Source organism: Tachyglossus aculeatus, chromosome 18 (genome assembly GCF_015852505.1).
Source record: "Tachyglossus aculeatus isolate mTacAcu1 chromosome 18, mTacAcu1.pri, whole genome shotgun sequence".
In the NCBI taxonomy this organism is placed as follows: Eukaryota; Metazoa; Chordata; class Mammalia; order Monotremata; family Tachyglossidae; genus Tachyglossus; species Tachyglossus aculeatus.
The window spans coordinates 39,224,250-39,365,710 of record NC_052083.1 but is presented as its reverse complement, the minus strand read 5'-3'; the positions used below and the strand labels follow the sequence as shown (position 1 = coordinate 39,365,710).

The 141,461-nt window shown below is 51.1% G+C and overlaps 6 protein-coding genes across 7 annotated transcripts in view; 3 read left to right on the top strand and 3 right to left on the bottom strand.

The window, feature by feature from the left end:
* Positions 1-29,350: 29,350 nt before the first annotated feature.
* Positions 29,351-30,731, bottom strand: FOXD2 (forkhead box D2). The gene is made up of 2 exons (XM_038760148.1): positions 29,761-30,731; positions 29,351-29,654 (listed from the first exon to the last, which is right to left on the bottom strand). Exons 1-2 carry the CDS (start codon positions 30,729-30,731, stop codon positions 29,351-29,353), a joined length of 1,275 nt encoding a protein of 424 aa, XP_038616076.1.
* Positions 30,732-50,471: 19,740 nt separating this feature from the next.
* Positions 50,472-54,671, top strand: LOC119940251 (galactoside alpha-(1,2)-fucosyltransferase 2-like). Of its 2 annotated transcripts, XM_038760399.1 has the most exons (3): positions 50,472-50,550; positions 53,000-53,238; positions 53,443-54,671. In XM_038760399.1, the coding sequence occupies exons 2-3, from the start codon at positions 53,109-53,111 to the stop codon at positions 54,486-54,488; spliced, it is 1,176 nt and encodes a 391-aa protein (XP_038616327.1). In that variant the 5' UTR covers positions 50,472-50,550; positions 53,000-53,108; the 3' UTR covers positions 54,489-54,671. The 2 variants fall into 2 exon arrangements, with proteins under 2 accessions (XP_038616327.1, XP_038616325.1); XM_038760397.1 differs by having other exon boundaries at positions 53,000-54,671.
* Positions 54,672-55,866: 1,195 nt separating this feature from the next.
* Positions 55,867-57,466, bottom strand: FOXE3 (forkhead box E3). Its single transcript, XM_038760147.1, has 2 exons — positions 57,118-57,466; positions 55,867-56,115 (listed from the first exon to the last, which is right to left on the bottom strand). The coding sequence occupies exons 1-2, from the start codon at positions 57,464-57,466 to the stop codon at positions 56,084-56,086; spliced, it is 381 nt and encodes a 126-aa protein (XP_038616075.1). The 3' UTR covers positions 55,867-56,083.
* A 22,051-nt stretch (positions 57,467-79,517) lies between these two features.
* CMPK1 (cytidine/uridine monophosphate kinase 1) lies at positions 79,518-96,322 on the bottom strand. The gene is made up of 6 exons (XM_038760167.1): positions 96,035-96,322; positions 84,939-85,085; positions 84,208-84,360; positions 82,006-82,082; positions 81,257-81,353; positions 79,518-79,930 (listed from the first exon to the last, which is right to left on the bottom strand). Exons 1-6 carry the CDS (start codon positions 96,173-96,175, stop codon positions 79,889-79,891), a joined length of 657 nt encoding a protein of 218 aa, XP_038616095.1. The 5' UTR covers positions 96,176-96,322; the 3' UTR covers positions 79,518-79,888.
* On the top strand, positions 96,315-129,239 carry STIL (STIL centriolar assembly protein). Its single transcript, XM_038760166.1, has 18 exons — positions 96,315-96,358; positions 98,122-98,207; positions 108,717-108,804; positions 109,561-109,671; positions 110,704-110,819; positions 110,940-111,127; positions 112,614-112,861; positions 114,404-114,487; positions 114,910-114,996; positions 116,228-116,375; positions 117,945-118,054; positions 118,683-118,797; positions 119,585-120,592; positions 122,297-122,441; positions 123,189-123,387; positions 124,427-124,640; positions 127,217-127,467; positions 128,031-129,239. Exons 3-18 carry the CDS (start codon positions 108,794-108,796, stop codon positions 128,764-128,766), a joined length of 3,771 nt encoding a protein of 1,256 aa, XP_038616094.1. The 5' UTR covers positions 96,315-96,358; positions 98,122-98,207; positions 108,717-108,793; the 3' UTR covers positions 128,767-129,239.
* Positions 129,240-140,142: 10,903 nt separating this feature from the next.
* Positions 140,143-141,461, top strand: part of TAL1 (TAL bHLH transcription factor 1, erythroid differentiation factor) — a 12,545-nt gene continuing 11,226 nt past the window's right edge. The window contains exon 1 of the mRNA XM_038760146.1: positions 140,143-140,186. Within this exon, the coding sequence (XP_038616074.1) occupies positions 140,143-140,186 (44 nt within the window). The remainder of the gene's footprint in view (positions 140,187-141,461) is intronic.

Genomic DNA, 141,461 nt, shown 5'->3' with positions numbered 1-141,461 from the left:
TAACATTTATTATGTGTTTACAATGTGCCAAGTGTGGTTCTAAGTACTGGGGTAATGACAAGGAAATTATTAGGACATGAAACCTGTTCCACAAACAGACTCACATTCTACATGGGGAAAGATAGAGATACCAAGAGGATTCTGTTGCAAACTCGATGAAAACAAGTTAAAATTAGAGTCAAGAAGGAGTAACTCTTTCTTGCCACCTACCCCTCGCTCACGTCCTCTCTCTGGCCTGGGACTCTCTCTCCTTTCCCACTACTGCTCTCCCCATCCTCAAAGTCCTTCTGAAATGACCTCTCCTCCTCCCTCCTGCCACGGCACTTTATATACATTATCCTTATATGCTGTCAATTCTCCTACCTGTAATTCATTTTAAAGTCAGTCTCTTCTGCTAAATTGCAAACCCCTTGAGGGCAGCGGATGTGTCTACTTTGTTCCATTCTCACAAAGACTGTTATATGCCAAACTCTGTGCTAAGTGCTGTGGTAGATACAATAACAATTGTGGTATTAAGCACTTACTATGTGCCAAGCACTGTACTAAGTGCTGGGACAGATTCAAGATAATCAGGTTGGACACAGTCCCTGTTCCATACGGGGCTCAAAATTTTCATCCCTATTTTACAGATGAGGTAACTGAGGCCCAGAGAAGTTAAGCCACTTGCCCAAAGTCACACAGCAGACATGTGGCAGAGTAGGGGTCTTTCTGACTCCCAGGCCCGTGCTCTAATAATAATAATAATGACATTTATTAAGTACTTACTACGTACAAAGCACTGTTCTAAGCGCTGGGGAGGTGACAAGGAGATCAGGTTGTCCCATATGGGGCTCACAGTCTTAATCCCCATTTTTCAGATGAGGTAACTGAGGCACAGAGAAGTGAAGTGACTTGCCCAAAGTCACACAGCTGACAATTGGCAGAGCTGGGATTCAAACCCATGACCTCTGACTCCAAAGCCCCTGCTCTTTCCACTGAGCCATGCTGCTTCTCTAACCACTAGACCACTCTGCTTCTCTAATCCCCCTTGCATCCCAGGCCAGACTGGACCGTCGGGAGATCAAAAATAAAAAACCAGACCCAAGAGCTCATTATACCGAACCTGCCTAGTCCAGCTGAAGTAATAACAGTGGTATTTATTAAGCACTGACTAGCACCAAGCAGTATACTGAACGCTGAGATAGATATGAGATCATCAGGTCTGATGGTCTCTCTGTTCCAGCTGGGGCTCACTGGCTAAGGGGGAAGAAGATCTGGAGCTTATCCCCACTTTACAGATGAGGAGATGGAGGCCCAGAGAAGCTAAGTGACTTGCCTCAGGCTGTAGATCCTGCGAAAATGATAGGGATTAATAATGATGGTGTTTGTTAAGCACTTACTATGTGCAAAGCACTGTTCTAAGCGCTGGGGGATACAAGGTGATCAGGTTGTCCCACGTGGGGCTCAGTCTTCATCCCCATTTTACAGATCAGGGAACTGAGGCACAGAGAAGTTAAGTGACTTGCCCAAAGTCACACAGCTGACAATTGGTGGAGCCGGAATTTGAACCCATGACCTCTGACTCCAAAGCCCATGCTCTTTCCACTGAGCCACGCTGCCTCTCTGTGTTTGGGACTCCGTTCGAGTCCCCTACCTTCCTGACGAAAAAATTACCCCTTAAAAGTGTTCTTTACAACCCAGCGAAGACTGAGACCGTGGAGGGATTATTTGGGACCTGCCAGCTCAAAGCACATTGTAATAATTGTAAGGGAACTCAAATTCTTTCCAAAACTGCTTATCCAGGCCATTTCTAATAGTGTGCTGGCGGCGATCTCAGCACCGAACCTGACTCTAGGTACCTAAGAATATTTGCCAATTTTTAAAAAAAGGGTTTCGGGTTTCTGGCTATTAAACACAAGCAAACTGCACGTCGAATATTCGAATATTCACCGCCTGGCCAGCGCTGGTCCTGCCCGTCTGTTGGCCCTAGGAGAACGCCCCCTGCTGGCCAACCCCCGGCAGGGTTTTATCAGAACCGTGGCCTCCAGAAAGCTCCGGGAAGCCCCTTTTGGTGGCTAATTTCCAACATCTACCCATTCCCCTTCCCATCAAAACTCCTGACCCCTAAAATCAACGCACTCCATCAACTCTCCACCCCAACTCGTCCGCTGTCTTCTCCCACTGCACCCCAGCTCACGCTCTCTGTTCCTCTCCCGCAAACCTATCGCTGGGCCTCATTCTCGTCTCTCCGGCCTCTGACTTCTTACTTATCATCATCATCAATCGTATTTATTGAGCGCTTACTGTGTGCAGAGCACTGTACTAAGCTCTTGGGAAGTACAAATTGGCAACATATAGAGACAGTACCTACCCAACAGTGGGCTCACAGTCTAAAAGGCGGTGGGGGCGGGGGGGGGGGGGGGCTTACTTATGGCCTCCCTCTTGCCTGGAACTCCCCCAGCACTTCACACCCACCTTCAAAGCCCTCTTGAAAACCCATCTCTTCCAGGAGGCTTTCTCTGATTGATTGATTGATTTTACCCCCAACTTCTGCCCTTTGGCATCAGCTAGGGACTTAAGTACCCACTACCTCCCATAGAGCTTTTAAACATAACTTAGATATCCTGTTACTTAGCTCTGCCTCCCCTTTGCCTCTCTTCCTCCTGTCCATAAAATATTTCAGTGTCTATCTCCTCCACTAAACTGCACGCTCTTTGTGGGCAGGAACCATATCCACTTACTCCATTGTACTCTCCCAAGCATATAGTACAGTGCTCTGCACACACGGTAGATGCTGAGCTCCTTAGGGTAGGGATCATGTCTACTGGTGCTTAGAACAGTGCTTGGCACAAAGTAAGCACTTAACAAATACCATCATTATTACTAACTCTATTATACTCTCCCAAGCACTCAATACTGTGCTCTGCACAGTGTAGGCTGAAAGCTCCCTGAGATCAGGGATTATTTATTAACTCTATTGTACTCTCCCAAGCTCACAGTACAGTGCTCTGCCCTCAGTATATGCTCAACAAATACTTTAGATTGATTTGATTGTTTCCCCCTTAAAGGCACTCTTGAAAAGGAAAGGGGTAGGACCCAGGAAAAAAATCCAAGAGGTCCAAATTCCCTCCAGGCAAAGCAATCAATCAATCAATGAATAATTGTCAGCTGTGTGACTTTGGGCAAGCCACTTAACTTCTCTGTGCCTCAGTTCCCTCATCTGTAAAATGGGGATTAAGACTGTGAGCCCCCCACCCCAACGTGGGACAACTTGATCACCTTGTAACCTCCCCAGTGCTTAGAACAGTGCTTTGCACATAGTAAGCGCTTAATAAATGCCATCATCATCATCACTTATTGGGCGTTTACTATGTGCAGAGCACTTTTTTAAGCGCTAGGTGAGTATAATACAACAGAATTAGTAGGCACATTCCCTGATCATATGAGCCAATCAGTAGTATTTTTTGAATGCCTGCTGTGTACAGGTATTAAGCGTAATAATGGGGGAAGAGAGAGAGTGAATTCTTTTAAAAAAGCAAATACTAGGGAGAGGGGGTAAAGCACGGATAAAATAGATAGAACAAATGTGTCAGCATGAAATGGCTGAGTAAATTTGCTTTTCCAGCCATCCGATCAGTTTTGTCTTCCCCATCAGAGAGGCACCCTAGAATCTACCTGGAATCTTAAAGACACAGGGAACTTCAAGCCCTGACCCCAGCAGCAGAGGAAAGACAAGGACAGCCTGTCCTACAGACTGTAAGCTCACTGTGGGCAGGGAATGTGTTTATTTATTGTTGTACTGTACTCTCTCAAGGGCTTAGTATGGTACTCTGCACACCGTGAACAATAAATCAATAAATATGACTGGCTGAATAAATGAATGAATGGAGAAGGGGGGAGATAAAATGAGGTTTTTGCTCTGAGAGAACAGAAAACTGAGGGAGAGAATGTGCCATGTGCTGAGGACAATCTACTACGTGCAGAGAACTGTACTAAACACCTACTGTTTGAAGAACCCTTCACTGGCTGTCTCCTGAGGGGAGAGCGATGCCTTGGACCCATTCTGAGTGCAGAGTGCCGTTCTGGACGCATGGTCAACTCAGTCCAGTGTTCTATGTACAGCAAAGAGATGCTGAATCCAAACTATGGATTGAACGGTTGATTGATACACACTAGGGACCAAAATGGAGAAGGCTGTCTGCTTGGTTCAGTAGTTAGCATGCAGCGGGCTATCAATTTAGCAATTAGAAAGTGCAGTAACTTCACCACAGGAATTTATTACCGGGAAAGAGCGCGGGAGGGATGTAGCTGTAAAATTTGAAGCAGTTGTGTTAAGGTTAGCCAGACAGAATTATGTCAAGCTTGCTTTTCCCCTCCATGACTCTCAGGGACGTCAGAGGGTCCTGGCTGCCCTCTGTCCCTCTACAACCCTGTTTGGGGGTTGGTGGCACAGCTCCTGGAGCACAAAAGCACCAGGAAGTCAAACGCCAGATTGAAAAGCAGCTTGGCCTAGTGGATAGTACACAGGCCTGGGAGTTAGAAGGCCCTGGGTTCTAATTCTGACTCCTCCACTTGTCTGCTTTATGGCCTTGGGCGAGTCACTTAACTTCTCTGTACCTCTGTTTCCTCAACTATAAAATGGGGATTAAGATTATGAACCCCTTGAGGGACAGGGATTGTGTGCAACCCGATTTGCTTGTATCCACCCCAGCATATAGTAAGTGCTTAACTAATGTCATGATTATTGTCATTGTTATTAGATATCTGTCCACAAGGCCAGATTCAGATGATAAGCAAAGTAATCCGTATTCAGGGCAGATGTGGCAGGGGCTACGACCCAGGAGCAGCAACATAAAACCTTTCAAAGATTCATTCATTCATTCATTCAATCGTATTTATTGAACGCTTACTGTGTGCAGAGCACTGTACTAAGCGCTTGGGAAGTACAAGTTGGCAACATATAAAGTCCCTACCCAACAGTGGGCTCACAGTCTAGAAGGAGGCAACCCCTCAAGACTATTCCAAGATGGCTGCCCCGTTGGAGCCCCCAAAGATGGCAGCCACAAGGGAGCTCCCAGAGATGACCGCCGACCAAGACCACCCAAAGATGGCGGCCACCATGACTTCCGCAAGATGACAGCCATTCAGGCAGTGCTCAGAAAAGGTGAGCTTATCCCTGCTCATGAGAAGGTGCCCTCCCCAACCCAATCCACCCTTTCAACCCTCCCCTTCCTCTCCCCACTGGTTCAATCCACCCTCGCCTCCCCAAATATACCCTTGACCTGGCCTCCTCCCCGGCCTCCCTGCCTTCAGCCTCTCCCTACTCCAAGCCACCGTCCAGATCCCCTTCCTACCGTGTCACTTGGTTCCCATCTCCCCTTCTTCTCTGAAACCTCAGACTGGGGCCTAGCTCCCCTTCCCCCCCACATCGAGCAGAACCTCTCAGCCTCAGCCCTGTCAGGCAGAGGGCCGGAGCCAACCCGCCAGCCCCCCACCCCAGCGCAAGCCCACATTCTTGGGGACACAGGGTCCGGCGCCTTCGGAAGGAGGAAACACTGTGGCTCCAGGATCGGGGAGGTGAAATATGGAAGCTACCGAGCTTCCCTGGGGAAGAGACGTGTTATGTGACTTGTCCCTTCGCTTGCCAATCAATTACCGTGTCAGCTACATAAACACATCATGTCAGTCCTGACAGGGGCCGGGGTGAAGCAGGTGTCAGGGTGAAACAGACGATAATAAAATCACTTTAGATTTATTTCTCCAAATTGGAAACTTCATGCTAACACCTGACTAAATCATCAGGCTGAAACCCTAGCCGGACTCCCCCAGAGAAAGAAGGAAACCTTAGCCTATCTTTGTTTAACGGAGACCAGTCAACCTGGCCTAATGAATTCAGCAGAGAGTGGCCACCAGGCTTCTTGGCCTGAGTGGACAAACCTTCTCACCCCCCATCACCCTTCTGCCGCCACATTCCCCCAACCCCACAGCTGGTGAAACCCCAAAACCTGGTCTCCCGGACCTCAAAATCCAGGTATTCACTGACTGGTCCCTGCCTCGGTCTCCACACCGTTCTCTGCCCTGATGTGTGTGTGGGGGGGGGAAGGGGGGGGGAGGGAGCTGGGGGAGGGACATGGTTGTCGTTCCAACCGGCAGCCTGGAAAGCGCCTTGTGAAGTCCAAGATGACTTTTTTAGTCCGACATAAGGAGCTGGTTAAAAAACAATAAATCAGCCCCGCAATGTGGAAAACAACCTTCTCGGTAAAACCAACATGGGTTGAGTTCCTGTAGGGAGTCTTCTGTCAGGCAAATTGAAACCTAGCTGCTTGGGGGAAGGCTTTCCCTGTGGACCGTACAGCAGAAATGGATTTGGGGAGGGGTCGGGGGAGAGGGGGCCGGCTCTGAGGGGGAGGTGAGGGCTAGTGCTCCTGCTCCCACTAAGCTCCTGGCTGTGGGGCTGGTGCCCCTAGGTTTCCAGCTGTGGGGGCGATGGGGTTGGTGCCCTCCCAGATTGCAGCTGTAGAGATGATGGGGCTGGTGCCCCTGGATTCCAGCTATGGGGGTGAGGAGGTCGGTGCCCCTATGCTGCAGCTGTAGGGGAGATGGGGCCAGTGCCCCCGAGTTCTACCTAATAACAATAATAATAATTGTGGTATTTGTTAAGTGTTTACTATGTGCCAGACACTGTACTAAGCGCTGGGATGGATACAAGCAAATCAAGTTAGACATAATAATAATAATCATAATAATAATAATAATAATAATAATAATAATAGCATTTGTTAAGCACTTACTATGTGCAAAGCACTGTTCTAAGTGCTGGGGAGGCTACAAGGTGATCAGGTTGTCCCACGGGGGGGCTCACAGTCTTAATCCCCATTTTACAGATGAGGTAACTGAGGCACAGAGAAGTTAAGTGACTTGCCCAAAGTCACAGAGCTGACAAGTGGCGGAGCCGGGATTAGAACCCACGACCTCTGACTCCCAAGCCCGTGCTCTTTCCACTGAGCCACGCTGCTTTCCCGAAGTCTCATAGTCCCTGTCCCGTGAGAGGCTTATGGTCTCAATTCCCATTTTATAGATGCGGTAACTGAGACAGAGAGAAATGAAGTGACTTGACCAAGGTCACACAGCAGATGAGCGGCAGAGCAGGGATTAGAACTCAGGTCCCGCTCCGGGATCCAGCTGAGGAGGAGAAGGAAGGCCATTGGAGAGGGGGGAGACTGTGGATGGGGGGACCTTATTGGCCGGCTTCTCCCCCAACCCGCCCACCCCCCTAAGATCATTCACTGAAAGCTCCCAGGGAAATGTCTGGGGGGGACCTTGATTCAAGACGTGTGTGTGATGCTCGCTTACAGAGCTCCTCATGACAGGTAAAATCTAATTAGAAGACGGATGGGCCGGGGCCTGAGACTCGGCGAGGCAGGCCGGGGTCCGGCCGGAAATTCCTCGCCAGCGGCCATGTGGAGCACGAGGTTGCTGAGATGGATCAGCGGGTGCTCCCCGTGACCCTGCGGAGGGCTCCAGGGCGCCGGACACCGGGACGCTGGCTACCCTGGCTACCCAGGCTACTCCGGCCCCGGGCGGGTAGGCCCCGGCCAACGGTCTCCGGGCTCGCAGAATTGGGTGATTAAAACGGAGGAAGGCCCCAGATTCCCCTCAGGACCGTATTTAATATCTGTAAAACTGCCACTCGCCTTGCCAGAGTAAACAGCATCGCACGCAGTTCAAAGGTGAGAGCCAGTCAAAATGTTTCCCTGAGCCTGAAAGGAATCTGTCTTGGGATTCGGAGGGCTGGGGCCGAGGGGCTGGGGGAGAGGAGGAGGGAGGGAGAAGGGAGGGCTGGCAGCCTGGTGGTCACTGCAGCATCTGTGTACACAACGTTCGCTGCTCCCACACAAATGCTCAAAATTTCTCATTAAAATTATTGCTGGGTCAACACGGGAGGGCACGGCTTCTAATCTGGAAAAGTCATTTCAGCATCCCCACAACCAATCCTCCTCCTCCTCCTCTACTTCCTTCTTTTCTTCCTCTCCTCCTTCTCTTCCTCCTTCTCCTCCTCCTCTTCCTCCTCCTCTTCTTCCTTCTCTCTCTATCTTCCCCCTTTCTTCCCTTTCACTTCTCCCCCAGGAGGCCAGAACCCCGAGGAAGCGGGTGGCTGCCTTAAGCCCCCGACTTCGCCGCCGACCAATACTGCTGCTGACGAGGCTATTTTCTAAGCTCAGCTGTCACTCAAGCTGAGGCAACTGACACTTCCACCCCATCGATTTTAGTGACCGGCGACTTAACCGTTTGAACTCTCTCCCTGAGCCCGGAGCCCCTCCCCAGTCCAGAGTAGCAGAGGTGATTTTTAGGAATGGGGCAGGGATGGAGGGAGACAGTGTTCTTGTAGATATGTGATTTGCTCCCCAAGTTACAAACCAGCTTCCCAGGCTTGCTCGTACAATCCAACATTGGGGTCAGCCAGATCTTTAATTCATTCATTCATTTGTATTTATTGAGCAGTTACTGTGTGCAGAGCACTGTACTAAGCATTTGGGAGAGTACAATATAACAATAAACAGACACATTCCCTGTCCACAACGAGCTTACAGTCCAGAGGGAGAGACAGACATTAATAGAAATCAGTATCTTCTCTCTGACTGTGAACCCCCTCTAGAATGTGAGCCCATTGTTGGGTAGGGACCGTCTCTATATGTTGCCAACTTGTACTTCCCAAGCGCTTAGTACAGTGCTCTGCACACAGTAAGCACTCAATAAATACGATTGAATGAATGAATGAATGCTCACCCTTGCCAGGTTCTGGCCAGACCTACCCAAGGAAGCCACATGGCCTGGTGGGAAGGGCACAGGACTGGTACTGAGAGAACCTGGATTCTGCTCCCAGCTCCACCACTTCCCTGCTGTGTGACTTTGGGGAAGCCACTTAGCTCCTCTGGGCCTCAGTTGCCTCATCTGTAAAATGGGGATTCAACACCTGCTCTCCTCTCCCATAGTGTGGGACAGGAACTGTGTCTGACCTGGTTATTTTGAATCTACCCCAGTGCTTGGCACCAAATGAGTGCTTAATAAATATAATAATTATTATAATAATAATAGAGAAGCAGCATGGCCTAGAGGATAGAACAAAAGCCTGGAAGTCAGAAGACCTGGGTTCTAATCCCAGCTCTGCCACTTGTCTGCTGTATGACCTTGGGAAAATCACTTCACTTCTCTGTGCCTCAGTGACCTCATCTGTAAAATGGGGATTAAGACTGTGAGCCTCATGTTTGACATGGACTGTGTACTACCTGATTAACTTGTATCTACCCCAGTGCTTAGTACAGTGCCTGGCATAACAGTAAACACTAACAAAAACCATTAAAACAATATATAATAATAACATGATGTGAAGGTGCTTTGGAGAACAGAAGCGAACACAAATTCTAGGCATTATTATTTCTAAATGACGAAGCTCCCTGCAGGAGGGGGTTAGGGGGAAGGGATTTTGATGGGACTGATCAGAGAGGGAGAGATGGAGGGTAGCCCCTCTGCCATCCAACCCAATTTGAGGACATGCTGGCGGGAAGTCAAACTCCGTGTTCCGGCCGGAATCCCACCGCGGGACTGGGGAGCCTAGTGAAATGTAATATATCAATAAAGTCGGTGGAAGCAGGGCCCGCCTGGAGGTCAGAGACCCACCCACGATTCAAAGGGGAGAACCCTAATCCACGTTTATTGGCGGTGGGGGGCCAGAGCAAAGCCAGGCTGTGGGGGCTTGGAAATGGAAACCCATGCTGGTTGGAATTCCCATGGATTTGGGAGGATGTTACAAACCTTCAGAGGCCTGCCTGCCTCTCAAAGGGTGCTTGGAGGTCAGGGAGAGGGGAGGGGGGGTTTTCCCCACCTAGACCCCAGCTCAGTAGTGGCACTTTGCAGCAGTGGGGAGTTGGAGTAGACTAGCTGAATGGCCAAAAGAAGCCAGACTGGGCTAGACATAAATGAGACTGGAAGGGAAAGAGAACTTTAAGACCTGTCAGGAGCTTTCAGTCTATTGGAGGTGGCAGTACTTGCTGACTGCTGCGGCCAAGTTATTGGTGAGAAATATCGATCTGAAAAAGGGATAACTCCATCGGTAATCGATAGCTAGACAGGAACAATGGCCTGGCTGGGGTAGATGGAAGAAATTGGGGAAGGTTTCCTGGAGAAGGTGACTTTTTAGGCGGGCTTTGAAGGAGGGGAGAGGCAACGATTGTTGAAGACGGGTAGGTCACAGATTAGGAGATGTAGGAGGGTGGATTGAGGGTGGGAGACGGATGGGAGACTTGTTTGAGGTGGGGAAGGAGTGTGAGCTGGGGAGAGGGGAGAAGAAATGAACCGGTGGGTGGGGAGGATAGCTGCTGTAGCCTCCTGAGATGTTTCCGTTTCACCCGAGGAGCCACGGGGATGTTGTGGAGGGCAACGTTATATCTCAGGGTGTGTGGAGGAAGAAGAGGCAGAGAGAGGAAGCTAGGTCTGAGAGGTGGGGGAGGAGATGCCGATAACACAGAAATCAATCGTTTGATCAACCAATCAGTTGTGTTTATTGAGCACTTAATGTGTGCAATCCTGCCTTCCTTCCTCCTTCCTGGAGTGGTCCCATCACAGGCCCAACAAGTGCCCAGTACAGCGCTCTGAACATAATAAATGCCCAGTACAGTTGTCTGCACAAAGTAAGCAACAAATACAGTGCTCTGTACACAGTAGGTGCCCAGTACCGTATTCTGCATACAGACGGCACCCAGTAATAATAATAATTATTGTTATTGATAATAACAACTGTGGTATTTGTTAAGCACTGTACTATACCATACAAATACCATAATTATTATTAATTAAGAGCCAAGGTTGATAGAAGATAACCAGGTCCCATACGGGGTTCACAGTCCAAATAGGAGCGAAAACAGATATTGAATCCTCATTTTGCAGATGAAGGATCTGAGGCATAGAAATACTAAGTAATAATAATCACTGTTATTGTGGTAATTGTTAAGCGCTTACTATGTTTCAAGCACTGTTCTAAGCACTGGGGTAGATACAAGTTAATCAGGTTGGACACAGTCCCTGTCCCACATGGGACTCACATTCTTAATCTCGATTTTACAGGTGAGACAACTCAGGCCCAGAGAAGTGAAGTGACTTGCCCAAGATCATACAGCAGACATATGGCAGCGTGGGGATTAGAACCCAGGTCTTTCTGTCTCCCAGGCCCTTGCTCAATCCACTAAGCCACACTACTTCCTGTCAGGACTCTGGGAGGACAAAAGTGAGCTGAGGAATGCAGAGGGCGCTTTGTAGAATGAAAGCGCTCTATAAATCCAAGGTATCAATAGAGCGATTAGGCCGAAGAAACTTGATCAGAAGTCGCTGCTGGCGGACTGGCTTTTAACTGTAACACTACCACCGGGCTCACCTCTCCGAGACCCCTCTGGCTCCAGACGTGTGAAATCTCCCACTTTGAAGGGGTGGGGGTGGGGGGATATGTGGATGGGTTCACTGGACTGTCAGAGGGGCCACCTGCCATGAAAGGGGGCCAGTCTTTGGGGCCACCCTGGCCCATGACCCCTTCCCAAAGACCACCCATCCCACAGTCCGCTAAGATGATGTACCTGAGGAGAATTCAGCGATGGCTCCAGAGAGCCGAGGTTGGGGGGAACTGGTACTGGGGAGAGGTAGATGGAAGTGGTGAGGGGTGAGAAGGGGAGGGGGAGAGTACACTGAATGCCAACTATATCCTACTCCTGTGTGCTGTCCATTATTAATAATAATAATAATAATAATAATGGCATTTATTAAGTGCTTACTATGTGCAAACCACTGTTCTAAGCGCTGGGGAGATTACAAGGTGATCAGGTTGTCCCACGGGGGGCTCACATTCTTAATCCCCATTTGACAGATGAGGTAACTCAGGCCCAAAAAAGTGAAGTGACTTGCCCAAAGTCACACAGCTGACAATTGGTGGAGCCAGGATTTGAACCCATGACCTCTGACTCCAAAGCCCATGCTCTTTCCACTGAGCCACACTAAGTGCTTACTATGTGTCAGGCACTGTACTAAGTACAAGCAAATCAGGTTGGACACAGACCCTGTCCCACATGGGGCTCACAGTTTCAATCCCCATTTTACAGATGAGGTAACCGAGGCCCAAAGAAGTGAAGCGACTTGCCCAAGGTCACACAGCGGACATATGGTGGAGCCAGGATTAGAACCCATGACCTTCTGACTCTGACTCATGGCTTTAGGCCACCGATTTGGTTAATTACAAGAAGGTGGAGACCTGAGGGGCTCTGGGGGCTGATGAGGTGGGATGTGGGACCCAGAATTTGTGGCTTGTCACCTTGATTTTGTTACTTTAGCACTTGCCCAATCCCACCAGGCCTTTCCTGGGTGTTGTCTTCCTGGGCCTGAACTGGGCTGGCTTTCCCCCCTCTCCTTGACTCTGCCCTCCTTGCACCTCTAATCCCCACCCAGCCAATGGACCATCCCCTTTCCCCTGTCATGGCAGATCCCCCTACCCCACGTTTTTTGTGGTCTTTTTAAGAAAAGAGACAAGCAAGGGTCATTCAGACACTTAAGATTCACTGGAGCAGGTGTTTGTTCATTAGTTTTTTTTATGGTATTTGTTAAGTGCCTACTATGTGCCACGCACTGTTCTAAGCGCTGGAGTAGATACAAGGAAATCGGGTTGGATACAGTCCCTGACCCACGGAGGGCTCACAGTCTTAATCCACATTTCGTAGATGAGGGAACTGAGATAAAGAGAAGTGAAGTGACTTGTCCAAGGTCACACAGCAGACAAGTGGCCGAGCCGGGATTAGAACTCTGGTCCTCTGACTCCCAAGCCTGGTCTCTTTCCATGAGGCCATGCTGCTTCCTAGGTGTTAGGGTCTGAATTAGCCTGACAAATCAGGTTTCCCACTTCATGACCCTGACAGAGTAAAGACTGTACATGATGGAGGGCTGGGGGATGAGACAGGGGATTAGGGTGTTCTCTGCAAGATGTGGATAGACAATAGCGGGGGTAGAGGGAAGGTGAATCAAAACAGAGGAAATGGACTGACACTGCAGTGGGAAGAATAGAAGTTAGACAATAGGCAGGACTTCCCCTCTGTGACGGACCAGAAGCAGCATGGCTAGTGGAAAGACCACAGGTCTGGTAATAATAATAATAATGATGATATTTGTTAAGCCCTTACTATGTGCAAAGCACTGTTCAAAGCGCTGGAGTCAGGGGACCAGAGTTCTAATTCAAGCTCAACCACTTACCTGTACGTGACCATGGGCAAAGCAGTTAAACTTTTCTGAGCCTCAATTCCCTCTTCTGCAAACTAAGGATTTAATAACCATTCTCTCTCCCTCTTAGACTGTGAGCTCCATGTGGAACTGGGACTGTGTTTGAGCTGCTTATTTTGTACCACATCTAGTGCTTGGTATAGCATAAGTGGCTAACAAACATCATCATTATTATTATTATTGATAATAGTAATTATTACTATTTTTTATGGAATTTGTTACGTGTGTACCATGTGCCAGCCACTGTACTAAGCGCTGGGTAGATACAAACTAATTAAATTGGACACAGTCCCTGTCCCATACAGGGCTCGCAGTCTTAATTCCCATTTTAAAGATGAGATAACTGAGGTACAGTGAAGTGAAGTGAAGTGACTTACCCAAGGTCATACAGCAGACAAATGGCAGAGCCGGGATTACAACCCAGGTTCTCTGAATCCCAGGCCCACCCTCTATCAACTAGGCCATGCTGCTTCTCACACTGCTTTTATTCACTCACAGCCACAGAGAAGAGACTTGACTGTCCAGGTTTCTGCCCTCCTCCTCTCTGGGGGCTACCATTTTGCGGTTGTAAATCTGAGGAAGAGGTCAAAGAGAGAGGAAGAGAATTCCATTTTTCTATGGGATTGGAGGAATTACGAGGGCTTTTTCCCCCCTTTTCTTTCCCCTCATAAAGAGGCAGAAGGGGATAAAGTTCAGAACTGGCAGGGCACATAATCTGGAGGAGGGAAGGAAAACACGGCCAAGTGTTAGAAGAGGACGGGATCATTCAGTCAGGGAAGACAGAGACAGAGAGACAGAGGCAGAGACAGGCACACGAGACACCAAGCAAGGATAGGCAGGAAAGAAAAAGAGAGGTAACCAGATATGGCCAGTGGCAAGATCCTGGGAGTCAGGAGGCTCGGGGCTTAATCCCGGTTTTGCCCCGGGAGTGCTGTGTGAGACCTCGGAAAAGCCACTAGCCTTTCTGAGCCTCAGTCTCCTCATCTGCAAAATGGAGATTTCATGTCCCCTCTCCCTCCCTTTTCGATTCTGAGGCTCGTGGGGAACAGGAACTGTGTCGGATCTGATCATCTTTTATTTATCCCAGTGCTTGGAACACAGTGCTTAATATCAATCAATCAATCAATCGTATTTATTGAGCGCTTACTATGTGCAGAGCACTGTACTAAGCGCTTGGGAAGTACAAATTGGCATCACATAGAGACAGTCCCTACCCGATAGTGGGCTCACAGTCTAAAAGGGGGAGACAGAGAACAGAACCAAACATACCAACAAAATAAAATAAGTAGGATAGAAATGTACAAGTAAAATAAATAAATAAATAAATAAACAGAGTAATAAATATGTACAACCATATATACATATATACAGGTGCTGTGGGGAGGGGAAGGCGGTAAGGCGGGGGGATGGAGAGGGGGACGAGGGGGAGAGGAAAGAAGGGGCTCAATCTGGGAAGGCCTCCTGGAGGAGGTGAGCTCTCAGGAGGGCCTTGAAGGGAGGAAGAGAGCTAGCTTGGCGGATGGGCAGAGGGAGGGCATTCCAGGCCCGGGGGATGACGTGGGCCGGGGGTCGATGGCGGGACAGGCGAGAGCGAGGTACAGTGAGGAGATTAGTGGTGGAGGAGCGGAGGGTGCGGGCTGGGCAGTAGAAGGAGAGAAGGGAGGTGAGGTAGGAGGGGGCGAGGTGATGGACAGCCTTGAAGCCCAGGGTGAGGAGTTTCTGCTTGATGCGCAGATTGATCGGTAGCCATTGGAGGTTTTTGAGGAGGGGAGTGATATGTCCAGAGCGTTTCTGGACAAAGATAATCCGGGCAGCAGCATGAAGTATGGATTGAAGTGGAGAGAGACACGAGGATGGGAGATCAGAGAGAAGGCTAGTGCAGTAGTCCAGACGGGATAGGATGAGAGCTTGAATTAGCAGGGTAGCGGTTTGGATGGAGAGGAAAGGGCGGATCTTGGCAATGTTGCGGAGCTGAGACCGGCAGGTTTTGGTGACGGCTTGGATGTGAGGGGTGAATGAGAGAGCGGAGTCGAGGATGACACCAAGGTTGCGGGCTTGTGAGACGGGAAGGATGGTAGTGCCGTCAACAGAGATGGGAAAGTCAGGGAGAGGACAAGGTTTGGGAGGGAAGACAAGGAGCTCAGTCTTCGACATGTTGAGCTTTAGGTGGCGGGCGGACATCCAGATGGAGATGTCCTGAAGGCAGGATTATATATATAATATATATATTAATATATATTATTATTAATATATTAATAATATATAATATATATATTAATATAATAATATAATATAATATATAATATAATAATACTATCATTATCATTATCACTATCATCAGAGTGCCTTCTCATCCTTAGAGCTCTCCTCTCAGTTGAGATAAAGGAACCAAGCCCCTCCCTTCCAGAGGGAAGCAAGAAAGCAGGTGAAGATTTGTTTATCATCATCATCATCATTAATGGTATTTATTGAGAGCTTCCTGTGTGTGTGCATAGCATTGTATTAAACGCTTGGGATAATTCTGTACAACAGAGTTGGTAGACATGTTCCCTGCCCACAACGAATTTACAGGCTAGAGGGTGAGAAGACACTAATATAAATATTTATTTGTATTCATTTGTATTGATGTCTGTCTCCTCCCCTCTAAGCTCTGAGCTCATTGTGGGCAGGGAATGTCACTCTTTTTTGTTGCGTTGTATTTTCCCAAGCGCTTAGTACGGTGCTCTGTACACAGTAAGCACTCAATAAATACGATCGAATGAATGAATGAATAAATAATTTATACTCTATAATTTGTATATCTATATCCTGGGAGTAGAGTAGGTGTGATCCTTTCTGAACTTCCCAAAAAACCGTGGTTCTGTGGACTTGATCTGGTGGTCCAGAGGAAAGATACAAAGCAGTTAAGAAGGAAGAGCCCCTCGAACCCCCCTCCCCTCCTGACAGGGCAGCCCACCCTCTCTGAGCAGCTCTAACTGATGAGGTCTCAGAAGCCACCTATTCCAGGAAGTCCTCCCTGATTAATCACTGCCAACCCAGCGAGTCTTCCCCCCCGTCCCCCACCACAGCAGGGCCCCCACTATTCCGGGTTAAATAGCATTTCTTACATCTTTTCTCAGACATGTCCCAAGAGTTATGTCTTCGTCTGTGTGGCTCAGAGAAGCAGCGTGGCTCAGTGGAAAGAGCCCGGGCTATGGGTTCAAATTCTGACTCCGCCAATTGTCAGCTGTGTGACTTTGGGCAAGTCACTTCACTTCTCTGGGCCTCAGTTACCTCATCTGTAAAATGGGGATTAAGACTGTGAGCCCCCCGTGGGACAACCTGATCACCTTGTAACCACCCCAGCACTTAGAACAGTGCTTTGCACATAGTAAGCACTTAACAGTGCCACTATCATTATTATTATTAATTATGCCCACAATTATTATTTATACCCATTTATGCCCTCTCCTGAGGGCAGAGGCTGCAGCTCTGCTACTTCTGTGTGTTCGTGAAATGCCCAGGTTAGCCTCTGAATGCAGTGATAGTCCAGCACAGTGCTCTGCACAGAGTAGGTACACAGTACAAACTTTACATCAAGTAGGTGTCTAGTACAGCCCTCTGCACACAGGAGGCACCCAATACAATGCTCTGCACACAGCAGATGCCCAGTAGAGTGCTCTGCACAGAGTGGACTTAATGATTACAGATGATGATGATGGTAGAGGTGGTGTGGGTAGTGTTAGGTTGGTGATGTGCGTGGTGATAGAGGTGAGGAGGAGAGGGGACGGAGAAGGGAAGGACCAACTTGTACTTCCCAAGCGCTTAGTACAGTGCTCTGCACACAGTAAGCACTCAATAAATACGATTGATTGATTGATTGATTGACCAGGAGAGGTGGGGGGACAGGAAGAGGGAGGGGAAGAAGCTCCCTCTTGTCTATTAGCTGTCACCCGCCCCCCAACCCGCCAGTCCTCTTGGGGTGAGAAGGGAGCGGGGGCCGGGGGCCAGAATAATAATGATAATAATGATGGCATTTATTAAGCGCTTACTATGTGCAAAGCACTGTTCTAAGCGCTGGGGGGATACAAGGTGATCATGTTGTCCCACGTGGGTTCACAGTCTTAATCCCCATTTTATAGATGAGGTAACTGAGGCACAGAGAAGTTAAGTGACTTGCCCAAAGTCACACAGCTGACAACTGGCGGAGCCAGTATTTGAACCCATGACCACTGACTCCAAAGCCCAGGCTCTTTCCACTGAGCCACGCTGCTTCTCTAAAAAGGCAGGAGCCCCCCGCCAGGCTTCATGTTCCTAAAACTAACATTAGTCCAGCTAACGTTATAACTATTATCCCACCTCTGCCAATTGTCAGTTGTGTGACTTTGGGCAAGTCACTTAACTTCTCTGGGCCTCCATTACTTCATCTGTAAAATGGGGATGAAGACTGTGAGCCCCCTGTGGGACAACCTGATCAACTTGTAACCTCTCCAGCGCTTAGAACAGTGCTTTGCACATAGTAAGCGCTTAATAAATGCTATTATTATTATTATTATTTATTATTCTAGACTGTGAGCCCGTTTCTAGACTGTGAGCCCGTTGCTGGGTAGGGACCGTCTCTATATGTTGCCAACTTGTACTTCCCAAGCGCTTAGTACAGTGCTCTGCACACAGTAAGCGCCAATAAATACGATCGAATGAATGAATATTATTATTATTATTAGTCCTTCCCCCTTTTGCCTCACTGACCCCCGCCTCTCCAACTCCATGGCATTCTCTTTGTCGCGGTCGAAACAGCAGTAACCGATAGCGCGCCCGTCGGGGATAGCGCGCCCGGCCTGGGATAGCGCGCTCGCCTGGGATAGCGCGCCTGGGATAACGCGTCTCCTCCCTCCCCGGGAGAAGAGGAGAGGACGGCGGGGAGGAAGGGAGAGAGTGAGGAGAGGCAGAGATGGAGAGGCACAGACGGATGGGAGGGAGTGGAAACCTTTCCACCCTGCGGCCCCTCTCCGGGATTCAAAGATGCGCCCCCTTCCCAGGACAGCCAGGGCTCCTGGATTGGGATCAATCAACCAATCAATCGTATTTATTGAGCGCTTACTGTGTGCAGAGCACTGTACTAAGCGCTTGGGAAGTACAAGTTGGCAACATATAGAGACAGTCCCTACCCAACAGTGGGCTCACAGTCTAAAAGACAGAGGACAAAACCAAACATACTAACAAAATAAAATAAAATAAAATAAAATAAATAGAATAGAATAGATAGGTACAAGTAAAATAGATAAATAAATAGAGTAATAAATATGTACAAACATATATACATATATACAGGTGCTGTGGGGAAGGGAAGGAGGTAAGATGAGGGGGATGGAGAGGAGGACGAGGGGGAGAGGAAGGAAGGGGCTCAGTCTGGGAAGGCCTCCTGGAGGAGGTGAGCTCTCAGTAGGATGCTAGTTTCCTGCGCCCACAGAGCTCAGGATGCACTGGGGGGCGTCCTGCAGGGAAGGGGACACCCTTTTGGGGGGGGCGGGGGGTCAGTGTGGGGTCAGTTCGAGACCATCCCAGCTCCACCGTTTGTCTGCTGCGTGACCTTAGGCAAGTCACTTCACGTCTCTGTGCCTCTGTTACCTCATCTGTAAAATGGGGATGGAGACTGTCAGCCCCTTGTGGGGCATGGACTGCTCCAAACTGATTAGCTTAGAAGCAGCGTGGCTCAGTGGAAAGAGCGTGGGCTTGGAAGTCAGAGGTCGTGGGTTCGAATCCCAGGTCAGCCACTGCCAGCTGCATGACTTCTCTGCATCTCAGTTACCTCATCTGTGAAATGGGGATTAAGACTGGGAGCCCCACGTGGGACAACCTGATAGCTTTGTAGCCACCCCCCAGCGCTTAGAACAGTGTTTTCAGCTCTAAGAACAGTGCTTTGTACATAGTAAGCGCTTAATAAATGTCATTATTAAATAATTAATTAATTACCCTAGCGCTTAGAGCAATGTTTCTCACGTAGTAAGCGCTTGACAAGTACCTCAAAATAAATAGATAGATATAGACACATAAAATTGAATGAATGAATAAACAAAATAAATCAATAAATAGGCATCTTAGCCTAGAGGAGAGATTACGGGCCTGGGAGCCATAAGGACCTGGGTTCTAATCCAGCTCCGCCAATTGCTTGCTGTGTAATCTTGGGCAAATCACCTTATCTTCTGTGGGTCCCAGTTTCCCCAACTGTAAAATGGGGATTAAATACCTGTTCTCCCTCTTACTTAGACTCTGAGCCCCATGCGGGACAGGGACTGTGTCTGACCTAATTAACTTGTACCTTCCCCAACGCTTAGAACAGCGTTTGACACATAGTACGCCCTTTACAAAGACCATAAAAAAATAAATAAAATAGAAAATAGGACCCGGATAGCGCCAGATAAACCTATAGATGCCCGGTCTAGGGATTTGGAAGCCCACTGTTGGGTAGGGACCGTCTCTATATGTTGCCAACTTGTACTTCCCAAGCGCTTAGTACAGTGCTCTGCACACAGTAAGCACTCAATAAATACGATTGATTGATTGATTTGGGAGTGGGGGAGGGAGGGAGCTGTCTCCCCCAGGATTGAACCTAGGGACGAGGGGTTTCCGGACCCAAGAGGGCAGAATCCCCCTCCCTCCAGACATCCTATTATTATTATTATTATTATTATTATTATTATTATTATTATTATTATTATTATTATTATTGTTATTAATAGGTATATACTAAACGCTTATCTTGTGCCAAGGACTGCTTTAAGCCCTGGGGTAGATACAAGGTAATCAAGTTGTCCCACGTGGGGCTCACAGTCTTAATCCCCGTTTTACAGATGAGGAAACTGAGGCACAGAGCAATTAAGTGACTTGCCTAAGGTCACACAGCAGACTAGTGGCGGAGCCGGGATTAATCCTCCCTGCATTCCCGAGTTTGAATATTCTCCCAAGCGCTTAGCATAGTGCTCTGCACATAGTAAGCGCTCAATAAATACCATTGATTGATTGACTGATTGAATCAAGATCTTCAAAGCTGGGTTTGTGCGTCTGCCTACGGGGGCGGCGAGGGGGAGATGAAATTGTCCTCAAGAGAGGGACAGAGATAGGGGCCTTCCGTGGGGGGAGAGGGGGGAGACCTTCCCCAAGTGCACCTGTGCGCGTGTCCACCTGTGTGCGCGTGTCCACCTGTGTGCGCGTGTCCACCTGTGTGCGCGTGAAGGTACTCGCGTGTGAAAACACCCGCCGCTCTCTGTTTCCATGGATGCGGCGCCCCCCTCCCCGGGTCCGTCTGGGGGCTCCCCTGGGATGCTGTCGGGGGGCGCACCACCCGTGGGCGTCTCTTCAGTTACTCAGCAATTCTCCGCGGAATTCCCGCGTGGGACGGCTGGCCGGATGCCCCATCTGGAGCGCGCGCAATAATAATAATAATAATAATTGTGGTATTTGTTAAGCGCTTCCTTTGTGCCAAGCACTGTACTAAGCGCTGGGGTAGATGCAAGCAAATCGGGTTGGACACAGCCCCTGTCCCACGTGGGGCTCACAGTCTCAATCCCCATTTTACAGATGAGGGAACTGTAGCACAGAGAAGTGAAGTGACTTGCCCAGGGTCACACAACAGACAAGCGGCGGAGCAAGGATTAGAACCCATGACCGTCTGACTCCCAGGACCGTGCTCTATCCACTACGCATCTCTCCCCCCGCCCCCAAACCCCTCCCGGACCCACCGTGGACTCCTCTTTGAAACGGTTTCCAGGGGTCGAAAGTCCGTAGGGGCTGGGGACCGTTCGGGGGACGGAAGCCCCTGTACCTGTAGCAGCATGGCGTAATGGATAGAGCATGGGACTAGGAGTCAGAAGGTCATGGGTTCTAATCCCGGCTCCGCCACTTGCCTGCTGTGTGACCTTGGGCAAGTCACTTGACTTCTCTGGGCCTCAGTTCCCTCATCTGTAAAATGGGGATAAAGACCGTGAGCCCCATGTGGGACAACCTGATTACTTTGTCTCTACCCCAGCGCTTAGAACAGTGCTTGGCGCAATGATGATGGTGATGATGACTGTGAGCCCACTGTTGGATAGGGACGTCTCTATATGTTGCCAACTTGTACTTCCCAAGCGCTTAGTACAGTGCTCTGCACACAGTAAGCGCTCAATAAATACGATTGAATGAATGAACGAATGATGGCATTTGTTAAGCGCTTACTACGCGCGAAGCACTGTTCTAAGCGCTGGAAGCAGCGTGGCTCGGTGGAAAGAGCCCGGGTTTGGGAGCCAGAAGTCTTGGGTTCTAATCCCGGCTCCGCCACATTCATTCATTCAGTCGTATTTATTGAGCGCTCACTGTGTGCAGAGCACTGTACTAAGCCCTTGGGAAGTACATGTCTGCTGTGTGACCTTGGGCAAGACACTTAACTTCTCTGAGCCTCAGTTACCTCATCTGTAAAATGGGGATTTAGACTGTGAGCCCCACGTGGGACAACGTGATCACCTTGTATCCCCCCCCAGCGCTTAGAACAGTGCTTCGCACATAGTAAGCTCTTAACAAATGCCATCATTATTATTCTTATTAACAAATGCTATCATTATGATTGCTTCTCGAACTGCAGGGAGTTAAGACTCCAGACCAGGTGACCGCTCCACTCCCATCCCTCTCCGGCCCCGCCCGGAGTCTGGAGAGGGTGGGGGGCTTCTGTTTGGGGTGCAGTCCCCCCGCCCCCGGAGCGGGAGGGTTGAGGTCCTCAGAAACTTGGGCTTCGTGCGGTGCGGGATCCTGGAAGCATCCTTTTCAGCCCGCTCCTCTCCCGCCCCTTCGCCCTTCTACTGCTCGCCCTCCTCTCTGACCCCCTAACTTCTCTGCCCCTCGCCCACCCTCCTCGCGGACCCCCACGGTCTCTCCTCGGGCCGAAGGGCAGGTGCGGGGGCAGCGAGGAGCTGGAGGGCAGGGGTCTGTAGTGGGGGGCGAGGCGGTACTCCTAGGTCCGGGCAGGGAGAGCCTGGCACTTCTCTGGATCAGGATTTGAGGAAGCAAAGTTTGGAAAGGTGGAGATAGGTCTCAGTTCTCCCGTCTCCTGGGTTAGAAGAGGTGTGTGTGTGTGTGTGTGTGTGTGTGTGTGTGTGTGTGTGTGTGTGTGTGTGTGTGTGAAAGGAGGGGAATTGGGGAGAAGGGGCAGGCAGAAACCAGGGAAGGAGGGAGTGCCCTCTGATTCCAACCGAGGCTCAGAGAAGCAGCCCCGCCTCCTCCGGCCCCCGCCTTCTCCAAAATCCCCCTCGACTTGATCCACTCGGTTCTCCGAACTGCCCTGCGGAGCGGCCCAGACCGCCACGTTTACCACCACCACTATCACACCTTTTCAGGGCTAAGACACACACACGCACACACACACACACACACACACACAACCTCACCCCCCCCCCCCCCCCCCCAACGCGCGCGCTCTGTTTTATCTTTAGGATCAGAAATCCGCCACCAGCGAAAGTTCTTCTAGTCTGGGCTGGAAGGGAAGGTGTGTCAGTGCGCCTGTGGGAGGGACTGTGTGTGTGTGTGTCTGTGTGTCTGTGTGTGTCTGTGTGTGTGTGTCTGTATCTGTGTGCGTGGGTGTGCCTATTTGTGAGTATGTATGTGAGAGATTCGTGTGATTTATATTTACAAGTGGGCATGCAGACAAGCATCCAATTGTACCCAGACGCACGCACATTCTCTCTCTCTCCCCCCCCCCCCACACCCCCCACACTTGCAAACACACGTATTCCAAACTCCATCGAAGTCCCTCGAGACGCCGGGCAGCGGACACTTTACCGCTCCGAGGTTCTGACTAAGAGGCAAGGATCCCCGAGGACGTTAAAGGCGGGAACCCTAAATCAACCGATCAAGGAGAAAAGTTTCTCCCTCCGACCCTTCTGCGCCGCCTCCCACCCCATCTTCCCAGAGACAGGCGGGTTCTTTCTGGGGGGAAAGGGATGGGGGGAAAGGGGACGCATAAACCCTCCAAGCCAGGGGCACCGGATCCGAGGCTATCAAAGAGTCTACACAGCCAAAGAGGGAGGGCAAGAATCCGGATCATTCAAACAGGGAGGAATCCCTCTTCAGCCTGATTGATCCGAATGATTTCGGTGAAATCGGGGGGGGGGGGGGGACGACACTCCCCAGAACGACCCGGATGACTGCCTCGATTCCCCAAATCCCCTCGGTCTTTTTTAGCCGGGTCCGCGGCCTTTCCAACGCCGCAGCCCTGTTTCCCCTTTTTCCATCTTCTCTCCGGCTCATGTTCCCACTTGTATCCGACTCCAAGCGAAGAAAGCCAGGTTGGCGAGTGGGTTCAGAGCCCCGGTTCGGCACCTCATTTAACCATCCCTGCCGCTCACCCCGCCCCAAGGAAGGGGTCTTTTTTTGCGCCCAGGAGGATCGTAGTGACTGTCACACGCCCTAGCCGCGTCTACACCAATCCTCCCCGGCTCGCATTCAGACCCGCTTTGTTTCCTCCACTGGTACGCGGGAAGTGAACTAGGTTCTCGGGGGAAGAGGAGAAAATTGGGATGGGAGACCGGAGGGATTGCGGTTACGTTTACACAACCAGCCCAGCGAGACTTCTTGAGATCCGCCAAGAGTGCGCTTTTCCAATCGCGCAATCGCGCGTTCCGGCGGGGGAAGGGGGATGGAGGGTAGAAGGAAAGTGGGAAAGTGACGGGGACCGGGAACTCCTGGTAACCAAAAAATCTCCCGGAGTCCCCCCTTCCCCCCGCACCTGCCTCTCTCTCTCGGACCAGCCTTGAGCTTAACACAGTGCTCTGCACACAGTAAGCGCTCCATAAATACGATTGAATGAATAAATGAGCTGGCCAAGGGAGAAATGGACCCGGTGAAGAATAGGAATAAACGGGGGAACCCGGCGAATCGTATCGAAACGATGGAGGCCGGAGAGGGGTGAAAACACGCCCCTCCTCTCACCCCCAAAACTAGCCAAATTGCCCGACAACTCTGACCAAGTGCCCTACTATCACCTCAACGATCCAGATATTTCTGGCTCAATGAGGGGGGCGCGTTTTGGGGGGGTTCTTGGCCGGTGTGGACGTGGCGGCGGGAGAAAGAGGAAGAACGCGGTCCGGCCGGGAGCCCGAATGTCCGCTTCCAAAATCCCCCGCGTTGGGGGTCGTTGTGGGACGCCGGACCTTCGACCGGGTCCGCACGACTGCCGGGAAATTGTCACAACGGTGGCCACTACGCTCCATTGTCTCCCCTGCTTGGGGAGGAAGAGGGTGGTCTTTGGGCCTGGATTATCCGGATCGAGCCCACCACTTTATCCGTCGTGTAGAGGTAGATGGGCGCACTGGAAATCACAATAAATATTCTGGAAGCCAGCTCCCGGCGGGAGAGAGTTTCGAAAAAATAATTCAGTTTAAAGGTCTAATGGAATATGTGCGTATGTGTGTGTGTGTGTGTGAAGGGGTGCAGGTATGTACAGGGGTTGCATTCACTAATTCAATCGTATTTACTGAGCGCTTACCGTGTGCAGAATACTGTACTAAGCGCTTGGAAAGTACAATTCGGCAACAGAGACAATCCCTACCCAACGTACGTGAATGTGTGCAGGTATGTGTACATGTGGCAAGGGGGGGTGTATGCTGGGGTGTTTATGGCCATGGGTGTGTCATTGTGTGTACACAGCTACAGGTGATTGTGTTTGCATGTTTGTGAAAATATATGATTGATTTTGCGGTGGAGGGAAGACTGGAGGGTGTATATTTTTGGGTGGCTCTGTGTGTGTGTTTGCGTGCGTGCCTGCTGGGGTCAGTGAAGTCGGGACAGGGCTGTGCGGTTTATCCGCTCTGGGTCCTTCCCCCTTTCCCTCTCCCAAGCCCCTTTCGGGTCTCCACAGAACGAAAGAACCGGAGGACGAGGACTAGCTCTCCATCCCAGGGAAGAGCCTCAGTCCTCACACCTCCGTCGCCGCCCCCGCCCCTTAGCCCCCCATCCAGCGAGTCTCTCCTCCCGGGGTAACTCGGAGAATTACCTCCTCCCCCCGCCGCTCTGCCTCAGCTCCCGCTGGTACTCCGGGGAGGGGTCTTTCACCTTCGACCTTCCCCCACAAAGAGTCGCCTCGGAGGTCCCTGGAGGAGTGGGGAAAGGGTCCCGGAAACCGGACAGTACGATCCATGGGCCAAGCGTTCCGCCCGCTCCCAGAAATATTTCTTTTTTCCTGTTATCAGGGAATTTTCCACCCTATCCCTCACTGTCTTCTTGTCACGCTCTCCGAACCTCCCTGTCTCTGCCCGAAGTCTCTCCATCCTTTACCGTCTCTGTCTCTCCGTCCTGGCTCTCGCTATCTCCCTCCCCGCAAGTTGCGACTGCTGTCTCTTCCGCAAGGGAGTCATTAAGGACGAGGTGGGTGGAAGAGGAGGAATACACACACACACACACACACGACCAAAGCCTCTCACCCTCGCCGCCCTTCTTCTCCAAAAAAGGAGGGCGACCCCCTAGTCCATCGTCCCCTTGCTCCCCACCAGGGGATTCTACCATCCCTGGTCCAGGCTGGCTCCTCCATTTCCCGATTCGGGGTAGGGGGCACAGAGATCCGGCAGAGATTTTGCTCTGGTTTGGGGTTGAAGTTTATGGTCGCCGCGGCCTCCAGCCCCTATCTTCCTCCCTCCGGCCAGGAAACCTTGCGAGCTTTCGGGCCGGGAAGAACCGTCTTCGCATCCTTGTCGCCCTCGTGGATCCCCCCTAACCTGGGCGGAGCGCAGAACACGGGACCCCGAGTTCGGAGAGGAGCGGGAAACCGCCGGCTCAGAGTTTTTCTGGAGGGGAGAAAGGCCCGCATGTGTGGGGCAGCGTATCAGGGTGGATATGTGTGTGATTGTCCTTGTCTGTGAGTACGTGCACACATAAATTTGGATGTCTGTGGGTGCGAGTGCCTGTGTGTGAATGTCTAAGTGTTTGTGTGTGTTTGTGTGTGTGTGGCCTTGGCGTGTTCCCGCCCCCACCCAGTCCTAGAGATCTGGGGCGCTGAGGCCGCTCCAACCCAGTAAGAGAAATCAGCGCGTTTGCCTCGGGGTTAAAAGAGCTCTCTCTCTCTTGGACAAGAGAGGTGAGAAGGAGACCAAAGGTGACTGAACTTCCGTGATTCCTTCTCTTGGCTTTAAAAATAGACCCTCTTCCCCCCGCCCTTCATCCCCCACCCCATTCACAGCCGGGGGAGAGGCAGTCTGGGGCTGGAGGAGGGAGACAGAGAAAGTGACAGAGACAGAAACAAATAGACGCAGATAGAGACACAGATAGAGACAGAGATGGAGGAACAGAAAGTGACAGTTATAAACAGAGAAAACAACAGAGGGAGAGGAGGAAAAGAAGGAAGAGGAGAAGGAGGAAGAAGAAGAGGAGGAAGAGGTGGGAGGAGGGGGAGGAGAAGGAGTGAGAGGGGCGGCGGCAGCCGGAGAGAGTTTTAGCAGCGTACGGTATTTACTCTGCGAGTTTTCACAAAAATTAGACAGAGCTATCGGATTTCCCATTTGTCGTCCCTGCGTTGAGAGGGCTGTAGGCCGGGAAAAGAAAATCATTTCACGTTTTTCCCCTTTGCCAACGTTTCCAAAGCAGACCCTAGGCCCTCCTCCTCCTCTTCTTCTTTCTCTTCCTCCTCCTTCTCCTCTTCCTCCATGCCTCCTCTCTCCCTGGCCTGGCCCGGTCCTGCCCCAGCCCCTGCCCCAGCCTCGGCCAGATCCCGGACGTGTCCAGAGACCTGCTCTTCCTCCCCTTCAGCCCCCACATTACGAGTAGAAACCGGACCCTCGACCCTCCGAGCGGCCCCGACCCCCGGCGCAGACCCCAGCCGCTTCGCCGAAGCTCCCCGGACCCCCCGGGCCTCGCAGGGGGCTGCTCGGACGAAAGAGGACGAAAGACGGAAGAGGCAGAGAAGGGTGGGATAAGGAGGAGGGAGCCCCCTTTTCAACACCATCCACGGTCCGATCTCCACGGACGAAATCGAGGCGTGGGTCGAGGTTCAATCCGGATTGACGGATTCGGGTTGTATAGACAGCTCGCGCAACTCACCCCTCCCCACCCCCCCAACCGTCTCATTTTCCCAGAGCAAGTGGTCTTTTTTCCGCTTTCGGGTAGGGGGGCTCCTTATTGGTTTCGGGGGGACGGGGGACCGGCGAAGTGTCCCACACCTTCCGCTCTCCGTCCCCCAGGCCCGTTCGAGGCCTGGTTCCCCCCCAAACTCAGCCATCCCTTCTCTGCCTCGCGGTCCGCGAGGGGGGAGAGAGGATGAGTTTGGGGGGAGTCCCACGGGGGCTAATTCTGGACCATCACCATCATCATCATCACCCTCGTTTACTCAGTACCCCCACCAAGAGCAATCGCCTTCTAGGACAGGAAATCTATCCGTCTGTCTGCCTGCCTGTCCTGCTCCCGGAAAAACGCCCCCACCCCCAGAATCGCTGTCAGTGACCCCAAGGGCGTGGGAAGGGAGTTTGGGGGTGGGGGGGGTCCCTCGGAGCGCCCTGCGGACCTGAAGAAAGCACGAAGGCAGGCAGGCTGCCCGAGGTTTGAAGAGTCACAAACATTTATTCGTTGACACCAAGAGGCAGGGTCGGGACCCAGGCCGCGGGCCCCAGGATTTCACAGGACGGTCCGTTTCTTCCCCGGGCCACGCCACCCACTCTCCCGAGGGGCTAACGCGAGGGACCCGGGCCCAACCAGGGGCTCCGAGCTGCAGTGCCTCCCGCCGGGCCTTATAACCGGGGAGTGCGGGGGAAACGTGGGGACAAGGCCGAATAACCTAGTAGCCTCTCCAGCCTGCCCTTTCTGCCCCTCGGCCTGCCCTCCGCTCGTCCCGACCCGCGCTTCCTCCAGAAGGAAAATAATAAATACGGCGGCGTCCTGAGCGACCCCCGCCCCGCGGAGAGTCGAGCGAGGCTCTGAATAATTCGATCCGCGTAGACCACCCGCCGCGATACCTCGGGGGTCGAGGTGGGGAGGTGATACCGGTCCCACCCAACCGACAAACCGAAATAACCCGAGCCCGGACTTTTCTTCCCGCTCCTTTTTTTTTGTTTGTTTGTTTGGCCGGGAAAGACTAGGACAGGGCCGGGAGAGGAGCGGGCCTGAATCATCCGCATCATTGCCACAACTCTCCGCTCCGCACCGCGCTTAGACGCGGCCCTCAGAAAAAAAGTGGACGCTTCGGAAGGAACGGACCGTCTTCCAGCACGACAACAGCGACAGCGACAGCGACAACATCGATAAAACTGTTTCTAGAAGAGCAAAGGACATTGACCGAACACGGGACGGATTCTCTTTAAGTATAAGCTTCAGACAACTCAACTGAAACCCCACGGGGGTCGAGAGGGAGACCGTGGATGGGGCGGAGGAAATTTCGGGCTTTCTCTCAATAAATATATGTGCCTATACATATATACGTGTATACATATATGTGCATATACATATATGTATATACATATATGTAAAATAACATGGCCTGCGGCAGTACCCAAGCCGAGGAGGGTGGAGGGGTGAGAGATTATCCGGAGAAATTGAATTATTCATTCATTCATTCATTCAATCGTATCGATTGAAGCTCTCTGTGCGCTGTACTAAGCGCTTATCGAAAACGTCCCTCCAGTCCGCCCGGCTCTTCTGCGTCACTAACAGCCAAAATGTATTCGGAATCGGGGAGGGTGGATCTATCCGGATAATTGTCTCAAACCTCCACTTCGCCCTGTCCTGATGGACAGCGTTACATTCGATTCGGGTTCCGGATTGATGCGGATTAGAGGGTATCGACCACCCCAAAAAACACACACACCCCTTCCTTCTCCGAACCCTTTTCACGGCTCCCCCGCAGCCCCCCGAGCCCCCTTTATATTTTTTGTCCGTTTTATAAATAAATCTCTCAGCGGAGACGGAAGAGGAGTGGGGAGGGCAGGGCCCGAGAGGGAGAGAGACCCTTTCTCAGTGGTAGCTCAAGAATTCCCCCCAGACGGAACTCCTACCTTGCGACCCCCCAGGAGAGAGAGAGCTGGTCTCCTGCAGTTGGGGGGGAGCAGGTGGGGGGGTCGGGTTTTGGGGGGGGCTTGTTTCAGTAAGGACAGGTGCTAGGGTTTGTGATTTTACTGACGAAGCCGGGGCCCGACGGCAGGAGGGTCTCCCTGGGGGTCAAGTTTCCGTGGCCGGCTACGGGGGCAGTCAATACGGCCACCACCTGGGCCGAGGCCCCGGGGGTGCCGCCCCCGCCCCCGATTATCCGGTCTATGGAGAAGGACGAGCCGGACGAGCCCCCCGCCCCGTCGCCCCCGCCGTCGGGCTTGAGGGTCTGCAGCAGGGCGGGGGCCGCGGGTCCGGCCGTCGGGGGGCTCAGCTGGGCCGGGTAGAGGGGCTTCCTGCTGCCGCCCCCCAGCTCGGCCGTCAGGAAGGAGGGCAGGCCCGGCCCGGCGGCGGCCGTCGGGGGGCCCGGGGGCGCGGGGGGCAGAGGGCACGGCCCCCCCCGACGGGTAGGGGACGGCGGCCGGGTGGTGGTGGTGGTGGTGATGGTGGTGGTGGTGGTGAGGCGTGGGGGGCGACTGGTAGCCCGGCAGGGCCAGCCCGTAGCCGTAGCCGTAGGGCCCGTAGGCGGTGAAGCCGGGCAGGAAGGCGGCGGCCAGGGGGTCCCCGGGCCGGATCAGCAGGTCCGAGGGCGGCCCGGGGTGGACGCTGGGCAGCGGGTGGTGGTGGTGGTGGTGGTGGTGGAGCGGGTGGGGCGCCGTGTGCGGAGAATGCGGGGGCGGCGGCTGCCTCTTGAAGCGCTTCCGACGGCGCAGGAAGCTGCCGTTGTCGAACATGTCGGCCGACTCGGGGTCCAGCGTCCAGTAGTTGCCCTTGCCCGGGTTGCCCGGCTCGCGGGGGATCTTGACGAAGCAGTCGTTGAGCGACAGGTTGTGGCGGATGCTGTTCTGCCAGGCGGGGAACTTCTCCCGGTAGTAGGGGAAGCGGCCGCTGATGAACTCGCAGATCTCGCTGAGGGTCAGCCGCTTCTTGGGGCTCTGCAGGATGGCCATGGTGATCAGGGCGATGTAGGAGTAGGGGGGCTTCACCAGCGGGTTCTTGCCCGCCGGGGGGGCCGGGGGCGCCTGCTTCTCGCCGGGACCCCCGGCGGGGGGAAGGGGCGGCTCCGGGGGGTCCCCGCCCGGCCCGGACGCTTTGGGGGGGCCCGGGACCGGCCGCAGCCGGGACTCGCCGTCAGAGGAGGCCCCCGCCTCCTCGTCGTCGTCGTCCTCCTCCTCCTCTTCGTCCTCCTCGTCGTCGTCGTCGTCGTCGTCGGAGGGGAGTCCGCGGCCGTCCCGGGGGGCGGCGGCGCTGAGCAGGGGGTCTCCCCCGGCCCCGCCGCCCCCTCCCACCACATCGATGTCCCCTTCGGGTTCGGACAGCGCCGCCGGGGACCGCTCGGCAGACATGATCTCGCAGCAGCAGCCGCCCAAGGTCATCTTGGTGGCCGCCTCTTCCTCCTCGTCGCCCTCCTCCTCCTCCTCGTGGCCCTCCTCCTCCTCGAGGCCCTCCTCCTCCTCCTCCTCCTCCTCCTCCTCGTCCTCTGGCTGGTCCTGCGAGCTGCTCGGCCGCTCCGGTCTGGGTTCCGGCTCCGGCTCCGGCTCCTTGCCGTGTGCGGCGGGGCGGGGGACGGGGAGGGGGAGGGGGAGGGAGCGGGGGAGGGGTCCCGGGGAGGAGGGGAGGGGGTGGGATCCCCGCCCTCCGAGGGTCCGCCTGCCGGCGGGACGGTCCCCCTCCCCAGCCCCGGGGTCGGGGGAGGATGGGCGGGGGGCGCAAACGGACTGTGCGCTCCCGCTCCGCGCGTTTTGGAGAGGGAGGGGCGGATAGAAGCCCCCCTCCCCACTCCCAGCCCCGCTGGCACGTTGAAAGGGGAGGGGTGTCGGTCCTTGCTTTGGGGGGGCTTCCCTCATCCCCCCCCCCCTACGGCGGAAGAGGCGGGGGCTCCAGGCTGATCTCCATGGGGAGGGAGGAGAAATTGGGTTCGGCCTTCGGGGCGGGGGCTGGGGGCGGAAGGGGAGGGGGCCGCCCCGTCTCGCCAATGCCGGTTTAATAAGGAGGGGGGGGTGGGGGTGGGAGGGGGTCACGTGTCACCGGGGACGCCCCCCGCCCCGGGAAACGCGGAGAAGGGGGCGGGCGCCTCTCTCTCCCGCTGCGAGTTTCCGAAGTATTTCTCTCCGGCCCCGCCCGCGGGAGCCCGGCATCCGGACCCGCTCGCCTCCCGGGCCAGAGGTAGCGAGGGGCTCTCGGAAGAGGGGAGGGTCGCCGGGTCCCTCGCACCCCCTCCCCCTCGACCCTCACCGCCCTTTGGACCCGGGCTGCGGCGGAACAATCCACCCCTGGGGGGGTCTCCGAGGCGCGGGGGCAAGGAGTTGTCCGGAAGAGCGGGGAGTCGGGGGACGGTGGGGGGTCGGGACCTAAAGAGAGGGAGAAGGCCTACCAGGGTGGGGGACAGTCCTTTCTGCAGCAGGCAGGGGTCTGCCGGGACCGGGAACCGTACGGTGAGTCTGGCCGAGGCTTCAACTCTTACTCTGTCTCCCTTTCTCTCTTTCTCCTCTCTCCTTCTCTCTCTCTCTCTCACTCACTCTCTCTCTTTCTCTCTCTCTCTCTTTCTTCCTTCTCTTCCTCTCTCCCTCCCTTTTTTCAATTTCTCCCTCTTTCCCTCCGTCTCTCCCTTTCTCTCTCCTCCCTCCTTCCCTCTCCCTTCTCTCTCCTCCCCCTCTTTTTTCTCACTGTCTTTCTGTTTCTTCTCTTCTTCTCTCTTCCCTGTCTCTCCCTCTCTCTTTCTCTTCCCTCCTTTCCTCTCCTCTCTCTCTCTCCTGACTCTCTTTTTCTCCCTCTGTTTCTTCTCCTCTTCCTCTCTCCCTTTCTTTTTTTCTGTTTCTCCCTCTCTTCCCTCCGTCTCTCCCTCTCTTTTCTCCTCCCTCCTTCCCTCTTCCTTCTCTCTCTCCTTTCCCTCTCTTTTTTCCCCTCTCTGTCTCTTCTCCTCTTCCTCTCTCCCTCTCTTTTTTCCCGTTTCTCCCTCTCTCCCCTCCGTCCCAGAATCCGTCACCCGGTCCCAGCTAGCTCCGAGTCAGGGACTCCCGCCGGCAACTCTTTCTACTTTGGACTAAAGGGGAGGTGAAGGGGGAGGCTTCGAGGGAGCCTCGCTACAACTCTCTAGGGATAGTCCCTCTCTGCGGGGTGATAGCCCACCCCTTCCCCGGCCCCCGACCCTCATCGCTCATCGGCCCGAGGATTGTCCCACCCGGAGAGGGAGATCTCACCCCTGCCCTGGCCCTTCACCCGCAAGCAGAGGGCAGTTTTACTCTAACAACAAACAGATGACATCAGCAGCTGAAGCTGACCGGTCCTGCCCTCCCCTCCCCCACAACCGACCCTTCACTTACTGTCTGGGTGGGTGGATGGATGGATAGATGGACGGACGGACAACTGGATGGCTGGATGGAGGGAGAGAGGGACGAATGGACATTTGATGGATGGACAGATGGGTGGACGGCCGGATGGATGGATGGATGGACATTCAGATGGACGGATGCATGGATATTTATATGGTGGATGGACATTTGGCTGGCTGGATGATCATTTGGTTGGATCAATCAATTGATCATATTTATTGAGCACTTACTGTGTGTAGAGCACTGTATTAAGCGCTTCGGAGAGTACAACACAACAGAGTTGCTAGAGGCGTCCCCCGCCCACAAGGAGCTTACAGTCTGGGGGGAGGGGGAAGTGGAGAATAATAATAATAATAATGATAATAATAATATTTGTTTAGAGCTTACTATGCACCAGGCACTGTACTAAGCAGCGTGGCTCAGTGGAAAGAGCACGGGCTTTGGAGTCAGAGGTCTTGGGTTCAAATCCCGGCTCCGTCAACTGTCAGTTGTGTGACTTTGGGCAAGTCACTTCACCTCTTTGGGCCTGAGTTACCTCAACTGTCAAATGGGGATTAAGAATGTGAGCCCCCCGTGGGACAACCTGATCGCCTTGTAACCTCCCCAGCGCTTAGAACAGTGCTTTGCACATAGTAAGCGCTTAACAAATACCATTATTATTATTATTACAAGCAAGGATGGACGGCTGAACATTTGGATGAATGCATGGATGAATGGACAAACGGATGGGTGCATGGATGGACAGTTGACGGATGGATGGAGGGACGGGTAGACCGATAAGGGGATAGATATTCCGATCTGGTCTTCTTCCTCTGACTCTTCTTACCCTCAACCCCCTACCCTCTATCTCCGGCTACTGGAATGTCCTGATCCGGTTCCCGCGAAGCGCTGAGCTGGAAAAGGGGTTTTGGGAGGGGCCGGGTGGAGCGCAAGGAGGAGGCGTTCCGACAGGAGAGACCAAAAAGAAAAAGGAAATCAGATTTGGCCCCAGCATCTAAGCCTGTAGGGAGAGGGGAACAGAGAGGTGGAGGGAGGGAGACGCAGAGGGTAGAACAGAGGGGAAACTGAGTCTTCCGGCTCTTTTTCTCAACCCCTCCACCCTACCTGCATCCTCCACGCCCCCACCCCCCGGCCTCCTCCATGCTGGACACCAGCCAGATGGAGGAGGGGAATTAGAGAAGCAGCGTGGCTTAATGGAAAGAGCAAGGGTTTAACGCGTTTAGAGGCCGTGGGTTATAATCCAGACTCTGTCACTTGTCTGCTGTGTGACCTTGGGCAAGTCACTTTTAACTTCTCAGTGTCTCAGTTAACTCATCTATAAAATGGGGGTTAAGACTGTGAGCCCCACGTGGGACAATCACGTGTATCTCCCCCAGGGCTTAGAACAGTGCTTGGCACACAGTAAGGGCTTAACAAATACCATTATTAATAATATTATTATAGGGGACAGCAAAAAAGATTTGAACCCGGACAGCCGGGGGTTGGGTAGGGGCGGAGGCAGGATAAGGGGGCAAAGGGGAGGAGGATAGGGAGAAAAAGGAGACAGAAGAGAGCAAGGGAATAAGGAAAGGGGGAAATGGGGGAAGGGAGAAGAAAAAGGGGAAAGGGAAGGGGGTTAATGGGGAAGGCGGTTAAGGGAGTTAATTGGCTCCCCCAAATCCAGCTGATTCCTGGACCCTAACAGACTCTCGATTTCCCTCTTTGGCAATAGGGGAAAAGGGGTTTCTCTGCCCGTCCCAACCTCCCCCCTCCCCTCAAAATATTTTCCACCAGAGATCCTTCCTTTCCCCCAACTTCGGGGAGTCTCTCCCACCAAAGATATTAATAATAATAATGATAGTGATGATGATGATGATGATATTGATGGATGGCCCCTCCCGTTCCTCAGCTGCCCCCGCCCTCCCCCTCCCACCCTCGCCTCCTGGTGAATGGCAGACGAGGCTGTGGAACATTTGTGGGACAGCTGGCTGCATTTGCTGATGAAATTTGCGGGAGAAATCCCCTGCAGTAATGCCCCCAGCGAGGCCGGGGCAGCTGTGAGAGGAGACCCCCCATCCCCACCCTCCAGGAGCCTGGACGGATAATCGCAGCCCAACCACATGATTCCATCGGAGAACAAACTTTAAAATGGGACAAGTTTTGGAGGGAGAAAGGATCATTTTTTTTCTTTTCTTTTTTTTTTTTTCCTTTTTGCAGGGGGAACATTTGAATTCGTCCAAATGGTCGTTCAGAAAGTAGAGGAAGCCTTCGGCCTGTCCGTCCCGTCTTCTTTTCATCCGCCCCTCGCGGAGAAGTTGGGGGGGAGGGGGTCCATGGAGTGAGACGGAGGGGCGCAGAAAGGGGTAGAGTAGGGCCGGGAGAGGACCGAACCACCGCTTTCCTGAAGCCCCTCGAGCCCCCGCCAAAGCCACGAGAAGCAGCGTGGCTTAGTGAAAAGAACACGGGCTTGGGAGAAGGAGGTCGTGGGTTCTAATCCCACTCTGCCACTTATCAGCTGTGTGACTTTGGGCAAGTCACTTAATTTCTCTGGGCCTCAGATCATCTGTAAAACGGGGATTAAAACTGTGAGCCCCACGTGGGACAACCTGATTACCTTATATCTACCCTTGCTCTTAGAACAGTGCTTGGCACTTAGTAAGCGCTTAACAAATACTATTATTATTACTATCTGAGAAATCCCTGGCCACGATTTCCTTCCTAGCCCTGGTGTGGTAGAGATCCCGTCCCCAACCCTGGGGTGGGCCTCGAGGAGTCCAGGAAAGCAGGTGTGGGCAGCCGGGAGTGGGGATCTCTGCCCGCTCCGTCGCAGACAGACCCCCGCAGTGTCCGGCAGCCTAAACTCCTCCCTGGTTATCCTCTCTGAGACCCCGTTCTCCTCTCCCCACAGCAGCTGCTGTTCTCTCTTCCCGAAGAGCACATTCCCATAAAATGCGTAAAATCCCAACTGCATGTAACGCAGCACAGCCTCGCGAAGGGTTCATTCATTCAGTCAGTCAGTCGTATTTATTGAGCGCTTACTGTGTGCAGAGCACTGTACTAAGCGCTTGGGAAGGTACAATACAGCAATAAAGAGAGACAATCCCTGCCCACAACGAGCTCACAGTCTAGAGGAGTGGAGCGTGGAGGAGTGCAGAGTAGGATTATTGTAGAGACGGAGAAAGAGGGAAGGAGTGTGGTGGGGAGCCAGGATTAGAACCCAGGTACTTTGGCTCCCAGGCCTGGGCTCTTTCCACTAGGCCAGCTGCACCCGGGATCTTCCACTATTCTTGACAGGATACTTCATCAATCAATCAATCAATCAATTGTATTTATTGAGCACTTACTGTGTGCAGAGCACTGTACTAAGCGCTTGGGAAGTACAAGTTGGCAACATATAGAGACAGTCCCTACCCAACAGTGGGTTCACAGTCTAGAAGGGGGGACAGAGAACAAAACCAAACATACTAACAAAATAAAATAAATAGAATAGATAGGTACAAGTAAAATAAATAGAGTAACAAATATGTACAAACATATATACAGGTGCTGTGGGGAAGGGAAGGAGGTAAGATGCGGGGGATGGAGAGGGGGACGAGGGAGAGAGGAAGGAAGGGGCTCAGTCTGGGAAGGCTTCCTGGAGGAGATGAGCTCTCAGTAGGGCCTTGAAGGGAGGAAGAGAGCTAGCTTGGCGGATGGGCAAGGGGAGTGCATTCCAGGCCTGGGGGAGGACGTGGGCTGGGGATCGATGGCGGGACAGCAAGGCTGAGTAGGTGCGAATGAGGTTGTCGTTAATGCAACTTGGTGATAACAAGGGCCTTTTCCCCGGGGTGGGGAGGGACAGTCAGTCAGGACCGGACCGGGAAGGGGGGTTGGGGGGCACTATAAGGAAGGTCGCTTTTTTTTCATCATCTCTTAATTGGAAACAAAAAAACAACGACAAAAAAATATTGCATATTTTAAAATTTTCAAGTGCTTCAAAATGGTCTCTAATTACACTAATAACTAAACACTAGTGCAATTAAAATATACAATTAAGAACAAGATATTGGAAGCTGATGATGTTGGAATACATCTCTTCCAATTACTAAGATTCACTGCCACATTTCCCGATTGAAAATTGCGATGTGAAATGCAGTCAATAAAAAGACAACTTATAAAAGCAAAAATAAAAAGATCCAGTTAGCGGTTTGGAGGGGCTGCAGACAGCACAGGGGTAGGAAATGGGGAGGGGGGCGGAGGAGGGGGGCGTGGACCTCTTCCTCTCCCCCTCTCCCCCACCATCCCCTTGACCGCATTCTCCCACCTATCCTGACCTCCACTTTCGGAGGGGGAGAGCTCACTATGTCTCTCTAGAATGCTTCCTCCATCCAGGATTGCTCCCTTTATCAGGGAGCAAAGGGAAGCAGAGAGGCTTTTAATAATTATGGTATTTGTTAAGCGCTTACTATGTGCCAAGCACTGTTCTAAGCACTGGGTTTGATACACTATTTTGATGGCATTGACACCTGTCTACTTGTTTTGTTTTGTTGTCTGTCTCCCCCTTCCAGACTATGATCCCGTTGTTGGGTAGGGACTTTGTTGCCGAATTGTACTTTCCAAGTGCTTAGTACAGTGCTCTGCACACAGTAAGCGCTCAATAAATACAATTGAATGAATGAATACAAGGTAATTGGGTTGTCCCACGTGGGGCTCACACTTTTATTCCCCATTTTATAGATGAGGTAACTGCGGCCCAGAGAAGTTAAGAGACTTGCCCAAGGTCACACAGCAGACAAGTGGCAGAGGCGGGATAGCGAGGGACCGGGAGTCAGGAGATCAGCGTTCTAGTCCGGGCTCTGCCCTTGGTCTGCTGTGTGACCTCGGGAAAGTCACTTAACCTCTCTGGGCCTCAGTTTCCTCCTCTATAAAAAGGGGAAAATAGTCCTGATCTCCTTTCCTCCCTCTGAAACTGTGAGGGATGAGGATTTTGTCTGACCTGAATCTCCTGTATCTAATCAGTTCTTAGTAAATATCTAATCGATACCATTATTATTACTATTAATCTTGGGGTACCCACTAGGCCACTACAGAGATGATAGGGAAGTACCATAGGGTGCTCAGTATTGCTCTATTACTGGTCAGTGGAGTCCATCACCTCTCTCAGGGTCGCACCTGGAGAGTTTTCTGTACTCTACCAATCTCTACTGTGGGAAGGAGAGTCAAGCAGAGGCCTACCCAATCCATTCCTTGCTTGGGCAGTGGCTAGCGAGTGGAAGGCAATCTGCTATAAATCAGAACCCACCTGTGCTGGGCAGCAGCGTCATGGGAGAGAGTCAAGGGTGGATACTAAAGTTTACTGCCTGGAAGGAGGCAATGGTTAACCACTTCCATATTTTTACCAAGAAAACTCAGTGGATACACTACCAGAATGATTGCAGATGGAGTTGGGACATTCTGGGACAGATGTGTCCATGGCGTCACTATGCATTGGAGACGACAGCATAAGTCAAGACAAGGAGTCCATCATCTGGAAAACTCTGCTCTGTGGTCTAAGTGTGGTCTGGAGCTGAACTCATGCGCTAATTCGTAACTGGGGCATTTAAAAATTATTATTATTTTATTTGTTAAGTGCTTAAAATGTGTCAAGCACCATTTTAAGCCCTAGGGGAGATACAAATTAATCAGGTTGGACATAGCCCTGCACCACGTGGAGCTCACAGTATAAGGGGGAGAGAGAACAGGATTGAGTCTTCATTTTACAGATGAAGAAACTGAGGCACAGGGAAGTGAACCAGCTTGGCCTAATGGAAGGAACATAGGCCTGGGAGTCAGAGGACCTGGATTCTAATCCTGGTTCTACAATATGTCTGCTGTGTGACACTTGACTTCTCTGTGCCTCGACTACCTCATATGCAAAATGGGGATGAAGACTGTGAGCCATATATGGGACAGGAACTGATTATCATGTATTTACACCAGGGCTTAGTACACTGCCTGTTACATAGTGCATGCTTAAAAAATACTGTTAAAAAAAAAAGTGAAGTGATGAAGTCACTTACCCAAGATCACCTGGCAGCAATTGAATGAATGAATGAATTGACGGAGCAGGATTAGAACCCAGATCCCCTGACTCCAGACCTGTGATCTTTTTGCTAGATCATGTCACCTTTCTTTAGGCCACATGTCTTCAAGCTGCTTTATCCCCGTGGGCTGTCAGGTGGGAGAAATAGAAATGGAAATAGAAATAGAAAACACTCCTTTGTGGCCCTCAGGGAATTTACGATCTAATGGGGGAGTAAGGGCTTAACAGATACCTTTTAAAAACAACAACAACAAAAATTAGCAAGAGTGTGAGCCGGAGAATGTACCAATTAAAAATGGCTGATAGATCAATCGTATTTATTGAGTGCTTGCTGTGTGCGGGGCACTGTACTAAGCGCTTGGGAGAGTACAACACAATAATTTCACAGACACATTCTGTAATAGATTTATTTACTTATGCTTTACCTCTGCCTCTCCCCCACCACAGTCCATCATACCCATTACATTGGGTCCCTACTATATGCAGACCGCAGGATGGGAGCTTGCTATATGCAGAGCACTGTACCGGGTACCTACTGTGTGCAGAGCACTTAACTGAGCACTTTATGTAGAACTTTGAATAAAACAGTCAATTAATCACTCAAGCGCTTAGTACAGTGCTCTGCACACAGTAGGTGCTCAATAAATATGATTGAATGAATGAACTGTATTTATTGAGTGGCGAACACTGTACTAAGCGAGTGGGAGAGTACAATATAACCGAGTTGGTGAACATGCTTCCTGCCCATGAGTTTGCAGCCCAGAGGGGAAACTGAGCTGAATTTGAAATTGAATTGAACTGAGCATTTACTGGAAAGACAGGATGGTTTCATGGGAAGAGCATGGGCCTGAGAGTAAGAAGGCCTGGGTTTGAGTCTCAGCTCTATCACTACTGCTATTCCTGCTCTGTGACCTTGAGCAAGTCAGTTAACCTGTGTGGGTCTCAGTTTCCTCATCTGTAGAATGGGAATAAAATAGATTGTGAATCATGTGTGGGATGGGGACTCTGTTCCATCTCATGATATTAAGATATAAACACTTGATAAATGCCGCTATTCTTCTCCTTTATGATGAAATACTGCAATAAAAATGAACAGTCCTTTCCACATGGTTCTTTCTTTTGGGCCCGTAAGGTATTTTCTAGGCTATCACAGATTTTCTCCAATCAATCGGTAATGTAATAGTAATAATAATGATGGTATTTGTTCATTCAATCTTATTTATTGAGCACTTACTGTGTGCAGAGCACAAGTGCTTACTGTGTGCCAAACACTGTTTTGAGCAATAGGGTAGATACAAGGTAATCAGCTTGTCCCACGTGGGGCTCACAGTCTTAATCCCCATTTTACATATGAGGTAACTGAGGCCCAGAGAAGTAAAGTGACTTGCCCAAGGTCACACATCAGACAAGTGGAGGACCCAGGATTAGAACCGCTGTCCTCTGACGTCCAAGCCTGTGGTCTTTTTTTTTAATGGTATTTGTTAAGCACTTACTATGTGCAAAGCACTGTTCTAAGCGCTGAGCCCTGTTCTAAGCACTGGCACTGTTCTAAGGTCTTGCCACTAGTCCATGCTTCTTCCTTATTGTGTGCAGAGCACTGTACTATGAGCTTGGGAAAGCACGATACAACAGAGTTGCTAGGCACAAGGGGTTTAGTCACCCGTCTGCCCAAACTCAAAACTTGAATTTCCTTCAACCATTCCTGACCACCGGCTCTAGAAACCGTGGGGATTATTGCTTTAAGGCAAGCCTTAAAAAGAAGCAGCGTGGCCTATGGAAAGATCCCGAGCCTAGGAGTCAGAGGACCTGGATGTTCATCCCGGCTCCGCCATTTGTCTGCTGTGTGACCTTGGGCAAGTCATTTCACTTCCCTGTGCCTCAGTTACCTTAAATGAGGGATTAAGGCTGTGAGTCCCACGTGGGACATGATCTGCGTCCAACCTGTATAGCTTGTATCGACACCGGCGCTTAGTACAGGGCCTGGTTCCTAGTAAACGTTTAATAAATTCCATTAAAATACAGTAAAAACAAAAATACAGTCTCCTCCAAAGAGATCTTAGGTCTTGCGATCTCCGCTTAGTCAACATGATGATACTGGAGAGGTTCGGCCACCAGGGGGCAGCACGGACCAGGGAGAGATGCTGGAGAGGAAGATGAAGACGGATAAAACAGGTCGGTATCCAATGAAGTTTCTTCGGGGTGACCCCCCATTTCGGGAGGATAATAATAATGATGGCATTTATTAAGCGCTTACTATGTGCAAAGCACTGTTCTAAGCGCTGGGGAGGTTACAAGGTGATCAGGTTGTCCCACAGGGGGCTCACAGTCTTCATCCTCATTTTCCAGATGAGGGAACCGAGGCCCAGAGAAGTGAAGTGACTTGCCCAAAGTCACACAGCTGACAAGTGGCGGAGCCGGGATTTGAACCCAGGACCTCTGACTCCAAAGCCCGGGATCTTTCCACTGAGCCACGCTGCTTCTCCCATGGGTGGGTGCCCATCCCATGTCGTGTGCACAGGAAGATTACTCTTGTGCATTTTCTGCTTCACGGCGCTTTCTGTGTGCAGAATGCTGAACTAAACACTTGGGAAGGTACAATGCAACAGAGCTGATCAATCAATCAATCGTATTTATTGAGCGCTTACTGTGTGCAGAGCACTGTACTAAGCACTCGGGAAGTAGAAGTTGGCAACATATAGAGACAGTCCCTACCCAACAATGGGCTCACAGTCTAAAAGACATGATCCCTGCTCTCCAGGAGTGGTACGCTCCTATTTAAACACCTCAGTCAATTAATCAATCAATAGTATTTATTGCATGCCTTCTCTGTGGAGAGCTCTGGATTAAGACCTTTAGGACAGTACATTAGAATCAATTCCCAGATTGAGCCCCCTTTTTCCTCTCCTCCTCATCCCCCCCCGCCCTACCTCCTTCCCCTCCCCACAGCACTTGTATATATCTGTACAGATTTATTACTCTATTTATTTTACTTGTACATATTTACCATTCTATTTATTTTGTTAATGATGTGCATATAGCTTTAATTCTATTTGTTCTGACGATTTTGACACCTGTCTACGTGTTTTGTTTTGTTGTCTCCCTCCCCCTTCTAGACTGTGAGCCCCTTGCTGGGTAGGGACCGTCTCTATATGTTGCCGACTTGTACTTCCCAAGCGCTTAGTATAGTGCTCTGCACACAGTAAGCGCTCAATAAATACAATTGAATGAATGAATGGTTACGATCCCCGCCCTCAAAAAGCTTACCGTCTGCTGTTTCCTGAGCACTGTACTGAGTGCTTGGGAGAGTACAACAGAGTTAATAGATCCGATCCCTGCTCTCAAAGAGCTTGCAGTCTAGTAGGGGAGCCAGACATTAAAATATGTTACAGCTAACGGAAGCAACAGAGTCTATGTGTAAATGCTGTGGGAAAGGGGCTAGGGTAAGTACCAAAATGCTTAAGGGGTAGGGACTTAAGTGCACAGGTGATACAGAGCAGGGAGCGAATAGGGTAGCAAGATAATAATAATAATAATAACAACGGCATTTGTTAAGCGCTTACTATGTGCAAAGCACTGTCCTAAGCGCTGGGGGGATACAAGGTCATCAGGTTGTCCCACGTGGGGCTCACAGTCAATCCCCATTTTCCAGATGAGGTAACTGAGGCTCAGATAAGTCAAGTGACTTGCCCAAGGTCACACAGCAGACATGTGGCAGAGCTGGGATTCGAACCCATGACCTCTGACTCCAAAGCCCGGGCTCTTTCCACTGAGCCACGCTGATGAAAGGTTAGTCAGGGAAAGCCTCCACTTATGTATATATGTTTGTACATATTTATTACTCTATTTATTTATTTATTTTACTTGTACGTATCTATTCTATTTATTTTATTTTGTTAGTATGTTTGGTTTTGTTCTCTGTCTCCCCCTTTTAGACTGTGAGCCCACTGTTGGGTAGGGACTGTCTCTGTATGTTGCCAACTTGTACTTCCCAAGCGCTTAGTACAGTGCTTTGCACACAGTAAGCGCTCAAAAAATATGATTGATTGATTGAGTTAGGATTTTGGTAAGACTTCGAAGATGGGGAGAGTGGTGGTCTTCCAGATCTGAGCAGAGAGCGAGTTCCAGGCGTGAGAAAGGGGTCTATGGTGAGAGAGATGTGATTAAGGTGCAGAGACTAGATCGGTGTTACAGGAGTGTCCTCTTTAATGATGGTGTTTGTTAAGCGCTTACTAGGTGGCAGGCACTGTTCTAAGTGCTGGAGTAGATACAAGATGATTTGGTTGGACGCCGTCCCGTCACACATGGGGCTCACAGTCTTAATCCCCATTTTACAGATGAGGGCACTGAAGCACGGAGAAGTGAAGTGATTTGCCCAAGGTCACACGGCAGACAAGCGGCAGCGCCGGGATTAGAACCCAGGGCCTTCTGACATCCAGGCTCGTGCTCTCTCCACTAGGCCATGCTGCTCCTGTGCCATGAGGCTCCGCTAGCCAACAAATAAACATCACTGATACCGTCAGGGGAAACTGCCCACCCAGTCCGAGCGTTGGGGTCCAAGTTTGAATGGTGCGAGTGGGGGGAGTCCCTCAGAATATCAAAAACCCAGCCAGTGAGTTCCGTTGGCCGACTGCTCCGCCTTGTGAGCTAACTCGCCTGGGTTGGCCAGATAGAAAAATCAGAGAACCCATCTTTTATTCCTGACACTGTGGTCCATGTCTCCTATCTCCTCTCAGTACTGCTGGCTTATCTTAAAACGGGCCTGGTCTGTTGGCTCCCCAGACGATAAGCAGAAGAGATAAGCAGCGTGGCTCAGTGGAAAGATCCCGGGCTTTGGAGTCAGAGGTCATGGGTTCGAATCCCGACTCCGCCACATGTCTGCTGTGTGATCTTGGGCAAGTCACTTAACTTCTCTGGGCCTCAGTTCCCCCATCTGTAAAATGGGGATTAAGGCTGTGAGCCCCACGTGGGACAACCTGATCACCCTGTATCCTCCCCAGCGCTTAGAACAGTGCTCTGCACACAGTAAGTGCTTAACAAATGCCTATTATTATTATTATTATATTATTATTATTAGCAGCATGGCCTAATGGATAGCGCACAGGCCTGGGCGTCAGAAGTCCTGGGTTGGCCACTTGTCTACTGTGTGAGCATGGGAAAGTCACTTCATTTCTCTGGGCCTCAGTTACCTCATCTGTAAAGTGGGAATTCATTCATTCAATCATATTTATTGAGCGCTTACTGTGTGCAGAGCACTGTACTAAGCGCTTGGGAAGTACAAGTTGGCAACATATAGAGACGGTCCTTACCCAACAGTGGGCTCACAGTCTAGAAGGGGGAGACAGACAACAAAACATAGTAACAGAATAAAATAAATAGAATAAATATGTACAAGTAAAATAGAGTAAATTAAAACTGCAAGCCCCATGTGGGACATGGACTGTGTCCAGCCTGATTAACTTGTATCTACCCCAGCACTTAGTACAGTGCCTGACATATAGGAAGCACTTAACATAGACCACAGTTACTATAAGCAGGCCCATGCTCCTTTTACAGGGTTTTCATTTAGTAGTGATGTTGGAGTCTTCCTTCCAAATTGATGAACAAATTTGGTCCCAAGGTGTCTCTTGCAGGGTTGGTGGCCTGTGACCAGACAGGTGGCTGGTAGCCATTTGGTAGCCATCGCTGACTTCGCCACCCGCGTCAACCTGCAATTTTTCAGGATTCTTACTACAACACAGCATGCTCACTAGGCTCCTTTAATGCCAATCTGCTACCGCAACCCTCACCCAAGTCCGGCCTCTGGCCTGGAACACTCTCCCCCTACTTATCCGACAGATCATGGGTCTCCCACCTTCAAAACCTCATGAAAAGCATACCTCCTCCAAGAGATCTTCCCTAAACCCTCATTTATTTGTCTCTCCCCTCTGCAGTGCCTTTTTTTTAGATGATATCTGTTAAGCAGCGAAGCAGAGAAGCAGCGTGGCTCAGTGGAAAGAGCACGGGCTTTGGAGTCAGAGGTCATGGGTTCAAACCCCGGCTCCGCCAATTGTCAGCTGTGTGACTTTGGGCAAGTCACTTAACTTCTCTGGGCCTCAGTTACCTCATCTGTAAAATGGGGAGTAAGACTGTGAGCCCCCCGAGGGACAACCTGATCACCTTGTAACCTTTCCAGCACTTAGAACAGTGCTTTGCACATAGTAAGTGCTGAATAATTGCCACTATTATTATTACTAAGCATTTACTATAAGCCAGGAACTGTACTAAGTGCCGGGGTAGATACAAGTTAATCAGGTTGGACGCAGTCCCTGTCCCACACAGTGCTCACAGTCTACATTTTACAGATGAGGTACCTGAGGCTCAGAGCTGTTAAGCGAGTTGCCCGAGATCATACAGCAGACAAGTGGCAGAGCGCTTAGTACAGTACCTGGAACATAGTAAGTTCCTAACAAATGCCAAAAAATAACCTTCCCTTTCTGATGTCACAGCCCTTCAAAGCCCTACTGAGAGCTCACCTCCTCCAGGAGGCCTTCCCAGACTGAGCCCCCTTTTCCCTCTCCTCCTCCCCATCCTCCCCACCCTACCTCCTTCCCCTCCCCACAGCACCTGCATATATGTATATATGTTTGTACGTATTTATTACTCTATTTATTTTACTTGTACATATTTATTCTATTTATTTTATTTTGTTAGTATGTTTTGTTTTGTTGTCTGTCTCCCCCCTCTAGACTGTGAGCCCGCTGTTGGGTAAGGACCGTCTCTATATGTTGCCGACTTGTACTTCCCAAGCGCTTAGTACAGTGCTCTGCACATAGTAAGCGCTCAATAAATGCGATTGAATGAATGAATGAATGAATGAATGAATGAATGAGTTCAGGTCTTCGCGTTGCATGCTGTCCTGTAGACTAGTATCACAACTCAGAGCAAACCCCTTTTCCCATTCAATACTTCCCTGGTATTGTTATATCAGCAGGCCACAAGGGGGCTATCTTTCCATCCCAGTGACTCAATTTACCCATCTGGAAAATGGGTACAACGAGGCCTTCCATGCGGGATAATGGGCATTTGACACAACTTCCTTGGGCTGGCTAGTGGGAGCGGGGTGGGGGGAGCCTCAGAGACCCTACACCAGTGACTGGGGAGGGTCAAGCCCCGGACCTATAGCTCTCCCTCGTTGCCCCCTCCCCTAACTAAGCAGCCCTGCCCAGGGCCCCGCGAAGCACGGAAGATTGGGTGGACCCCAATGGGTCCGGGCTGGGGGGGAGGGAAATGCTGGTTATCCCAGCGTTAGAGCAGGTGGTAAAGTTTTACAACGGGACTATTCACTGTGGTCAGGAGGGGAGGCCAATGTTTTGTTAGGAATTAGTCACCCACGTCTTTAACGAGGACCCAGGCCTTTGATGTCGCAAACTTTGCCTCCCTCCACCCAACTCCTGCCAACCTCCTTCCCCCTGCCCTCCCCACTCCTCTGGGCCTTTCTGCTGGGGTGGAAAGGAAGGGTGGGAGGGGTGGCGTAGTGGAAAGAGCACGGGGTTTGGAGTCAGAAGGACCTGGGTTCTAATTCCGACTCCACCACGTGTCTGCTTTGTGACACTGGGCAAGCCACTTCACTTCTTTGGGCCTCAGTTACTTCATCTGTAAAATGGGGCTTAAAATTGTGAGCCCCATGTGGGACATGGAGTGAGGCCAACCCAGCTAGTTGGTATTCATTCAGTTGTATTTATTGAGCACTTACTGTGTGCCGAGTACTGTACTGGGCGCTTGCATCTTCTCCAGTGCTTAATTCAGTGCTTGGTAAAGTGTGTAACAAACCCCACAGTTATAACTATTATTCGGGGTCTTCCGTGGGGGTCGCTGGGGTGGAAGTGGGGTCCCTGCAACCATCTTCATCAGCAGCCCAAGGGATTGGGAAGAGAAGCTGCGTGGCTCAATGGAAAGAGGAAGGGCTTGGGAGTCAGAGGTCATGGGTTCTAATCCCGGCTCCCCCACATGTGTGACTGTGGGCAAGTCACTTAACTTCTCTGTGCGTCAGTTACCTCATCTGTAGAAAGAGGATTAAGACTGTGAGCCCCACGTGGGACAACCTGCTTACCTTGTATCTACCCCAGCGCTTAGAACAGTGCTTGACACATAGTAAGAGCTTAACAAATACCATTATTATTATTGTTATTATTACACAGTAAGCACTTAAAACTGTACTGGACCAAGCACTTGGGAGAAAGCAATTCAAGAGAGTTGGTAGATACTTTCCCTGCCCTCTAAAATAAGGGAACAGACTCTAAAGTAATAATAATAATTATGGCATTTATTAATGTCCGTGCTGGACCAAGCACTTGGGAGAGAGTAATTCAACAGAGTTGGTAGATAGTTTCCCTGCCCTCTAAAATAAGGGAACAAACTCTAAAATGCCCGTGCCGGGGAGTGCTCTTTACTTCTTTGTGCCTCAGTTACCTCATCTGTAAAATGGGGATTAAAACTGAGCCCCATGCGGGATAGGGACTGGGTCCAACGTGATGAGCTTGCATTCACCCCAGCGCTTAGTACCGTGCCTGGCACAGAGAAAGCGCTTAACAAATGCCATTATTATTATTATTATTATTACTAATAATAATAATAATAATAATAATAATAATAACTGGGCAAAGGGGGCGGCCCAGAAGCTAAGCCTCAGACTTCCCCAGCAGGGAGTTCCGCGATGTGACCACCAGGGGGCGCCTCTGGAAAGAGAGATAGAGACAGAAGGCAATCAGTCATTTATTGAGCGCTTACTGTTTGCAGAGCACTGTACTAAGCGCTTGGGTGAGTATAATACAACAACAAACAGTCACATTTCCTGCCCATAACGAGCTTACAGTCTAGATGGGATTGATGATTTAATCCATAAATGACAGATATGGACATAAGTGCTGTGGGGCTGGGAGGGGAGATGAATAAAGGGAGCAAGTCAGGGGGAGAGGGAGAAGGGGAAGCAGCGTGGCTTAATGGAAAGAGCACGAACTTGGGAGTCAGAGGTCATTGGTCATCCCAGCCAATTGTCAGCTGTGTGACTTTGGGCAAGTCACAACTTCTCTGTGCCTCAGTTACCTCATCTGTAAAATGGGGATTAAGACTGTGAGCCCCCCGTAGGACAACCTGATCACCTTGTAAATTCTCCAGCGCTTAGAACAGTGCTTTGCACATAGTAAGCGCTTAATAAATGCCATCAAAAAAAAAGGAGGGGAAAGGAGGGCTTAGTCAGGGAAGGCCGTTTAGTCAGACAGAAACAGAACTATGAAATCAGACAGAGGGAGCGCACAGAACACTTCATATTTTTCACCGTCTGCTCATTTCCCGCGATCCCCCGCGAGGCCTCGTGGGCAGGGCCGGATCTTAGATCAAAAGCCAAAGCTTCATCTTCAGACCCCATCCAATCCCCAAGCCGTTGAGAGAGAAGATTCACCCTCCGCCCCACACCTCCACCCGTCCCCGCAACCGCCTCCAGCTTCCTTGTGAAAAACACAAGCCTGCGGGAGCTGGGCCTGGGGAGGGAAGTGACATCTCCTCCCCTGACAAACAGAGGCAAGAGATCTCTGAGAGATCTCTGAGGAGGGCAGCTCCCTCCTCGCCTCCTAAGGTTCTTCTGGGGGTGGCCGTTTAGGGGTCTTGGACTGTGTCCACCCTGCTGCCCCCTAAGCGGTAGACACCTTCCTCCGTGGGGCCGAGTGCTTAAAGCGCTTAGTACAGTGCTGTGCACACAGTAAGCGCTCAATAAATACGACTGAATGAATGAAATGAATAACATTGGCAGGTGGATCCTCCTCTCTCCTTCCGGCCCCAGTCCTCTGCCTCCGCATCCCCACCCACAGGGTAGCATTCGAACCTCCATCCCTCTCGCTTCATTGGGGGCTGGGTGGTGGGGAGGAGCCACATATCCTTAGTAATAATAATAACAGTATTTGTTAAGCGCTCACCATGTTCCAGGCACTGTACTAAGCGCTGGGATGGGTACAAGCAAATAGGGTTGGACACAGTCCCTGTTCCATGTGGAGCTCACAGTTTCAATCCCCATTTTACAGATGAGATAACTGAGGGACAGAGAAGTGAAGTGACTTGCCCAAAGACACACAGCAGACAAGTGGCAGAGCCGGGATTGGAGCCCAAGGCTTTCCAACTCCAAGGCCTGTGCTGTATCCACTATACAGTGACCTTCCACCCTTTTCAGAACCAGGCCAATCAAAGAAACAGCACGGAGTAGTGGATCCGCACTCTTGTCCGTTGTGTGACCTTGTGCAAGTCACTTCACTTCTCTGGGCCTCAGTTCCCTCATCTATAATATGGGGATAGAGATTGTGGCCCCCATGTGGGACGGGGATTGTAGCCAACCGATTTGCTTACATACACCCTAGCATTTAGTACAATGCCTGGCACACAGTAAATGCTTAACAAATACCATTATTATTTTTATTATTATAACCAATCATATTTATTGTGCACAGAGAACTGTGCTAAGCGCTTGGGACAGTATAATGCATCAGAGCTGGCCCACAGACAGCCCCGGACAGCTCCCTCCTTCCAATCCAGGCCTGGGCAGCACTCCCCTCCAGACCTAGATTGACCCAGCCAAAACTTGCCCGTACTAAAACAGGCCCAGGCCGGCACTGTCTGCCCTATGCATGAAGGGGACTCCCAAACATTTCCTGCTCAGTTCTTCCCTAGCTCTCACCCAAGTCTCTCCTGCCGTAATTCAAACCTATTATAGAAGTAGTAATTGTTTTTATTAAGTGCTCACTGTGAGTAGAACGCTGTACTAAGCACTGGGTAAGAATACTGTCTGGTTTCAAACTAAAATCGTTTTTATTAAGCGCTTACTGTGAGTAGAACATGAGAAGTATGAGAAGCAGCGTGGCTCAGTGGAAAAAGCCCGGGCTTTGGAGTCGGAGGTTATGGGTTCAAATCCCAACTCCGCCAATTGTCAGCTGTGTGACTTCAGGCAAGTAACTTCACTTCTCTGGGCCTCAGTTACCTCATCTGTAAAATGGGGATGAAGATTGTGAGGTCCCCATGAGACAACCTGATCAGCTTGTAACCTCTCCAGTGCTTAGAATAGTGCTTTGCACATAGTAAGTGCTTAATAAATGCTATTATTATTATTATTATTAGAACGCTGTACTAAGCACTGGGTAAGAATACTGTCTGGTTTCAAACTAAAGATGTGTGTGCTTCTAGACTGTGAGCCCACTCTTCTAGACTGTGAGCCCACTGTTGGGTAGGGACTGTCTCTATATGTTGCCAACTTGTACTTCCCAAGCGCTTAGTGCTCTGCACACAGTAAGCGCTCAATAAATACGATTGATTGATTGATTGATTGTTCATAGATCCAGGGAGAGATTATGGGGAGAGGGGATGTCCCAGTAGTTAGGTGACTAGAGGTTCTGGAGCAGCAGTAGATAGGGAGAGATTAATCAGGGAAGGCTTCCTGGAGGAGATGGGACTTCAGAAGGGCCTTGAAGAGGGGGAGAGGAGGAAAAGGGGGGGAAGGACTTCCATCCCAGAGGGAGGACGTGACGTGAGAGTGAATCCCATCTTCCCTCAGAAACGGGGGGTGGGAAGGAACGGGAGGAGGAAATAGGGAGGGGGCAGGGGTTTGGGGTACTAGAAAGATATAGAAGCTTGAAGCAGTAACGTCCCCTCCGCCACCCCCTTGGGACCTCCTCACCTCTTCCCTTTCCCCGCCCCCCTACTGCCGGTTAGAGGATGTGGTCAAATGCAAACAGGGCTAGAGCGCAGCGAAAAAGCAGATTCAGTTCCCACTGCATGTGACAGCCCTACTCTGGGGCGGACCCCCCGGTAGGAGCGAGGGGCCGGGGGCAGTGGCGGAGGACGGAGGGGGATCCGGGGGGCTGGAGGGACAGGGTGGGGGCGTCGGGAGAGGGTGGGAAGAACAGCGGGGGACAGGGCAGAATCGGGGGGCTGAGGTGAAGAGAAGGGACTGGGGGGCTTGGGGGTAGAGTTTGGGCCCATGGAGGCAATTCTCCAACTTGATTTTGGTTTTTTTTTTTTTGTTAAGCTCTTATTATGTGTCAAGCACTGTACTAAGCGCTGGGATAGATGCAAGTTTACCATGGTGGATGGGGGGAAGGGGCGTCTTCTGATGTATCGGGCCGAAGGTGGACCAGGAGCTGGGTAGGATCCGATCCTGAGATTCCCCCATCCCTGGCCCAGCAGTCCCCCCCTTCGGGGGTCCCAGCTCAAACCCATCTCCTCTCCGCCTCTCCTCACTTCCCTAATCCCAACTGGAGACCGGAGACTGCCATTTGAACGGAAGCCAGGCGGCCCACTGGCGGGCAGGAAGAAAGGGGGCAGGGCCAGGGGTCCCCTGGAGTGGGCAGCGGTTGGGGACTGTGGTGGGGGACTGAGGGCCCACCTATTGTGGAGACGATGGGAAGAGGCTGGAGAGAAGATGCTACTTCATTCACCTTGTCTGAGCCGGGAGGTGGTCACCCCGGGGTGGAACATTTCCCCTCTTTGGACTAGTCCAAGACTCTGGGCGTGTGTGTTTGGCAAGGATGAGTGTGTGTCGGAGTGGGAGGGGGAATTTAGTACAATCAGAGGTTCCTCCTTGGAGGCTACTGAGTAGAAGGGGAAGTCCCCCATCTTCTTCCGCCTTACCCTGCTGGTTGGATCCTGGCAACATGGCAGACTACAGGCCTCGGGGCCAGCGGGTCGAGGATTCTCAGCCTGGCTTCTCCACGTGTCTGCTGTGTGACCTTGGGCAAGTGATTTCACTTCTCTGGGCCTCGGTTTCCTCATGCGAGAAGCAGCATGGCATAGTGGATAGAGCCCGGATCTGGGAGTCAGAAGGTCATGGGTTCTAATCCTGGCTCCGCCACTTGTCTGCTGCGTGACCTTGGGCAAGTCACTTCACTTCTTTGTGCCTCAGTTCGCTTGTCTGTAAAATGGGGATTGAGAGTATGAGCCCCATGTGGGACAGGGACCGTGTCCAACCCGATTTGCTTGTGTCTACCTCAGAGCTTAGTATGGTGCTAGGCACACAGTAAGTGCTTAGCAAATATCACAATGATGATGATGATGATCATTCATTCATTCATACATTCAGTCGTATTTATTGAGCGCTTACTGTGTGCAGAGCACTGGACTAAGCGCTGGGGAAGTCCAAGTTGGCAACATCTAGAGACGGTCCCTACCCAACAGCGGGCTCACAGTCTAGAAGGGGAAGACAGACGACAAAACCAAACATATTAACAGATTAAAATAAATAGAATAAATATGTACAAATAAAATAAATAAATTGAGTAACGAATACGTTCAAACATATATATATATACATATATATATGTTTGAACGTATTCGTTACTCAATTTATTTATTTATATTATATTATATTATATTATATATTTGTGTATATATATATTTATATATACAGGTGCTGTGGGGAGGGGAAGGAGGTGAGGCGGGGGGATGGGGAGGGGGAGGGGGGCTCATAGATTCATTCATTCAATTGCATTTATTGATCATGATAATAATGATGAAGGAAGAGGCCAAAGGGAGAGATTGAAGCCCTCCTAATTCCAAACTCTGTCAGTGTGGCCTAGTGGATAGAGCATGGGCCTGAGAATCAGAAAGACCTGTGTTCTAATTTCAGTTCTGCCACTTGTCTGCTGTGTGACCCTGGGCAAGTCACTTTACTTCTCTGCACCTCAGTTCCCTCATCTGTAAAAAGGGGATTAAGACTGGGACATGGACTGTGTCCAACCTGATTGCCTTGTATCTACCCCAGGGCTTAGTACAGTGTCTGACACATAGTAAAGGCCTAAAAATTTTTTTTAAGGAAGAAAATAAAAAAGGGATGTCCAAAACTCGATTATCTGAGACCTTGAGGGGACAGAGAGGAACATTACCACTGGAACGCTAGGTGAAATGAATGAAATGCAAGCTCTTAGTGTTTGGGTCTGGATCATCGGACTCAGTCCATCAAAAGAAGCAGTGTGGCCTGATGGAAAGAGCACGGAGGACCAGGGCCCAGAGAGGTTAAGTGGTGTGTCTAAGGTCACCCAAGCAGGCAAGTGGGGAAGTTAGGATTAGAATCCAGGCCCTCTGCCTCCCCTGCTCTTTCTGCCAGGCCACGGTGCTTCTCTCAGCCCTGAAGAGTAGCCGTTCATATCTGTGGATTCCCAGCTGGGGGGCTCGTTGACAGAAGCTGGGTTCCCACCTCTTTGTTCTGGGAGGAGTTGGAAGCTGGGTCTAACCCTTCCTTATCTCTGCTCCCATCCCGCAGGTGAACCCAAACCACCTCCCCCCCCCATCCCCACTCGGGGCCACACCCCTAGGCTTCACCACCACGGAGAAGAGGTGATCCGCACCCTTGGGACGGGAGCGGGTGGCCCATGCTGACCTCACTGACCAGACTCTGGGCGTGGGACGGTCAGGCGCAGAGACCCGGGCCGGGCCACTCTCAGGGAAGGGTACGGGGGCCAGTCCCCCAGGGCTCGTCTGCCTCCCGGAGTCAGCCACCAGGTGAGCCCCGGGCTCTGGAAGAGGCCTCAGAGGCCGGGGAGGGGAATGGGCAGGATGCGGAGCCGGCCCCAAGGTCTCGGGTGGTGTCCCTTGGGGCCAGGAACCGCGGCAGCTGGAGACCCTCCCCAACATGCTTTTGGAGGGGCTTCCTCTTCCTCCTCCTCTTCACCACAGTCTTCCTCCTTACCTTCTTCTACACCCCAGACTGGGGGCAGGAAACATGGGGGTGGACCGCTAGGGTCTGGAGAGCGAATGGGACCGGAGGAGGCCCGGGACTCACGGCCACGGCCAAGAAGTACCCGAGACCAGTTAAAATGGACGGGGGCCTGTGGACAATCAAGCCCCAGGGCCGTCTGGGTAACCAGATGGGGGAATACGCCACCCTGTTCGCACTGGCCCAGGCTAACAGACGACCAGCCGCCATCCTCCCGGCCATGAAAGACAGCCTGGCCCCGCTGTTCAACATCACCCTGCCGGTCCTCTCTGAGGACGAGGCCAGAGCCATCCCGTGGGAGGACTACTGGATCCACGACTGGATGTCGGAGGAATACCGCCACATTCCGGGCCGGCACGTGAAGCTGACAGGCTACCCTTGCTCCTGGACCTTCTACCACCACCTGCGGGCCGAGATCCGCCGTGAGTTTACGCTCCACGAGCCGCTGGTCCGCAAGGCCCAGGCCTCGCTGCGGCGGCTGCGAGAGGAGTGGGAGCGGTCACGGTGCCGGAGCCCGGGGGGCTGCCCGCCCGGGGACCCCACGTTCATAGGGGTGCACGTGCGCCGCGGGGACTACGTGGAGTTCATGCCGCAATACTGGAAGGGCGTGGTGGCCGACCGTGGCTACCTCCAGCAGGCCCTGGACCACTTCCGCCGGCGCTACGAGCACCCGCTCTTCGTGGTCACGAGCAATGGCATGCAGTGGTGCCGGGACAACATAAACGTCTCCCTTGGGGATGTGGTCTTCGCCGGAGACGGGGTAGAAAGCCACCCGGCCACAGACTTTGCCCTGTTGGTCCAGTGCAACCACACTGTCATGACCATAGGGACCTTTGGGATCTGGGCCGCCTACCTAACCGGGGGTGAGACGGTTTACCTGGCCAACTACACTTTGCCTGACTCGCCCTTCCTGAAAGTTTTTAAGCCCGAGGCCGCCTTCCTCCCTGAGTGGATCGGGATCGCGGCTGACCTGTCGCCTCTGCGCAGCACTGAGCGGAGTTGGGGGGCTCAGGAGGGGAATACGGTCCAGTCGTGACTCTATCAGGGTCCCTCCCTCCGCAAGGCCGCCCCCAGGCAGCCAGCCCACCCCCCACCTCCATCCAGGCCGATCGAAGACCCTGGCCACAAGAAGAGGCAATAGATATGACCTTCTTCATTCAGTGTCCTCTACAGAAGCAGCATGGCCTAATGGATAGGGAATGAGCCAGAGGACCTGGCTTCTGACTCCGCCACTTGCCTGCTGCTCATTAATTCACTCGATCGTATTTATTGAGCACTAACCGTGTGCAGATCACTGTTCTGAGAGCTTGGGGGAGTACAATATAATAATAAACAGACACATTCCCTGCCCACAGCGAGGGCGGGATTCAGACTCTTAACAGTCTACAGGCTGTGAGACTTTGAGAAAGTCACTCTACTAATTTGTGCCTTAGTTTCCTCACCTATAAAATGGAGATTCAGTATTTTTCTCCCTCCTCTTTGGACTGTAAGCAGCGTGGCTTAGTGGAAAGAGCACGGACTTGGGAGTCAGAGGACATGGGTTCTAATCCCGGCTCCGCCACTCGTCTGCTGTGTGACCTTGGGGCAAATCACTTAACTTTTTTGGGCCTCAGTTACCTCATCTGTAAAATGGGGATGAAGACCGTGCGCACCACTTGGGACAATCTGATTACCTTGTATCTACTCAAGCGCTTAGGACAGTGCTTGGCACATAGTAAGTGCTTAACAAATACCATAATAATAACAATAATTAATAACAACCTATGTACCCCAGCGTTTACAATTGAGCTTGACACATATGAAGAACATAACAAATACCACTGTTATTATTATTGTTATTATTATTATTATTGTGCAAACACCCGGATGGGGCCTCTCCAGCCAGTACCGTCGGAAGAGATGATGCCCCGCCGCCGCCTGCTTTCGGATCCATCGCCTGCCCGGCTACAACGCGAACCTGGCCCGGCTACAATGCGAAACAAAGTGGGGTGGGGTAGGGAGGATGTAACATCGTGCATGCGCTGTATCCTCCGGCTGTAGGCCTCCTGTACGACCTGCTGAGTGATCAGGTCCCTAATGACTCTTGGTGAGTGGAGAACTTGCCTACCAACTCTGTTGTATCATCCTCTCCCAAGCGCTTAGTACAGTGTTCTGCACCCAGTAAGCGCTCAATAAATACCACTGTTGATGACGATAAGATCAAAACGAACCTCTCGTGGGCCAAGACTTGGTCTAGTTTGGTGTCACTGAGATCCAAAGCCCGAGGTGGATGCCGGAGGAGCTGGAGAAGAAATCTTCAAGGAATTACCCCCTCCCCAGCCTTGTTCTTTGCCCCCCACCTCCCTAGGGACCCCGAGATTTGAGATTGATAATCTGAAATCAGCTTTCTTTATGTTACCGAGACCCCCATCGGGAATGCCCTGACCAATGGGAGAGTGGGTTTCTCTGGGTCGGTTTAAGAAACGAAGCCAGGTTTTGTCCGGGGGAAAGTTAACGCCGGAGGATGAGCAGAAAGTCGTATGTGTCCAAAGGGGCCTGGCTAATCCGCTCTGGGTGAGCAGTCTCCGGAGAATCGAGGGCTGGCTGGTCCTGGGGCCCGGGCATCTTGGGGGGTACCGGGAAGCAGGAGGGTCACGGAGGCTCAGCGGATGGGATGAGGCCTCCTAGAGGCGAGAGGTCGAGTCTGAACCCCGGCCTGGGAGGGGGGTGGGGGCTGTTTCGGTTCAGAAGGCATTCATCCAAAAAAAACCCCAAAAATGTTTTAGCTCCCGGCCTTTCTCGGGAAGGGGGAAGCCTCTCGAAAATCCCAAAACACCCTCCATTCCTGACCGACTCGGCCCTCTCAACAGACCGGTGAGGTAGACGAACGACAGTCTCTGCTGGCGGTAGAGATGGGGAAACTGAGGCACAACGGTGGGAAGAGGAGGAGGAGAGGGTCAAGGAGGGGTGGGGGGTGGGGGGCAGTCATCCAGAGGGGCTCACAGGTAGCGATCCAGACCCGGTGGGAAAGCCGGCTGCCGCAGGTAAGGGCTGTTGGGGCTGAACTGGCTCAGACCCCCGAGGGGGGCGGCGACCAACCCCATGAGGGCGTCAGCGGGGGGCTCCGAGGGGCTCCGTCCGGGCCCCCCGTAGAGCGGAGGGCCCCCGGGGGGGTATCCGGGCAGGTGAGGAGGGGATGGGGGGTAGCCCGGATAGCTAGGCCCCACCAGGGCACTGGGAGGGCGGCCTAGCGGGCCGCCGGACGGGCTCCCGGCAGGGGCGTGGAAGCCAGACCCCTCGTTTGGGGGGCCTAGCCCAGCCAGCTCGGGGGTCACCTCTGAGCCGGGGCCCCCCCTGGACCTGCTGGTGGACCAGGAGGCCGTCGAGGCGGAAGAGGGGGGATCCTGCGGCCTGGTAGGCCTGAGGGTGGGAAGGGGCAGGGGGTGGAGGGGCCGGGACCCCGTAGACGGCGGCCGGGTAAGGGGGCGTGAAGGCGCTGCCCCCAGTATGGGGATGGACCCCTCCGGCCACCCCGACGCCAACTCCGGGCCTGGCCCCGGCCTTGACGCCAGCCTCGGGGTAGGTGGAGAGGTCAGTGCGCTTAAAGCGTTTTCGACGGCGCAGGAAGCTGCCGTGGTGGAACATGTCCTGGGCCGCGGGGTCCAGCGTCCAGTAGCTGCCCTTACCCGGGTTGCCCGGCTCTCGGGGGATCTTGACGAAGCAGTCGTTGAGGGTCAGGTTGTGGCGGATGCTGTTCTGCCACTTCTTGGAGTTGTCGCGGTAGAAGGCGAAGCGCTCCGTGATGAAGCGGTAGATGCCCCCCAGGGTCAGCCGGCGCTCGGCCGCGTTGGCGATGGCCATGGCGATCAGGGCGATGTAGCTGTAGGGGGGCTTGCCCCGCTGCACCGGACGCTTGCGACGGCGACCCCCGACGGCGCCTCCCGGGCCCGGGTCGCCTTGGGGGTCCCCAGGGGGACGCTCCGGCTTGGCATGCTGCAGGCCGGAGCTGGGGGGCGAGGGGCTTTCCGTCGTCATGGCAACGGGTAAGGGACAGTCCTGAGAGGGCCCAGCGACCTCTCCCCAGCCCACCGACGGGCCTCCCCGGGGAGAGGAGGGGGCAGATGATGGAGAGGGGCCGGCCGAGCGTCTTATATGGGCCGAAGCCCCCCGGCCCCTCCTCCACTCCGACCCCTCCCCTCGCAGCCCCCTCCCCCTGAGGCACCTGTCTGGTAGAAAGAGGGAGGGGGTCTGATCGACCCTCCCCACCCCTCTCCCTGCCTCTCCCAGCAGAACAGGGAGGGGGAAGAGGCAGGGGCTGATTCATTGATGTGAGGGGGTCCTGCAGCCCCCCAGCTAGATCGGCCGGGCTGTTGGACGGTCCAGGGCCACTGTCCCCTGCTGGGAACGTGGAGGGTGAGGGGAAGCCCCGGTGGCATAAGGCCGGGAGATTTGTCTGCTGTGGGGCCTTGGGCAAGTCGCTTCATTTCTCTGGGCCTCGGTCATCTCATCTGTAAAATGGGGATTAAGACTGAGAGCCCCATGGGAGACAGGGACTCTAGCCAACACGATTTGCTTGTATCTACCCCAGCGCTTAGTAAGTGCCTGGCATAGAGTAAGCACTTAAATACCACAATTGTTATTATTATGACCGTTCCCTCCCCGAGACCCAGGAGGAGGGAGGGAGGAGGGGGCTCTCCCCATGGCAGGACAGGGGTCTCTGAACTTTTCCTTGGGGGCGACCTTCTCCCCTTCTAGACTGTAAACTCCTTGTGGTCATATGTTGCCAACTTGTACTTCCCAAGCGCTTAGTACAGTGCTCTGCACACAGTAAGCACTCAAAGAATACGATTGATTGATTGATTGATTGTGGTCAGGAAACAGGTCTACCAACTCCTTTATCTTATACTCATCCAAGCGCTCAGCACAGTGTTCTACACCCAGTAACTGCCTCAGTAACCTCATCTGTAATATGGGGATTAAGGCTGTGAGCCCCACGTGGGACAACCTGATTATCTTGTATCTATACCAGCGTTTGGAACAGTGTTTGGCACAGAGTAAACACTTGACAAAATATCAAGATTACTTTTAGTAGTAGTAGTAGTAAATACTCAATAATTACCATTGATTGATTGATTCCCCAGAGGGATCATCTGGAAGCGGGGGAATGGCCGAGATGGTCTCTCTTGGCCCGGACTTCCACTCTGAGTTCTTTCAACCTCATCCTGGCGGGGATAGGGGCCGGGGGAGGGGGCATCGTCAGAAGCAGGTAATTTGCCCTGCTGGTTGTAGGATTGAGGGAGCTACATATCATAGTGAACTGAGCAATGGTTCTTACTGAGCGTTTACATTGTAAAAACACTGTACTAAGCGTTTGTGAGTGACAGTATAACAGAATTGGTAGACACGTCTTTTGCCCACAATGAACCAGGTGGGGTCAGGGGCCGGTGGGTCCCTCCTAAGGGGGCCCATGGCAGTCTCCCCCTCCCACTGCTGGCTCCTCGCCAGGCTCCTCCGTGTCCAGCCCATCCAGCGGGGCACTCGAGGGGAAAGGTAGCCCCCTGCCCAAGCCCCAGCCCCTAACCTCCACAGCCCATCTCACCTCCGGGTCTCCTACTCCTAATCGGCCTTGAGCGACGCTTTTCGGATTCAGTTATTTGGCTCAGTGGGCTGGAAGGGAGCTGTCGGTCCAGCCCAGGGGGCCCAAGCAGGAGGCCTGGACAGGCCACCTCTAGGTCACCCCTGAGTAGCCACATCGCTGATCTCATTGCCCCTCCTCCTAGTGCCTGCACTACAGCCTGTCCGGCTGGGAGCCAGGGAGCAGGAAGGTGAGAGCAGGAGAGAGGAGGCAGCTTATCCCCATTTTACAGGTGATGAAACTGAGGTCCAGAGAGGTAAAGGGACTTGCCTAAGGTAGCACAGCAGGCTAGGGGAGCATCTAGGACTTGAACAGGGTCTCTTAACATCCACATGCCACTGGACCACACTAAGTCACTCAACCGTATTTATTGAGCATTTACCGTGTGCAGCGCACTGTACTTAGAGCTTGGGAGAGTACAATACAACAATAAACAGACACTTTCCTATAAGTGTATTCTCTTGAGAAGAGCCACTTAATGCAAATTTTTATGGCATTAGTTAAGCGCTTACTATGCACTAGGCACTGTTCTAAGCACTGAGGACAATACAAGATAACCAGGTTGGACACCCCTCCTCTGGCCAGGTGAGACCTCAGAGAGGGAGGAAGAAGGATCAGCGGGTGAAGACTGGGGTTCACCTTCGAGCCAGATGCTAACAGTTTCAGACAGGGTGGGCGTGTTGGCCTCTATCTGGGTGCTCACGTGATGTCCGGAGCCTGGACTTCACCCTTAAAAACTCTGACCGTCCCACGGTGAAAAAGAGAAAGAGAAAGAAAGGAGCCGGAGGGGAAATGATCCAGGGATTTAATCCTTCTGCCGTTTGGCATATTCATGGTACATTGTCATAATGCATCAGGTCAGAGGACAGAAAAAGCCCTCCCTCCTCTCCCTGCCCCCCTGCCTCCACACCCCAGCTCCCCGCCCCCCACTCCCGGTCCCCCCTGCTCCGCTCCTCAGCCCACCCACCCGCCCCTCCCCACCGTCCCCAAGCCCGGCCATCCCAGAAATGCTGATCAAACACTTGGAATCCGGTCACTGGCTTTCTGGGGCCAGGGAGGAGGCCCAGGCCCAGCGCCGCTCACCCTAATAAAGCACGGCCCAGGGCTTGTGAAAGAGGAGGCCCCGGCCGCCTGAAAACACGGATTATCTCGTTTCACTCTCCTCGTCTCCACTGCGGCTCCCACTGGGAGCGTGCTCGGTCTGACACGCAATTCAGCACAGGATGAAAGCGAGCGGCGGGCGGGCCGAGGCAGGCGGGAAAGGAAGGGGGGATGAGATGCTCAGGACGTGGCTGGGGTGGCCCCATTTTCATGAATGACTGCTTAGTGGGAATGGAACTGTCCCCTGTTCTCCTCCCCTTTGGCCTTCAAGGTTGGGGATGAATCATCCCACACCCAGCACTTTCCCCCGGTGACCCAGCACAAACCATCTCACACCCCTGATTCTCCCCGCTCCATCCTCGATTCTCCCCCAATGACCCAACACAAACCATCGAATCCCCCCTACTCTCCCTTCTCTGTTCCTGACTCTCCCCCAGTGATCCGGCATAGATAATTCCCACCCCCCTGACTCTCCCCTCTCCATCTCCAGCTCCCAATGACCCAGCACAGACTATTCCACACCCCTCTCCAACCCTGATTGTCCCCCAGTGACCCATCATAGACCATCCCACCCCCCTGACTCTCTCCTCTCCATCCCCAACTCTCCCCCAGTGACCCAGCACAGAACAACCTACCCCCCTGACTCTTCCCCTCTCCGTCTTTGACTTTCCCCCAGTGACCCAGCAAAGACAATCCCACACCCCTGACTCTCCCCGCTTGCTGGAGAATTCAGACAGTAGACAAAGCAAACAATCAATGAATAAGAGAATGGGAATCTCTCAGGAGGCACCCAGTACAGTGCTCTACATAAAATAGTTGCCTAGGACCAGGTTCGGAAATGGTGGCCACCCAGACCAGCACACAATAGACTCCCAAAACAGTGCTGTGCATACATACATATTTTACACGGCACCCTTACTACAGTAGGGACCAAGTATGGTCATGGATTCTAATCCTCGCTCCACCACTTGTCTGCTGTGTGACCTTGGGTAAGTCACTTCACTTCTCTGGGACTGTAGACTGTAAGCATCTTGTGGGCAGGGATAACATCTAACGACTCTTCTATTGCAAATGAGAAAGCACAGTACAATAATCTGGGCCTCAGTTACCTTATCTGTAAAATAGGGATTAAGACTGTGAGTCCTACATGGAACAGGGACTGTGTCCAACCTGATTTATGTTGCCAACTTGTACTTCCCAAGCACTTAGTACAGTGTTCTGCACACAGTAAATGCTCAATAAATGTGAATGAATAATGAATGATTTGATTGTATTCACCCAGATGCTTAGTACAGTGCCTGGCACATAGTAAGCAGTTAACAAATACCATAATTATTATTAATTATTATTATTATTATTACTATTTTATAGCATTTATTAGGTGCTTACTTATAAACACCATACTTATTACTTACTTACCATAATACCACACTTACTTATAAATACTTACAAATACCATAATTATTATTAATTATTGTCATTATTATTACTATTTTATAGCATTTATTAGGTGCTTACTTATAAATACCATACTTATTACTTACCATAATACCATACTTATAAATATTTACAAATACCATAATTATTATTAATTATTGTTATTATGATTACTATTTTATAGCATTTATTAAATGCTTACTATGTGCAAAGCACTGTTCTAAGCGCTGGTTTAAATATGCTATTATTAACGCAGACTGCATGCAGAAGACACCCGGTACAAACAGTAGAGCTCCCAGTACTGTGCTCTACATACAGTTAGGCACTCAACAAATAAAGCTGAAAAAGTGAAAATCGGACACCTGTAAGCACACCTCCAAGAAAGCCATCCACACCAGCAGAAACAAAGAGGGGCCACCCCTCTCTGGCAGGCTGCTGGCCCTTCCTAGATTATCACTATGATTCTAATTCCCTGCTCTGTTGTTTTTAAAGGCACCATTAGGAGGGATGAGGATAATGACCTGCACAAACAAGTTTCCTTTGGTCATTAGGAGATTAGAGTCTGTTATGCTTGTGAACCTCCCTGAAGTGTGTGGGGTAGAAAGAAGCTTGTAATAATAATAATAATAATGGCATTGGTTAAGCGCTTACTATGTGCAAAGCACTGTTCTAAGCGATGGGGGGATACAAGGTGATCAGGTTGTCCCATGTGTGGCTCACAGTTGTAATCCCCATTTTACAGATGAGGTAACTGAGGCTCAGAGAAGTTAAGTGACTTGCCCAAGGTCACACAGCAGACGTGTGGTGGAGTCGGGATTCAAACCCATGACCTCTGACTCCAAAGTCCGTGCTCTTTCCACTGAGCCACGCTGCTTGTAGATGGACTAGGGCTCTGTCCCCTGGGCCAGATCACCTGGGAGTCAGAAGTTCTAATCCTGGCTCTGCCACTTGTCTGCTGTGTGGCCTTGGGTGAGTCATTTCACTTCTCTGGGCCTCAGTTCCCTCATCTGTAAAATGGGGATTGAGACTGCGAGCCCCACGAGGGACAGGGATGTGTCCAACCTGATTTGCTTGTATCCCCCCCAGCGCTTAGTATGTAATAATACCATAATAATAATGATAATTATTTTTCCTCTCCTCCTCCCCATCCCCCCACGCCCTACCTCCTTCCCCTCCCCACAGCAATCAATCAATCAATCAATCAATCGTATTTATTGAGCGCTTACTATGTGCAGAGCACTGTACTAAGCGCTTGGGAAGTACAAATTGGCATCACATAGAGACAGTCCCTACCCGATAGTGGGCTCACAGTCTAAAAGGGGGAGACAGAGAACAGAACCAAACATACCAACAAAATAAAATAAGTAGGATAGAAATGTACAAGTAAAATAAATAAATAAATAAATAAACAGAGTAATAAATATGTACAACCATATATACATATATACAGGTGCTGTGGGGAGGGGAAGGCGGTAAGGCGGGGGGATGGAGAGGGGGACGAGGGGGAGAGGAAAGAAGGGGCTCAATCTGGGAAGGCCTCCTGGAGGAGGTGAGCTCTCAGCAGGGCCTTGAAGGGAGGAAGAGAGCTAGCTTGGCGGATGGGCAGAGGGATTGGGGGCATTCCAGGCCCGGGGGATGACGTGGGCCGGGGGTCGATGGCGGGACAGGCGAGAGCGAGGTACAGTGAGGAGATTAGTGGTGGAGGAGCGGAGGGTGCGGGCTGGGCAGTAGAAGGAGAGAAGGGAGGTGAGGTAGGAGGGGGGCGAGGTGATGGAGAGCCTTGAAGCCCAGGGTGAGGAGTTTCTGCCTGATGCGCAGATTGATCGGTAGCCATTGGAGGTTTTTGAGGAGGGGAGTGATATGTCCAGAGCGTTTCTGGACAAAGATAATCCGGGCAGCAGCATGAAGTATGGATTGAAGTGGAGAGAGACACGAGGATGGGAGATCAGAGAGAAGGCTAGTGCAGTAGTCCAGACGGGATAGGATGAGAGCTTGAATTAGCAGGGTAGCGGTTTGGATGGAGAGGAAAGGGCGGATCTTGGCAATGTTGCGGAGCTGAGACCGGCAGGTTTTGGTGACGGCTTGGATGTGAGGGGTGAATGAGAGAGCGGAGTCGAGGATGACACCAAGGTTGCGGGCTTGTGAGACGGGAAGGATGGTAGTGCCGTCAACAGAGATGGGAAAGTCAGGGAGAGGACAAGGTTTGGGAGGGAAGACAAGGAGCTCAGTCTTCGACATGTTGAGCTTTAGGTGGCGGGCGGACATCCAGATGGAGATGTCCTGAAGGCAGGAGGAGATGCAGCACCTGTATATATGTTTGTACAGATGTATTACTCTATTTATTTTACTCGTACGTATTTAATATTCTATTTATTTTGTTAATGATGTGCATTTAGCTTTAATTCTATTTGTTCTGTCGACTTGACACCTGTCCACATGTTTTGTTTTGTTGTCTGTCTCCCCCTTCTAGACTGTGAGCCCGTTGTTGGGTAGGGACCGTCTCTATATTTTGCCAACTTGTATTTCCCAAGTGCTTAATACAGTGCTCTGCACACAGTAAGCGCTCAATAAATACTATTGAATGAATGAATTATTATTATTCTATCTCTGCACTGAGAATCCCACTGTCTTCGGGTAGTGGTCCCAATCAGAGTTTGACTCCTTTTTGTCTCTTTGCAAGTCTCTCCCTGCTGTCAAGATTGACCCCATTCAGTGTGACATTGTGGCCATCACCTTATGGAAGGAGACTTGAGTTCTAGCCCCAGCTCTGCCACTGTCGTGCTGTGTATCCTTGGGAAAATGACTTGGCATCTCTGTGCCCTAGTTTCCCCATCTCTAAGACTGGGGTAGTAGCAGCAAGAGAAGCAGGGTGGCCCAAGGGAGAGTGCATGGGCCTGAGGGTCAAAGGATCGGGGTTCGAATCCTGGCTTTGGCACTTGTCTGCTGTGTGACCTTGGGCAAGTCACTTCACTTCTCTGTGCCTCACTTTCCTCAACTGTAAAATGGGGATTTAAGACCTGTGCTCCCACCTACTTAGCCTATGAGCTCCAGGTGGGACGGAGATGGTATCCAACCTGATTAACTGGTTCCTTCCTCAGTGCTTGGCACATTGTAATTATTTAAATATATTATTTATTATTACTACTATTATCATTACTATTCAGCAAAGCCTAGTAGAAAAAGTGTGGGCAGTGGGTCTGAAGATCCAGTCCTATCCCAGCTCTGCCTCTCACCTGCTGTGAGCCCTGAGGCGTTTGATTTTTTTTTAATGGTGTTTGTCAAGGGTTTACTAAGTGCCAGGCACAGTACTAAGCACCACGGTAGATACAAGCTAATCAAGTTGGACACTGTCCCTGTCCCACATGAGGCTTACAGTTTAATCCCCATTTTACAGATGAGGGAACTGAGGCACGGAGAATTGAATGATTTGCCCAAGGTCACAGAGCAGACAAATGGAGTATCCTGGATTAGAACCCAGGTCCTTCTGATTCCCAGGTCTGTGTTCTATCGACTAGGATAAGCAACTTCCCCTGATTTGTTCCTGAGAGCTTTAAAACCAAATTGGATTGAGATCTCTAATCACTGCAATGCTTGTAAATATTTCCCAGGGAGGAGTCCCCTCTGTTTTATTGAATAGCTAGCTTTGTTCTATCAGAACGGGGAATTTACACTTACAATCTAGCAGTGCCCAAGTTTCAGAAGCTGTTTATCCAAGGATAACAAGATGGTTGTCAGATTCAAATTCCAGGAGAGAAATCGGGCAGAAGAAGCAATTTTTGCATCCTATCTAATAGGACAAAAGAATTGAAGTCAAAGCCACAATTCGGGGATTCTGACCAATTTCTTCATGAGCGAACAAGTTTGGTTTAGAATAGGAAACATAGTACTGGAGTGATAAATTGATTAGGAAATGAATCAGTAAAATGTGTCAAGCAGCTGGAGCAAATGATGAGGAATGGTAAGAGACAAGGCTCATCAGCAGTGTAGCCTAATGGAAGGAACATGGGCCTGGGAATCAGAGGACCTGAGTTCTTATCCCAGCCATGCCCCTTGTCTGCTGTGTGACCTTGGACAAGTCACTTCACTTCTCTGGGCCTCAGTTTTCTCATCTATAAAACAGGGATGAATGTGAGCTCCATGTGGGACAGGTACTGTGTCCAATCTGACTAGCTGGTATCTACCCCAGTGCTCAGTAATAATAATATAATAAAGAAGCAGCATGGCTCAGTGGAAAGAACCCGGGCTTTGGAGTCAGAGGTCATGGGTTCAAATCCCGGCTCTGCCGATTGTCAGCCGTGTGACTTTGGGCAAGTCACTTAACTCCTCTGGGCCTCAGTTCCCTCATCTGGAAAATGGGGATTAAGACTGTGAGCCCCCCGTGGGACAACGCAATCACCTTGTAACCTCCACAGCACTTAGAACAATGCTTTGCACATAGTAAGTGCTTAATAAATGCCATCAGTATTATTATAACAGTGCTATTTGTTAAGCACTTACTACGTGCCAGGCACTATTCCAAGTGCTTAGTACAATGCCTGGTACATAATTTTGCTTCCTACTTGTCGATAACACATAACAAGCACTTAAGAAATACCATAAAAAATCAGAGGTTAAGCACGTGCTTCTATTTGTGTGAAATGGGAAGAAGATCCATCCCTGTTCTCCCTCCCTATCAGATTGTGAACCCTATGTGGGACAGAAACTGTGTCTGAACTGACTATCTTGTGGCCACCCCCGAGTTTAGCACAGTGTTCTGCATAGAGTGAGCACTTAATTGATACCCTTCTTGTTATTAGGTTGTATTGGCGAGAAGTCATCGCAATGGCGACAACACGGGTGTACCGAGTCACAATGGTTCAGTTACTATTTGCAAAGACCAAAATTCAGGAGACGATTCATTCATTCAATCATATTTATTGAGCACTTACGGTGTGCAAAGCACTGTACTAAGCGCTTGGGAAGTACAGGTTGGCAACATATAAAGACGGTCCCTACCCAACAATGGGCTCACAGTCTAGAAGGGGGAGACAGACAACAAAACAAAACATGTAGACAGGTGTCAAAGTCGTCAGAACAAATAGAATTAAAGCTATATGCACATCATTAACAAAATAGAATATTAAATATGTACAAGTAAAATAAATAGAGTGATAAATCTGTACAAACATATATACAGGTGCTGTGGGGAGGGGAAGGAGGTAGGGCGGGGGGGAGGGGGAGGAGGAGAGGAAAAAGAGGGCTCAGTCTGGGAAGGCCTCCTGGAGGAGGTGAGATCTCAGTAGGGCTTTGAAGGGAGGAAGAGAGCTAGGTTGGTGGATGTGTGGAGGGAGGGCATTCCAGGTCAAGGGAAGGACGTGGGCCGGGGGTTGACGGCTGGACGGGCGAGAATGAGGCCCATTGAGGAGGTGAGCGGCAGCAGAGGAGCGGAGGGTACAGGTTGGGTTGGAGAAGGAGAGAAGGGAGGTGAGGTAGGAGTGGGTGAGGGGATGGAGAGCCCTGGGCTTCAGCCTAGAGTGAGGAGTTTTTGCTTGATTCGTTTGCTTGATTTGCTTGATTTTGATTCGTGTTTGGCTTCATCAAATCTCCGCTTTTATGTACTTATTATACCAATCCTCAGCCCCTGTGCATTTATGTTTATTCAAGAGTACCTTCCATCATTTATCCTGATTATTCCAGTTGTAAATTTTTTTGTTAGAGTGGAAACTCCTTGACAACAGGGAATGTCATTTCTCTGTTTTATAGTAATAGTAGCATCTACCAAAAGCCCACTAGATTTATTATATTGCATAAACTTTGGGAAAAGTACAATACAATAGTAGCATGACATAGCAGACACAGCATGGGCCCGGGAGTCAAAAGGTTGTGGATTCTAATCCCGGCTCCTCCACATGTCTGCTCTGTGACCTTGGATGAGTCACTTCACTTCTCTGGGCCTCAGTTCCCTCATCTGTAAAATGGGGATTGAGATTGTGAGCCCCCCGTGGGGCAGGGAATGTGTCCAACTCGATTTGCTTGTATCCACCCTAGTGCTTGGCACATTGTAAGTGCTTAACAAATACTATTATTATTATTATCCCCTGGCACCCTGGACTCTCAGCTTCTACTGAGCAGCTTTTCTCGGGCCCCAGGAGTACCACCGTCTCCTCCCCAGCCTGGGAACCACTTGCTCTGAAACAACAATATTATCCACTCAAATGGCTCCCAATGGCTAGGCTCCTGTCCGGCGGGAGATTTAGCCTTCCCGTGCTCAGAAATCCTCTCTCCCTCCTCCCTCCCTGTGCTGGCAGGGGGGTGGGGAGGGGGCTCAGCATGGGGACTTGGAGAGAGGGGCAGAGTGGGAGTCTGGCTGGGGGGGCCAGAGCCGCTCTCTCCCCCCAGGGTCTGGTCATTGCCATCTTGGGTTGTGGTGAAGTGTGACAGGGAGAGAGATAGAGGCCGGGGGACGGACGGACGGACACAGTGCTCTGATGATGATGGTATTTGTTAAGCACTTACTATGTGCAAAGCATTGTTCTAAGCACTGGGGAGGTTACAAGGTGATTAGGTTGTCCCATGGGGGGCTCACAGTTTGAATCCCCATTATATAGTCGGGGTAACTGTGAGGCACAGAGAAGTGAAGTGACTTGCCCAAAGTCACACAGCTGACAGTTGGCGGAGCCGGGATTTGAACCCATGACCTCTGACTCCAAAGCCCAGGCTCTTTCCACTGAGCCACGCTGCTGCTCTGCGCACGATAGGCCCCCAGTACAGTCCTCTGCACCCGGTAGGTATCCAGTAAAATGCTCAATGCACAGTAGGTGCTCAGTGGAAAGAGTGCAGGCTTGGGAGTCAGAGGTCATGAGATTGAATCCCAGCTCCACCACTTGTCAGCTGGGTGACCTGGGGCAAGCCACTTAACTTCTCTGTGCCCCAGTTACCTCATCTTTAAAATGGGGATTAAAACTGTGAGCCCCAAGGGGGACAACCTGATCACCTTGTATCCCCCCAGTGCTTAGAACAGTGCTTCGCACATAGTAAGCTCTTAACAAATACCATCATTATTAAATAATGGTTAAAAAGCGAAAATCAGACACCTGTAAGCATGCCCCCAAGAAAGCCGTCCACTCTATCGCCACCTCCATTCATTCATTCATTCATTCATTCATTCATTCAACTGTATTTATTGAGTGCTTACTGTGTGCAGAGCACTGTACTAAGTGCTTGGGAAGTACAAGTTGGCAACCTATAGAGATGGTCCCTTCCCAACAGTGGGCTTTCCATCTCAGCACCCCCCTTAGGAAGCAGCATGGAAAAAGCAGGAGCCTAGGAGTCAGAGGTTCTGCATTCTAATCCTGACTCTGCCAACTGCTGGCCGTGTGACCATGGGCAAGTCACTTAACTTCTCTGAGCCTCGGTTCTTCTGTTCTCCCTCCTACGTAGATTGGGAGCCCCATGAGGGGCAGGGACTGTGTCCAATCTAATTAATTTGTACCTGCCTGAGCACTTAGAATGGTATTTGACACATAGCAAGTGCTTAATGCTCCACCAATTGTCAGCTGTGTGACTTTGGGCAAGTCACTTAACTTCTCTGTTCCTTAGTTACCTCATCAGTAAAATGGGGATTAAGGCTGTGAGCCCCACGTGGGACAACCTGATCACCTTGTAACCTCCCCAGCACTTAGAACAGAGCATGGCATATAGTAAGTGCTTAATAAATGCCATCATTAAATTAAATTAAATTAAAATACCATAAAAAAATGAACTCACAGCCCCCTATCACTTAGGTCACACACACACACGTGTGCACACACACACACACCCCACCCTCACCCCCTAGCACTTAGGATGGCGTTTGACACATAGAAAGCGCTTAATATTATTTAAAAAAATGAACTCGCGGCCCCCTAACACTTAGGTCTCTCTCTCTCTCTCCTCTCTCTCTCTCTCTCTCTCACACACACACACACACACACACACACACACAAACATGGAATCCATTGCACTCTTTCAAGCATTCAGTACAGTGCTCTGCACATCGTAGGAACCCCAGGACAGTACCCCGCACACAACAGGTGCAGAAGCAGCTCAGCCTCGTGGATAGAGCACAGGCTTGGGAATTAGAGGACCTTGGTTCTCATCCCCACTCTGCCTCTTGTCTGCTGTGTGACCTTGGACAAGTCACCTCCACTTCTTTGTGCCTCAGTTATCTCATCTGTAAAATGGGGATTAAAACCGTGAGCCCCATGTGGGAAAGCGTGCAATACAACCCCTCCCCATAACGAGCTTACAAGCCTAGAGTCAGTCAGTTGGTCAATTGTATTTACGGAGCACTTATTGTGTGCAGAACACTGTACTAAGCTCTTGGGAGAGTACAGTTACCATTGGAATTGACCTCTGTATTAGTGTCTTCCATATGCTAAGTGCTGCATTGGGTGCATTTTATGTCTACAATGTTTACCGGACACTTACTTTGTGCAAAACACTATACTAGGGGCCAACTGTATGTAGAATTTTGTCCTGGGTACTGAACTGAGCACCTAGTGTGTGGGGGCTCTGTACAAGACTCTTGAGAAAATGCCCTAAGAGTAACACACAGTCCTGTTCTGGAGGAGCTTCCAATCTAACAGGGAGAGTCATGGAGAGCTGTGTGAGAAAAACAGGGAAAAGCCAGAGCCATTTTGTGGCAGCAAGTGGAGGCCAATCATCCTGAGAGAGAGAGTGAAAGGGCAGACAGGTGTGTTCAGGGGGCTGGAGGAGGGGAGAAGTGAGCTGGCCTGGGAGGAGGGGTCATTCAGGGAAGGCCTCCTGGAGGAAGCAGCTTTGGGAAGCCTTTGAAGATAGGGAGGGCCGGGGCTCTGCCATTCAGGAAGCCTGGGGGCAGAGAGGGAACCAGAGATAAGTGAGGAGTTAATGAGCTGCTCGTGATGGAAGCGTGTCAGCAGAGCTAGAAGGGCCTATGGAATTCCTAACCAGCTCCTTTTCAACACGACCTAGGGGGTCCTTCTCGGGAATATGGGGGGCCGAGAGTGTCCCCTTCAACGGCTGCTGCTCCGGATGACAGATGGTCAGTGTACCCGGGGTGGGGCTCTCAGTTTCACTCTCACTTTATGAATGTCACGGGCCTTGTAATGGCCTGATTACAACCACATCCTCCCTGGGCATGCTTATATGCGGGTGTCCTTCTGTATTCTCACTACTCCCCCCCTTTCACTGAACCTTTTATGCTCCCCAATCTCTCCTTCTTCTCACCTTTCCCGGTCCTTATGAGGTTGGGGGGCTCTTATTTTCCCTACCTCCTCCCACCTTTCTTTCTTCTCCATTCACATTTCCCGTGGGATGTGGGGATTCTTCTCCTCCTCCTCTCTTTCCCCCTCCTCTTCCTAGTCCCTGCTGGATGGTGGGGGGGCTCTATTTCCACACACACCCCCCACTCCCTGCACTCTTCAGAGGCCCTGTGTGTCTGGGAGTTCTGCGCCTTAATTTTTCTGGGCCTCAGTTTCCTCATCTGTAAAATGGTAATTAAATCTCTGTTCTCCCTCCTTCTTAGACTGTGTATCCCAGTGAGGGACAGGGAATGCATTCGACCTGATTATCTTGGGTCTACCCTAGCGCTTAGAACTGGCTTAGGGTATAGTAAGTACTGTATAATTGTTGTTATTATTATTGTTATTACTTGTTAAATGCCTACTAAGTGCCAGGCACTGTTCTAAGCACTGGGGTTGATAAAAGGTAATCCGGTTAGACACAATCCCTGTCCCACATGGGGCTCACAGTTTAATCCTCATTTTACAGATGAGGTAACCGAGACCCAGAGAAGTGAAGTAACTTGTCCAAGGCCCCACAGCGGAGCTGGGATTAGAACCCAGGTCCTTCTGATTTCTTATCCCCTGAGGGGTAGGAGAGTGTATTCCCTTCCTCCTCGGGGAAGCAGCGTGGCTCAGTAGAAAAAGCACGGGCTTTGGAATCAGAGGTCATGGGTTCAAATTCTGGCTCCGCCACTTGTCAGCTGTGTGACGTTGGGCAAGTCACTTAACTTCTCTGGGCCTCAGTTACCTCTTCTGTAAAATGGGGATGAAGACTGTGAGCCCCCCGTGGGACAACCCGATCACCTTGTAACCTCCCCAGCGCTTAGAACAGTGCTTTGCACATAATAAGCACTTAATAAATGCCATCATTATTATTATTATTATCATTATGCCCTTCACAGTCATTGGGACATGAAACAGCGCTGGCCTGGGCCCTGTTTTGTTTGCACCCCTCTCCTGGGGGTTCTGGGCAACCCCTGCCCCAGCCAAAGCCGGGACAGTCAGTCATTCGGTCAGTAGTATTTACTGAGTGCTTACTGTGTGCAAAGCCCTACTGGGAGCTCACCTCCTCCAGGAGGCCTTCCCAGACTGAGCCCCCGCCTTACTCCTTCTCCTCCCCACAGCACCTGTATATGTTTGTACGTATTTATTACTCTATTTTATTTGTACATATTCTATTTGTTTTGTCCTCTGTCTCCCCCTGTGAGCCCACTGTTGGGTAGGGACCGTCTCTATATGTTGCCAACTTGGACTTCCCAAGCGCTTAGTGCAGTGCTCTGCACACAGTAAGCGCTCAATAAATACGATTGAATGAATGAAACCACTTCTCTAAACGCTGGGGAGAGTACAGTACACAGTTAGCTAGGCCTTGATAACTGGATGCAGCCTCGTTGCTGAGTTCTGGGGGTCTGGGCTGGAGAGGGGTGCGTTCGCCTAGGGGAACCGAGGCCCTCAGCTCCCACCCGTGACCGTCCAGTACAGGGGACTTCACCCGGGGGCTATGTGATGGACCCGCAACGCCCCTTTGTGGTCCTAACGAGGAACTGCATCATCATCCTCATCAATCGTATTTATTGAGCGCTTACTGTGTGCAGAGCACTGTACTAAGCGCTTGGGAAGTACAAGTTGGCAACATATAGAGACAGTCCCTACCCAACAGTGGGCTCACAGTCTAAAAGTACCGCTCCCCTTCACCAGAGTGCCGACTCTCGGAATGATAATCAATCAATCGATCAATCAATCAATCGTATTTATTGAGCGCTTACTGTGTGCAGAGCACTGTACTAAGCGCTTGGGAAGTACAAGCTGGGAACATATAGAGACAGTCCCTACCCAACAGTGGGCTCACAGTCTAAAAGTACCGCTCCCCTTCACCAGAGTGCCGGCTCTCGGAACGATAATCAATCAATCGATCAATCAATCAATCAATCGTATTTATTGAGCGCTTACTGTGTGCAGAGCACTGTGCTAAGCGCTTGGGAAGTACAAGCTGGGAACATATAGAGACAGTCCCTACCCAACAGTGGGCTCACAGTCTAGAAGGGGGAGACAGAGAACAAGACCAAACATACTAACAAAATAAAATAGAATAGCTAGGTACAAGTAAAATAAATAGAGTAATAAATATGTACAAACATATATACATATATACAGGTGCTGTAGGGAAGGGAAGGAGGTAAGATGTGGGGGATGGAGAGGGGGGCGAGGGGGAGAGGAAGGAAAGGGCTCAGTCTGGGAAGGCCTCCTGGAGGAGATGAGCTCTCAGGGCTAATAATAATAATAATAGTAATAATAATAATAATAGTAATGGTATTTCTTAAGCGCTTACTATGTGCCAGGCACTGTACTAAGCGTTGCGGTAGATACAAGATAATCTGGTTGAACATAATCCCTGTCCCACTTGGGGTTCCGAGTTTCAGTCCCTATTTTACAGATGAGGTAAATGAGGTAGAGAGAAGAGAAGCAGCGTGGCTCAGTGGAAAAAGCGCGGGCTTGGGAGTCGGAGGTCATGGGTTATAATCCCGGCCAGTTGTCAGCTGTGTGACTTTGGGCAAGTCCCTTAACTTCTCTGTGCCTGTTACCTCATCTGGAAAATGGGGATTAAGACTGTGAGCCCCATGCGGGGCAACTTGATTACCTTGTATCTCGAACAGTGCTTGGCACATAGTAAGCACTTAACAAATACCAAAATTATTATTATTATTATTATTATTAGAAGTGACTTGCCCGGGGTCACACAGCAGACAAGAGATGGAGCTGGGATTGGAACCCATGACCTTCTGACTCCCAGAAGGGGGGGCTCACAGTCTTAATACAGTGCTTAGTACAGTGCCTGGCACATAGTAAGTGCTTAACAAATACCATCATTATTATTAGTCCCCATTTTACAGATGAAGCACAGAGAAGTGAAGTGGCTCTTTCAAGGTGACACAGCAGACAAGTCGCAGAGCCTGAATTAGAACCCAGGGCCTTTTGACTTTCAGGCCTGTGTGCTATCCACTAGGCATGATTCGTTTTCCCCAGGAGCGGCTGTGAGAAAGAACTGGGCCCTATTAGGCCCGGTTGGCCCAAAAGTGTTATGAGACAGCCTGGGCACTCTGTCCCCCACCCAAAATAAAATCTCAGGGGACTTGGATAGGTCAACGTCAGCAGACTGGAAAAAGCCCAATCAGCAGGACATTGGAGCAGCCTCGTGGTGGGTGGTAAGTCTTCCTTGTGAGCCGTTTGTTTCCCACTCTCATCCAGTTGAACTGGTTCCTCGGGTGGATTTTTTCCTCAGTGCCTTGCACAAACCCAGCAGCCCTCCTGGGAGCTCCTGAACCAGACTGAGGGTTTCCCCCTCAGGGACGGTTGCGTTCAGTATGAGCAGGTGGAGCTGGGATCCGGTTCTCACCTGCTCTCCTTTCATTCATTCATTCATTCGATCATATTTTTTGAGTGCTTACTCTGTGCAGAATACTGTACTAAGCGATTGGGAGAGTACAACAATAAGCAGACACATTCCCTGCCCACAATGAGCTTACAGTCTAGAGGGAGGAGACAGACATCAATACAAATAAATACAATTACAGATATGTACATATGTGCTCTGGGCCTGGGTTGGGGGAAGAGCAAAGGGAGTGTCGGGGTGATGCAGAAGGGAGTGGGAGATGAGGAAAGATGAGGCTTAGTCTGGGAAGGCCTCTTGGAGGAGATGTGCCTTCAGTAAGGCTTTGAAAGAGATGGGGGAGGAATTGTTTGTCGGATTTGAGGTGGGAGGGCATTCCAGGCCAGAGGCAGGACTGGGCTAGGGATTGTCGGTGAGACTGGCTAGATCGTGGCACAGTGAGAAGTTTATCGGTAAAGGAGCAAAGTGCTCTCATCTCAGCCGGGGAGGTGGTTACCAGTTGTCCTGGGGCTGGAGGCTGAGGGGAGCCCATCCTGCCTGCCAGCAGAGCAGCTATTAGCTCATAAATTGCTCTGGTCAAGCATGAGTAGAGTGGAAGCATCTCGTGGGTAGGGAAGCAGCATGGCCTAGTGGATAGAGCCGGGCCTGGGAGTGAGAAGACCCTGGATTCTAAGCACAGGTCCGTTATTTGTCTGCTGTGTGACCTTGGGCAAATCACTAATTTCTGTGTCTCCGTTACCTTATCTATGAATTGGGGATTAAGACAGTGAGCCCCATGTTGGGCAGGGATTGTGGTCAACATGATTAACTTTATTTACTCCAGTGCTCAGAACAGTGCTTTGACACAAAGTAAGCGCTTAACAAATAATAATAATAATAATGAAGTGCTTACTATGTGCAAAGCACTGTTCTAAGCACTGGGGAGGTTACAAGGAGATCGGGTTGTCCCACGGGGGCCTCACAGTCTTAATCCCCATTTTACAGAGGAGGGAACTGAGGCACAGAGAAGTTAGGTGACTTGCCCAAAGTCACACAGCTGACAATTGGCAGAACTGGAATTCGAATCCATGACCCCGACTCCAAAGCCTGTGCTCTTTCCACCGAGCCACGCTGCTTCTAAATACCATCGTCGTCGTCAACATGTCTCCTGCGACTGTTGCACTGTGACAAGAGTTCAATAGTGATTGTGGTATTATTTCAAAATACAGTCTCTAGACTATAAACTCATTGTGGGCAGGGAATGTGTCATTATTATGTTGTACTCTCCCAAGTGTTAAGTACAGTGCTCTGCACTAAGCGCTCAATAAATATGAATACTTGTACTTCCCAAGCACTTAGTACAGTGCTCTGCACACAGTAAGCATTCAATAAATACAATTGAATGAATGAATAATAATAATTGTGATATTGGTTAAGCGCTTCCTATGTGACAAAAGCACTCAAATACAATTGATGATAATAACTGTGATACTGGTTAAATGCTTACTTTGTGCCAAGCCCTGTGCTAAGTGTGGGGTAGATACAAGAAAACCAGGTCAGACCCAATCTCCGTCCCATAAGGGGGCACAGTTTAAAAAAGAGGGAGTCCTGATATTGAATCTCCATTTTACAAATGAGGAAACTGAGGCCCCTAGACTTGCCCAAGGTCATGCAGCAGACAAGCGGCAGAGCCTAGATCAGAATCCAGGACTCCTGACCTCCCTCCCCCAGACCCAAGTGTATTTCACTGGGCTACCTATGCTGCTTCTCAAATACCACCTGATGACTGGGGTATTTGATGCGTCACCTTGATGGGGGCAAAGCTGGCACAGAGACGGTCTTTGGGAGAGAGAAGCACGTGGCTCTGGGTGGGACGGAAGAGGGATGAGAGGAGGCTAGCAGAGGCGGGCCAGGAGGAGGGAGTGGATCCAATGAGGGAGAAGCCAGGCCCGGCCCAAATCTGGGATGAGGTGATTTGTTCCCGCGCCAAAAGCTTCACCTCCCTTTCCCCTTTCGTTAGCCGACACCAGATTTGTTATGTCTACAGGAACCCTACACGACATGCTACGGGGCAGGAGAGGGTGGTGGGAAGTAGCTATCTCAGCGACAAAACCCCATTTTGCCCAACCTGGGGAAGCAGCCCTTGAAGGAACTGGACTCGGCTTTCGGTCTTGAGAAGCGGGATGGCTTAGTGAATACAGCACAGGCTTGAGAGTCAGAAGGACCTGGGTTTTAATCCTGAACCGCCACTTTCATTCATTCATTCAACTGTATTGAGTGCTTACTGTGTTCAAAGCACTGTACATGTCTGCTATGTGACCTTGGACAAGTCACTTCACTTCTCTGGGTCGTGGTTCCTTCATCTCCTTCCTCTCTCCCTCCTCCCCCCTCCATCCCCCCTGCCTTACCTCCTTCCCTTCCCCACAGCACCTGTATATATGTATATATGTTTGTACATATTTCTTACTCCATTTATTTTACTTGTACATATCTATTTTATTTTGTTAATATGTTTGGTTTTGTTCTCTGTCTCCCCCTTCTAGACTGTGAGCCCACTGTTGGGTAGGGATCGTCTCTATATGTTGCCAACTTGTACTTCCCAAGCGCTTAGTACAGTGCTCTGCACACAGTAAGCCCTCAATAAATACGATTGATTGATTGATCTGTAGAATGAGGATTAAGACAGGGAGGCCCCATGTGGGACATGGATTGGGTCACCCCAGTGTTTAGTACAGTGCCTGGTATATAGTAAGGGCTTAACAAATACCACAATTATAATTGAGAGCAGCATGGCCTAGTGTCAAGAGACCAGCACCTGGAGTTAGGAGACCTGGGTTCTAATCCCAGCTCTGCCGCTAGCCCGCTGTGTGACCTTGGGCAAGTTGCTTAATTTCCCTGTGCCCCAACTGTAAAATGGAGATCCGATATCTCTTCTCCCTCCCACTTAGGGTGTGAGCCCTGCGTGGGACAGGGACTGTGTCCAACCTGATAGTGTGGTACCTACCCCAGTGCTTAGCAAACTGTAGGTATTTAACAAACAGCACAATTATTATCATTAGGGCATGTATGACACTTTGTTCAGCACCAGGCTTTGGGGCGGGATTTCGCTGCTTGGGCAGGACCAAAGGGAGGGAATTAGTGGAGCCGGTACTTGAACTCAGATCTTCTGGCTCTCAGTCCAGTTCCCTATCTTCCAGGCCGTGGTTTCCACTTGGGGGGCCTTGCCCCTGGGTGCTGTATCTGTTCCAAGTAGAGGGGTCCCTTGAGCAAAGTCCAGAGACCCGCTCAATCAACCCCAAATTCACCCCACCTAACTATTCTTCCTACTTAAAAACAAATAAACCCAACAGCCTTCCAACTAAATGACTACCATGCTCCCTGCTTTCCGTTCTCAAATGCCTCCGAAAGACGTCTGATGAGAGGAAACAAAGCATCTTTCTGTCAGCGGGGCTCTTGAAAAATTCAAGGTTGCTTTCCTAACATCAATATAAATATTTAGACGCTCGCCTGACAGATTTCTTTCCATCTGCGCTCAGGGACCTGTCAAAGACGTCTGTGTCAGGTTTGCATTTCACAACTCCACCTCTGTTGAGCCGATGTCAGCCCCTTGTGGGGAAGAATGCCTTTTCAAATTAGCCAGGGTAATGGTCTCCGATCCTCTCCTCCAAGAACTGGAGATATTCTGAATCCAAACTTCTGAGGTTAATATTGACCAGGACTCTTGTTTAAACACAGAATGTATTGGAGAATCCGATTTTAAGCAGTGACTTTCACACTCAAGAATGTCTCTAGGGATCAAATGCAACGGTGTCTAGGAACGTGACCTCCCTCACCCCAAATGTGGCTCTCTCCACTGAGTACTTTTAAGTATCATTCTGAATTTTTAAAACAAAAACCTCGATGCACTCTTACGCATCCTTGGGACATCATGGAGCCTTGTGGGGGCTAAACTGCCACAGAAGTGATCGTTCTGCACAATGGCGATCGGAAAGAAGACAGCGAGGAGGCTGCGGGGCCTAGAGGAAAGAGCCCAGGCTGAGTTGGGAATCCTGAGTTTGCCACGGAACTGCTGGGTGACCTCAGGCAAGTCACAATTTCTCTGGACCTCCAATTCTTCATCTTTAAAATGGGGATAAAGACAGACAGCGGGATGGGGACGAAATCCGATCTTTTAACTTGACATCTATCTCAGGGCTTAATACACAGTAAGTGCTTAACAAAGGTCAGTGTTATTATTATTCCTCCCACTTTCCAGCTTTTTGCTAATTCTGCATCAGATTGTGTTTATTACCCCACTCACCGACTCAAATCAAATGCCACAGCTGGCTCTATTGAACAAAGATATAGGATTAGGGAAGCGAACACTTCAAGATATATTTATTTATTATTTTTTCCTCATCAGACCATCAAAGTGCAATCATTATTTTTTTTAATTCTCCAAAAGCAACTAGGAAAAATTAATGGGTTTCCTGATAAAACAAAACACAAATGACAAAATTAACCTCCGGAGTGTTGTTGTTTTTTTTAAATAAACCCCTTCTAATTACTTCTCAACCTCACTGAAGTCGAGTATCAAAAATTCCTTTTAAATTGTTCCAAAAACTGAACCGCAAAGGCAGCGGTACAGCTCCTGAGAGGAGGGGGCTGGGGTGTAAATAGTAGGGGGTGGAGAGGGGTTGTTTGCAACTCATACTTAACGATAGAAAAGGGGCCACACTCAATTTGATCCAATCTCTGAAACTTCTGCCGTCCCACCCCTCCTCTTCAGGCAAAGTGGACGCTGACTGGATAATCTTGACAGTCACCCGTGGGTCCATTCGGGAAGGCCGCCCTTTCTCCATGGCCAAAGCAAGCCCTTGACTGGACAGAGACCATCACTTATTGGACCAACCCATAGAGATTCACAGAGAAGCAGTGTGGCCTTATGGATAGAGCCCGGGCCGAGAGCCAGGAGGACTTGGGTTCTAGCCCCAGCTCTGCTGCTTGCCTGCTGTGTGACCTTGGGCAAGTCATTTCACTATAAAATCCCTCATTTGTAAAATAGGGATTAAGACTGTGAGCCTCTTGTGGGACACAGACTGTCCAGCCTGATTACCTTGTATGTACCCCAAAACTTGGTATAGTGCCTGGCACATCCTAAGTGCTTAACAAATACCATAAAAAAAATACAACCCGAGGCAGCGGGTTTTGTGTCACCATTCTATTCCATATAGTCACTTCAGGCCCCAGAGGGTTCTGAAATCTGGTCCACAGAGCCACACAGCAGGTTCAAATTCTCTTTAATATGTCATGGGGACCCCCCAGCCCCGGGAACCCTGTCTGGTCCAGCTCTCCCCGAGGCGGACTGTGAGGTGACTCCCTCTTTCCGGAGAGAAAGCGAAGCACCATTCAAGCCACGGGGTCTTCATCACCGAACCCGGGGACTGCTTAAGGGAGCCACAAGAAGGGACTAACGATTCATAAACAACTTCATCTAAGATCGATTTTTGTCCAGCCACCCACCAGAGTGAGAGATCTAAAAAGTTTAAACCAATGAATTGGGGAGAGAAAAAGGAAAGGAAAAAGGAAGGACTGTGGTAGCAGCTAACAGAGTGGGAGACGAGGGTGATTTCCAACAGGTGTTGGGTTCGGGGCTAGCCTTCCTTGTCAAAGATAGTCACGACTTTGTCAAACACCTGAAAAGAGAAGGGAGAGAGATCGAATGAGCATTTCAGTGGCTTCCAGGGTCCCAGAGCCTTGGTGTCACACTGGCATCCTGCAACCCTGAAGTTGTGCCTGCCAATTAGTCAATCCTCCTCGAGGGTGAGGACTTGTGTCAACTAACCCTACTGTATTCTCTCAGGCGCTCAGCACAGGGCTCTGCACACAGTTGACTGTCTGCTCCTTAAGGGCAGGAGTTGTGTTTACCAACTCTATTGTCTTCTCCCAAATACTTGGTATAAGACTCTGAGGGCCCTGCCTAAGTGGACCTTTGCTGGCCCTCTCCACCGGACCTGGGCTGGTTAAGCTCATTATGGGCAGGGAGCATGTCTGCCAATTCTGTTGTATTGGACTCCCTCAGGAGCTTAGTACAGTGCTCTGCACAGAGTAAGCCCTCAACAAATACAACTGATCGACTGATGAATGACCACTGTTATCACAGCGTTTATTGGCTGCTTACTACATGCCAAAACAGTGTGTTAAGCTCTGGGGCAGCTCCACAGTTGTATAAAGAACAGGACTGAGGAAAAGGATCTCTTTTTTTCTATATCTAGGTTGGTCTGACCTCCAAATCAGGTAGGTGACTTCATCCAGCTTCCCCTCCAGCAGAGCCATGCCATTTCCCCCTGCTTTTTTTAATGGTATTTGTTAAGTGCTTACTATCTGCCAGGCACTGTTCTAAGTGCTGGGGTAAATACAAGCTAATAAGATTAGACACAGTCCACATCGGACATGGGGCTCACAGTCGTAATCCTCATTTTACAGATAAGGTAACTGAGATAAAGAGGAGTGAGCACCATTGCCTAGTGGAAAGAGCACGGGCTTGGGAGTCAGAGGACGGGGATTCTACTCCCGGCTCCGCCACTTGTCTGCTGTGTGACTTTGGGTATGTCAGTTCACTTCTCTGTGCCTCAGGTCCCTCATCTTTAAAATGGGGATTATGACTGTGAGCCCCACATGGGACAGGGATTATGTCCAACCTGATTAGCTTGTATCTACATTAGCACTTAGAAGAGTGCTTGGCACAAAGTAAGCGCTTAACAAATACCATAATTATTAAGCGACTTGTCCAAGGTCACATAGCAGACAAGGGGTGGAGATGGCATTCGACTTCTGGTCCTTCCAACTCCCAGATCTGTGTTCTAACCACTGCGCAAAGCTGCGTGTCTCACTGCCTTTCTCCTCTGCTCCGAGGCGGGGAAGACCCCCACAGCCCGGCCTGGCCCCCCACTATAGGTCAGGGCCGGTGGGAGGCACGTCCATTGTACCCTCGCAACCCCGCCCCCGCTCCCCAGGCCTACCTCATCCACCGATTTGGAGGCGTCCACCTTCCTGACCTTTCCCATTTTCTCATAGAGGTCGATGATGGGCTTGGTGGACTGCAGGTAGGTCTGAATCCTGAAAATGAGACCAGTCGGGGAGGGGGGAGAGAGGGTCACACCGGGCCAGCCTCCAATTCCGACCGTCACGTGTCTCGTTCTTCCCACTGCCCCCTCCTGCCCTTCTTCTGTCACCTGAGGACCCCGGAAGCAAAAGTGGACCTGAAGCCCTCCCAGGGACCCCAAGAAGATTAGAGACAGACATCCCAAAAACCCAGAGGAGGGTCTCCCTATCGATGCTTCCAGTCTCTAGACTGGCTGCTCCTTGTAGGCAGAGAACATGCCTACCAATTCTTATTCTGTAATAATAATAATAATGGCATTTATTAAGTGCTTACTATATGCAAAGCACTGTTCTAAGCGCCGGGGAGGTTACAAGGTGATCAGGTTGTCCCATGGGGGGCTCACAGTCTTAATCCCCATTTTACAGATGAGGTAACTGAGACCCAGAGAAGTTAAGTGACTTGCCCAAAGTCACACAGCTGACAAGTGGCGGAGCCGGGATTTGAACCCATGTCCTCTGACTCCAAAGCCTGTGCTCTTTCCACTGAGCCACGCTGCTTCTCTATACCCCCCCCAAGCACTTACTACAGTGCCCTGCACTCAGTAAGCGCTCCATAAATACCACTGATTGATTGATAATGCCCAGTCTAGGAGACAAACAATGGTACCTCTTTCCTAGACTCTCTCTGTTGTCATCACTTCTCCCACTGCTCCTGCCTCTCTCCAGACAGCGCTCAATGCAGACCTGATAAAGAAAAACCACTCATTAATCAATCAGTCAATCAATCGCATTTACCTGAGTCTCTATTCATTCATTCATTCATTCATTCAATCGTTATTTATTGAGCGCTTACTGTGTGCAGAGCACTGTACTAAGCACTTGGGAAGTACAAAAGACCAATCAATCAATCATATTTATTGAGCACTTACTGTGCACAGGACACTACTAAGCGCATGGGAGAGTATAATATAACAGTCACACTCCCTGCCAATGACGAGTTTATGGTCTAGAGGTGGAGACAGGCATTAGTATAAATCAATAAATTATGAATATGTACATAAATCCTGTGGGGCTGGTGGGGAGGGGAATAAATAAAGGGAGGAAGTCAGGGAAACGCAGAAGGGAGGGGAAGAAAAGGAAAAGAGGGTTTAGTCAGGGAAGGCCTCTTGGAGGAGATGGGACTAAGTAGACCTGTTGCGCATCCAGAAGCAGCTTATGGTCTAGTGGGATTGGTGGTTGATCAAAGGTACGTACTGAGGGCTTGGGAGAGCACAGCAGAGATAAGAGGCATGTTATTTGGTGTGGCATTATTTAAGTACTAAATGATGCGATTTATACAATGTAAGTAGATCAGACACAGTCCCTACCCAACATGGGGCTTGCAGTCGAAGATGGAGGGAGTAACCCCATTTTACAGAGAAGGCAACTGAGGCCTAGAGATGTTAAGTCCCTTGGTCAGGGTCACGTGGAAGATTTGAACCTTCCTGGGAATTGCTCTGTCCAGGCCTGGGCTCTATCCACTAGCCCATATTGCCCCCCTGCCTTCAAGTCACTGCCCATCTAGTAGGGGAGACGCATAGTAACAACATAGCCAGAGATTAGCAGCAACTTCTAACCCTGAAAAAGACAAAGGCAGAGAGAGCCCTGCATCCAATTTGCCGTCTCTAATTCATTAATCAACACACGGAGTCTTTTTCAATTTAAACATGTGGTTCGGTTTATACAAACCAGGTTAAAAGAGTCCAGCGCGTAATGAGAATTTGTTCATGACTCAGAGTTTCCTCTGCGTTTTTCCCTGACCGCAATAAAAAGAAGATCTATATGTTGATGTGGTTCCACTTAGGACATATTATTAACCTATTACATTCGAGCTGTGGGCTATGAACTCAATCCTGTTTTTGCTCTCTTGTCAGGAACACCATAAATAGCCGAACGTCACATTGTCCTGCCTAAATCTGTCTCTTGCTTACCGCAAGCAAAACTCATCAGTTCTCCAGTCAGGGTGATGCGCTCACGTGAACTCTGGTGACTGAATGAAAACATATTTTCCCCACCAGATGGAAGAGGCGGTGGCTGTATCTTTGAACAATGTACGGGCTGAGTTTGTACATTTCCCACCGGTTGCAAACAGAGGCCTGAATCCCTCCTACTTTCACGAGGAGTTCTCATTTCTCCAGCAGCTGGGACCCCCTTCAATCACCATTATTTTACCTCAGCTAGTAGCTTTTATCAGGCACTCGGAGTGTACAATCCCATAACGACCAGAAAATGGAGACCACCGGATCCGGCCCCCTACCAGGGGCTCGGGAGCTAACTAAGCAAGGAGAAAATTCGAGCAGCCGCAAAGAGTCAACCGTCATCCTATTGCCGGTGGAATGTACAAAGGCAGAGGTACTTGGAGGGGACGACCTCTTCGGGGCCCTCACGGCTCTGGGCTACCGGTCCGTTGTAATATTTAAGTGCTTACTTTGTGTCAAACACTGTACTAAGTGACAGAGTGGGTACAAGGCAATCGGTTCTGATGCGGTTCCCGTCCCACAGGAGGCACGGTCTATGGAGGAGGGAGAGTGAGGATTTAATCTCCATTTTACGGAGGAGGGCTGAGGCACAGAAAGGTGAAGTGACTTGCCCAAGATTATGAAACAGGCAAGGGGAGAGATTAGAATCCAGGCCCTCTGACTCCAAGGCCCGGGATTTTTTCCACTAAGCCACACTGCTAACGGTTTGGCGGGGAGGGATCGGTGTGGGGGACAGTTGCCACCTGGACTACCTGAATTACGGAGGGCAGCAGGGGACCTCCCCCATCCTTAAAGCCAATGCGGGGGTGTCGCTAGCCCCCGGGGTAGACAGGGAGCTGGGGAAGCATTACCTCGTTGTCGCAGTCAAAGAAGAGAACAAAAGCCACGTCCGCTTTCCCCTCCATGGTCTTGTTCCAGCCTTGGAGGTTGTCCTGGTTTCTGGGGAAGCCATCGATCAAAAATTTGCTCTTCTGGATGTTGGCGGCCATGGTTTCATCCATCTCCTGGGGGAACAAGAAAGACCCTGCCCTCAGGAGCGTGGCAGATAATGGGCACGACATACAGACGGGACCAACCAGGCAGGGGTTAGAGCGTGGACGCCCACTGGTTAGGGCTCAGCCCTTCGAGGAGCCGTGGTAGCAATAGTATTTACTGAGCATCCCCCGAGGGCCATGTGCCATCTGTACTAAGTGCTTGGAAAGGACGAAACAGAGAAGTGACATGCTCCCTGCCCACAAGGAGCTTAAAATTCATTCAATCGTATTTACTGAGCTCTTACTGTGTGCAGAGCACTGTACTAAATGCTTGGGAAAGTATGATACAACAATAAACGGTGACACTCCCTGCCCACAACAAGCTTACAGTCTCCAGGCTCTGCTCTGGATCCGGGGACAAAGCGTGACCCTGGGAGTCAGGAGACCTGGGTTTGAGTCCCGGCTCTCCCGATTCTTAAAAAATTGCTGACACGGCAGTAAAGACTACCATTATTCCTCCTCCTCCTGCAGGCAAAATTCCCTGAATTTCCCAGCCCCACAAAGAGTCTCCGACGCCTCCCCAACGACGAACTGGGAGCGGGCCTTACCCTCTTCAGCAAGCTGATGGTTATCTCCACTGGCACGATCTCTCCTTCCCGGATGTACTTCTCAATGAGCTCGCCGTACTGAGAGCCGGGCCTCTTCCGCTCGGCTCGGAGGAGATCCCCGGCCGAAAGGTGCGTGTAGCCATACTTCTGCAAGTGACGGAACAGAACACGGAAATCAGAACAGGAAGACCCCTTCCCCCGTTTTAATCCCGGCTCGCCCCCAACCCCCGGCCCGCTCTGGGACCTTGGGCCCGAGACATTCTGGGATTCTGTTGTGCATTTCCTCTTCTGGAAAATGGGGAGAAGCCCTGCTCTCCCTCCTCTAAGCCTGAGATTGTGTCCCACTGAATTATCTCACATTTTAGCACCTAGTTAGCAGATAATAATAATTATGTGCCAAGCACTGTTCTAAGCGCTGGGGTAGATATGAGTTAATCAGGTTAGACATCCCCTCCCCATCCCCCCCCCCCGCCTTATCTCCTTCCCCTCCCCACTTGTCCGTATTTATTACTCTATTTATTTTATTTGTACAAATTTATTCTATTTATTTTATTTTGTTAATACGTTTTGTTTTGTTCTCTGTCTCCCCCTTCTAGACTGTGAGCCCACTGTTGGGTAGGGACCGTCTCTATATGTTGCTATATATGTTGCTATATATATCTTATATATGTTGCTCTATAAGCACTTAGTACAGTGCTCTTCACACAGTAAGCGCTCAATAAATACGATTGATTGATTGCCAACTTGTACTTCCCAAGCGCTTAGTACAGTGCTCTGCACACAGTAAGCGCTCAATAAATACGATTGAATGAATGAATGAACATAGTCTCTGTCCCACATGGGGCTGACATGACATAGTGAGAAGTATCAAGGCGTAGGGGATAGAGCACGGGCCTGTGAGTCAGAAGGTCATGGGTTCTAATCCTGGCTCTGTCACTTCTCTGCTGTGCGACCTTGGGCAAGTCACTTCACTTCTCTGGGTCTCAGTTACCTCATCTGTAAAATGGGGAGAGAAACTGTGAGCCCCACATGAGGCAGAGTCCAACCCAATTTTCTTGTATCCATGCTAGCACTTAGTACAGTGCCTGGCGTCTGACGCATAGTAAGCGCCATCTTACAGGTGAGGTAACTGAGGCCCAAAAAAGTGAAGTGACTCGCCCAAGGTCACACAGCAGACATGTTGGGGAAATGGGATTAGAAGCCAGGTCCTCCCCTTTCAGACTGTGAGCCCACTGTTGGGTAGGGACTGTCTCTATATGTTGCTAACTTGTACTTCCCAAGCGCTTAGTACAGTGCTCTGCACACAGTAAGCGCTCAATAAATATGATTGATTGATTGATTGATTGAATCCCAGGCCCGTGCTCTATCCACACAGCCATGCTGCTTAAAAAAATCACATCGTTTCAGCCTGACTCTCCTTTAGAAATCGGGCTTGGGACAGTGGAGCATTTCCATCTGCAGGTTTAACACTGCCTTAAAATAGGTTTCTGCAAATAGATCACTTCTTGTGTTGAATTTAAAAGAAAAATCAGCTGTTCCACTAGAAAATTCCAGTTTGGGTTTAAAATAAATGGGAACAGAAAAAGTCTTCTCTGTACAATGGCCAAACCCGATACATCTGAATGGCTAAAAGTTGCTGCTGTGCCCATGGAAACCTTCCCAACTCCTCCTAATTCCTGTAAATTCCTTCTCGCCAGGACCCCCCTCTGTTCCCATTCTTCAATAATAATAATAATTGTGGTATTTGTTAAGCGCTTACTATGTGCCAGGCACTGTTCTAAGCGCTGGGATGGATACAAGCAAATTGGGTTGCGTTCAGTCCCTGTGCCAGGTGGGGCTCACAGTCTCAATTCCCATTTTACAGATGAGGTAACTGAGGCACAGGGAAGTGAAGTGACTTGCCCAAGGTCATACAGCAGAAAAGTGGGAACTGGGATCTTCAGATCCCAAATCAAGTTTTCCCTGCTACCACTCCACATGGGGGCTGCAGAAAACCACGAAAACCCATCCACCACGTCCCAATGCCAGTAAATTCCTTCTCCCCTGGTCCCTCTACCCTCTTCCCTCCTATTCTTCCAATCCCCAGTCTAGTTTTCCTGGCCTGCTTCAGATAGCCCCACGGCTGATTGATAACCTCACTTCCCAAATTTAAATTTCTCTTAAATCCCTTTCACCTCCCCTTGATGCAGAATGAAGATTTTGCTCTGAGTCAACACTGAACGCTCCCCCACTCCCATTCCCACTTCATATTTCCAGAACAGTTTTTGATGACACAAGCGCTTAGTACAGTGCTCTGCACACAGTAAGCACTCAATAAATACGATTGATGATGATGACTTAGCACAGTGGTCTGCACACAGTGAATGCTCAGTAAATACCACTGATTGAATGACCTGCCAAAGGAGCCTGATTTTCATTCATTCAACCGTATTGAGCACTTTGTGTGTGGCACTGTGCTAAGCACTTGGGAGAGTACAAAGTAACAATAAAAAGACACATTCCCTGCCCACAACGAGCTTACAGTCTAGAGAGGGAGACAGACGTTAATATAAATAAATAAATGAAAAATAAACGAATTACAGATATGGACAGCCCGATTTTGCAAAGGCCAAGCTCAGCCTTTAGCAAAAACAAGCCTTCTCCTCCCCTTCTTAGCTCATGGAAAAAAGGGGTTCGTTATGCTTAACGCCTCTAAAACCTTCTGGCAGCGCAGGTGCATTATTCTAGCTTTGCACAGAATAAGTCCAGTGAAAACTCCTTCGGCCGAAACATTTCAGGTGGCTGGCTTGCATAGCCGGACTCTTGCTTCTGCTTTTCTGAACTGTAGACGCCCCATCCCAATGTCCAGTACTACCCAGGGGCCTTACGGCTCTGCTGGTTAAAAATAAAAATAAAAATAAAAATAAGCTCCCTGCTGGTTGATCACTCCTTGGGGGGGCTGAAGCCAGAGTTCCCATCACCCACAGGGAAGAAGCGTGGTCTAGCGGAAAGAGCCCGGGCTTGGGAGTTAGAGGACATGGGTTCTAATTCTGCCTCCGCCACTTGTCTGCTGTGTGACCTTAGGCAAGCACTTAACTTCTCTGTGCCTCAGTGACCTCATCTGTAAAATGGGGATTAAGACTGTGAGCCCCACGTGGGACAACCTGATTACCTTGTATCTACCCTGGTGCTTAGAACAGAGCTTGGCACACAGTAAGCGCTTAACAAGTACCATAATTATTAGTGTTATGTCTTCTGTGTGACGTTGGGAGAGTTGATTAGAACTCAGACGATCTTTGTAATTTGTTCTGAGGCCTCTCCTGAAACTGTTCTGGACTGATGGACTCATGGGTGTATAGACAGACACACTCACCCACTTCCAGACATGGGGTATGTGTGTGTGTACGCGCACATGGGTGTGTTTGTGGTCTTCTTAACACTATACTTCATTGAGGCTCTCCCCTAGGCCATAGCCATCTCTAAGGAGATCACTTGCCTGATGCCCAGACACGATGCTCTCGGTGCCCAGACACAGTGCTCCCAAAGCCTGGATACAGTGCTCCTGGGCCCAGAGGGCACTCCCAATACTCCCGTAGGCCAGGGCGGCCAGAAATCGTGTCTGATGAGCAGGAGGTACTTGTTTTACAGGCTCTCTATGTGGCCTTACTGTCTTGGTGGTCTTCCTACCTCCCCCTGGAGAACCCCTGTCCAACTGTCCTGCTTATTGCTAATTATCATCATCAATCGTATTTGTTGAGCGCTTACTGTGTGCAGAGCACTGTACTAAGCGCTTGGGAAGTACAAGTTGGCAACATATAGAGACAGTCCTTACCCAACAGTGGGCTCACAGTCTAGAAGGGGGAGACAGAGAACAAAACCAAACATACTAACAAAATAAAATAAATAGAATAGATATGTACAAGTAAAATAAATAAATAAATAGAGTAACAAATATGTACAAACATATATACAGGTGCAGTGGGGAAGGGAAGGAGGTAAGATGGGGGGATGGAGAGGGGGACGAGGGGGAGAGGAAGGAAGGGGCTCAGTCTGGGAAGGCCTCCTGGAGTAGGTGAGCTCTCAGTAGGGCCTTGAAATTCTGTTGTATTGTGCTCTCCCAAAGCTTAGTACAGTTCTCGGCATGTAGTAAGCGCTTAATGAATACCACTGATTGATTGCAAAATGGATCTCCTGGGGGTGGGGCCCTGCTAGTCTTCCTCCACATCTAATAGAACCCTTGTGAGCCCTTTGGCCACTGATGATGGGATGGCCTTGGACCAGAGTCAGGGGCCAGGAACGGCTCAGGGCTAAAGTCCCACCATCAGCCCAGTGGGGCCGGGTGCCAGGAACCAGAAGGGGGACCTGAAATGGTCTAAACTCCTGTTAAGCGCTTACTTAACAGCAGTGTGGCTCAGTGGAAAGAGCATGGGCTTTGGAGTCAGAGGTCATGGGTTCAAATCCCAGCTCCACCAATTGTCAGCTGTGCGACTTTGGGCAAGCTGCTTAATTTCTCTGGCCCTCAGTTACCTCATCTGTAAAATCCTTCCCTTCCCCACAGCACCTATATATATGTTTGTACATATTTATTACTCTATTTATTTATTTATTTTACTTGTACATATCTATTCTATTTATTTTATTTTGTTAGTATGTTTGGTTTTGTTCTCTGTCTCCCCCTTTTAGACTGTGAGACCACTGTTGGGTAGGGACTGTCTCTATATGTTGCCAATTTGTACTTCCCAAGCGCTTAGTACAGTACTCTGCACATAGTAAGCACTCAATAAATACGATTGATGATGATGATGATGATGATGATAAAATGGGGATTAAGACTGTGAGCCCCCCGAGGGACAACCTGATAATAATAATAATAATGGCATTTATTAAGCGCTTACTATGTGTAAAGCACTATTCTAAGCGCTGGGGAGGTTACAAGGTGATCAGGTGGTCCCAAGGGGGGCTCACAGTCTTAATCCCCACTTTACAGATGAGGTAACTGAGGCACAGAGAAGTTAAGTGACTTGCCCAAAGTCACACAGCTGACAATTGGCGGAGCCGGGATTTGAACCCCTGATCTCTGATTCCAAAGCCCCTGCTCTTTCCACTGAGCCACGCTGCTTCCTGACCACCTTGTAACTTCCCCAGCGCTTAGAACAGTGCTTTGCACATAGTAAGCGCTTAATAAATGCCATCATTATTATTATTACTTTGTGCCAAGCACTGCTCTAAGCACTGGGGTCGATACAAGTTAATCAGGTTGGACACAGTCCCGGTCCCACATGGGGCTCATACTCTTAATCCCCATTTGACAGATGAGGGAACTGAGGCCCAGAGGAGTGAAGTGACTTCCCCAACGTCAAACAGCAGACATGTGGTGGAGCTGGGATTAAAACCCAGGTCCTTCTGACTCCCGGGCCCGTGCTCTAGCCACTAAGCCACACTGCTGCTTAGTCCCTGACCGTCCGGATCTTTGACTCTTACTGGCCGAGGGACTGGTAGGACAAAGAAGGGAGACCCAAAGTCGGGCTCTGTCCTCTGGACCCACGTCAGAACTGGGGTTAGAACCCAGGTCTCCTCCTCCTCCTCCTCATCAATCGTATTTATTGAGCGCTTACTATGTGCAGAGCACTGTACTAAGCGCTTGGGAAGTACAAATTGGCAACATACAGAGACAGTCCCTACCCAACAGTGGGCTCACAGTCTAAAAGGGGGAGACAGAGAACAAAACCAAACATACTAACAAAATAAAATAAATAGAATAGCTATGTACAAGTAAAATAAATAAATAAATAGAGTAATAAATCAATAAATAGAGTAATAGGGCCTCCTGGAGGGTCTCCTGACCCTCCAAGCTGCCTCACTGTTCATTGGATCCAATCCCACCTGACTCAATCCAACAATGCTGCAGGATTGTTGTCTGCCTGTCCTCTTACCTCGCAATCGCAGTTGTTTTGTTTTCACTTCCCTGGACTGGGGCTCTCTCACTCCACCATTTCCTGTCTCCTAATGGGCACGGTGTAAATGTCCATTAGCATTCCCATTTATCTGACCATTAGAGCCATTTTACCTCTCTGCTTCCGGCCCAGTCACCTCATCTGGATGGGGGCGGCTTCTCCACCACTCTCCTGCCCCTCGTTTTTCCACAGGCCTGTTTTTCATCTCTTCAAAATCTTCGAACGGCCCCTGAGAGCCTCCCTCCCCACAAGCTGGCCATCCCCACTATGGGGGTCTCAGCTCTCTGGCAACTAGGCCAGTGGCCCCGGTGGGGGGGAAAAAATATGGTGCTTGTTAAGCGCTTACTATTTGCCGAGCACTGTTCTAAGCGCTGAGGTAGAGACTGTGAGCCCACTGTTGGGTAGGGACCGTCTCTATATGTTGCCAATTTGTACTTCCCAAGCGCTTAGTACAGTGCTCTGCACATAGTAAGCGCTCAATAAATACGATTGATGATGATGATGATGATGATATAAGGTAATCGGGTCCCTCATGGGGCTCAGTCTTAATCCCCCTTTTCCGGAGGCCCAGAGAAGTGAAGTGACTTGCCCCAGGTCACACAGCAGACGAGATAGCTGATAGCTCCTTCTGGCTCTATCCACTAAGCCACGCTGCTTCTTGGAGAAGCCAGCCTGGGTGTTCAGGGAAGCTGATCAGGGCTCCTTCTCTCCCTTCGGGCACGCTTCCAGAGGAGGAAGAGGGAGTGGAAGAGCCCGGATTCCGAAGCCAACATGCCACGTCTCAACCACGCCCGCTCGGTTGGGGCCCCAGTTCCGACCTGCTGCTGCTGCCCCTGCCCTGCCCGGTTTACACATGGGAAAACTGAGGCCAAGGGACTGTCCCAGGGGGTCAAAAGAGGATTATTTTTTTTTTTTAAATAGTATTTGTTAAGTGCTTGCTTTATGCCAGGCACTTAGTGCTGAGGTACATACAAGATCATCAAGTTGGACACAGGGCTCACAGTCATAATCCCCATTTTACAAATGAGAAGCAGCATGGTTTACCAAGAAGCAGCGTAGCTTAGTGGACAGAGCACAGGCCTGCTAGTCAGAAGGACCTGGGTTTTAATCCCGGCTCGGCCACTTGTCTACTGCGTGACCTTGGGCAAGTCACTGAGTTGCCTCAGTTACCTCATCTGTCAAATGGGGATTAAGACCGTGAGCCCCACAGAGAACAGGGACTGTGTCCAACCTAATCAACGTCAAGGCTCTCCGTCCCCTCGCCCCCTCCTACTTCACCTCCCTTCTGTCCTTCTCCAGCCCAGCCCACACCCTCCACTCCTCTGCCGCTGCTAACCTCTTCACTATACCTCGTTCTCGCCTGTCCCGCCGTCTACTCCCAGCCCATGTCCTCCCCCTGGCCTGGAATGTCCTACCTCCACATATCCGCCAAGCTAGCTCTCTTCCTCCCTTCAAACCCCTACTGAGAGCTCACCTCCTCCAAGAGGTCTTCCCAGACTGAGCCCCTTTTTTCCTCTCCTCCTCCCCATCCCCCTTGCCCTACCTCCTTCCCCTCCCCACAGCACTTGTATATATACTTGTACAGACTTATTACTCTATTTATTTTACTTGTACATATTGACTATATTTATTTTGTTAATGATGTGCATATAGCTTTAATTCTCTTTGTTCTGACGACTTTGACTCCTGTCTACATGTTTTGTTTTGTTGTCTGTCTCCCCCTTCTAGATTGTGAGCCCGTTGTTAGGTAGGGACCGTCTTTATGTGTTGCCAACTTGTACTTCCCAAGCGCTTAGTACAGTGCTGTGCACACAGCAAACACTCTATAAATACGATTGATTGAATAAATGAATGAATGAATCTACCCCAGTGCTTGGAACAGTGCTTGACACATAGTACTTACCAAGTACCAAAATCATTATTATTAGATGAGGTAACTGAGGCACGGAGAATTGAAGTGACTTGCCCAAGGTCACACAGCAGATATGTGGGAGAGCCAAGATTAGAACCCAGGTCCTTCTGACTCCCAGGCTCTAGCCAACTATGTCACGGTGCTTCTCCATAGCACTTTGACCTCCCTTTAGAAAATAAACAGCAGGCAAAGAAGGATCCTGAAATGTTTTTTTTATCCAGTCTCTAATATGTCACAAAGTTGCCCCATAATATCTGCATTAGCAATCATACAGACATTCCTAAACTGTTGGACTTTGTTTGCTCACCATGTTGGGGGCTGAGAAGATGGACTTTGAATGAAGTGGTTTGGGGATTAGCCAACAGGCACCTGCTGAACCAACTGGCGGGTTGGTGTTATTTGCTGGAGTTAATTACATCTGCAGTTCTCCTTGCCAACTTCAAATACGGACAACTCACATTTGTAGACTAGGGTAATAATAATAATAATAATAATAATAATATAATGGCATTTATTAAGCGCTTACTATATGCAAAGCACTGTTCTCAGCGCTAGGGAGGTGACAAGGTGATCAGGTTGTCCCACGTGGGGCTCACAATCATAATCCCCATTTTACAGATGAGGCAACTCAGGCCTAGAGAAGTTAAGTGACTTGCCCAAAGTCACACAGCTGACAAGTTGCGGAGCCAAGATTTGAACCCATGACCTCTAACTCCAAAGCCCATGCTCTTTCCACTGAGCCACGCTGGTTAAGTGCTTACTATGTGCCAAGCACTGTTCTAAGAATTGGGGTAGATACAGGTTGGACACAGTCCCTGTCCCACATGGGGCTCACAGTCTTAATCCCCATTTGACAGATGAGGTAACTGAGGTACAGAGAAGTGAAAAGACTTGCCCAAAGTCACACAGCAGACACACGGTGATGCCGCAATTAGAACCCAAGTCCCCTGATTCCTAGACCTGTGCTCTTTCCACTAGATCGGGTCTGAATTTCTGTCAAAAAGTCTGAAATGGTCAAAGACCACTGAAGGGAGGTTTCTTACCCAAATTACAGCGGGGGTTAAGCCATCACAATGAATCAATCAATACAAGCGCTTAGTACAGTGCTCTGCACACGGTAAATGCTCAATAAATAGGATTGAATGAACAATAGAGTTGGTAAATACTATCTCAGCCCTCAAGGAGTTGACAGTCCAGTCGCCATAGCACAGCACACTCCTCCTTGAACTTGGAATTTACTTTGGACCCATTAGGTTGACAAGGCCGAGATTAGCTGGGGTGCGGAGTCATGAGTCAAAGAAAACATCGGGACGTGTAGCAATCAGAAAAGCAATTTTGTTCAGCATTAAGCTTAAGGCTATACTTTCATAACGCTGAGAGAAAACACTAGAAAAACAGCAAAGCAATCTAGGGAAAAGGCTGTTTGGGTTGAGATGGTGTTGACGTACAACGTTTTCAGAATCGTCTGTCTCGGCCGCCTTCTGTGTTTTAAAAAAAGGATCGAGAGCAACCGAAGGAAAACGTGAGGGCTGGAGAAGCTCCCATTTCCTTGGTTTCCATCGGACCGCTGTTTCACTTTATAATTACCAAGGGCAGGGCTTCTGATAAAGCCCCGGGGCACTCGATTTTTACAACCCTGCCACTCCTCGTTTTTGTTGGTTTTATGACAAAAGCAATTTCTTTCAATGTATTCGGCAAGCATCATCAGCGTGGCTCTGTGGAAAGAGCACGGGCTTGGGAGCCGGAAGTCATGGGTTCGAATACCGCTCCGACACTTGTCAGCTGTGTGACCTTGGGCAAGCCACTTAACTTCTCCGTGCCTGTTACCTCATCTGTCAAATGGGGATGAAGACTTTGAGCCCCACGTGGGACAACCTGATCACCTTGTATCCTCCCCAGCGCTTAAAACAGTGCTTTGTACATAGTAAGCGCTAAACAAACGCCATCATCATTATTATTATGTGACAGCACAAGGCAGCTTAGTACAGTGCTCTTCACACAGTAGGCGCTCAGTAAATACGACTGAATGAAGACAGCAGTTCCCTGCCCATGGTAAGTTTACAGCCTAGAGGATAATGGCATTTGGTAAGCACTTCCTATGTGCCAGGCACTGTGCCAAGCGCTGGGGTGGATGCCAGTAGATCGCATTGGACACAATCCCTGTCCCCCATGGGGCTGTCGGGCTCGACTCCCATTTTACAGATGAGGGAACTGAGGCCTAGAGAAGTGACTCGCCCAAGGTCACCCGGCGGGGTGGGGATTCGAACCCACGACCTTCCGACTTCCAGGCCCCGGTTCCATCCACTGCGCCATCGCTTTGATGCCAATGAGAAGCGGCGTGGCTTATTTATTTATTTATTTTATTTGTACATATCTATTCTATTTATTTTATTTTGTTAGTATGTTTGGTTTTGTTCTCTGTCTCCCCCTTTTAGAGTGAGCCCACTGTTGGGTAGGGACTGTCTCTAGATGTTGCCAATTTGTACTTCCCAAGCGCTTAGTGCAGTGCTCTGCACATGGTAAGCGCTCAATAAATACGACTGATGATGATGATGGAAAAAGGGCCCGGGCTTTGGAGTCAGAGGTCGTGGGTTCAAATCCCTGCTCCGCCAATTGTCAGCCGTGTGACTTTGGGCAAGTCACTTCACTTCTCTGGGCCTCAGTTCCCTCATCTGTAAAATGGGGATGAAGACCGTGAGCCCCGCGTGGGATAACCTGATCACCTTGTAACCTCCCCAGTGCTTAGAAGAGTCCTTGCGCATAGTAAGCGCTTAATAAATGCCATCATTATTATTATTATTATTATGGGTTCAAATCCCAGCTCCGCCAACTGTCAGCTGTGTGACTTTGGGCAAGTCACCTCACTTCTCTGTGCCTCAGTTCCTTCATCTGCAAAATGGGGATGAAGACAGTGAGCCCCATTCCCCACCGTCCTTTTCTGGGGCCTCAGGACCGCCGAGGTAAGGAGGGGGAGGACTACAACTCCCGGCGTGCAGCGCGCGGGGGCCGCCACGCGGCCCAAGGGGCGGCCTGGCGCGGAGCACGCCGGGAGTTGTAGTCCTCCCCCGTGCCCGGGTCCCCGCGGCGGCGAGACTACAACTCCCGGCGTGCAGCGCGCGGGGCCAGCCTTGCGGCCCAAGGGGCGGCCTGGCGCGGAGCACGCCGGGAGTTGTAGTCCTCCCCAGTGCCCGGGTCCCCGCGGCCGGCGGGGCCTCCGTCCGTCCGTCCGTCCCGCCGGTCCCGGTGCTCACCTCCACGAGTCGGGCGCACTGGGTGCCCTTCCCGGCGCCGGGCCCGCCCAGGACGAAGACGACGAGCGGCTTCATGGGCGGCGGCGGCGGCGACGGAGCCAGGCGCAGGAGCGGGACCAGCGGGACCAGCGGGAGGCGCATGCGCGGGCCCGGCCCGCCCCGGCCCGGGACGGGGCAGGGCAGGGCAGGACCGGACCGACGGGGCGGCCGGGACCGGCGACGGGGGCGGGGCCCACCGCGGGGACCCGCACAAAATGCCACCGCCGACACCCCGACTGCCGAGTTGGCGGCAGGAAGACTTCGGAAGCCCTTCCGGGGTCGCCGGTGCAGTCCTCCCCCCCTCCCATCTCTCTTCCTTCACACCGTCGGTTCCCCCCCCCCCCCGTCCTCAGTTTTCCTTCCTCCTCCACCTCCTCATCTTTCCACTCCTCTTCCCTTTCCCAATCGTCCCACTCCCCATAACCGTTGCTGTCCCTTGTTCCAATCCCCCTGTTCCTTTCTACTCCTTTCTCCTCATTGTCCCACTCCCCATATTCCCTTCTTCCCCTTTCTCCTCTTTCCTTGTCCCAATCGTCCCACTCTCCCTGTTCCTTTATTCCCCTATCTCCTCGTCCCTTTTCCAATCGTCCCACTCCCCCGTTCCTTTCTTCTTTCTCCTCTTCCTTTGTCCCAATCGTCCCACTCCCCCATCCCTTTCTTCTCCTTTCCCCTCTTCCCTTTCCCAATGGCCCCACTCCTCATATTCATTTCCTTCCCTTGTTCCAATCGTCCCACTCCCCCGTTCCTTTATTCCCCTTTCTCCTCGTCCCTTTTCCAATCGTCCCACTCCCCCGTTCCTTTTTTCTTTCTCCTCTTCCTTTGTCCCAGTCGTCCCACTCCTCCATCCCTTTCTTCTCCTTTCCCCTCTTCCCTTTCCCAATCGCCCCACTCCTCATATTCATTTCTTTCCCTTGTTCCAATCGTCCCACTCTCCCTGTTCCTTTCTACTCCTTTCTCCTCTTCCTTTGTCCCAATCGTCCCACTCCCTATATCCGTTTCTTTTCTTTGTTCCAATCGTCCCACCCCCCCTGTTACTTTCTACTCCTTTCTCCTCTTCCTTTGTCCCAATCGTCCCACTCCACCTGTTCCTTTCTACTCCTTTCTCCTCTTCCTTTGTCCCAATCGTCCCACTCCCCATATTCGTTTCTTTCCCTTGTTCCAATTGTCCCACTCCACCTGTTGCTTTCTACTCCTCTCTCCTCTTTCTTTGTCCCAATCGTCCCACTCCCCATATTCCTTTCTTCCCCTTTCTCCTCTTTCCTTGTCCCAATCGTCCCACTCCCCCTGTTCCTTTATTCCCCTTTCTCCTCTCTTCCCTTTTCCAATCGTCCCAATCTCCCTATTCCTTTCTTCTTTCTCCTCTTCCTTTGTCCCAATCAACCCACTCCCCCTGTTCCTTTCTTCCCCCCCTCCTCTTCCCTTTCCCAATCGTCCCACTTCCCCACTCCTTTCTTCCCGTTTCTCCTCTTCCCTTGTCTCAATCGTCCCACTCCCCCTGTTCCTTTCTTCCCCCTTCTCCTCTCCCCTTTTGAAATTGTTCCACTCCCCCGTTCCTTTCTTCTTTCTCCTTTCCTTTTCCAATCTTCCCACTCCCCTTATTCCTTTCTTCTTTCTCCTCTCCCTTTTCCCAGCCTTCTTCCCACTCCCCCGATCCTTTCTTCTCTTTCCCAATCTTCCCCCCCCATTCCTTTCTTTTCTCCTCTTCCCTTTCCCAGTCTTCTCCCCACTCCCCCATTCCTTTCTTCTCCTTTCTCCTTTTCCTCTCCCCATCCCGCCTTCCCACTCCCCCATTCCTTTCTTCGCCTTTCACCTCTCCCCTTTCCCAATCTTTCTTCCCACTCCCCCATCCTTTCTTATTTTTTCTCCTTCCCCTCTTCCCAATCTTTCCACCCCTATTCCTTTGTTCTCCCCCTCTTTCTCCCTTCATCCTCTTTTCCTTCCCTCTCCCCTCTTTCTCCCTCTTTCCCTCCCCTTTGAAAGAGTGGGAACAGGAGAAAGAAACAAGGTGGAAAGGCGCATAAATGGTTGTCATCACTCTGTGCTTTCAGGGATCAGCTGTACAGAAAGGGTTTAATGCCTTTAGTGCCACAAACTTCCATTCCCACGCCCAGTCTCTGCCCCAGGGCCCCTTGACGTGAGTAGATCTCCCTGATTGTCCGGTTTTCCAGCTGCTGCTCCTGTTCTTGCGGTTGTCGGTCCTCGCCGAGGCTCAGACCAGTCACTAGGGCAAAAGTTTCATAATCCGTGTAGAAATGAAAAACAAATTACTTGATTAAGGCCATTGCGAAACAGATTTCAACGCAGTAGACTGGGCCAAGATGAATTCTGGTTAAATGAATCCGACTTAATAGTATTCATTCCCAGAGCATTGTACTAAGCACTTGGGAGAGTACAATAGAGGTAAAAAATACAATCCCTGTGCTCAAGGAACTTAGTCTAATGGAGGAGACCCAAAATGTTGTACAGATAGAAGGAAGAGGAGAATGGAAAGATGAATAAGTGAATAATTAGAGCGAATAATTATTAGTTTTATGGCACTAAGTACCTACATGCTAAAGTCTAGGATAGTATAAAATAATCAGATCAGATACACACTCTGTGGCCCATAGAACTCTCACACTGTAAGCAGGGAAAGCAGGTATATTCATTTTACAGATGAGGAAACACTAATAGTATATACGTACTACTTATGAGCAGAGCACTGTACTAAACTCTGGGTAAGAATCTACAGGTGGAAATTAGGTACAGTCTCTGGTCCCTGTCTAAAGAGTATAGGCAGAAAGGGGCAAGCGGCAGACACATAGAAATGGGACAATGTCACTACAAGTACCTAAATGACACGGTCGAATGCACAAAATAAAAACAATTATTAGGATTCTGTAGAGGAGCGGAATTTCAAGTGCAAGTCATATCCATAGCCACAGTGACTGCTTTTAATCAGTGGTGAGACTTGTGGCATGAGAAACTGGCATTTGAAACCTCACCCTCCATAAAGTCAGAGGGTCCCAAGGCTAAGACTGTGAGTCCTAACTGCTCCTCGGAAATGCTGATGGAAGTTGTGAGCTCCTTATGAGCAGGCAATGCGTTTGTTGTTGTATCGTACTCTCCCAAGGGCTTAGTACAGTGCTCTGCACACAGTAAGCACTCAATAAATGCGATTGAATGAATGCAGTCACAATTTCACCTTCTCTTAAATCATCACTAAAGAGACGTCAGCGCCCAGATTGGGGAGTGCGGGAGGGAAGCACATCTGTAATTTTATTTATTCATTTGTATTGATGTGTATTCGCCCCGTTCCCCCCCCCCCACCACCACACCTCCGCTCCGACTGTAAGCTCGTGTGGGCACGCAATTTCACTGTTTATTGTTGTGTTGTACTTTTCCAAGGGCTTAGTACAGTGCTCTGCACACAGTAAGCAATCAGTAAGTACGATTGAGAAGAAGCATGGCTTAGTGGAAAGAGTACGGGCTTGGCAATCAGAGGTTATGGGTTCTAATGCTGGCTCTGCCACTTGTCAGGTGTGTAACTTTGGGCAAGTCACTTCAGTTATCTGTGCCTCAGTTACCTCCTCTTTGAAATGGGGGAATCAATCAATCAATCGTATTTATTGAGCGCTTACTGTGTGCAGAGCACTGTATTAAGCGCTTGGGAAGTACAAGTTGGCAACATATAGACAGTCCCTACCCAACAGTGGGCTCACAGTCCAGAACCTCATCATCTTGTAACCTCCCCAGCGCTTAGAACAGTGCTTTGCAAATAGTAAGCACTTAATAAATATAATAATAATAATAATGTCATTTGTTAAGCACTTACTATGTGCAAAGCACTGTTCTAAGCATGGTGGGGGGGAATAAAAGGTGATCAGGTTGTCCCACGGGGGGCTCACAGTTTTCATCCCCATTCATACCCATCTCCCCCTCCTCCCCTTCCCGATCCCCCCCGCCTTACCTCCTTCCCTTCCCTACAGCACCTATATAAATATGTCTATATGTTTGTATGTATTTATTACTCTTTATTTATTTTACTTGTAAATATTTATTCTACTTATTTTATTTTGTTAATATGTTTTGTTTTGTTCTCTGTCTCCCCCTTCTAGACTGTGAGCCCGCTGTTGGGTAGGGACCGTTTCTATATGTTGCCAACTTGTACTTCCCAAGCGCTTAGTCCAGTGCTCTGCACACAGTGAGCACTCAATAAGTACGATTGAATGAATGAATGAATGAATTTTACAGATGAGGGAACTGAGGCTCAGAAAAGTGAAGTGACTTGCCCGAGGCCACACAGCAGACATGTGGCGGGGTCGGGATTTGAACCCATGACCTCTGACTCCAAAGCCCGGGCTCTTTTCCACTGAGCCAAATGCCATTATTATTATTATTATTATTATGTACATATGTTTGTACATATTTATTACCCTTTATTTATTTATTTTACTTGTACATATCTATTCTATTTATTTTATTTTGTTAATATGTTTTGTTCTGTTCTCTGTCTCCCCCTTCTAGACTGTGAGCCCACTGTTGGGTAGGGACCATCTCTATGTGTTGCCAACCTGTGCTTCCCAAGCGCTTAGTCCAGTGCTCTGCACACAGTAAGCGCTCAATAAATACGATTGATGATGATGATATCTATTCCAGTTATTTTATTTTGTTAATTTGTTTTGTTCTCTGTCTCCGCCTTCTAGACTGTGAGCCCACTGTTGGGTAGGGACCGTCTCTATGTGTTGCCAACTTGTGCTTCCCAAGCGCTTAGTCCAGTGCTCTGCACACAGTAAGCGCTCAATAAATACGATTGATTGATTGATATTATCAGGAGCGGATGAATGGGCGAATGAATGAGGGAAGCATCAGAAGCGGTTTCCATGGGGACGGCTTCCCGGTCTCCAGCCTTCCCCCCCGCGTCGTTGCCCCGGCAACGCGCAGGAGTGGCGCATGCGCAACGTCAACCCGCCCCCCTTCCGACCGTTGCTCGCTGAACTTGGAGGGTTTTAAAAAAAGCCCGTCACGTGCCCAGAGGGGGCGGGGCAAACGCAAGGTGGCCGGAGCGCGGCTTCCGATTGGAGGAGCGGCGGGGCGGGGCGGGGCGCTGATTGGCTGGGGGCGCGCCGGGCCTAACTTCCGGGGCCGCCTCGCCGGCGTGAGGTTGGTTTCCGGTCGGCGCGGCGGGCGCCGGGTTTGATTGTCTGAGGCGACGGAGCGGCCCTGACGACTGATTGATTGATCGATTGATTGATCGATTGATTGACTGCCCGGAGGCGGTGGCCACTCCAGGGGGCGAAGGGGCCCCGGCCGGCGCGGAGGGGCGGCGTCCCCACCCTGCCCTCAACGCTCAGGCAAGCGGGGGCTCGGGGCCGGCTTCTACTCATTCAGTCAGTCAGTCGTGTTCATTCATTCATTCATTCATTCTTCTTCTCATTCATTCATTCATTCAGTCAGTCGTATTCATTCATTCATTCTTTCCTTCAATCGTATTGATTGAGCGCTTACTGTGTGCACGGCTTCATTCATTCATTCAATCGTATTGATTGAGCGCTTACTGTGTGCAGAGCACTGGACTAAGCGCTTGGGAAGTCCAACTTCATTCATTCAATCAATCGTATTGATTGAGCGCTTACTGGGTGCGGAGCACTGGACTAAGCGCTTGGGAAGTCCAACTTCATTCATTCAATCGTATTGATTGAGCGCTGTGTGCAGAGCACTGGACTAAGCGCTTGGGAAGTCCAACTTCATTCATTCAATCGTATTGATTGAGCGCTGTGTGCAGAGCACTGGACTAAGCGCTTGGGAAGCCCAACTTCATTCAGTCGTCTTTATTCATCATCATCATCAATCGTATTTAGTGAGCGCTTACTATGTGCAGAGCACTGGACTAAGTGCTTGGGAAGTACAAATTGGCAACATATAGAGACGGTCCCTACCCAACAGTGGGCTCACAGTCTAAAAGGGGGAGACAAGGCGCTTGGGAAGTCCAAGTTCATTCATCCATTCAGTCGTCTTTATTGAGCGCTTACTGTGGGCAGAGCACTGGACTAAGCGCTTGGGAAGCCCAAGTTCATTCATTCATTCGTTCAATCGTATTGATTGAGCGCTTACTGTGTGCGGAGCACTGGACTAAGCGCTTGGGAAGTCCAAGTTCATTCATTCAGTCGTCTTTATTGAGCGCTTACTGTGGGCAGAGCACTGGACTAAGCGCTTGGGAAGTCCAGGTTCATTAATTCATTCAGTCGTCTTTATTGAGCGCTTACTGGGTGCAGAGCACTGGACTAAACGCTTGGGAAGTCCAAGTTCATTCATTCATTCAGTCTTTATTGAGCGCTTACTGTGTGCAGAGCACTGGACTAAGCGCTTGGGAAGTCCAACTTCATTCATTCAATCGTATTGATTGAGCGCTTGCTGTGTGCAGAGCACTGGACTAAGCGCTTGGGAAGTCCAAGTTCATTCATTCAGTCGTCTTTATTGAGCGCTTACTGTGGGCAGAGCACTGGACTAAGCGCTTGGGAAGTCCAGGTTCATTAATTCATTCAGTCGTCTTTATTGAGCGCTTACTGGGTGCAGAGCACTGGACTAAACGCTTGGGAAGTCCAAGTTCATTCATTCATTCAGTCTTTATTGAGCGCTTACTGTGTGCAGAGCACTGGACTAAGCGCTTGGGAAGTCCAAGTTCATTCATTCAATCGTATTGATTGAGCGCTTGCTGTGTGCAGAGCACTGGACTAAGCGCTTGGGAAGTCCAAGTTCATTCATTCAGTCGTCTTTATTGAGCGCTTACTGTGTGCAGAGCACTGGACTAAGCGCTTGGGAAGTCCAGGTTCATTAATTCATTCAGTCGTCTTTATTGAGCGCTTACTGGGTGCAGAGCACTGGACTAAACGCTTGGGAAGTCCAAGTTCATTCATTCATTCACTCTTTATTGAGCGCTTACTGTGTGCAGAGCACTGGACTAAGCGCTTGGGAAGTCCAACTTCATTCATTCAATCGTATTGATTGAGCGCTTGCTGTGTGCAGAGCACTGGACTAAGCGCTTGGGAAGTCCAAGTTCATTCAGTCGTCTTTATTGAGCGCTTACTGTGTGCAGAGCACTGGACTAAGCGCTTGGGAAGTCCAGGTTCATTAATTCATTCAGTCGTCTTTATTGAGCGCTTACTGGGTGCAGAGCACTGGACTAAACGCTTGGGAAGTCCAAGTTCATTCATTCATTCAGTCTTTATTGAGCGCTTACTGTGTGCAGAGCACTGGACTAAGCGCTTGGGAAGTCCAAGTTCATTCATTCAATCGTATTGATTGAGCGCTTGCTGTGTGCAGAGCACTGGACTAAGCGCTTGGGAAGTCCAAGTTCATTCATTCAGTCGTCTTTATTGAGCGCTTACTGTGTGCAGAGCACTGGACTAAGCGCTTGGGAAGTCCAGGTTCATTAATTCATTCAGTCGTCTTTATTGAGCGCTTACTGGGTGCAGAGCACTGGACTAAACGCTTGGGAAGTCCAAGTTCATTCATTCATTCAGTCTTTATTGAGTGCTTACTGTGTGCAGAGCACTGGACTAAGCGCTTGGGAAGTCCAACTTCATTCATTCAATCGTATTGATTGAGCGCTTGCTGTGTGCAGAGCACTGGACTAAGCGCTTGGGAAGTCCAACTACCTTCATTCAATCGTATTGATTGAGCGCTTACTGTGTGCAGAGCACTGGACTCAGCGCTTGGGAAGTCCAAGTTTGTTCATTCATTCAGTCATCTTTATTGAGCGCTTACTGTGTGCGGAGCATTGGACTAAGCGCTTGGGAAGTCCAGGTTCATTCATTCATTCAGTCGTCTTTATTGAGCGCTTACTGTGTGCAGAGCACTGGACTAAGCTCTTGGGAAGTCCAAGTTCATTCATTCATTCAGTCGTATTGATTGAGCGCTTGCTGCGTGCGGAGCACTGGACTAAGCGCTTGGTAAGTACAAGTTCATTCATTCATTCAGTCGTCTTTATTGAACGCTTACTGTGTGCAGAGCACTGGACTAGGCGCTTGGGAAGTCCAGGTTCATTCATTCAGTCGTCTTTATTGAGCGCTTACTGTGTGCAGAGCATTGGACTAAGCGCTTGGGAAGTCCAACTTCATTCAATCAGTCGGATTTATTGAGCGCTTACTGTGTGCAGAGCACTGGACTAAGCGCTTGGGAAGTCCAAGTTGGCAACATAGAGAGACAGTCCCCACCGAACAGCGGGCTCACAGCCTGGAAGGGGGAGAGAGACGACAAAACAAAACATTAACAAAATAAAATAAATAGAATAAATATGTACAAGTAAAATAAATAGAGTAATAAATATATACAAACATATATACAGGAAAAAAAATGCTCAGTCTCCTCAGAACATACATATTTCCTCACAGAAATCAGTACAGGTCTGTGAAAATATTCATCATCGAGAGTTCTAGTCATTCATTCATTCATTCAATCGTATTTATTGAGTGCTTACTGTGTGCTGAGCACTGTACTAAGCGCTTGGGAGAGTACAAGTCGGCAACATATAGAGACGGGCCCTACCAAACAATGGGCTCCCAGTCTAGAAGGGGGAGACAGACAACAAAACAAAACATGGAGACAGGTGTCAAAACTGTCATAATAAGTAGAATTAGAGCAATATACACATCGTTAACAAAATAGAATAGTAAATATGTACAAGTAAAATTAATGCAGTAATAAATCTGTACAAATATATACAAGTGCTGTGGGGTCAGTTGTATTTATTCATTCAGTTGTATTTAGTGAGCGCCTACTGTGTGCAGAGCACTGTCCTAAGCGCTTGGGTAGTACAATTCAGCCACAGATAGATACAGCCCCTAATAATAATAATGATAGCATTTATTAAGCACTTACTATGTGCAAAGCACTGTTCTAAGCACTGGGGAGGTTACAAGATGATCAGGTTGTCCCACGGGGGGCTCACAGTCTTCATCCCCATTTTGCAAATGAGGTAGGTGAGGCCCAGAGAAGCTAAGTGTCTTGCCCGAGGTCACACAGCTGACAAGTGGTGGAGCCGGGTTTTGAACCCATGACCTCCGACTCCAAAGCCCGTGCTCTTTCCAATGAGCCTCGCTGAACCGGCTCACGGTCTAGGAGGGGAAGACAGACAACAATCATTCATTCATTCAGCCATATTTAGTGAGCGTCTAGTGTGTGCAGAGCACTGTCCTAAGCGCTTGGGAAGTCCAGGTCGGCAACAGAGAGAGACGGTCCCTACCCAACAATGGGCTCCCAGTCTAGAAGGGGGAGACAGACAACAAAACAAAACATGGAGACAGGTGTCATAACCGTCAGAATAAATAGAATTATAGCTATATGCACATTATTAACAAAATAGAATAGTAAATATGTACAAGTAAAATAAATAGAGTAATAAATCTGTACAAATATATACAAGTGCTGTGAGGAGGGGAAGGAGGTAGGGCCAGTGGTGGGGGGGCGCTTACTGTGTGCAGAGCACTGAACTAAGCAGTTGGAATTCTAGTCAGGTCAACCCGGCACGTACCTACCTTGACACTTGTGTAATAATAATAATAATAATAATGATTATGGCATTTGTTAAGTGCTTACTATGTGCCAAGCACTGTTCAAAGCGCTGGGGGAGATACCAGGTGATCACATTGTCCCGCTTGGGGCTCACAGTCTTAATCCCCATTTTACAGATGAGGTAACTGAGGCACAGAGAACTTAAGTGACTTGCCCAAAGTCACACAGCCGACAAGTGGCGGAGCCTGGATTAGAGCACATGACCTCTGACTCCCCGTGCTCTTGCCCCTAAGCCAATGTAATATATATTATATAATCATGGGGAGGGGAATGGTTAAGCGCTCGCTATGTGCCCAAATAAATAAATTATAATAATGATGGTATTTGTTAAAGTGCTTACTATGTGCCAAGCACTGTTCTAAGTGCCGGTATAGATACAAGGTAATCAGATTGTCCCACGTGGGGCTCACAGTCTTAATCCTCATTTTACAGATGAGGGAACTGGAGGCCCAGAGAAGTTAAGTGACTTGCCCAAAGTCACTTGGCTGACAAGTGGTGGAGCCAGGATTAGAACCCACGACCTCCGACTCCCAAGCCTGTGCTCTTTCCATTAAGCGATGCTGCTTCTGGGTAACAGATACCCAAATTATGGTATTTGTTAAGCGCTTATTATGTGACAGTCACAGTCACTAAGCGCTAAGCACTATGCCAGGAGCTGGGGTGGATAAAAGTTAATAACAATAATGATGATGATGATGATGGTATTTGTTAAGCACTTACTGTGTGCTGGGCACTGTACCAAGCGCCAAGCACTGTGCCAGGAGCTGGAGTGTTTACAAGTTTATAGTAATAATGATGATGATTGTATTTGTTAAGGGTTTACTATGTGCTAGGCACTATACTAAGCGCTGGGGTAGATACAAGCAAATCGGGTTGGACACGGTCCCTGTTCCATGTGGGGCTCACAGTCTTCACCCCCATTTTACAGATGAGGGAAATGAGGCACAGAGAAGTGAAGGGACTTTTTATGATGGCATTTGTTAAGCACTTACTACGTGCAGAACACAGTTCTAAGCGCTGGGGGGGATACAAGTTGATCAGGATGTCCCATGTGGGGCTCACAATCTTAATCTCCATTTTACAGATGAGGGAACTGAGGGTCAGAGAAGTTAAGTGACTTGCCCAAGGTCACACAGCAGACATGTGGCAGAGCCGGGATTCGAACCCATAACCTCTGACTCCCGAGCCCAGGCTCTTCCCACTGAACCACGCCGCTTCTCTATGTCCGCTTGTCCACTGCTTGCGAAGCAGTGTGGCTCAATGGAAAGAGCCCGGGCTTTGGAGTCAGAGGTCATGGGTTCAAATCCCGGCTCCGCCAACTGTCAGCTGTGTGAATTTGGGCAAGTCACTTCACTTCTCTGTGCCTCAGTTACCTCATCTGTAAAATGGGGATTAAAACTGTGAGCTCCCCATGGGACAACCTGATCATCCTGTAACCTTCCCAGCGCTTAGAACAGTGCTTCGCACATAGTAAGCGCTTAACAAATACCATCATTATTATTGTTATTATTACTTGCCCACACTCATCCACAGTCACACAGCAGACAAGTGATGGAGCCGGGATTAGAACCCACAACCTTCTGACTCCCAAGCCCGCCAGTGTGCCAAGGACTGTGGCAGGAGCTGGGCTGGATACAAGACAATAAAAATAATAATAATAATGTATTTGTTAATGCTTACTATGTGACAAGCACCGTTCCAAGCGCTGAGATAGATACAAGATGATCAGGTTGGACATAGTCCCTGTCCCACATGAGACTTATAGTCTTCATCCCCATTTTACAGATGGGGCAATTGAGGCATAGAGAAGTAAAGTGATTTGCCCAAGATCACACAGCAGACAAGTAGTGGATTAGAACCCATGACCTTCTGACTCCCAGGGCTGTGCTCTATCCACTATACCATGCTGCTTCTCTCAGGGCACCCTGGCATTTACCTTGCATTCAGGCATCTTATGGCTCTTTGTAATGATAACAAAGGCGAGGGGAACGATTAATTCTCTCACTTTGTGCCAAACACTGTGACAGGAGCTGGGGTGGATACAAGCTCATCAGATCAGACGCAGTCTCTGTCCCACATGGGGCTTCCAGTCCTCCAGCCTGCCCTCCTCAAATGTGACACTCTCCATCCCTTCAAAGCCTTATTGAAGGCACATCTCTTCCAAGAAGCCTTCCCTGACTAAGCCCCCCTTTCCTCTCTTCCCACTCCCTTCTGTGTCGCCCTGACTCTCTATCTTTGCTCTTTCCCCTCCCAGCCCCAAGGCTCTTATGTCAATATATGTCATTTATCTATTTACATTAATGTCTGTCTCCTCCCCTCTAGACTGTAAGCTTGTTGTGGGCAGGGAATGTGTCTGTTTATTGCACATATTAAGTGCTTAACAAATATCACAGTTATTATTATTATTGCCATTCCCTGTCAAGAACCGCTATAGCGGGAGCCAGGACTACCCCATGATCTTGCTAGAGTTGTAGAACAGTCAGAGTGGGCCCTCCCATCCTTCCCGGGAGCTCTTATTAGCCAAATGGGGCACCCAGGGGCTCTGCTGGACCACCCCAGTGAGGCCGGGCCAGGACCCGGGGGCTTCCCATTGGCTGACTAGCCACTGGTGGTTATCGTCCCGAGGTAAGTAGTCACCTGCTGCCCAGCTGCCAGAACTTGGATGGGGGTAGGGCTGCCGGCCTGGGATTGATCTCCGCCAAAGTGGTCCCAGGAAGGTTGGTGGCCCAGAGCTTTCACGGAGGGGTGGGGAGTCACCTTGGGCATAACGGTAGGGCACATGGAGCGGACACATCCGGTCTAGGTGGGGGTAAACAGACACATTAGGACCGTCTCTGAGAAATAGGAATTTTTTCCCCTGCCTCCCCAAGCCCCCCAAGTTTGGGGGTGAAGCAAAGAGCTGGAAGGGGGGAGGTCCTCATGTCCCTTGTGAATCTGATGAGCAGGGCAGCATCCCAGAGCTCCCAGTCTCTCCAGAGCTGCCTGGTGGGGGGTGGGGGGGCGTGGATGGGGCTCTGGCCCTGACTGAGTAGGGGGCTTCTCTTTCTTCTCCTGCCTTGGCTTTGAGCAGTTGTTTTCTTTTTCCTCCCAGTAGCGGCATCCAGGTTCACCAAGGTTGCCCGCAACGTGCCCCAGGATCCTGGCGGCTCCTCCCTGGTCGAGCACCAGATGGATCTACGGTAAGAACTGTCCCAGTGCCGTGGTGTAAACATGCTCAGCCCGGAGGGGCCGGGCAAGATGAGCTATTTCCCTCCTGCTCCGGAATGCCTACCTTAACTCTAGATGGAGCAGCACAGAACCGTCACCATCCCCGGCAGACCCCCTCCTCCCTGGACGCCCCCCACCATCTTGCTACTGCAGGTTGCTGACCCTGAAGGAGGCTGACTTCCTCTGGCAACTCGCCTTTCCCTGTTTTTGGGGGGTTGGGGGCAGATGTGCCCGGTGAGGGAAGGAGCAGGAAGCCAGCCTCAGAGAGGACCAGTGGGGTGTATTGCTTTCACCTCTGACCTCTATTTTCCACCTGCCGCCACCTCCCCTTCGGAGTCCTGTCTCGGAGCGGCCGAGAGAGCCCCGTGGCGGCTTCGCTGCTGGATGCCCAAGAGGCCAAGGCGGCGAGTTGCCCACTGGCACGGGGCCCGAGGACAGTCCCCAACGACACCCGTTTCTGCTAGGTGGGGTTACCTCCAGTATCCCTTCCACCAAGCCCCCCGTACCCAGGCGGGGTTATCCCGGGCTGGGCGTCACTCTCAGTCCTCAACTGGACCGTGCCCGGATCCTAGGCGGCCGTGGAGATCCAACTCGGAGTGAGCGACCCGCCACTCGTGAGCAGCGAGTTTAACTCGTGGTCTCCTGGGCCCCCCCGAAGGACCTCTGCCCCGGGTTCGAAACGTTTGCCGAAAGCCTGGCTGACAGCCACCGTGCCTTATCTTTGAAAGGCTGCTGTCCTCCCACCGGCCGGGGCCTCTCAGCTTTCCGCGGTCCAGATGTGTGCTGTGGGATCCGACCCCCGCCGGAGACCGGATTTGCTTGCACCTCAGCCACTACAGGTATGCCTCTCTCCCCGCTCACTCTTGGAGAGAACTGAGAAGCAGCCGGACCCAGCGGGTAAGAGCGGGTGGAACCCGGTCCTGGGAGTCCGAAGGACCTGGATTCTAGTCCCGGCTGCGCTGCTTGTCTGTCGTGTGACCTCAGGCAAGTCCCTTCACTCCTCTGCACCTCAGTTGCCTCACCTGTAAAATGGGGTTTAAGACTTTGAGCCCCATATGGGAAAGGGACTATGTCCAACCTGATCACCGTGTATCTACCCCAGCGCTTATTCATTCATTCATTCATTCAATTGTATTGAGCGCTTACTGTGTGCAGAGCACTGTACTAAGCGCTTGGAAAGCACAAGTTGGCAACATATAGAGACGGGCCCTACCCAACAACGGGCTCACAGTCTAGAAGGGGGAGACAGACAACAAAGCAAAACATGTAGACAGGTGTCAAGTCATCAGAACAAATAGAATTGAAGCTAAAGAATTAAAGCTTAGAACAGCGCCTGGCATAGTAAGTGCTGAAGAAATTCCATTTTAAAAAAAGCCTGCAGCGGGGTTAAGAAAGGCATAGGAAGCGCCAGGACAGGTTTTCCTAGATCCCTGTTTGCAGCTAAAAGCAGCTGCCTAGATGATTTTTTTCTTTTTTATCTTGTTGGGCCTTGAGTCTCTTTACCTTGGTGTTGGCGAATTTGTAGAACTCTTCAGACCCTGTTCGGGTTGGGGACACCTTTTGGAATTTTAGATCCTCTACTCCTTGCAGGCTCTCTGCCTGGTAATATAAATGGGCAGACTGTAGATGAGAGAAGGAGACTGTGAGGCCCAGAGAGGGCCACGGACTTGCCCCAGGTCACACAGCACGAGGACAGGTGGATGGGGACCCTTCGGGGGGGTTGGTCCGCTCTTGGCCGAAACCTGGGATAAAAGGATAGTAAAACAGGTTCCCAAACCTCCAGGTGCTTTTGGCCTGAACAGGCAACTTCAAGAGCCCATCATGAATGCTGCCTGCGAACCCGGAAGCCATGTAGAATGACTTTTTTCCAGAAATCCCAAGCTGCTGGTGACTGAAAAGGCCGTCCGTCTCGCTTATCGTCACGCGAGGCAGAGTGCCAAGACGGTGCTGCCCTGCTTCCTCCTCGGGACCCTGACGGTGGATGAAGGTTGGGGTCCCTTCTCGTGAAGCGGGGTCACCTTGATGGGACCAGGGTGGGCGTGGCAGGAGGGGGGCGGTCATTAGGTCTGCCCAAGTCATAACAGCAGCGGTTCCTCTGTCTCCTCAGATGAAGAAGGCGTCACGCTGACCGTAGACCGCTTCGACCCCGGTCGAGAAGTGCCCGGCTCGCCGGGGCCTGCCCCCTCCGCCCCTCTCCCCGGCGACTTCTTGGTCCCGTGTTCGGTCAGCAGCCGGGGGTCTACCCCGGGAGAGGTGGTGGTTCACAGCGCGGACGATTTCAGCACGGCCTTCAAGGTGAGTGAGCTCCTCCCGCAGCTGCGATTTGGTGTTCCCACTCTGGCCTGGCTTCCTCCCAATGACACAACAGTTACCAATCAGTCAATCAATCGTATCTATTGAGTGCTTACTATGTGCAGAGCACGGTACTAAGCGCTTGGGAGAGTAAGACGCAACAGAATTAGCAGACACCTTCCCTGCTCTTAACAAGCTTCCAGTGTTCCTCAGGGGTTCGGGGACCCTCGAATATCCCCTCCGCCTTCCCCCTGGCTCTGTAGCAGAGCTAGACTGGGAGCCCACTGTTGGGTAGGGACTGTCTCTGTGTGTTGCCAATTTGTACTTCCCAAGCGCTTAGTACAGTGCTCTGCACATAGTAAGCGCTCAGTAAATACGATTGATGATGATGATGATGATGATACGCTCTCTCTGCTGCCGTGGCTGACCTCACGCCTCCCCTAGGCTCTCCCCCTCCGCCCCCTCCTCCCTGGCAGGAATGCCACCCAATTCCCACAGGAAGTTCCACCCCTGGTTTCCCGATTTGGGCGTGGGCCGGCGACGGCCTCTAACTCCTACTGACCTAAAGAACATAGCTCAAGGTTTCACTATCTGTTATGGTTTTCTTTTGTTGTTGTTGGGTTTTTTAAGTGGTATCTGTTAAGTGCCTACTGTGTACTAGGCACTGTACTAAGCGCTGAGATAGATACAAGATAATCAGGTTGGACTCAGTCCCTGTCCTGCATAGGGCTCACAGTCTTAATCCCCATTTTCCAGATGAGGTAACTGGAGCCCGGGGAAGTGAAGTGACTTGCCCAAGCCAGGATTTAGAACCCAGGTCCTCTGACGCCCAGGCCCAGGCTCTTTCCACTAGGCCACGGTGCCTCTCCAAAGTCTGTTCATTTAATCATATTTATTGAGTGCTTACTGTGTGCAGAGCACTGTACTAAGCGCTTGGAAAGTACAATTCGGTAGCAAATAGAGACAATCCCTATCCATGCCCACGATGGGCAGTTCTGCCTTGAACTGAGCGGGGCATCAGTCCTGTCCTAGCCCCATGAGCATGGGTGGCTGGGTAAAGGTCAGCCACCCAGCAGCTGGCTCTGACGTCTGACCCCACTTGAGATTTATCCTCGGTCCCTGTCTGGGCCGAGACCCCCCTCCTCCCCCGACTGGCCCTCTGGACCTCCTCCCGGGCTGCGGCCAGAACATCGGAGGGGCTTTAATCGATCAATCAATTGATATTTATTGAGCATTTGCTATATGCAGAGCACTGTACGAAGAGCTTGGGAGAGTAAAGTACAGCAGAATTAGCAGACGTGCTTCCTGCCCATAACAAGCTTACAGTCTAGAGGGGGAGAAAGACATTACTATGAATGAATCAGTAATTTGCAGTGTAGAATTGAAAGACATGGAAATAAGTGCTCTGGGGATAGGGGAGAGGGGGAATATCCAGGGTCCAAGTGTCTCACTTGTGGGGTTCAGGCTGGGAATTCTCCTTCCACCCCAGGGGCTCCATGGCCACCTCAGCAGCAAAGACTCTCTGAACGCCTGCCAGCTTCTCTCCCTCCGAGCCCACCTCCGCTGCAGCCAGGCCCTGGACCGCCTGGAGCTGGACTTCCACTGGGCAGCCGTCACTCTGGCCAACACGTTCGAGTGCACCCCTGTGAAGCCCATCCCCATCATCCCCACGGCCCTGGCTCGCAACCTGACAACCTACCTGAACCTCTCTCAGATCCAGGGCACCTGGAAATGTGGGTGAGTGAGGCCCCGAAACACCCACAAGACTCAGATTCACCCCCCACCAAAAAAATCTTCCTCTACCCAGAATGGCAGTTGCACAGGAAGAAATCAGTCAATCGATGGTATCTATTGAGCGCTTACTGTGTGCAGAGCACTGTATTAAATGCTTGGGAGAGTATAGTACAACAGAATTAGCAGACACATTCTCTGCCCATAAGGAGTTTCCAGACCAGCGGGGGAGACAGACATTTGCAGGAATAAATAATATATAATTGAAAGATATGTACATAAGTGCCATGGGGGTAGGGTGAACATCAAGTGTCTAAAGGTCACAGATCCAAGTGCACAGACAATGCAGAAGGAAAAGGAAAATAGGAATGGTGGTAGTAGCTGTATTTCTTCAGGGCATATTCAGTGTGGGGCACTGTACTGGGCCTTTGGAAAGTACGGAATAGCAAAGGTACACGATCCCTGCCCATAAGAAGCTTCTGCTTAGAGAGTGACCATTATAAAAAAAATATTTACAAGGTTAAACAGACCAATATACGGAAGTGCCGAGGACTTGTGTAACTTCATAAGTGCTCGTGTTGGCTGAAGGGAATGATACGGCTTGGGGTGCTGGGAAAATAAGGCTTTCTTTTTTACGGTATTTGTTAAGCCCCTAATATGTACCAGGCACTGTACTAGTTACAAGATAATCAGTTGGACACAGTCTCTGTCCCACAAGGGGCTCACAATTTTAATCCCCATTTTACAGATGAGGTAACAGAGGAACAGAGAAGTGAAGTGATTTGTCCAAACACACAGCAGACAAGTGACACAGTCTGGATTAGAACCTAGGTCCTCTGATTCTCAGGCCCATCCTCTTTCCACTAGGCCCCCTCAGTGGAGGAGGTGGACTTTTTCAGGGGGCTTTTGAATGTGGGGAGAGCTGGAGTCCATCGGATTTGGAGGGAGGGAGGGAATTCCGAGCCGGGGAAGAGTGGGAGAACTAATCGATCGTATTTATTGAAGGCTTACTGGGTGCAGATTACTGTACTTAGCACTCTGGAAGAGTACAATATGACAAAGTTGGAAGACATGTTCCCTGTCCACAACAAGCTTACAGTCTAGAGAGATTGTCTAGGCCGTCTAAGCGAACTTGGGAGAAACCAACACAGCGAGGGGGGGATGACAGGGAAGGAGAGATCAAGTCTATGTATTGGGCACCTGCTGCGAGCGGAGGGCTGCTCTGGGTGCCTGGGAGAATACCACAGGGGCCAGAGACACGGTCTCCTCCTCCAAGGAGCTTTCAGGGTCCCCCGGGGCAACCCCTCTGAGATGCCCTGCTGGATGAGTGGACATAATTGACAGGCCTAGCCACGCCTCAGACCCAAGCAATGATTCAGTTTGCTGGGGATCCTGATTTTGCATCCCTGCTAGAGGAAGTGGAAAGGAAGTGGAATTGAAAGAATGTACCCCCCCCCCCCCCGCCCCACGCCCCCAACCCTGTCTCTCTCTCCCTCACGAATGCACATTTCACATCCAAGAAAAACTTGGCTCGATTTTCTGCCTCAGATTCCTTACGATGGATGAAACGCGTAAACTGCTGCTGCTCCTGGAGTCGGATCCCAAGGTTTACACCCTGCCATTAGTTGGAATGTGAGTTTGGGGGAACTGTGGGAGTCTATCCCTGCCAGACCAGGGACTTCTCCAGAGTCCCCGGGGCAGGTTCTTGGGCTTGGAGCGGAGAAGTAGTGAGGCTTGTTACGGTGATAAAAGAGAATTTACCCCAATAATCGATCCCAGGAGCGTGTGAGGGAAGAAAGTTCCCCTGCTGAGGAGTCGCCCTACCTTCTGGGTAGGAATCTTAGCCGGAGCCGTGTCTGAAGTTTTGTCTCGACAAGGGGCATTTGGGGGTTGTGGGCCCACACTGCAGAGAAAAATTTCATCGGTGTCTGGGTTCATTTGTTGACTGATGGCCTGGGGTGGAGGGGGAGGTCTCCAGAGGGCTGCTGAATGGTGGATATCAGGAAGCTAGAGAATGTGTTTGTTGACCTTGGACTTTCCATCGTCCCTTCCAGCTGGCTGGCGGGCATCACTCACGTCTACAGTCCGCAGGTGTGGGCCTGCTGCCTGCGCTATACACTCAGCACCTCGATTCAAGAGAGGTGCGTGCATCTCTGCCTCCGCGGGGCTGGAGGGAAACTGGGGGATCCGACAGATTAGGGTTGATGATGTAGGTCTGCAAGGGTGGGTCATGATGGTGGTAGGGATACCGATTCAGTCCTGTAGCGTTCATAATCGAATCGCACTTAAGTAGGATTTTCAGAAAAGGATGAGAATGAGGCAGGTCTGTTTTTAAAGGGGATGTCACACCCCCAGCTATTTTCACTTCAGTGAAGTCACTTCATTTTTAGAGAAGCAGCAAGGCCTAGTGGATAGAGCACGGGCCTGGGAGACAGAAGGACCTGGATTCTAATTCCGGCCCTGCCGCTTGTCTGCTGTGTGACCTGGGGCAAAATCACTTTACTTCTCTGTGCCTCAGAGCTGTCCTGTGGGGGAGTTGCAAAGATAACCTGCTTCCATCCTGGATGGGTGGTTCAGTCAATCATATTTGAGTGCTTACTGTGTGCAGAGCTCTACGAAGCCCTTGGGAGACTACAGTATAACAAACACATTTCCTGCTCACAACGAGCTTATAGTCTAGAGGGGGAGACCGACATGACTATAAGTAGATAAATTACAGATATGAACAATAAGTGTTGTGGGGCTAGGACTGGGGATGAGTAAAGAGAGCAAGTCAGAGCAACACAGGAGGGAGTTGGAAGAAAAGGAAAAGAGGGCTTAGTTGGGGAAGGCCTCTTGGAGGAGATGCAGCTTCAATAAGGCTTTGGTGGCGGGAAGAGCAGTTGTCTGTTCAAATTGGGTTGCTCTTTGGGGCCAGCGGCAGGGGGCCTGGAGATGCTCAGAACCCCCTCACTGAATGAGGCTCCACCCAGGAACCCCAGAAAGTTTTGTGACTTCTTGTTCCTGAGTGTCTTTTGAGGGTTTACCTCCCCAGGTGCGCATAGCTGCCGTCCTGTGACTGTAAGAAACGTCATGGTGGGTCAGTCTGGTGACCCAACCAGGCTGACTCTCCCATCCCTATCCGGCTCAGCCGGCAACAGGAACTTTTCGGGGCCTCAAACAAAGCCACACTTTAAAAAGTCCGAGCCACAAACCCAACTGGGAGGATGTCTGTGCTTTTGCTGTCAGGGGCCGAGCCCACCCACTCTCAGGCCTGTTGGGTGGTAGCGGCTGATGTGGGGATGGGGGAGGGCAGCCACCCCGGACGACCGAGCTTTGACCGCATCCACTCAAATGGTGACCTTTCTCCTCCCCTCTTCCCCCCACACCCAGGGTTCTTTCGGAGTCCGGAAGCTTCGTCATCGTTCTCTACTCCCTGACCCACCCGGAGCCCGAGTTTTACGAATGCGTTCCCCAGAAGGGCCACTCGGGCCCCAAATTCCAACTCCTAACCAGCAACGAGACCTTTCATCTTTTCCAAGTAAGCCGGCTCTCCTGCATTAACGGGCGCCCCAATCAGTCAGTGGTATTTATTGAGCGCTTCCTGTGTGCAGAGAACTGTACTACGCACTTGGTAGAATACAGTACAACAGCAGGTAGACACGTTCCCTGCCTATCGACAAGGTGACCCAGAAGCACCTCGGCCAAAGAGGGGGAGATTTGAACCTCATCCCCCACCTCAATCACATCAGTTCGAGTCTTCCGATTCGAATCTTCCCACCGTCAGGAGTAGAAGTAGTCGTAGCATTTATGGAGCACCCCCCGGGTGTAGGGTACCGTACCAGATGCGGGGACATGTTCAGAATAACCAAGAGTCACGTTCCCTGCCCACAAGGATCTTACACCCTAACGGGAGATGGGCAAAACCAGTCAATCAATCAGTGGTATTTATTTAGTGCTTACTGTGTGCAGAGCACTGTATTAAGTGCTTGGGAGACTATAACAGAGTCGGTAGCCACATTCTAACCCCATTTTCAACCTGAGGGCTCAAAACCAGCAGACCTGGAGATATTTACCCTTCAGTGGGTTTGCCTGTCTTTGGGGCCTAGGCATAGAATTCATGGAAAAAAGGAAGAGAGGATACTCTCAAGGCGTGGGGTAAATTGATTTTTTTCATTTTCCTAGATTCTCCACTTGCTTCAAGTTCAGTCCATGACTTCTTTGGCTCTGAGAAGGGCTAGGGAAATAAATAAACGAAAAGCGTCTTGGCTTCCTGAGCCTAGTATTGAAGGCCTGGCAATATTCCAAATACCACCCTGGGTCTGGTGCTGGCCAGGCTCAATTCCCCAGCCATTGCATTTTTTCAGTCAACGCTATTTCAGTGCTTTCTGCGGGCCATGCATTATACTAGACACTTGGAAATGAACAATTTAGTGGAGTCTTTTTTTTTTTCAACCTCCCTCAGTATTTTAGTGTTTATTCCAGGCACTGTACGAAGCTCTGGGTTAGATATGGGTTAATCAGGTTGGACGCAGTCCCTGTCCCACATGGGGCTCACAGTCTTAATCCCCATTTTACAGACGAGGTCACTGAGGCACAGAGAAGTCAAGTGACTTATTCAGGTCACACAGCTGACAAGTATAGGTCCTAGTAGACCTCTCCTAGGAGGGGAGACAGATGTTGAAATCAGTTACTGATAGGTAAAGGAGCAAGTATGAGGATATGGACATCCGTCTAGACTATAAGCTCACTGTGGTCAGGGAACATGACTATCAACTCTGCTGTATTGTTCTCTCCCAGGCACTTAGTACAGTGCTCTGCACTCAGTAAATGCTCAGTAAGTACAATCGAAAGACATAAGGGCTGTAGGATGAATGTAAAGTGCTTAAGGAATCATTATATTCGGTCATTTATTGAGCACTTACTGTGTGCAGATCACTGTACTAATTGCTTGAGAGAGTACAATATAGCAATAAACAGGCACATTCCTTGCCCATAACGAGCTGACAGTCTAGTGGTCCCCAGCAGAGCTCACACTGATGGTGTTCTGTAGCCCATGGCCTCCAAACCCGGGCCCACCAGGTTCCTCCCCACCCGGCCTCTGTTTCAGGACGTCGAGCCTTCCGACCGACACCCCATCCCCTTCGAGCTGAGCAAGGGAGGCCAAGACGCTGAGGGAGAGCTCTTCCGCCGAGTTTCTGAGAGCATTTTGGCCGTGAGGTAAGTACGAGATTAGCTGCAGGTGTGGGTGTTTGGTGCGAAAACCGAACTGGTCGCCACAAGCCTCGCCTTGTGCTGCTTTGGGCCCCTCAGCCGAGTTGGTGCCCCAGAGCTGGGCACCCAATGACTCTGGCTGGTGGGATTCTCAGCGGACTCACCGAATCGGGGGTGCAGATTAGCTCCTTGGCGGGAAGGGGGTGTCCCAACGGGGTCTGATTCCCTCTCCCCCTCACGCTTGGAGTCGACAAGAAGAAGCCCACGAGGTGGATTTCCAGCTTGAATTTGCGCTCTTTGGAAGGGAATCCGTAATCTTCCCAAGCAAGCCATTCTTGGTCAAATGGAGCCCTTTCCTCACAGGTTTTCTGGCATGAACCAGAAGCCTTTGCCAGATATCCAAGGATGGAAGGCACCTTGGGCACTTGAAGCAGAAGTGTGCTGTGGTCACATGGGTTTCATGCGTGTCTGTGGTGCATGTGTGTGCTGCGTACGTATGCGGCTGTGTGCGTGTGTACTCTGAGCATGTGTGGGTGTGGTCTCGTCCTCTCCGCCTCCTCGTGAGGCTGGGAGTTCCCTCCACAGTCACTCTGTCTTTTTCTCTGTTTGTCTTCCTCTCTCTCCACACAACCAGCTCTTCTCAGAAGGCCTCTCCCGGCCCCCTCTCCATGAGCGACCAGGACTCCGGCATGGAGGACGAGGACCTCTCCCCCAGGCCGATGCCCAGTCCTCACCCCGTGGGTCAGCAGGTAAGCTGACGGGAACTCCGAAAGCGGGTTTTGGCTTCTGCTGGCCGGAGTCCCCCCATCCCACCGCGGGGATCCCCAGAAGGGAGAGCAGGGAGCTTATCCTCATTTCACAGCTGGGGAAACTGAGGCCCAGAGAGGCAGGGTAACGTGACTTGTCACACAGCAGGTCGGTGGAAGAGCCAGGGCTGGAACCTTGATCTCCTGACTCCCTCCTGCTTGCTCTTTCCTCTAGGCCAACCTGCCTCCTTCTAGGTGCGCCACTGAATAACAGATCCTTTGGAGTCAGAGTTGTTCTCGGGGTGCAATTCATTCATTCAGTCATATTTATTGAGTGCTTACTGTGTGCAGAGCACTGTACTAAGCGCAATATAGGGATACTGTTGCAAGTCCCTTGGTTTTCCAAGACAGAAAAAGAATCTGAGAAGCAGAGTGGCTTAGTGGATAGAGTATGGGGCTGGGACTCAGAAGGACTTGCGTTCTAATCCTAGCTCTGCCATGTGTCTGCTGTGTGACCTTGGGCAAGTCACTTCACTTCTCTGGGCCTCAGTTACCCCATCTGTAAAATGGGAATTAAGACTGTGAGCTGCATGTGGGACAGGGACTGCGTCCAACCTGATTAAGTTCTATCTACCCCAATGCTTAGAACAGTTCTTGGCATATAGTAAGCGCTCAACAAGTACAAGTACCATTAAAATAAAAAAAATCTGCCTCTCTGGTCACTGTTGAGCTGGGCTGCTTCTGACTCTTATGTTGGATTCTAATTTCCCATGGGAATTTTCCTTTGCAGAGTTCCAAAATCTGCCCTTCTGTTCCTGAGCTGTCCCTCGTCTTGGACGGCAGTTTCTTGGACTCAGCTCCTGCACCTAATCATCTGGTCGGGGCAAATCCTCCAAGCCCTCCCTCCTCGCTGCCTCCCCCCGGCTTCTCGGGCCCACAGTGCCGCAAGTTCTCTGAGGAGAGGCCGAGCTGGGGTCCCGGGCCCGGGGGCCCTTGGCGGGGGCCGACCAACCAGGCGGTCCCGGGGTCGCCCCCTCCGCCCACCCCCCGAGCAAAGCAGCCACCCGCACGGCCTCCGACGTGGAAGAGGGGGGATCCTCGGGGCCGGCAGATCCCTGGAGCACCGTCCTCGCCTCTGACCTCCATCCCCCGGCCTCCTACCAACCCGGCCGGATTGCCCCCCGGGGGGCCGCCGGTAGAAGCAGGGAGTCGGCCCCATCAAGACCTGGTCAGGCACAGAGGAGGACATCGCACATCATGCCCGAGACCGTTTTCTACTGGCCAACGGCCCCTGCCCCGTGGCCCCGGGCCCTTGCCTCCATCTCCAGGCTGGCCGATCGTGGGCCCTCCCTCACCCTCTGGCCACCTCTTGGACGTCTGCAGATGTTGTCGGTGCCACGGGCCTGCAGCGGGCCACCCAGGCGTGTGGCGGGGAGCGGGCAGCGCAGGTGACTGGCAGGCCCCGGGGGTCTGGTCGGAGGCCCTCCCTGAGGTTTGGTCCGAGGCTCCCGCAGAGGTCTGGTCAGAGGGCCCAGTGGAGAATGCGCGTTTGCCGCCCCAGCCTGGAACCGGCTGCCCGCTTCCTCTAGCGTGTGACCCAAGGAGCCCGCCCAGCCGAGGCCCGCATTGGGGCGAGGGGTCAAGCTCTCCCGCTGGGGCCTTCTCTTTCCCGCCACCCTGTGCCACCTGCACCCCCTCATCCCGGAAAGCATCGGCCGACGGGATGATGGGGCTGTCTCCGGAGGCCTACCGGATGCTCACGGAACAGGACCGGCAACTGAAACTGCTCCAGGCCCAGGTTGGTTCCCGAGGTCACCTCTGGCTTGTGCCCTGATGGGGTTGTCTAGGTCTTACTCAAACTAGGCAGAGGGTTTTATCCATTTTAAAAACTATTACTATTATTATTGTTATTAGTATTTTTAAAGTAAGTAACAGAGTTACAGAGTTTGAAGTCAGGAGACCCGGGTTCTAGTCCGGTACCTGCTGCTCTCCTCCTTGAGACCTTAAACCTCAGTTTCCTCACCTGTCGAATGGGGTAAGATACCCTGCTCTTCTTTCCTCTTAGACTGTGAACCCCATGTAGTACAGGGACTGTGTCCAATCCCATTGTCTGTGTCTACTCCAGTGCTTGGCCCAGAGTAAGTGCTTAATTAGTGCCTCGATGGAGGATGATGATGGGTGGGCCAGTGAGCCGCCCTGGGGCAGGGTGAGTTTTTGGAGCCCCTAAACTGAGCTGCCCCCAGTCTGAAGTTTTTCCTCAGGGGGAACATGTCCTGCTGGGGTGGGTCAATTGGGGCTGAAACTCGTATGTGCATCCTGGCCGAGAGCCCCCGCTGGTGCGACCACTGGGACCAACCAGGCCCCGAGCCTGGCTTCTGCTACCAGTGGCCTTAGGCCTCTAGAGTGTCTGCCTGCTTGCCTGCTACAAAACTGTCTGGCCCTTTCCCTGGGCCACCCATCTTCCTGAGAAAATAGTGGTAATGACAACTGTGCTAAGCAATAAGGAACCACAGGGTAACCAGATCAGACACAGTCCCTGTCCCACATGGGGCACGTCATCTGTCCCGTCCCCGTCTTGCAGATGAGGAAACCGAGCCCCAGAAAGGTCTGGAAACCGGCCCCAGGTCCCAACAGCAGGCCAGGGGGCAGGGCTGGGATTTGAATCCACATCTCCCGGCTTCCAGTTGTGGCAAAGGGCAGAGCTCTTTCGGAATTCTAAGTCCTCCGCCGGATTTGGGGGAGGCAGGCGGGTCCCCGGCTGATGTCAGCAGCCGGTGTGTGAGGCGATGGCTGATCCAAAGGTCCATTTCAGGCCTTACCCTGCGAGTGGTGGTGGCCGACGCCAGAAGTTGTTGGCAACCAGATCCCCCCCAATCCAGGGAGCAGAAGGTTCCGGCTTTGGTCACCAGAGGACATCTGTGCCAATCGCATTGATTGCAGGCCCCGCACTCTTCTTGCCCAATCGCATCTGCAGCCACAGGATGCTTGCAAGCAATCAGTGAATCAGTAGTATTTATTGAGCGCTTACTGCGTCCAGGACACTGTACTAAGCGTTCGGGAGAGTGCATTGCAAGAGAATTGGTAGACACAATCCCTGCTTGCAGCGAGCTCAATAATAATAATAATCATAATAATGATAATGATGGCATTAAGCACTTATTATGTGCAAAGCACTGTTCTAAGCGCTGGGGAGGTTACAAGGTGATCAGGTCGTCCCACAGGGGGCTCACAATCTTCATCCCCATTTTACAGATGAGGTAACTGAGGCACAGAGAAGTTAAGTGACTTGCCCAAAGTCACACAGCTGACAATTGGCGGAGCCGGAATTTGAACCAATGATCTCTGACTCCAAAGCCCCGGGCTCTTTCCACTGAGCCCTGCTGCTTCTCTGCTTAAATAAATGTACCCACCCTGGAGCTTGCAACCTCACACTCCCCTGCTCCCGCCACCCCATTTTGTTTCGGCCCCGGCGTAAGTGACGAGTACGCGTTCCAACCAACAGATTGAACGCTTGCTGGCCGCCCAGTCCCTCCTGGCAGGTCCACCCGTGGCTGATGACCAGCTGGAGGCCACCTCGGCGCCCATCGCCACCCGGGCGTCTCTGGAGCTGCCCGGCAGAGAGACCGTGAGCGTCGCCGTGAGCACAGGTGACTTCCCGCTGTTGGGGTTATGATGGTTGGCAGGAGGGTGGGGTGGTGGGGATCCAGGCCTCATCCCATCTCACGCCACCTCCCCTCCATCCAGTTGCGAGCCGAGACCAGCGAGAGTTGGGGGCCATTTGGCAAAACATTTGGAGGTCCAACTTTTCATTCATTCATTTGGCCATATTTATCGGGCGCTTACTGTGTGCAAAACACCGTACTAAGCACTTGGGAGAGTACAGTGTAACAATAGACACATTCCCCGTTCCCGTGAGCTTCAGTCGAGAGGAATTATTTTTCTAAATGTATCATTAGCCTCCCACTTTTCCCTTAAAAACACTGTGTTAAGTAACGTATGCAGCGTTCGCCTGGTCCAGCAAAGCTTGGCCTTTGCTCTTGGAAGCAAGTTGCCATGGCATCCACAAAAAAATGGTAGGATATTTGCTGATGAATGATAAAGCTCAATTCTTCAAAGGCCCAGGGCTTCCAGTTTGAAAGTGGGGGCAGGTTGGAAGGTTGGCATGGTTTATTGGATAGAGAATGGGCCTGAGAGTCAGAGGGTCTGGGTTCTAATCCCACATGTCTGCTGTGTGATCTCAGGCAAGTCACTTCACTTGGCGTACCCCCAAGTCCCTTGGCAAACCAGGGAAGTTTACTGGTGCCTGGCCTTAGACTACTGCCTGAGCAGGTTTCCCTCCAGAATCACTCTCGGACCCCTGCCCCTGAACCAGTTGCCCCGGCTTTGCGTCCCAGGCACCAGCCTGCTGTGGCAAGCACCGTGCGGTGGTCCGGAGGCAGCCCCCCCAGGGGACCAGCAGGACGCCTCGGTCCGAAGCCAAGACTGCAGCGGTGCCCTTGACGCCGACAGCGCCCGAGCCAGCCACGACCCCGATCCCGGAGGGAGCAACGGGGTCAGCAGCGAGGAGACCACGCCCGCACCTGGAGCTGTCGGGTGAGAGCCCAACTGCTCCCTGGGGGAGGGTGGGGAGCCTCTGCGGCAGGAGCTAGGGCAAACCCGGCCCACCCAGTGATCCCAGATATCCGGTGGCCAGGATCCACTCGGTGGGAATAGTGAGTTTCCATCCCTCTCCCCGACACACCCACACATTCCTAGAGCAACTCCTGCCCCTCCAGACTCGCATCCTCCTCTCCTCTCAGGATGCAGAGGACCAGAACGGGCTGGGCAGGATGCCCAGGCCTCAGCTGGTGCTGGCTCTGTTTCCTGGCCCCAGGGATGCATTTCAGGCCGAGCGATGCCCTGGGTCTCTGGGGAAGGGAGGGTGCACAGTCGGGCCCCGTCCTTGGCTTCCTGGGATGCAACCTTGAGGATCAAGGAGACCCGGGGCCAGGCTTCCAATAGGGATGCTGGTCGTCTCCCACAGTCCCAGAGCCAGTCCCGGCACCCCAGCAGATTCGGTCCTCCCGGAGGCAGTGACACCCGGGGCCCAGGAAGGGCTGGAATCGGGCCCGGTCATCCTCCTGGGGCAACCTCAACTGGGGGCCAGGGAGGAGAAGGAATTGGCTGCCTGCACAACATGGAAACCTTTCCAGAGTGAAGAAAAAATGGAATGTGTCTCTTGAAGGAAGAGAGAGTCAGAGAGAGAGAGAGAGTGTGTGTGTGTAAGAGAAGAAAGAGAACACAGGTGAACGAGAACTTCCAGAGTTTTCCAAGTTTCCAAGGCTTGCTTTTCCCCAGCCCCTAGTTGGACCAAGAGAGAATTCCAGAGGAGCCGAGAGAGGCCAGAATTAGGGCACAGTGGAACTGTCATTTAGAATGACTAGGCTTTATAGAAGTACGTTGACCAAATGAATCAGGCCGTTAGTCTCCCAGGACTTTTGTTTCTTTCCCATTCTCAGGGAAGAGCACTTATTCGGGGTCACCGAGCAAAAGCGGGCCTGGTCACTTGAGCAAGGCAGAGGTCTGAGCTGTTTCAGGTGACCGTGTTTCAGGATGTCTATGTGTGTGTGTCTTCCCCCACCCCACCCCACAGCTGCTCCTCCATGGGGGAAGATCCCGGACCCGTGGTCCTCCCCGCTTTGCCATCCGGAGAAAGCGTGAGCGTCTGCCTACAGGCAGGACCAGCGGAGGGCCCAAAAAAACCCTCGGTGCCGGCCAGCAGAGACCAAGTCCAGCCGGCCCAGGAGGCCACAGGGGGCCGGCCCAGCACCCCCTCGGAGAGCCGGCAACTCTACCAGGATTTACTGGTAAGCACTGTGGGACTGGGGGGTTGCACGGGTGTTATTTGTGAAGTGCTTACTATGTGCCATCATCAATCGTATTTATTGAGCGCTTACTGTGTGCAGAGCACTGTACTAAGCGCTTGGGAAGTACAAGTTGGCAACATATAGAGACGGTCCCTACCCAACAGTGGGCTCAGCAGTTACAGGGTAATCAGGTTGGACACAGTCCATGTCCCACGTGGGGCTCACAGTTTTAATCTGAGGTCGCTGGTCGTACTGACTCCTTCAGGCTTCCCAAAGGGCTCCATATCACATTCCCCTGATGGCCACTTCACCTCTCCTAGGCTACCTGACACACACATTCGCATGCAAACACACAAACACACACACACAGCACTAATGTTTGTATCCTTATGTTCTGTTGCATTCCCCTACCTCCAGTTTTTTATTTTGCTTTTATTGGTGTTAAGGCCCTGCTGAGAGCTCACCTCCTCCAGGAGGCCTTCCCAGACTGAGCCCCCTCCTTCCTCTCCCCCTCGTCCCCCTCTCGATCCCCCCATCTTACCTCCTTCCCTTCCCCACAGCGCCTGTATATATGTATATATGTTTGTACATATTTATTACTCTATTTATTTTACTTGTACATATCTATTCTATTTATTTTATTTTGTTAGTATGTTTGGTTTTTTTTTTTTTTTCTCTGTCTCCCCCTTTTAGACTGTGAGCCCAATGTTGGGTAGGGACTGTCTCTATATGTTGCCAATTTGCACTTCCCAAGCGCTTAGTACAGTGCTCTGCACATAGTAAGCGCTCAATAAATATGATTGATTGATTGATTGGTGTTTGTGAAGCACTTACTAGGTGCCAGGCACTGTACTCCACCTCCCCATCCCCCCTCCTTACCTCCTTCCCCTCCCCACAGCACCTGTATATATGTTTGTACGGATTTATTACTCTTATTTTATTTGTACATATTTATTCTATTTTTTATTTTGTTAATGTGTCTTGTTTAGTTGTCTGTCTCCCACTTCTAGACTGAGGGCCTGCTGTTGGGTAGGGACCGTCCCTATATGTTGCCAACTTGTACTTCCCAAGCGCTTTGTAGAGTGCTCTGCACACAGTAAGCGCTCAATAAATACGATTGATTGAATGAATGTACTAAACACTGGGGTAAATACAAGGTAATCGGTTGGACACAGTCCCTGTCCCACATGGGGCTCAGAGTCTTAATCCCCATTTCACAGGTGAGGTCACTGAAGCACAGAGAAGTGAAGTGGCTTGCCCCAGGTCACACAGCAGACAAGGGGCGGAGCCAGGATAAGAACCCAGATGCTTCTGATTTCCACGTCTGTGCTTTTTCCACTAGGCCGTGCTGCTTTTCCAACTCACTGTAATTCATTGTAACGTCTGTCTTCCCCAGCTAGACTGTAAAATAAATGAGTGACTTATGCTATTTACAAGTGCTGACTCTGACCTTACACAGACTTTGTACCCCTCAGGACTTCCAGTCTGAGGGAGGAAGAGCAGGGGTCTTATTCAATCGTATTTATTGAGGGCTTACTGTGTGCAGAGCACTGTACTAAGCACTTGGGAAGTCCAAGTTGGCAACATATAGAGACGGTCCCTACCCAACAGTGGGCTCATCCCCATTTAGAGAAGAGGAGACCAAGACCTAAGGTGCCTTAGCCCAAGGTCCCAGAGCAGGGACTAGAATCAATCTGTCGTATTTAATTGAGCACTTAAACGTGCAGAGCCCTGAGCTAAGCACTTGGGAAAGTACAGTAGTTAATAGACACAATCCCTGCCCTCAAAGATCTTCCACTCTGCTGTGTGCAGAGCACTGTAATGAGCACTTAGGGGAGTATAGTAAATAGGATCCCAGTCCTCCCCCGAGTTGAGTGGGGGAGGCAGCCATTGAAATGGTTTACAGACCGAAAGTGGTCCTCAGAGGCAGGGGATTGGGCTCCCCACCAATCTGGGGCAACAATGCCAATCCCTCAAGCTGAATGACCCCAGAGCTCTGCCAGGGCCCAAGAAGCAGCGTGGCCTAGTGGAAAGAGCACAGACGTGGAAATCAGGAGCATCTGGGTTCTTATCCTGACTCCGCCTCTTGTTGATTGATGTGTCCAGAGTCTGGGAGGGAAGGAGGGTCCAGCCTTCCACAAGTCCCTTGGACATTCAAATCCATGGCTGCCAGGGAAAGCCTGAGACATTGTCTTACTTGAATGCTTTCTTGCTTTTCCCAGAAACTTCCTAAGCTCTTTAAGTGCCACTCAACAGGGAATTTGGTGTTTCCACTTGGAAATTAAGATTTGGCCAAATTCTAGTTGGTCACTCAGCCTGAGCTGGGGTAGATCTATACCACCCCATGAGCGGGCACCAAGTCTACCCATTCCGGTGGCATTGGGTTTGTCACTTTGGCAGTAGTGGCAGTGGTCACCTAGTGCCGGTTACTGGTCTTGGCGGTTGGGAAGTCCCACGGCATTCCCAACCCGATTCCCGACACCCCCAGAGCTTCTGCTCTACTGACTCATGCGCCCTGGGGCAAATGCGAGTGGGATTTCTAGGCCCCTTCAGTCGTTCCGGGCTCTCTCCGGTAGGGTCAAGTGAAACATCTCCTGAACGCCTCATCTGAGGAGACCACCCGCCCATGCCCAGAAGCAGAGTCAGTGTGCCAAGATGATGCTCCCTCTGGAACCCGGGGCAGCACCAAGCAAAGATCAGGTGACCCCAGCGAGAAAGATCAAGATGGTGTCCTAAGCGCCACCCTCAAGCAATTGAAGAGCCTCGGGGTGACCCTGGATTCACCCAGCCACGTGAGACAAGGCGAGGCCAGAGTGGAGCATGCCAGGTGGGTGACAGGAGGCAAGCTCACCACATCCCCCAAGTGCGGGGCAGATAGGGCTATCTATAAGCCCCTCCTGGGATCCGGTAGTGCCACTCCACCCAAGGCGGGGAGTAGTCAAGACTGTCTTCAAGCCCTTTTTTCCATTGCATCGGTGGTTTTGTCTCCTTGGGTTATATGTGGTGCCCACCCTCGTTTCTCCATGCCCTCTGCCTGTCCCAACTGGCTAAACCTGGTCACTGGGACCCCCAGAGGGCTCGTGCTGTGTCTATTGATCAGGGCACACCCTGAGCTTTGGGAGCACAGTCTGATCCCAGCATTCACAGGCATCAAATTGGCCCAGCAAGAAAGCCTCCGTGGAAATGGGGGGACCATACTGGGGTGGGGGCTGGCTGCACGAGTTCCTTAGTGCCCCTCACAGAAACTCGACAGACAGGAGGAAGTAGTCACGGGTAGCCCGCCACGAATGGCCGTGCCCCTGACGTGCCGCGACAGAAGGCCGCAGCCGTGCCTCCTGTCCCCCCCAAGCCCCCAGAGCCCACTGACCAGTCTTCCACGGTGTCTTTCAGCGTCCTGGCCTGCATCAGCCCGGCAGCGGTTCTCTCCGGCTTGAACTACGTGTCTTTCTCCAACGTGGGCGTGAGCGGGCTCCACCCCAGCGGCGCGGACCTCAGCATGGAGGCCAACGCCATCGCCCTCAAGTACCTGAGCGAGAGCCAGCTGGCGCAGCTCTCCTTCGGCCGCGCGGCCCCCGGGCCCCCAGATGCGGCCCCCGGGTCCCCCGTGGCTCCCAGGCCCACGGACTGGAGCCTGTTGGGCCTCAGCGCCATCTCTCCCAGCAACATGTCATTCGCGACCAGGACGTACATGAAGAGGTACGGCCTCCTTCAGGGAGACTGCGGTGACTGCAGTGACCGCGGTGACTGGGAACTCCGGCCCCCGACGGGCACTGGTGGCATGCCGGGAGCCGCCCCTCCCCAACTTGGCGGCCCTGCCGACCCCCCCGGAGCCGACCCCTGCTCTCTGACCCAGCCCGACGCACCTGTCCTCAGGAACATCACCAACGGGGCGGGCCGGCCGAAGGGGCCTCCCGGGGCCACGGACTGGCTGCCCGTCCCGAGAGCCGGGCTCCTGGCTGGCAAGGTGGCCTTCACTCGGCACCCCGACCAGGAAAATCAGAGAGAGCCTGCGCTGTTTCCTGATGGACTGCAAGCTTCTGGAACCTTCCGGCACATGGACAGCATCAACTCGGTGGGCACCTTCTTGGATATCGGGCGCCTCCGCCAGCTGCCCAAGCTGTTCTGACCCTAGAGCAGCCGGGGACGCCTCCCCGGGAGTGTTTTGGAGACCCCCTTTCCCTCTGCCCACCACACCTGCCTGCCTCCTCCGTCACGGCAGCAACCCCGGGGAACCCCAGCGGCTTTACCCGCACGGTCCAGACAGCCGCTCAGTGCCCCGCGATCCAAGAAAGCCCGGGCCTCCTCACGCCCCCCGATTCGGAGCAGGTCCCCACTATTCCCCGGCTCCAGCCAGAACATTCTGGAAAGTGGCCATCAGCAGCGTCCGCGCTGGACGCTCTTACTAAGTTGGATTGCTTTGAGTGGTTTTCAAATTAGTATATTCGGTTAATTAACTCACAAACTCTGGGATCCTAGTATTACAAATGCTTCTTTTTTATGAGCGCTTAGCCAGACGGCAGCCTAGCTGTGTCAGAACTATTAAATTATTGCGTGAAACTGAGTGGCTGGTGGTCTTGCAGGTGGTTTTTTTGTTTTGTTTTAGGGTTTTTTTTTTTGGTAAAGCTTGAATAAAAAGTATTCAGATGGACCCATTCGCTTGCTGATGTGGCAGGATGCTGAGCTGTTTTTGGAGCAGGAGTCCGGCTCGCTGAGCTAAGCATAACCGGATGGGATGGACAGACGTCAAATGGATGTTCTCCTGGCCGTGGGCCAGCCCTGCATGCTCCATGTACCCAGGGCAGGCTCCTATCTTTCCAGCATGGCAGCGAGGTTGGTGAAGGAGGGAGTTGGCAAAGGGGTTAAGCAGTCAGACTCTCCTGGCCAGAGCTCCAGGCGGTTATGTGTTGGACCAGCCTGGACCCATCCCCCGTCCCTTCAGTGGTGATGATTCAGGGCTTGCTGGGAATGCCCCGCCAACCCAAACCCCTCTCCCATCCTGCCCCTTCTCCAAATGATGACTCATTTAGCATCTCCCCCCGAAAGGGCTCCTGCCCGCTCACCGGTGGCACTGGGGAGGGAACTGCTCCGTTCCCGGGAGGCATCCTCCAGCCCCCGGGCACGGACCCCCTGCAGCCGCGTGGAACTCCATCCCCGGGTTCGGCAATCCCTTCTTGCACGGACTCCGGGCAGGGAGAGGGCCGATCGGGCTCATCTACCCTGTTCTGGGACCGTGGGCTGGAAGGTGCTGGCCTTCAATCTAAGGCTGGGGACCCCTCCTGGAGCCCCCCCCCCCGGGGTGTGGGGGTGGTCAGCATAGAATGTGGGTGGGCACACATTATCCCACTTTGTGGACGACAATGGTCTCAATGAATGGCCTGCACCTACCGAGATCTGGCTGGAGCTTATATGATACCTTCTCTTCCCCCAGCCCTCCCAACTTCTCTCCACCTACTCCTCTTAGAGGCCCAGTCCTCTCCAGCCTCCCCCAACTTTCCCCAACCCCCGCAGTTCTCCCCCTCACCCAGCTCCCCCGGGGACCCCAGCCTGGCCCTCTTCTGCAAACATCTCCCTCCTGCTTCTGTCTAACTCCAGCCCCGAGCAGCCCTGAGGAAATCCTCTGAGGAAATCCTGTTTTCCTACTTCCTGCCATGGGGGAGGGGTTGGGGGCTGGGGAGGCCCTAAGGCCTGGTTGGGATGAAGCAGGAGGGGCGGGACCACCCCACAGGAAGAAGTCCCTTGCGGAAATCACTGCAGGAGGGGCTTGTAAGGAGAGAGGAACCAGGCTGGAGCAGGCGTGAGATCACAATAATTGTGCCAATTTACAGCCCAATGGGCAAAGCGCAGTACTGGGGGCCAGGAGACCTGGATTCTAGGTTCGGTTCCGCTGTGCCCCTGGCCCCCGGGGTGACCTTGAGCAAGGGTCCTAAACTCTCCGGCCTTCAGTTTCCTGTCAAATGGGGATAATAACCCCTGCCTCTCCCACCTCCTGGACATGTTGTGAGGTTGAAATGAGATCTTTGATGTAAAATAGCTTTGCGGGATTTGGAGGCCCTGCAGTGACTCTCTGTGTTGGGTGTTGGCAGATCCAAACTGTAGATTGTAGTTTTACTTTTATAAATGACGTTGTAAACCCAGAGGGGCCGGGATTGTGTACTGTCTAGCATGGCACAAATTAAACTCTACAGTGTGACCTAATGGAAAGAGCACAGAACTGGGAATCAGATGATCTGGATTCTAACCCTGGCTCAGCCACTTGTCTGCTGTGTGAGTGAACTTAGTCAAGTCCCTTAACTTCTTTGTGCCTCAGTTTTTTCATCGCTGAAGCAGCGTGGTTCAGTGGAAAGAGCACGGGCTTTGGAGTCAGATGTCATGGGTACAAATCCTGGCTCCGCCAATTGTCAGCTGTGTGACTTTGAGCGAGTCACTTCACTTCTCTGGGCCTCAGTTCCCTCATCTGTAAAATGGGGGTTAATGTGAGCCCCCCGTGGGACAACCTGATCACCTTGTAACCTCCCCAGTGCTTAGAACAGTGCTTGGCACATAGTAAGCGCTTAATGCCATCATTATTATTATCACTATTATTACTTAGACTGTGAGCCCCATATGCCTTGTATTTACACTAGCACTTAGTACAGTGGTCAGCACATAGTAAGCACTAAACAAATACCACAATTATTATTACAGATTATTAGGTGCCATTGTTCTGGTGCTGTTAGTGGAACCTCCATTCCAGTGCTCTTAAGTGAGTTGGGTACTCCCAAGTGCTTAATACAGTGCTCTGCACTCACCAAGTGCTCAATAAATATGAATGAATGAATATTGGGGGGAGAGTCACCTATGCAGTTATGAGAGCAACTTCTCATAACCAACTTTTGCATAAGCAACTTTTGTCCCCCAAGTGGCTGCTCACCATGCCTCTTGAACCCCACCCTTGGTTCTGACAGGATATTGGGTATGGGGGAAAGATTTGGGGGGGCAGGTGGCTGAGAGTTTGGGGGATACTGTCCCATGCTCCGCCTCTGTTTCCTGAACTGTCCCATGCTTGAGGAATTCCTCAGGTTTCTCCTCTATTCTCCACACCCAGCCATTTGTTCTCAGAGTTCAATCAATCAGTGAATCAATCAATTGTATTTATTGAGCATTTATGGTGTGCAGAGCTTCTCTATTCCCTACCTCTTGTCTCTGGGGCTTTGTCTCTTGTCTATCTGGACTTAGCACTTAGTACAGCGACCTGTACACAGTGAATACCATTAATTGCCTCTACCTCTCTGTGCCTCAGTTTCTCCACCTCTAAGTGTCAATCTCTCTCTGGGTCTCCTGCACCAGTCCCTCCCACCCCGCCTCCTTTCTCTGCCCTGGGCAGCCCAAGAACTGTCGGGAGGGATGGGCAAAGGCTGGGAGGGTGGAAATGAGGGACAAAATGGGTTATCCAGGAAATCCTTAATCTCCCAGCTCAGGCCAGTCCAGCCCAGTCCACCCCAGTCTAGACCTCCCGCCATCTGGAACGTTTCCTGTGTCCGGAGAGAAGACCCGCTGAAACCGGGCGCGTTTCCTGGCCCGGGGGTCGCTGAACTCCTTTCCACCTTCCCCGCCCACCCCTCTCCCTCCCCTAGACGGAGGGGGAGGAGGGTCCAGGAGAGATACCAACCATTTCCTATTTTCCATTGCGAGGCGGAAGAGGGAGGAGGAGGGGAGGCGACGTAACGAGATCCCCAGGGGGTGGGGGTGAGGTAAGGAGACCCCTGAGGAGGGAGGATGAGGAAGGATGAGGAGGTGGCTGAGGACCACCCAGGGGCCCGTGGAGTCGGGGTCGACCTGAAGGTGTAGATGCGGAATATCATGGATGGGAGTGGGGAATTTTTCCCCTCAAGAAAATTGCGGGTGGGGGTGGCAGGGAGGATACAAACTCTCAGTAGAGACTGCATTTACCAGAGAAATTAGTAGTACTGTAACTAATCATCATTAGGACTTTACCACTATTTCTACTACCACTACTACTATTAGTTCAGGTCACGCTGTATCGTCTTGTTATAACGCGCCCAGAAAGTTCGCTCCGCTCAGACTCTGCCCACGGCCCAGGGACCATATCACCTGATCTGATAGGACCTAGCCCAGCCCTTAGCACAGTGCTTGGCACATAGATTTGAATGAATATTGCTATTATTGTTGCCATTATTTCCAGGCTCCCCGCCCTCGCTCCTCTCCTCGTTTCACCGCCCTTCGCCCACTCAGACCTCCGGTCTCTCGATTCGACTCCCAACGTAGTAGCTCATTGTGCTAACCCTGTCTGCAACTCTCTACCCCCCTTCAAAGTGTCCTAAAAAAGCCCCCACTGCCTCCTCCTTCTCCTCCTTTTCCTCCTCTTCCTTCACCTCCTCCCTTCTAAGAGCATGGGCTTTGGAGTCATAAGTCATGGGTTCAAATGCCGGGTCCACCAACTGTCAGCTGTGTGACTTTGGGCAAGTCACTTAACTTCTCTGTGCCTCAGTTACCTCATCTGTAAAATGGGGATTAAGACTGTGAGCCCCACGTGGGACAACCTGATCACCTTGTAACCTCCCCAGTGCTTAGAACAGTGCTTTGCACATAGTAAGCACTTAACAAATGCCAATTATTATTCTTATTATTCTCCTTCTCCCCTTCCTCCTCCTTCTCCTCCTCTTCCTTCACTTTCTCTCCTTTCTCCTTCTCCTCTTCTTCCTTCTCTCTTACCTCCTCCTCCTCCACCCCTTCCTCCTCTTCCTCTTCTTCCTTCTCTCTCCCCTTCCTCCTCCTCCTCTTCTTCCTTCTCCTCTTCTTCCTCCTTTTCCTCCTCTTCCTCCTCCTCCTCCTTTTCCTCCTTTCTCCTCCTCCTCCACCTCTTCCTCTTCCCCCACTTCTTTCTCCTCCTGCTCCTCCTCATCTCTCCTCCACCACCTCCCGGGTCTTGTCATCCCACCCTCCATCCGAGTTCTCGTTGGTTATGTCCATGTATTTATGTTATGGATTGAATTTATGTCCACCCTCTTCACTCTTTTACCTCCTGTACAAAAGGGCCTTGTTTTGGCCCATGTCCCCATTAGATGGTCACCACCTCCTTGTCAGCAGGAGTGTGTGGAGAGCTGTCCACCTCCCTCACTGTGCTATCACTCACACACACAAACACACACAGCGATATACACACACCCCCAACATGCACCCTCCCCAACCCCGGGAAATGAAGTCTTGAGCCCCGGAAGAACATGCCTCACTCTTACCAGGCAGAGGGGTTTGCCAGGAGCAAGTCTTTCTCAGTAATTAGTGCAGTGATGTACACATAATAATTGCCCAATCAATACTGCTACTGCCACTACTGATGCTGCTTACTATCACTACTACTATCATTTCTAGACTGTGAGCCTGCTGTTGGGTGGAGACCGTCTCTATATGTTGCCAACTTGTACTTCCCAAGTGCTTAGTACAGTGCTCTGCACACAGTAAGCGCTCAATAAATACGATTGAATGAATGATGAATTTCTACTACTGCTACTACTATTCATTCATTCAATTCATTCAATCCTATTTATTGAGTGCTTACTGAGAAGCAGCGTGGCTCAGTGGAACGAGCACGGGCTTTGGAGTCAGAGGTCATGGGTTCAAATCCCAGCTCCGCCAATTGTCAGCTGTGTGACTTTGGGCAAGTCACAACTTCTCTGTGCCTCAGTTACCTCATCTGTAAAATGAGGACTAAGACTGTGAGCCCCAGGTGGGACAACCTGATCACCTTGTATCCCCCCAGTGCTTAGAACAGTGCTTGGCACATAGTAAGCGCTTAACATATACCATCATTATTATTACTATTATTACTGTGTCCAAAGTATTATGCTAAGAGCTTGGGAGAGTACAGTACAAGAAACAGACACATTCCCTGCCCACAGTGAGCTCAGACTGCTACTACTGCTTTTACTACTATTGCTAATTCATTCATTCATTCAGTCGTATTTATTGAGCACTTACTGTGTGCCGAGCACTGTACTAAGCGCTTGGGAAGTACAAGTTGGCAACACATAGAGATGGTACCTACCCAACAATGGGCTCACAGTCTAGAAGGGGGAGACAAAAAACAAAACAAAACATGTGTACAGGTGTCAAGTCGTCAGAATAAATAGAAATAAAGCTAGATGCACATCATTAACAAAATAAATAGAGTAGTAAATATGTAATTCTGCTGCTTCTACTACTACTGCTACTACCGCCAAGGCCCTACTGAGAGCTCACCTCCTCCAGGAGGCCTTCCCAGACTGAGCCCCCTCCTTCCTCTCCCCCTCCTCCCTCGTCCATCCCCCTCCCTTACCTCCTTCCCTTCTCCACAGCACCTGTATATATGTATATATGTTTGTACGTATTTATTACTCTATTTTACTTGTACATATCTATTCTATTTTATTTTGTTAATATGTTTTGTTCTCTGTCTCCCCCTTCTAGACTGTGAGCCCACTGTTGGGTGGGGACTGTCTCTATATGTTGCCAACTTGTACTTCCCAAGTGCTCAGTACAGTGCTCTGCACACAGTAAGCACTCAATAAATACGATTGATTGAAACGGAGTCGCATAGTTGCACGAGAAGGGAGATAGAGACTACGGGCAGAAATTCAGCGGTAGAGATGGACATAGAAACACGGAGGTCCAGAGACCCAAATCAATCAATCGTATTTATTGAGCGCTTACTGTGTGCAGAGCACTGTACTAAGCGCTTGGGAAGTACAAGTTGGCAACATATAGAGACAGTCCCTACCCAACGGTGGGTTCACAGTCTAAAAGAGGGAGACAGAGAACAAAACCAAACATACTAACAAAATAAAATAAATAGAATAGATATGTACAAGTAAAATAAATAAATAAATAGCAAAAACTCGGAGATGCAGAGACCCAGAGGCAGAAACTCGGAGATGCAGAGACCCAGAGACAGAAACTCGGAGATGCAGAGACCCAGAGGCCGAAGCACAGAGGTCGAGACTCGGAGGGGCAGAAACTCGGAGGTGCAGCGACCCAGAGAGACAGAAGCAGAGACTCGGAGGCGTAGAGAGACAGACAGGGGCCTAGACTGAGAGCTCACCTCCTCCAGGAGGCCTTCCCAGACTGAGCCCCTTCCTTCCTCTCCCCCTCGTCCCCCTCTCCATCCCCCCATCTTACCTCCTTCCCTTCCCCACAGCACCTGTATATATGTATATATGTTTGCACATATTTATTAATCTATTTGTTTATTTATTTTACTTGTACATATCTATTCTATTTATTTTATTTTGTTAGTATGTTTGGTTTTGTTCTCTGTCTCCCCCTTTTAGACTGTGAGCCCACTGTTGGGTAGGGACTGTCTCTATATGTTGCCAATTTGTACTTCCCAAGAGCTTAGTCCAGTGCTCTGCACATAGTAAGCGCTCAGTAAATACTATTGTTGATGATGATGATGATATGTATATATGTTTGTACATATTTATTACTCTATTTTACTTGTACATATCTATTCTATTTATTTTATTTTGTTAGTATGTTTGGTTTTGTTCTCTGTCTCCCCCTTTTAGACTGTGAGCCCACTGTTGGGTAGGGACTGTCTCTATATGTTGCCAATTTGTACTTCCCAAGAGCTTAGTCCAGTGCTCTGCACATAGTAAGCGCTCAGTAAATACGATTGATGATGATGATGATGATATGTATATATGTTTGTACATATTTATTACTCTATTTTACTTGTACATATCTATTCTATTTATTTTATTTTGTTAGTATGTTTGGTTTTGTTCTCTGTCTCCCCCTTTTTAGACTGTGAGCCCACTGTTGGGTAGGGACTGTCTCTCTATGTTGCCAACTTGTACTTCCCAAGCGCTTAGTCCAGTGCTCTGCACACAGTAAGCGCTCAATAAATACGATTGATTGATTGATTTATTAGGCTCGGAGATGCAGGGACAAGGCAGCAGAGATGGAGATGGCGAGAGGGAGTGAGGCCCCACGGGTCTCGCATTCCCACGAGGCCTACTCCTGTCTCTGCCGCCTCTTTTTAAGAGCATCAAGGCCCACCCCCCTCTATACGGGGAGACGGTCGGCATTCCGCAGTTCTTCCTAGAGCCGATCCCTGCAATCATTTTCCGCTCCCCGCCGATAAAGCGGCCCAATAATAATGAATCATATTCCGTAAATAATGGGCTCGGGTCCTTATCGGGGCGGGAGGACTGTGCCGGTGGCTTATCTCCGCGGCCCACCTTGCCCAGAGCCCGGCTTGGCGCTAACGAGAAAGGGGCGGGGGGCGGGGAGGGTTAGGGGGGGAGTCGGCCCAGCGCCTCCCAGCCCAAAGGGGGAGGGGGGGCGAGGGTGGGGGGGAGGGGACAAGGATGGGGGGGCAAGCGGCCCTGAATAGGCCTCAAAATGGCTTTTCCCTCTGACAAGCAAATGGTGAGTGTCTCTTTTTTGCGCAAAGCAGCCACAACCACATCAACAGAAACCCCTTTTCTCAGACTTGCTCCCCCCTCCCCATCTCCTCTGCCAGCCCCCCTCCCCTCCAATAACTTTCTTTTGTTTTCCAGGTTCCTTTCGAACCCCGTTATACACACACACACACACACCTTCCTTCCTTGCTTGCTTTTGTGTGTGTGCGTCTGTGTGTGTGTGTGTGTGTGTGTGTTGGCTCATAAGATGAAATACGCAAGAGGGTGGTTTACCCCCTCAGTTGTGTGTGTAGGGGGAGATTGGGTGGGTGGGTGGGCGTGGGGTGGGGTTCTGTGGGGCTTTTCAGATGGGGGTTTCTGCGGGCTGCTTGTCGTCTGGGTTCCGTGGGGATTTCGTCGACTGGATTAAGCGCGGAAGGGTTTTCAGGGGTGTTTCGCGGGGTGTGCGGTTATCTTTTCGACTGGATTTTGGTGGCGTTGCGGTGTGCGGGGGTTGCGGAGGGTGTGTGTGTCTGCGCCGGCCGGATGCTGTGTACGTGGGTCTTTTTCGTTTTTGTCTGGCAGGTCCCCTCACCCCCAGACTCCGGAGTAGGAGGTGGGGGCTCCCCCTGGTTTGAGGCTGATTTAGGGGGGTGGGAGGAGGACAGGCTGGATGGGGACGGGGGGTCTTGGGGGGTAGGGGCAGAAAACGAACCTGTCGCCCTCCCCTCCCTGTTCAATCGCCTTCAGAGGCGGAGATTCCGTCTCTACCGACGGCTCCAATTCGGATCCGGGCGGGGACAGAGATGGGAAACTTTCCCACCAACGCCCATCCCGGGCCCTCCCGCACCCCGGACGGCTGTTATCTAATAATAATAATGATGATGTGGCATTTGTTAAGCGCTTATTGTGTGCCAAGCACTGTTCTAGGCGCTGGGGGGGATACAAGGTGATCAGGTTGGCCCACGTGGGGCTCACAGTCTTCATCCCCATTTGACAGATGAGGTCACTGATTTGCTCCGGAGGGTCGCGGAGTGGGGGAGGCTCTCATTGAACGCGGGGGGTTCTAGCTAGAACCGCGGCGGTGGGCTTTAGCGTTCAGAGACATCCTGGGCCTAATTATCAGTGTTAGCACGACCGTGAAGTTGCTTAGCGCCAAGAGCCCGGGTTTGGGTGTCAGAGGACGTGGGTTCTAATCCCGGCTCCGCCACCTGTCTGCTGTGTGACCTTGGGCGACCCGCTTAACTTCTCCGTGCCTCGGTTACCTCCTCCGGAAAATGGGGATTAAGACTGTGAGCCCCATGTGGGACAACGCGATTACGACTGTGAGCCCACTGTTGGGTAGGGACTGTCTCTATATGTTGCCAATTTGTACTTCCCAAGTGCTTAGTACAGTGCTCTGCACATAGCGCTCAATAAATACGATTGATGATGATGATGACTTCTCTGTGCCTCAGTTGCCTCATCTGTAAAATGGGGATTAAGTCTGGGAGCCTCATGTGGGACAACCTGATTACCTTGTATCCCCCCAGGGCTTAGAACAGTGCTTGGCACATGCTAAGCGCTTAACAAATGCCATTATTATTGCTATTGTATCCACCCCAGCGCTTAGAACAGTTCTTGGCACATAGTAAGCGCTTAACAAATGCTATAATTATTATTATTAGCATTATTCCCACGACCACCGAGTCCGAAGCGTTTGTTTGCGAGCGCTATATTGGCTGCACCGCGACCGTTCAATCAAGGACACTCTTGGGTTGATTCGCGCTCGCCCTTTTGATGTTTCGAATAAATCCATTGTTCATCTTGACGCTTTTTCCTCTTCGCTGCGGTCCTTTAACGGAGCCAAGACGGGACCGGTGTGGTTTAAGGTGGCGGGATTTTTCCACGCCCAGAGAGGGAGAGGAAAAATGGGAGGAGGGAGGGAGAGTTCCCACCAGAACCGGTTTCCTCCGACCCGGGACCGCTTGGACGCGGGTTGCAGCGGAGCGGAAAGCGCTGTAGAGGAACAGACGGATAAAGGCGGGGAGGATGGAGAGAAAGGGTCTCTTGGACCTGGAGGATTCAGTCCTCTCTCTCCCCCGCCACCCGCCCCATCCCCCAAATATTCTGTTTTTCCGCAAGAGCTATTTCGTTGTTGTCGTTTTTGGTTGGTTGGCTGGACCGGCCCGTGCTATCCGGATAATAGCCGCTCCCTTCCTTTGTCCTTGTAGACGCGGCCAGGGGGTGGGGGGAGGGCCTGTCGAGGACCGTCCGTGGATGAGTGAGTGTGGGAGGGCGAATGCGTGGGATGGTTTTTTTTTTTTTTACGCGAGGGAACGAGGGACATCGGTTTTAACGCTCAAATCCCCGGCCGTCCCGGGGGAGAAGGGCCCCTGCTGATCCCGGGAAAGCCCAGACCGAAGCCATAACGGGGGGCTGCGTTCCTTCCTTCGGAGGACTGGTCCCCCCCCCCCGAGCCTCTGCATGGACCCCCTCCCCCCCTTTTCCCCAGCCCCCCGGAGAGCAGACCCGAATTTCAAGCCACCCTGGGGTTTTTCTCCCCAGGGCTGATGTCGGCTGGGATCCACTATCTCCCCTCCCTTTTCCTTCCCCCTCCAGGACCCCCCTTCGATCCCCCACAGTCCGAGGCCCAAGCCCCCCAAAGTGGGGGGCGCTTGGAGAGGCTGGGGGTGTTTTTCTGATCTCGGGAACCCCTAGAAGTGTCCCCTCCCCCTTCCTATCCCCTTCTTCTTTTCCTCCTCCCTCTCCCCTTCCCATCTAGGGCTGCCTGGGGGAGGGAGGGGAGACCCTCGTGGCTATTATCCCCGACTGCCCCCTCGTGAGCCCCAGGGCGGGTTCCCGGGGGTCTCGAAGAGGACCCCCTCCCCTCTTCCTCCCCCCTACGCTCCCCCGGTCCGTTTTTTCCCACGATTGGATGGATTTCGGTTCGGATCTGGATCCGCAGGGCGTGGAAGAGCCGGCCGCCTGACGCCAGGAGCGCCTCGCAGCCCCCTCCCCTGCCTCTCTCCCCCTCCCCTCCGGCCAGGGGAGGGACCCCCGGGGGTCAGGACGGACCCCCGACCCTCGCCGCGCAGCTCCGGACCGCGCCGAGAGGACCAGGTGGCTGGGTGGGGGGGGTTAGCATGTCCCCGGTCAGTCCTGCGCCCGCGCCCCGTCGGATGGGAGGGTGTGGGGGGCGAGGAGGAGGGAGGGAGGGGTCCTTCCTTTGGTCTGGGCTGGGGGTCTGCACCGCACAAAGCCCTGCCAGTGTCCAGCCCTGCCGGACTGGTTCGGGCCCATCAGAAACCCGGCCCGGGGCCTGCTTTCCTAGCAGGGTGGCCAGATGGTCCGTCGAAGGCCGGGCCTTTCCCACCAGGATGCTGGATTATTCCAGCCTTTCCCACCAGGATGCCCACCTCCCCCTCCTCCCGACTCCCACCCACCATATCAGGGCTTAGGACGGTGCTTGGCCCATAGTAAGGGCTTAACAAATACCGTAATCATTATTATTCTCTCCATCAGGAAGGGCAGAGGGGCTGGAGGGAGGGGATGGGGGGGCGGGGGGCGGGTCCACCGGTTTGGGTTGGGGGTGGGAATCCAGGGAGCCCCGCCGGCCCGGGTTTCTGGATCCCGGAATCCGGGGATCCCGAATCAGATTCGGTTCATATTTGGTTTGGTGCTCTGTCTCCCCCCTTCTAGACTGTGAGCCCACTGTTGGGTAGGGACCGTCTCTATATGTTGCCAATTTGGACTTCCCAAGCGCTTAGTACAGTGCTCTGCACACAGTAAGCGCTCAATAAATACGATTGATTGATTGATTGATTCAGCCTTCGGAAACTCGATCCGCAGATGGGCGCAAAGGCGCGGGATGGCCGCGGTCTTGCCTGCCGTTTTCCCTGTTGGAATTTGGGGTGGGGGTAGGGGGTGGAGGGATCGGAAATCTCCGAAAACACTTGTGCCCTTATCGGGCGCTGCCCACCGACCACAAACTATCCTTCTTGGAATACAATATTCCTTCCATAAACCATTCCTTCCCCCATCATTTGTCCGCCCGTATAATAAAAGGTCCGCCCATAGAAAATATGTCTACCCGCAAAATCTACCTATGTTTATAATCCATCTCCCAATATAATATTCCTACCCTTAGGATGTCTTCCTCTTTAAAATATTAACCTTATGTCTACCTATTTACTATATCTCCCTGTATGTCTCTTTATTCTATATATTTGCTGGCATATCTACCCATATAAAATATCCTTATCCTATCGATACATCTATTCTTATAATATATCCACCCAAATAATATTGCTACCCCTATAGCTAGCTTATAATGTGCCTTTTCTTTGTCTATCCATGTAATGTACTTTCCCCTTAAAATATTATATCTACGATTATAATGTAACGTGCCCGTAAAAAATATCTACCCTTGAAAAATCCCTTAATTGTACCTCTTTATTATAAT

Bases quoted from the DNA above. Each gene is read 5' to 3' on its own strand.
- FOXE3 (XM_038760147.1), bottom strand. From the start codon at position 57,466: ATGACGACGGAAAGCCCCTCGCCCCCCAGCTCCGGCCTGCAGCATGCC. The intron at 56,116-57,117 runs GTAAGGGCAGCT...TCTCGCCTCTAG, and splicing joins CCGAGAGCCGGGCAACCCGG to GAGGCCTCATCCCATCCGCT.
- STIL (XM_038760166.1), top strand. The intron at 120,593-122,296 runs GTTGGTTCCCGA...TCCAACCAACAG, and splicing joins TGAAACTGCTCCAGGCCCAG to ATTGAACGCTTGCTGGCCGC. The intron at 124,641-127,216 runs GTAAGCACTGTG...TCTCTCCGGTAG, and splicing joins AACTCTACCAGGATTTACTG to GGTCAAGTGAAACATCTCCT.
- CMPK1 (XM_038760167.1), bottom strand. From the start codon at position 96,175: ATGCGCCTCCCGCTGGTCCCGCTGGTCCCGCTCCTGCGCCTGGCTCCG. The intron at 84,361-84,938 runs GTAAGGCCCGCT...TTGTTCCCCCAG, and splicing joins CCATCAGCTTGCTGAAGAGG to GAGATGGATGAAACCATGGC. The intron at 79,931-81,256 runs GTAGGCCTGGGG...TTCTCTTTTCAG, and splicing joins CCTCCAAATCGGTGGATGAG to GTGTTTGACAAAGTCGTGAC.
- LOC119940251 (XM_038760397.1), top strand. From the start codon at position 53,109: ATGCTGACCTCACTGACCAGACTCTGGGCGTGGGACGGTCAGGCGCAG.
- FOXD2 (XM_038760148.1), bottom strand. From the start codon at position 30,731: ATGACCTTGGGCGGCTGCTGCTGCGAGATCATGTCTGCCGAGCGGTCC. The intron at 29,655-29,760 runs GTCGGGGGGGGC...GGGGGGCGGCAG, and splicing joins CCGGCCGCCGTCCCCTACCC to CAGGAAGCCCCTCTACCCGG.